The 139,683-nt window shown below is 59.7% G+C and overlaps 3 protein-coding genes across 10 annotated transcripts in view; all 3 read right to left on the bottom strand.

Moving 5' to 3' along the window:
* CHRNA4 (cholinergic receptor nicotinic alpha 4 subunit) overlaps nt 1–1,477 on the bottom strand; it is a 14,587-nt gene extending 13,110 nt beyond the window's left edge. Inside the window, exon 1 of the mRNA XM_004430199.3 lies at nt 166–1,477. Within this exon, the coding sequence (XP_004430256.2) occupies nt 166–793 (628 nt within the window). The 5' untranslated portion in view covers nt 794–1,477. The remainder of the gene's footprint in view (nt 1–165) is intronic.
* Nucleotides 1,478–32,235: 30,758 nt separating this feature from the next.
* Nucleotides 32,236–97,893, bottom strand: KCNQ2 (potassium voltage-gated channel subfamily Q member 2). 8 transcript variants are annotated; one of them, XR_015555536.1, is made up of 16 exons: nt 97,481–97,890; nt 79,413–79,503; nt 77,546–77,672; nt 77,017–77,192; nt 75,951–76,076; nt 72,304–72,414; nt 71,050–71,145; nt 63,791–63,885; nt 59,996–60,064; nt 56,335–56,364; nt 46,357–46,580; nt 45,529–45,637; nt 44,972–45,103; nt 39,614–39,737; nt 37,247–38,597; nt 32,236–36,938 (listed from the first exon to the last, which is right to left on the bottom strand). XR_015555536.1 is itself a non-coding variant. In XM_087444981.1 (16 exons), exons 1-16 carry the CDS (start codon nt 97,774–97,776, stop codon nt 37,866–37,868), a joined length of 2,646 nt encoding a protein of 881 aa, XP_087301107.1. In that variant the 5' UTR covers nt 97,777–97,893; the 3' UTR covers nt 32,236–37,865. The 8 variants fall into 8 exon arrangements, 7 of the variants coding, with proteins under 7 accessions (XP_087301107.1, XP_087301101.1, XP_087301103.1 ...); XM_087444981.1 differs by adding an exon at nt 42,567–42,674 and having other exon boundaries at nt 32,236–38,597; nt 97,481–97,893; XM_087444975.1 differs by having other exon boundaries at nt 32,236–38,597; nt 45,529–45,634; nt 97,481–97,891.
* Nucleotides 97,894–111,630: 13,737 nt separating this feature from the next.
* On the bottom strand, nt 111,631–120,900 carry EEF1A2 (eukaryotic translation elongation factor 1 alpha 2). The gene is made up of 8 exons (XM_004430194.3): nt 120,738–120,900; nt 119,164–119,385; nt 117,292–117,471; nt 116,535–116,831; nt 115,237–115,387; nt 113,581–113,837; nt 112,711–112,945; nt 111,631–112,026 (listed from the first exon to the last, which is right to left on the bottom strand). The coding sequence occupies exons 2-8, from the start codon at nt 119,305–119,307 to the stop codon at nt 111,899–111,901; spliced, it is 1,392 nt and encodes a 463-aa protein (XP_004430251.1). The 5' UTR covers nt 119,308–119,385; nt 120,738–120,900; the 3' UTR covers nt 111,631–111,898.
* Nucleotides 120,901–139,683: the final 18,783 nt, after the last annotated feature.

Raw genomic sequence — 139,683 nt, 5'->3', positions numbered from 1 at the left:
CATGACAGCCTTTGCGTCTCGGGGGTGGAGGAGCCTCCGCGGCTGTACCATTGCGCGCACCCGCGGCTTGGCACCGCAGCCAGGAGCCTCTCCTCCTCTGGCTCCGGAGGTCCGGGGCCGCCTGAACTGAGCGAAAGAGGGCCCGTCCAGCGCCTCGAAACTTACCGGGCAGGAGGCTGACCCCCAGAAGCAGCAGCAGCGGCGGCGGCAGCAGCAGCGGCGTTGACGCCCCCGGGCCGCCGAGCTCCATGGCGCACCGAGGGGGCTCTAGACGCGGGCAGCTCCCGGCTCCGCCTCGCCCCCGCTCCGAGGCCCGCGCGCACCCAACTTCATGCCCCCCGCGCCGCGCGGGCTGCTCCGTCCGCCGGGCCTGGCTCGGCCGCTCCTCCCGCGGGACGCGGCGGTGGAGACCGGGCCCGGAGCACGGGGCTGTGGGCTCAGCGGCGCGGCCCCGCCCGGACCTGCCCGCCTCCAGCCGGCGAGGAGGAGGGGGAGGGGGGAAAGAGGAGGAAGCAGGAGGGAGGGCGAGGACTCTAGTGGAGGAGGAAGGGGGGGCAGACCACGCGGCTGGAGGGGGCTGTGCTCGGCCGGCGTGGGGGCGAAGTTTCCCTTGTCCTCTCGGGGCTGGGGACGTCACGGGTGGGAGCCCCGTGGTCACTGCATGGGACTGAGGGATCCCGGCACCGGTCTGGTTTCCGGACCACGAGACACTGACCTCCACCCTGGAGGCGGGGCGCGCACCCAGGTCTCCAGGTGCGAGCAGGGGGCCCCGCACACGTCTGGTTAACTCCATCACCCCCGCGCCGCTTTGCCGTTGGAAATCACAAGTCCCTGGTCGTCTTCCCCGGCGAGGCGTTCAGGAAAGAGCCCACCCCGCGTCAGCCTGTCCCCGGCGAACCGGGAAGCGTCCACTGGGAGCCCAGGCCCCGCGGCCCGCCTGTCTGGGGAGAGGGAAGGACCCTGACGCCCCCTCCCCGGGCGAAGCCGCCTCCAGGTCCGGCCTGGGGCCGGGGTCCGCAGCCCTGCGAGCCGGTGGACTGCGCGGGCGTGAGGGCCGCCCCCCATCCCACTCGCCGTGGGCAGAGGCTGGGAGGCGGCCGCGGAGGGTCTGGGTCCGGGTGCTAGGAGAACAGACCGCAGCGCCCGGGACTGGTCTTGAACAGCATCTGCGCCGGGGGCCCTGGCGGGGGCTCCGCCTGAGGTGGGCCGAGGTGGCCGCCGCCGAGCAGCAGGTGCTCGGAGGAGGGGACGGGAGGGGCCGCTCCGCACTGTGGAACTTGAGCTACGGCGAGGAGAGGGCGCCGCTCGGCAGAAACCGGGACCCGCGGCCACCCCTGCGCGCCGCGACCCCCGCGCCCCAAACGGAGAATTGGGGTCCCGGCTGCGGGCGGAGGAGGAGGGGCTGGAGCTGTCTCTGCGCTCCCCTGGCGTCCGCACCCCGCCCCTGAGGGAGCAGAATGCCGGTCACGAGCCCCCTCGGTCTCCGGGACCCGACACAGGCTACGCTGAGAGTAAGAGGCGTGGGTCAAGGCGGCAGCTTCCGCCAGCGATGGCCCCTGCCCCTCCTCATCTCCTCCTACCCCCTTCCCATCTCCCCTCCCCCATCTCCCCTTGCACTCTACTCATCTCCTCTCCTGCCCCCTCCTCCTCATCTCCCTCTGCCACCTCCCGATCTCCCCTCCCCCATCTCCCCTGCCCTCTCATCTCCTCCTGCCGCCTCCTCATCTCCGCCCTCCCCATCTCCCCCGCCCCCTCCTCATTTTCCCTCCCCTATCCCCTCTTCTCCATCTTCCCCTTTCCCCCCATGTCCCCTACCCCCAGCCCACAGCACTCTGGCTCTCACACCTGCTCTGAGGCCTCCAGGGGCTCTTCTCACAAGGGCTCTCTGCTCCCAAGCACACAGCTTTCAAAATGCTGGGCCCTGAGAAACAGCCAGTCCCAGCAGTGATGTTCGTTCCCAGTCTGTGGGCTTCCCAGACGCTGGCCCAAGCTGTTGAGACACGTGGACTCCTTGAGCTCCCACAACACCCCTATGAGGTGGGTTCTTGTGTCCCGATGAAGAATGGAGGCACAGCAAGGTTAAGCCACATGCCCAGATCACGCAGCCAGTAGTGGGATTCCAACCCAGGCCACCTGGCTTCAGGATCTGCACCCTGGCTTCCTCCTGGCCTCAGGCATAGCATGTCCCAGGGCTGGCCTGTGCCCCTACTGAGAGGATCTCCCCCATGGACCCCATGCTCTGTCCTTTCCTGGAGCCAAGGGAAGCTTGTCGTCTAGGAAACCTCCTGGACTGCCAGCCCCAGTGCATCGCCCTGCCTCAGGCCACCCCACAGGGCTGGAGCCTGGTCTGGCTTGTGTCCTATTTCCGCAAGCAGGCCGAAGTCTCTCCAGGCAGGACCCCTGTCCCCGTTCCTCCTTCTCAGCCAAGACCCCCCCGCCCCCACAGTGTCAGACCCTGGGTTCCTCAGCATCTATTATGCCCCTTCCACAAGCCAGCCCAGTGCTAGGAACCAGAAGGTTCTCCAAGCTGGTTGGAGAGTCGGCCTGAACCAGGAGCTGGAGGACAGGCCCTGCCTGCTGCTACCTGGGTGCAGGGAGGGAGGAGGGCAAACCCGGCCGACCTCCTCATGTCACCCGGAGCCTCCCTCTCAGGAAGAGGACCCGGGGAGGGTGACAAGCGCCCGTGTCTCCAGGTGGGAGAGTGCTCGCAGCCTCCTCGTGTTCATGTCCTGTCTGCATGGGAAAGTCCCTCTTCCACGCCACCCCGGCACAATCGGGAGAGTGCCTTGCAGAGCTGATTCCACGCTCTTTTATGAGTAATAGAGGCCAGCTGTGCTCCAGGTCCCTTCTGGAAGCCTCTTCCCATGATCTCAGCATCCCTAGGAAGAGAGGGCACCGTTACACTCGCTTGGCAATCTAGGAAGGTGGGGGTTTGCCGCTGGCTGATGAAGTGATATCTGCCCGTCATCCTGGGGCACACTGATGCCTGTTGGAAATGAAGATGCTCCCACAGGCCTCTGCTTTTAGGCTCATCCCTCGGGACTTGTTAAAGTTGAGCACTCCTGCAAATGTTAGGCTGGAGTCAGAGGAGAGGGGGGTGTATGGTGAGCTAGGCCAATCTGTGAAGGCTTCCTGGAGGAAGGGGCACACGAGAAGGTAGCCCCGGGGACTGTGGACGTCCACCCATTGCCGTGCACAGGGAATCACCTAGGGAGTTTGCGTAAGCTCCAGATTCTGGCATCCCACCCTCAGAGACGACTATTCAGCCCCATCTGGCCATCTCCAGGCAACTCTGATGAGGAGCCTTCAGACTCAGAGCTGATTTGGCCCAAGGACCCCTGCAGAGGATCAGGCTGGCCCCCACCCCTGACCCCTGGCTGGGTGCTGGGCTTTCCCTGGGGCCACATCTGCATGGGGAGAGGCCCTGGGCTCTCAGCAGGAGCCACAGCAGCTGACAGGCTGAGTCAGCACTCTCTCCCGTTTCCCTTCACTTGGGCTCAAGCCTTCGAGATGGTGGCTCTCGATGGCCATTCCCACAGGTGAATTCAGCCAGAGATCCCAGCCGAGTCCAGCAGGCCTGTGTCTCCTGGCTCCTGAGGCTGGGCTGGGGTTAGTGCAGATCCTGGGGGCTCTGGCAGACACAGCCCTGAGGCCAGCGTGCACACCCTCACACACATCTGTGCAACCTCGCCTGGCTTCCCCCGCGGCTTTGCAAGATTAATCGTGTCTAACGCATTAATTTGCACAGCCCTCCCTCCCCACATGCGCTGGCTGGAAAGCACTTGTCACGGCAACCTAGTAATCATGACAGCCGCTGAATTAGATTCTTACTCCAGGCCTCTGGGCCCCTCCCTCCGGCTGCTCCTGAAACTGCTCTTTCAGAGGAAAGGAGAACCTCCAATCCACAAACGAGTCCCGCTTTGGGGCACAGGGGCCTTTGTGGCAGGAGCCGTGTCCTCTGAGGGTGGGGGCCGAGGCAGGGAATGATGTGGAGCAGGGTCCTCGAAGACCCTCCCCACACGCACCCCCCCAGCCAATGTCACGCCAACTCCAAAGCTGGTCACTGGCTGCCGTGGAAAGTCACCTCTGCGGGAGGGGCCCCTCCCTCTCCCTCCTGTGCTTGCCCTCCACCCTCCATCCTGTCCCAAGGACATTTCCATGGTAACCAGTTGTTGGATAAACAGTGATTTGAATTAAAGGTGGGAGCTTCAGCTGAGTGCCAAGTCTGAACTACACCAGGAGCAAGGACTCCACGTGGGGGCCGAGGGAGGCAGGCAGCAGGGACCGGCCACGGAGGGAACAGGAGGGGGCCCATCAGCACCAGGACCCAGTGGGGCTTTAGTGACCCACGGGAGCCATGGGCAGTGCTGGTGAGCTCAGCGGGGACACAGGAGTCCTGCCTGTACTCCCAACCCCTAGGGGACTTCCTCCTCCACCTTTTCAGCCAGGCCCCACCCGTAGGGGAGGGGGATGTCCATCCCTGCCCTGCCCTAACCTCCCTCCTACCCAGGTGACACTGCACCTGATGTCCCTCCATTTCTTCCTAAGGTCAGCCGCAGCAGGCCCTTTACAACCCAAATACCCCTGAGAGAGGGGACACGTGAAAAGCGCTGTGCTCTCTTGTAAATGAACTTTCCAGATGTGTTTTCTCTCACCACCCCCACTTCTGCCCCATAACATGCTCTGTTTCTCTTCCTGTACTCTTCACCACCAAATGTAATATTGCATGTTGTCTGTTGGTCTCTCCTCCACCCCCACCCCTGCCAATAGTGTAAGTTCATGAGGGGAGGCTCCATGCTTTAGACACAATGCCTGACCCTTAGTAGGGGCTGGGTAAACATGTTGAATGCATAGATGGATGGATGAATGGATGGATGGATGGAGGAGTGAATGCATGGATGGATTGGTGGATGGATGGATTGGTGGATGGATGGACGGATGGATGGATGGATGGATGGTGGGTGGGTGGATGGATGGCTGAGTGGATGGATGGATGGATGGATGGATGAGTGGATGGATGGATGGATTGATGGATGGATGAGTGGATGAATGGATGGATTGATGGATGGATGGATGGATGAGTGGGGGAATGGATGCCTGCTAAGAGAGCGTAAGGGAGGCCGGGTCCAGAGTGGGCCCCTATTGTGCTACACATCAACCCCCTACCCGGGCCTGGACCCCACACATTCAGGCTGAGAGGATCCAGGTATTTGGGGCTGGTCCTGGGCTTACGGGCAGGCAATACCCCAGGAGGGAGGAATGATGACCATGTTGGGTCAAGCGGGAGCAGGGATGCTGGGAACTGGGGAGGGTTCAGAGCTGTCCATTTCCACCTCATCGATTTCCCTGTCATCTGTCGGGAATGGATCAGGAGTGACTTTAATGCTTCTCACCTCACTGGGCCTGGGAAGGCCATCCTGCCCTCTCTCCAGTCGGGGGTCATACCCACCGCCTGGCTGCCCCTGAAGCACTCCTCTCAGCCAGCCCTCTCCATGGGACCCTCCCCCGATGCACAGTGGATGCGGCCCCCCCAGAGCCCCAGCTGGTGCTGGCTGCATTCTCTCTGGGGCTATTAGGAGGACCTTGGCCTGACCTTGGTCAAATCTCTCAGCAGGAGCCCTGGTCCAGCACACACTACCAGTGAGGCCTTGAGGGAACGATGCTGTGTCCAGCTTCCAGGCCACCCTGACCACTATGTAGAATCAAGTATCCCCCTGGGCAGAGGCGACCGGGCGTCTCCCAGACCCCTTCAGCCTCACTGCTCTCAGCACCATGGACAGCTCCTCCCACCGCCCTGCTCCAGCCCCTCCTGTCAGTGACCCCTGGGGCTGATGGGAGAAAGGAGAGCTATGAGCCCCTGTCTTTGCCCATTTCTTTCAACAAAAGTTCTGAAAGCCATAAAGTGCAAGAGAAATATGAGAATTGGGGTCGATATCACCTAGAGGCAATGCCCTCCTCTGCCCCCAATTGCAGATGCTTCAACCAGACCCCTTACAAAGACACCTTTGCTGCTCTGCTGGAGAGCACACAGATGCTGGGACGATGGGTGGGAGAGATGGGAGAGGGCCGCTGAGCGGCCCGACTCCTTCTAAGCATCGCAGTTTAAAAAACACCAAATGTCCTTGCAACGGAGGAGTGGACAGCAGCACAGAGGAAGCAGAGACCCGGCCTCTCCCTGGGACACCGGCAATTTATCCCCCAGGTTCTGGATTTAAGCCATGAAAGAGAACTGTGCTGTGCTGAGATCAGGGCCTGCTGCCCCAGCAAATTTCCTCCTGGCACCGGCATCCTTGATGTCCCACAGTCCCGGCCTGGAGGAATGCGCCGCCCAGAGCCAGCAGCTGCTGCAGGTGCCCGTCCTCCCAGGGCTCTGGTCCACAGCTGAGGTTCCCGCAGACCCCCTTGTCCCCCTGAGCCCATGTGAGCGGGGCTCAGCCCTGCTCCCCAACCTTCAAGAGTACCCCTGCCACAGTCTCCTGGGAGCTGGATCTTGTCCTCCGAACCCTGCAGGATCTTGTAGGCAGGTATTGATCTGCCACTGGCCGGGCTCCAGGTTCACAGCTCTGAGTGTCTCGGCCTCCACACCCCTGCCTGCCTTTCTGCTGAGTGGTTAACTGTCTATAAACACAGCCAGAGGGGTTCTGGCCTCCAAGGAAAACTCACTGCCGCGTGAAGACTCCATCGTAAGGGGCAAGTGTGATGCACTTGCTCCGACTCCAAGTCTTACTGTTGACTCAGAGCACAGCAGGCGCTGAGACCCGGCAGCTGGACACCCCTCTGAGCCTCGGTTTCCTCAGCTGTCACCTGGGGGCAGTGACAGTGCCCAGCTCAGGGGCTGATGTGAGGATATAGGGAGGCCGGGCCAGCGGGTGCTTGGGACCTGGCTCAGCGTCTGGCAGTCGCTGAATCGGCGGTGCCGCTGCTGCTGCTGCTGAAATTACCATTAAACAGGAGCCTCCTGGCAGTTACTCTTCTGCTGTCTCGGGGGCAGGTCCTGCGCCAACGGCTGAGGGGCTGGGTGCAGGGTCAAACTCAGGTGCCTTCAGAATCCCAGCATGGAGGCCACAGGCCAGGCCACGTGTGGCACAGACACAGGGACTGCGCCTCGCCACCTGCCCCGGGGGCTGCAGAGCCTTCCAGCCACGTCATGCCCAAGTTAGGGGCCGAGGACCCCCCCACGAAGCTCCGTCCCTCGCGGCCTAACCCAGGACCGGAACAGCAGGTCTCCGAAGGCCTGCCCGTCCCTCAAGCCAACAGACACAGCTGAGCCCTCGGGCAGCCGCCCCTGAGGCAGATGTTAGAAGAGGGAGTAAGTCCGGCTCCTTGTGAAGAATCACCTCCTGACAGGCATCCGGCTCAGAAAAGCCCTTTGTCCAGCCACCTGGCCCCCTGCTAACGCTTCCCAGCCTGAGCCCCACAGACATCCAGGAGGATTGGTAGACACAGCCCTTGCCTGGGAGGGCCGAGGGTCACAGCTTCCCTTGGAGGAGGGTGCCAGGGAGGGAGGGGGCCAGGGAGGGAGAGGAGGGAGGGCCATGGTCTGAATTGCTCTGTGTGTGGACGGAAAGCATCTGAGCGGAGCTGAGACAGCCTCTGTGGCCGAGGGCAGACCCAGAAGGGGATTTAGTGACTCCCCAAGGAGAATGCGAAACCGTCCTGCCAAATTCTCTTTCTCATTCACCTCCGGTCACTTTGCCCCCTCTCGGGCCCCCAACCCTGGCACCAGGTAGAGAAGAGACCCCTGAAGTTCCTGATGGAGCTCGGCCCAGGGCCACGAGACCCTGCTGGGCCAGTGGACACAGCTCATCTGTCCTTTGACCCCACACCCTGGCATCCCCGGGCCACCCGCGGGACTTCCTTCCATGAGAATGGCAGTGTGCGTGTTCTGGGGCTGCCCGACTCTGCCGACCCAGGAGGGGCCCAGAATCGCTGGTTGTGAGTATCCAACTCACCCACCAGACCCTGAGCCCCTTGAGGCAGGCGGCTGCCAGGACATCCTGGAGGAGGCACTGGGCAGGCCACAGGCACGTCCTGCCCAGACCAGACCTGGCTGCTGCCCGCAAAGCCCCACTGGGGACCTCCAAGGGAGGGAGGAGCCCCTCCTGGGGCTGGAAATCAGGACTCTATCCTCAGAAACTGGCCTCACAAGCCCAGAGGAGGGGGAGTGGGCAAGTTCACCCCTGCTAACCCCTGGGCCCCACCAGGCGGCTGTTCAAGGAGGGCTCTGTTCCCTGCAGACCTGGGGCAGAGCTGAGGCCCCTCTCCAGCTTGTCACTTCCACCCCTGGGGCGTGTCCTGGGACCTCCACTTTCTCGGAGGCGTGTGTGAGCCACAGGACCCTGAATCAGGAGACCTGGGCCACAGGACCTCGGGCCAGTCCAGCCCCCCTCAGCTCCGCATGCCCACCCCTAAAATGGGGGTGCTGCCTCTCACTTCCCAGGCCTTGAGAGCAGGAATGTTCCCAAGCAAGTTCCCAACTGCAGACGTGGGAAGCTCCTGCGGTGGTGTCAGCGTGGCTGCCCTTGGATGGTGGCCCTGAGGCGGGCTCCCCTCCCGCTGCAGAGACCACCTGCACTCTGTGGCCATCTCAGGCTGCTTGGGGAGCAGCACAGTTGAGGCCACTCAGGCCGGGCTGGACCCTTCCTGCAGAACCTTCTGGGCCAGTTTCCTGGCGGCCCAAGTTCCCACAAACACAGGCTAGACGCAGCGGCGGTGTGGGGCCCCCGCCCCCTGCAATATGGGCAAACACTGTCGACAGAGGGACCTGGGATGGCCGCGTGGCTCCTATGGGGGGGTGGTCTCTCTGGGGCCTGAGCTGGCTGAGGCCCAGCAGAGGAGGCGGGAGAGGAGGCTGCTGCGTCTCCCTCCAGAGCCAGCGGCTCAGCTGCAGGCCCAGAGGCCACTTCCTGCGTGAGTTTGCACAGAAACGCGTGTGAAAGCCACGTGCCCGTGTGCCCGGACGGGGGCCTCGTTCCTGCAGCCCGGCCTGCCCTGCTCACTTCCATACCCAGCTCCTGCCCAGGAGGGGCCCCCACAGGGAAGGCAGGCCCCCAATATCCACAGCCTGTGGGGGCACCCCCACCACCGCCATTTCCAGCCTGCGGTGGTGGGAGCTCAGGGCCCCAGGCCCAGGGGCTGATTCCAGAGAGCACAGGCTCCCTTTGCCAGGCAACTGGATTTTCGGATCAGCACTTTCCACCGGAAGGGGGGGGGGGGCACGGGGGCAGGGCTCTCGTCCTCAGGTGTGCTCCAACAATCACCCAGCGCCCGAGGTTCCTGAGGCCACTTGGCGCCCCGCAGTGGCATCACCCTGGGCAGACGCACCTCTCACAGGGGTCCTGCTGCAGGGACAGGTGGGACGAAGCTGCACGTGGCACCTCTGGGTACCCAGGTACTTTGGTGAGGAAGCCGACCCCTAGGTTCCAGGGTTCAGGCCCAGCTGGGCAGGGGTGCTGAGGGCGGCCTGGGACCAGAGGCCCCGGGGAGCAGGGGCTGAGAGGAAGAGGAGATAGGGGAGCCCCAGGGAGCAAGAAGAGGGCTCTGAGTGGTTGAGATGCCCCCAAACCAGGTCCCAAGGGCTCCGCTGGACCCCCAAGGGCCACACCCCTTCCCATGGAACCCCATCACCATCTGTTCCCCTTGTCACTGCTGCTCATTCTGTCCTAGGTTCATGGACACAGTGAAGTCCAGCTGGGCCCTCAGGATCTTGGCCTCAGTCCCTTCCTGGAAGGAGATGCTGGGCATTCAGCCTCTGTAAAGAGAGCTGGGAGCCAGGACCGGGTGAGGAGGAGCAGCTTGTTGACTAGGTCCTGGTGATTAGCGTGTTGATTCAGACCCAGCTGGACACATCCCTGAACCCAGCACGGTGCCTGTAGCTAGCGTGGAAATGCCGTCCTGCAGGAGGCGAGGGGCCCTAAGCACCTGCCTTTGGGTTTCCGAGCCCATCCTTGGCCTCGTCTTAGGGAGGGGAGAGGGGAGAAGGGAGGGTACTCATTTGCAGGTGGACCACTCTTCGATTTCTGACATGTCGACTGTTTGTCACACCAGATGGACGGTCACAAGCACCTGGGGCAGCATTATTATTCTGTTACTCTCATGATGACAAAGCCGAGGTCACAGGGGAAAGCCTGTCCAGGTTCTCGCCCCACCTCCAGCAGCACAGCTCCTCGACGCCTCCGATTTATTTTTTATTTTTATTTATTTATTTATTTATTTATTTATTTATTTATTTATTTATTTATTTATTTATTTATTTTTGTGAGGAAGATCAGCCCTGACCTCACATCCATGCTAATCCTCCTCTTTTTGCTGAGGAAGACCGCCCTTAAGCTAACATCTATTGCCAATCCTCCTCCTTTTTTTCCCCTTTTTCTCCCCAAAGCCCCGATAGATACTTGTATGTCATAGTTGCACATCCTTCTAGTTGCTGTATGTGGGATGCGGCCTCAGCATGGCCAGAGAAGCGGTGCGTCGGTGCGCGCCCGGGATCTGGGCCCGGGCCGCCAACAGTGGAGCGCACGCACTTAACCGCTAAGCCAGAGGGCCAGCCCCTCGAAGCCTCCGATTTAGACCAGAGGCCCCCGACGTCGGGGTCAGCTGAGCCTCGTGCTGCCCTCGCCCCGCCGTGCTCCCCAGCGGTGCCCAGAGCTGTCCGCTCAGGAGAGCTCGGTCAACTCAGCTCTGCTTCCTGTTGACAAAGACACGTCTGCAAATAGCTCATCATGGCTCCAAAAACCAGGAGACCGGAGCCAAAAAGCACGTGCCAGTGCGGCCTCAGTTACCTGGGCAAGGCTGCAGGCTCCTGAATATTCAGGGTGTCTTCCTAATTATCGCGAATTAAGCCAACCAAGCTTCCCCAGCAGGGCAGGCTCCAATCCCTCAGCCTCCAGCTCCCCTCCTGTCTTTCTTCCTCCCAGCTGGGGAGGTGGTGGGGTGACCTTGACCCCCATCTCTGCCGGGGCGGGCTGTGTCTGTCTGGGCTGTCCCCGTGCCAGCACCCCTTCCAGTTCATTCTCTCTCTCCGAAGCGCTTGACATATCCCTGGCCTGTTCTCAGGGAGGCCCTGGACCTTGTCCCAGTCCTGAGTGGAGATAATTACCCCGACGTCCGTTCGCAGCATTTAAATGCGTTTCCACAGTGTTGGAAACACAGAGTGGGCTGTGGCGAGCTGGGGGGCAGCACGTGTCCCTCCTCTGGCAGCCCCATCGGAGACGGCCGTTTCCACCTTCGAGGGGCCGGGTGGCTCCTTCTCATCAAGCAACCAGCATGGAGCTCTGTGTGGTCACCACGTGTGGCGCCGCCTCATTCCCAGAACCTGCTGGTTGGGGAACGTCGCCCCCGCCCAGGACTGGACGTCCCCGCGTGCCCTGTGCTGGCCCGAGAAGGAGGCTGTCTCTGCACTTGCCCCCGGAGCCTGGGGCTGGCTGCCCTGCTGCGGGGCACGGGGCACTGGGCCACGCAGACAGGAGGCCAGGTGGATAGGCCAGGCTCCATCGCAGCCCTGACGCTCCGCACCGTAGGTGGCGCTGTAGGACGGTAGGCAGGTTCGAAAGCCGCCATCTTTGAGGGTCTCACTAGGAGCGGCTCTGAGCCGAGAAGAGGGCAGAGGCCTGACCACGGGGGCACAGCGGGGACGGTGAGACCAGCAGCGGCTCCCGGAGCAGGGCACTGCTTTCTGTGAGAGCAGAACTCCAGACGCTGGAGCAGCAGGAGTTCAGAGACCCCTGTGCTGTGGTGAGCAGACCAGGCCAGGACCTAGCCACGTGACAGATCTGCAGCACCCTCAGAGCTGGCTGCTGCCGGCAGGAGCCAAGGTGGGACCATTGCCCTGCAAACACCTGATTCGGCCCAGCAGACGTCTCCTGGCATGGGTCCAGCCCAGGAAACCTGAGACGAGGTCAGTCCCCCACCCCACACTCCAGAGCTTAAATCCACTATGACCTTGACAGCGGAGGGAGGGGCTCCTGGGTACAGTTCAACCCCATCCCGAGCCAAGAGGACCCGAGTGATCCGCCCCACCTTCCTCTTGCCTCTGCATGCTACAGTGCGAGGTTCTAGAAGGTTCTCGCTGGGCCCTTGCAGGCTGGCCCCCACCCACTGCCCAGCTCCTTCTCATCATTCAGGTCTTGGATGAAAAGCCACCTCCCCAAATAGGCCTGCCAGCGTCCCTCTCAGAGGACGGTGTCCCTGCTGTTCTTGACCCTGGTGAGATGTGAGCAGCTCCAGGACAGAGCCTGCGTCCATCTGGGTCAGCCCTGACCCACCACCCAGGGCAGGGCCTGTGTCCACCTCCGTCACTGCCAACCCACTGCCCAGGACAGGGCCTGTGTCCACCTCAGTCACTGCTAACCCACCACCCAGGACAGGGCCTGCATCCATCTGGGTCAGCCCTGACCCACCGCCCAGGACAGGGCCTGTGTCCACCTTGGTCAACCCTGACCCACCGCCCAGGACAGGACCTGCATCCATCTGGGTCATTGCCAACCCACCGCCCAGGACAGGGCCTGTGTCCACCTTGGTCAGCCCTGACCCACCGCCCAGGACAGGGCCTGTGTCCACCTTGGTCAGCCCTGACTCACCGCCCAGGACAGGACCTGCATCCATCTGGGTCATTGCCAACCCACTGCCCAGGACAGGGCCTGTGTCCACCTCAGTCAGCCCTGACCCACTGGCCAGGACAGGGCTGGTAGGTGGTTGAGGGCAGGTGGATGGGGACGAGGATGAGGGCGGTGAAGTGTTTCTGCTCGAGGGGCTCTGGTACGGTTTACAGGGTGCAGATCAGGGAACAGTGAGCTGCCCGCAGGCCCCATGGAAGAACTCAGCTTTCGTTGAGAAGGTTTACATGAAGGGCACAGGATTGACTGCATCGACAATCCTGTGCCAAGAAATCAGTGCTGACACCCCAGGGGAGGCCAGCGCCCACCTGTCCGCTCGGGCCTGACCCCAATCTTCTCCAAGAATTAAGTGGCTCTGAGAGGTTTCCCCATTAACGCCGAGCTTGCTGCTGGGTCTCAGTCTACCCTGCCTCTCAGCTCCGCCCAGCTGAGCCAAGGCCAAAGGCCCCAGGCTGTGGGTCACCTTCTGGCCCTTGGCTGGCCGGTCTGTGGAGTGGGGGCTGTTTCTCCCACATGGTGGTTAATCCCTTTCCCATGTGCCTGGAGCTCAAATAGAAACAGGCCCTTTGCAGCAAAGCCCCTCAGAAGGGCCCAGTGGGCATCAGGATGGGGCACCACGGTTGGAACCGCCAGTGAGGAACCCCGTCTTGGAGCCCCTTCCGTGCCCCTCCCTGGGCCCTCACTCACCCCCGGGCCGCGGGTCCTCAAGCCCCTTCTGAGCACATGGGACTGGCGCTGAGGCCCCAGCGGCCATCAAAGTGGGGAAACAGGGGTTTCAATTCTGTTGGAAACGGTTAGTTAAATGATCAGACGCGCAAAATTCACAAAATCCTGGGAAGAACTAGAGGGAATGACAGGAGCAGGTGACAGGGGGCTGCCCCGGACAGCGAGCTCCGAGAAGGTTTCCAAGAAAGTGAGGTTTAGGGTAAAACTGCAGATGGGCCCAGTCAGCGGGGGAGGCGGGAGGCGGGGAATCCCAGGGGTGAGCCTGGCAGCTGACCAGCGAGCCCAGGTGGCCCAAGGCAAGGCAGCCAACCTCTGGGTCCCGCCTGATACCCATTTTAGAGGGCTCCAGGTGGGGCACATGGATGGAGGGGCCGGAGATGCAGCAGGGCCTTGGTGGGCGGTTGCTCTGTGGTTCAGGCCAGGGGGTGGCCTGTGCCGTGGGCTGCAGGGCATGAGCCCCTCGAGCCAGGGTCACGGCCTCTCACCTCCATGCTGAGCTCTTCCTTCCCAGCAGGGCTGGTCAGACACAGTTGTCAAACAGGAACCGGGGTCTGCCTCCACCAGCTTGGCCCCAGAATCAAGGGGCCTCACCTGGCAACCCTTCACTTCCTCCATCTAATATGTTTGTTATCTTCCTCGATGGCCAGCTTCACAAAGTGACCAGGAGGGCAGGACTCACGGTGAGCTGGGAGCACTCTGACCCACTGGGCAGACGGCCTCTCCGCCAGCAGTCCCCACACCCCTCCTTCCTCCTCTCTGCTGCCTCGCTGTCTCCCGCACCCCATTTCAGCAGACCCTGCTGGGGCTGAGGGGGTGCATCTGCCTTGCAGGACACAGACGAGCAGGCCACGGCCACGTGCTGGCCACGGCCCTCCTCCAGGCTCCCAGTGAGCTCTGTCTTCTCAGATTCAGCACAGGTTCCGGACCCCCAGTGCACAGGCCCCCTCAGCAGCGTCTTTCTGCAGCAAACCCGCTGCTCGCGGTGCAAGAGGCGCTGGTGCTCGAGGGCGTCTGTCCCCCCGAGGCCCAGGGCCTTGCGGTAGCCTTGGCCTAGATACTTTTAGCTCCCAGCGAGGGCTTTAGCTCAGGCTGGTCATTGTGTGGTGACCACAGCAGGGGAAGGGCTCTCCAGGTTCTAGAAAACCCCAAGTTTAGAACTCCAAGTATTGGGCAAATCCAGAGTCTTGCCTGTTAAAGTCAGAAGCCTTTTAAATCTAGGTCCTGAGGGAGGGGTCCTCCAAGTATCCATTCTCCTGCGTTCCTTGGAATTAGGGTCGTTAAATCAGTGGGCTGCACACCTGAAGGGAAGTGAACTGTCTCAGAGCCGGCGGGCCAGGGGGTTAGGGGGCGGGGGAGGGCTGTGGGGGTCTCTGAGCTGGGTGGCTCACACCGCCTCTCCCCTCGAGGTGTGTGCCCGTGGCTGCCCCCTCGTCTCCTGACTCCCAATCAAACTCCCGCCAATGAAGCGCCTCCGCAAAACTCCAGAAGGCCCATGGCGCACAGATGATGGAGGATCCTGCTCCTGACCTTCTGGCTGATTAGCTGCCACATCCCCTCTGCCCGTGGTGAGCTCTTCTGTCTCCTCCAGAGATCCCGGGAGGCCCAGCCTTGCAAGTTAGACTGTGTGGGTCCTTTATCTCTGCCTTCGGATATGGGGGGCACTCTGCTCCCAGCAATGTGATCTGGGGTTCCCTGGGAGAGACTGCTAACTCAGAGACGAGTGACTCTCATGGGGTTTCTGTGCCCACGGCCACCCTTGCTGGATGCGGCCTGTAGGGAGGCGGCAGGGGTGGGGGGGCATCCCCAGGGCAGGGCCTCGCCCCCCTCCCTGCCACCCCCCCTTCCTGCTGGCGCACGGTCCCATCAGAGCTGAATCCTCAGCAACGCATGACAGGGCATGAGGTCACAGCTGACCCTGCCCCGGGACACATCCAGAGGCTGGGCAGGGCGTGCTCCTCACGGGGCCTAGACAAACCTGGTGTCCACTCCAGGCCACCCCAGCTGCAGCCTCCTCCTTCTCAGCTTCTCGGGAGTCCATTGACCTGGCACAGCCTGCCTCTCTCCCGCCTGCCTTTCCTCTGGGCCCCCGTGCCCCTGGCCAGGCTCGGAGAGACAGCGGTGGCCCCTGCAGGCTCCTGTGCTCCCAGCCTCAGGAGGGAAGGCCGCCCCCTGGGCCTCACCCTGCACACCACTCACAGGCCAGAGGCAGAGGCCCAGAGATCCGGATTTATAGGAGTCGCCCAGGCTGTCGCTAAGGGAGAAACGCCAGTACCACAGGGGAGACTGCTGTCCCAGGGGCCCGGGTTCGAGTACAGTCCTCAGTGGATGGCGACCCAGCCTGAGCCTCCGTCTCCTCATCAGCTAGGGCTGAAAGTCGTGCTCCCCTCTGGAGTCACCATGCAGACTGCACGTGTCTGGTGCCTGCAGCCTGGTGCCCGGTGCAGGGTCCCACCGTCTGCACTTTCTCAGAGATGAGGCCCCTCACTGTCACTGAGTGTCACCCGTGATGGGACAGCAACAGGACCAGCGCAGTGCAGGACACTGTGAGCCAGGGACACGTGGGCAGTTAGTGGGGACCACACTGGACAAGTGACCTGCGGTCAGATACATGAGTGGGTCTTGGTGAAGCAGAAGGAATCAGCCCTTTTGTGTGGCTGGACGTCTCAGGGCCCCAGGGTGCTGGCGTTCCCGTGGTTCCCGGCCAGGGCCCTCACTGCCCACGCCGACTGGAACGCAGAGCTCTCTGGAAGCCTCTCAGGGCACTGGGGTTCTGCGGAACACCCCTTGGGAAAGGCTGGACTCCGGGGTGGTGATGGGCAGTGGGGTCTGGCTCTGTTCCGGGACCCAGGAAATGCGCTGTAGGCTCAGGAGTCCTGGAGGCCAGAGGCCCTAGAATCCTCTGGGGTCCACGGCCCCGACCACCGTCCTGGCGGAGGTGAGGCCCCTGTACTGCCCTCTCAGGCACCCCTCCCCGTGTCCTCCTTTCTCCCCTTAAAAGCCACCCCAAGTGTGAGTAGGAAGACTGTGTTACTTCGACCAGCTTCCCCGTGTGTCCGGGTGTCACAAAGGGCAGGCGAGAGCCAGGAGCTGGCAGCGGGCCAAGGATGCAGTGCAGGCGGGGGTCCCAGCCAGGCCCCATCTCAGCCCGGCTTCTACCACTGGGGCCCTGACCTCCCCTGGGCCTGGCGGTGAATGGCTACCCTGGGTGACCTCGCCTGCACACACACTGGTTACAATTTAGAAGACAACAACACAGGGCGGAGAAAGAACTCGTGAGGGTGAGCGGCAGCACTGGCGGGAGCGCAGAATCACAAACATTCAGTCTTGGTGAAGGGCGAGTAAACCCCGCCAGGCAGAGGAGACAGGGCGGTCCTGGGCTGGACAGACGTCAGGTCAGGGACCCCGAGTGGCTGGAGGCACATGGGAGAGGGGCTTCCAGGAAAGGGAAGGCGGAGACAGCTGGGGTTCCAGCCGAGAGGGCGTCTGGCCCTGCACTGTGCCCCGTCAGCTTAGCCGGGGTGTCTTCGTGGGGTCTCAGCCCACAGAGCTTACAAACCCTCTGCCCGAGCTCAAAGGGGCCTCTCCCTGCTTCTCCCCTCGGACCACGACATCCCTGAAGTCAGGATCCCCCGGAACAGGTGCTCGCGGGAGGCTACCCCCTCACAGCCGAGGAGAGCAAAGGACGCTGCCATTGAAACAGGGTGGGCCCAGGGCAGGTGGGGACGGGCTGGGGCGGCCGGGGTGGTGGCAGGTGGGGCCGTGTAAACCGACTCCACTCCCATTTACCCCCTGCAATCCTGCCAGACTAGTCCAGGCTGGTCCTGGGGAGGCGAGTTTCCTGCTTGTGATCCTGTGGGCTGAGGCCTTCTGAGAATCCTCTTCTCTGGGGTCTCCTTGTGCCAAAGGACAGGCTATATGGGTGCCACAGCCCACACAGGATGGCCACCTGCTCCCCGGGCATCTTGCCAAGGGCCACGCTGGACCAGGACGCTTCAGGACATACCACGGAGCTGTGCCCGGGAAGGAGCCCACCACACTGATCTCCCATGATCTGGGATGAGCTGGCAAGGGTCTTTGCCCAGGTGTCCCCTTAGAGCTACCTGTCGGGGGAGAAATATGTTTATAGATTCAAATAATCGCCCACGGCTCTGCCCGTGCACACCCACACACCAGGGATAGAGCAGAGTGATCTGAGCCCTGCCCTTGGTTTTGCTGAGAGGTTTTTAAATGAGCAGTTGCCTGAGGCCCAGTGTGACCGGCTGGGTTAATCCACGGTGTCCCAGAAGCTCACACTGGCCCAGTGTGAGCTTCTCCACCCCGCCTCCCCGCCCTGCTCTGCTGGGAAACTCATTCATCTTTCAACACCTCACCCGAGACCCTCGGGGCCCAGCCCACAGCCCACAGCCTGTGCGTGTTTCCATAGCAACCTGCCTGGGGTGCACTGTCGGTCACATCCAAGGGATGTGAGCCCTTCGAATGCTGCCCCTGACCTGGATCGCTCAGGAGAGAGGGGAGGAGGGGTGCTCGCTGACACCAAGCCCAGCCTCCCGCGGGGCAAGGAGGGTGAGCGCAGGGGCAGAGCTGTGCCTGCTATAAGCCGGTGCTTCGAGTCCATGATCTCGTTCATTCCGGAGTACGTCTGGAAGATGGGGAAACAGAGGCCCAGAGCGAGGAATCTTCCCATTAGTGACAACCACGCCCTCTTCTAGGACGCCCCACAGGAGAGGAGTCGCCAATGAGAAGCGTCCCTTCGGGACGGGTCCCTGGGAGATGAAAGCCAGCTGCTCAACCTCCAGTGGGGGCACTGGGTGGGCACTTGCCCAGCCCCTCTCCCCCAGAGGCCCCCTGGTCTCAAGGCAGGGAAGCAGGTGTGTTATCTGCTCCCTCCCGCTGCGCTGAGCCTGGGGAAGGCTGACCACAAATGGGAGAGGGGACAGCTTCTCACCTCCAGCTGGGCGGTCCCAGTGCCGTGACATCTCTGGAGCAGCTGAGTTCCTGTCTGGCTGGAGATCCTCTCTCACTGCAAAACCGTCAGTACCCCCGTCTACTGGGGAAACACCTGGGGCGTGGCAGAGGCTGAGGGGTGCAGGGGAGCAAATGTCGGCAAAGGGTCAGCCCAGGGCCTGGGGGCAATGGGCACCAGAAACTTGGATGGGGCTTCCCTGGCGCAAGAGAGTGTGGAGGGGGATCCACAAGAGGAGGGCTGACCTGGAAAGCGCCCCATGGGGGGAGGCCAGCTCTCCACTGAGACCCCAGGATGCCCTGTCCTCTCCTTCCTCAGCACTGATTTGGCTCAGATTGGACACCACTGAGGCAGAAGTCAGTTTCAAGTTGAGGAGGAAGTTAGCTTTTCCCACGACCCACTGGACTTCCTCCCTGGAAAAAGGCAACTGCAGACCCGGATAACGGCCGCGGAGCCCCGAGGATACATCCCAGGCTGCTGGCGGGAGACCCTGCCCTGGCCGATCCCCAGCCCCGCAGAGTTGGGAGAGCAGCGGCCCCGCAGCGCCAGGCGCAGGGGGTCATGGGGGTGTTTGCGGCACCCCAGGGGGAGGGGCTCCAGGCGTGGAGCCCAGGGGCAGTTTGGCGCTGTGGTCACCGCAGGACTCTGACACATTGCCGGGTCGTGGCTCCTGACTCCTCCACTTGACCTCTAAGATGGGGTTCCAGCACCCCTAGCTGTTCACGGCTGTCCAGGTCCGCCCCCTTGTTCTGGGGGCCATGTGCTGGACAGAGTGGGTGGAGCCGTTGGAAGGAAAGATGAAAGAACCAGAGAGTGGGGACCCCCCTGGCCTTAAGAGGACAGGAGGGCTGTCCTCCTGGGGCTGGGCTCCCACCTGGCGGCGTCGTCGTCGTCGGGCCCCTGGGGTGGCATCGTGGCAGACGGGGCTGGGCGGGACCAGGATTCCCCGTCTGCCCCTTCTGCTCCCAGGGAGGCAACCCCCACCATGAGGGGCTCCAGGACCCCAGAGACCCTGTGTCCCGAGCCCTGGCCCCACGCTGTGTGGCCAGATGTGCTTGTTCACTGCGGCTGGAGCCCTGTCCCCGTCACTGCATGGAGCTGTCACCCAGGCCTGACCCCTCCCAAAGGGACAGTCCCCTCTGCCCTTGACCCAGCCTCCTCCCTTCGAGTGAGGGTCCTATGGCCAAAGGCACCTCTACTCCCTGGCCCCAGCTGCCCTGGAAGGCCAGGCGCCCTCCCTCCTGGCCCCGTGAGCGGTGGGTCACAGGGAGGACTTGCTTCTCGCCGTGACACACCTTTGGTCTCCGCATCACTGGCCTGTCAGCCGGCAGGGCTGTCTGACAGAGGCTTTCTCCTTCGGATTTTTTAAAAGGCACATAAAATATTTACCTGATCATTTTTGCTGCCTGAAGAAAATAATTCACTTCCGTCCTCAGCACTACCCCCTCAGCTCTGGGAGGTGACAGCCAGCCCACCGGCAATTACCCGACGGCGCGGGGTGGGGGGTCTGACCACAGACTACGGGAATTTTGTTGTCCTAGGTGTCTGCCTGGCTGGGGGCCCAGCCTCAGTGCCCACCCCGCACGGGCGGGTTTTTCCTGGCCGGTCTGCCTCATGCTTTTTATTGTGTTTTATTTCCTTATTGGTGAAATGATTGAAGATTTGTTTGATGTTTTTTAATTAAAAAACAGCACCGGGCCCACCCCCAGCTCTGCCTGTCCTTGTGGGCGCACCGTCTGGAAGGCCCTGGCCCTGGGAGAACCGAGCACACCCCAGAACACGCAGGTGCCACGTGGCAGGAGCCACCATGGGAGAGGGGCAGTTCCCAGGACACCCTGTCCCCAGAGGCACGGGGGCGGTAGGCGCACACAGCCCCAGGACCATCTGTGTGCCCCAGCATCTCCCTGGCACCATATTTACTGCAAAGCCAGGCCAGGGTTTGTTACGAGTGTCTGAGCACTAGCCAGGTGTTAAGTGCTGTCCTAGACAGTGGTGGGGGAGCTGACCACGCAGTCCCTCCTCTGGCTCCTGTCCGCCCCTGCTTCCCCACGGGCACCACCTTCCTCCCGGGCACCTCCCGAGCCGCTGCTCGAGATCACCCACGATCACATCAAACTGAAGCGGGTAACGGTACAGACGACCTGGACAACACTGTGAACCGACAGATCTAATCGACGGTTATAGACTAGCAACGGCGTCTACACCTCGAACAGCAGCAGAGCACGCTCCTTCCCGTGTGCACAGGGCATTCTCCAAGAGAGGCCGAGCCGGTCGTGAAGCAAACCCCAGGATGTGTAAAAGCACAGAAATCATACCAACTGTGGTCTCGGAAAGTAAGGAAATTAAACTAGAAATCAATATTGGAATAATAAGGGGAAAACCCCACAGGCATTCGGAAATTAAACAGCACATTCCAAAGTAACCCAGGAAAGAGAAAGTCTCAGGGAAATTTGAAAATATTTTGAACTAAAATGCAAATGAAAAAAAACTATCAAAATTTATGAGAGGCAAGGAAAGCAGTGCTTACGGGAAAATTTGTGGTCAGTGCTTCTATTAGAAAAGGAGAGCGATTTCAAATCAGTAGCCTAAGCTCTACCCAAAGAAGTTGGAAAAAGGAGATACAGTTAAACTTAAGGAAAGTAGAAGAAAGGAAATAATAAAGATTTGAGCCAAAATCAATGAAACTGAAAACAGAAAAACAACAAAGTCCATCAAACCAAAATCTGGGTTCTTTGAAAAAAGCAATAAAACAGACAACCCTTTAGCCAGACTAACCAATGAAAAAGAGAGAAAGAAGACAAATTCCTGACATCGGGACTGGAGGGGGCATCCCCAGTGACACTGCTGTCACTGAAAGGATAATAGGGGACTATGACATGAAGATGAGATAGACCAACTCCTCGAGAGACGCCAACTACGGAAGCTCTGTGGAGGAGAAACGGAGCCGGAAGAGTCTACCCTGTTTAAAGAGTTGACTTGGTACTTGAAAACCTCCCAACAAAGCCAACCCCAGGCCCATATTGTTTCACTGGTAAATTCTAACAAACGTATCAGGAAAAAGTAACGCCAATGTTACACAATCGCCTTCAGAAAGAGGGGAAACATGTCCCAACTCGTCACCCTGACAAGCACTACCTGATGCTAAAGCCAGAAGGTTGCGAGAGGGCCGGCCCCGTGGCTTAGCGGTTAAGTGCGCGCGCTCCGCTACTGGCAGCCCGGGTTCGGATCCCGGGCGCGCACCGATGCACTGCTTCTCCGGCCATGCTGAGGCCGCGTCCCACATACAGCAACTAGAAGGATGTGCAACTATGACATACAACTATCTACTGGGGGTTTGGGGAAGAAAAAAAAAGGAGGAGGATTGGCAATAGATGTTAGCTCAGAGCCGGTCCTCCTCAGCAAAAACGAGGATTAGCGTGGATGTTAGCTCAGGGCTGATCTTCCTCACAAAAAACAAAAAAGAAGGTCTCGAGATAAGTACACAGCACATCAGCATCCCTCAAGAACGCAGATGGGAAGGCCCGGACCAGGAGTCAGCATGTGGTATCCAGCAGTGTATAGAGGACAATATGTCACAGCCACTCCCGCTTTATCCTGGATGCAAGGCTGTTCAACCCTCAGAAACTGTTCGGTGTAATTCAACGTATGGACAGACTAAAGAAGAGAAGCCATATGCTCATCTCAACTGAGCAGAAGAAGCATTCGACAAACACCCCTCCCTGAGGAGAACTTCCAGCAAACCAGGAGCAGACTGACTCTTCACACCGTCAGCGTGGTGCAGACCCAGCCTCCCCGAAGGAGGTGGCATGCGCCTCCCAGCTCTCCACCTGTGCCCGTGGGGGCCAGGCTCTTGTAATGCGCCATGCAGTCGTCTCCTATAAATCCTGCAGTTTTGTATTTGTACGTCTGTTTCTGCACAAGAAATTACCCCAAAACCTAGTGGCCTGAAACAACGTAACCATTTATTATCTCTCTCAGTTTCTGTAGATGAGAAATGTGGACAGGACGCAGCGGGAGCAACGGTCTTTGCTCCCGGTGTCCGGGGCCCAGCCGGGGGCTGGAAGCACCTGGAGCCTTCGCTTACAGGTCGGTGGTTGGTACTGGCTGTTGGCAGAGATGTTCAAGCCGGAGCTGTCGACCGGGACACCCTCTCGTGGCCTCTTCTTGTGGCCTTGTCTGGATTCCAGAGGTCAGTGTCCCAAGGGAGCCAGACGGAAGCCATGTTGCCTTCGCTGCCCGGCCGTGGGAGCCAGGCAGCACCACTTCCGTTGTGCTAATGTGGGTCCACCTCCTGATGGGGAGACTTGCAGCCCATTGTAAGAAGAGCATGGCGTGTACCAGTGTGGCCTGCCCCACCGATCTGTCCCATGTAAACATCTGTAATATGCCTCACCTTCTTAACCCTCTGTGCCCCAGTCCATGTGCTTTACACCAGGAGCCCAGGTGGACGCTGACCGCAGTTCCCGGAGTCTGAGAGTCCTGGCAGGGAGGGTCTGGGGTGGGGGCCCAGGCCAACCGCACGTCCTGGGTCCCCTCTGGCCTGGGTGTGGGTCTCGCATGCGCAGAAGGACGAACACAGGCGTCTGCCCCACAGAGTCTTGCCTCCTGGGCTGTTTCGAGAGGGCTGGGTGGGGGCGTCTCAGGGGCCTGAGGGCCCTCCCAAAACCCAGGCTCTCTGTCCTCCCTCTCTCTGCCATCCTCATGCTCTGAGCCCTGAGGAATAGCCCGGGCTGGCCTAAGGCAGAGGCCGAAGCCCCGGAGGCAGGCACAGTGTTGCTGGGAACCCCGCCCCGGGATCCTCCATCCATGCTGGTCCTCGACCCCATTGACCCACCTCTTCCGGGGAACAGCCCGTCCCACCCACACCCAGTAGGTGCCTCCAGCCTCTGCCATTTCCTGTGGTTGCCTCTAGCCACGTTGCTCAGCCTTTCTGAGCCCCAGGCTCCTCACCTGAACAGGGAGAGGCTATGGACGCAGGTCAGGTGACAAATGGAGGCCAAACACCAGGCAGGGGCCTCATCCCGGGAGAGGAGAGGAAGGACGTGCTGGGCCTGGCTCCCAGGGGTGGGTTTGGGGCAGGATATACTGGGCTCCCAATAGCAGGCTCTGTCCAGGGCCCCTCCCCCCTGCAGAGTCTTCGTCTAGCCCCACCTCGAACTCTCACCAAAGCCTCTCTCCTGAAACCAGTCCCCTCTGCCCCCCAAGCTGAACCCCAGCCCCGCCCCCGTCAGAAGCCTGGGGACAGGCGACGCTGAGGGGACAGGTCTCCTTCTGTGCAAACCTCCCGTGGAGCTGGCGGGCCACGTCGGCACCTCTCCACCCAAACCACTCCGTCTCCAGCTTCCGGCCGGCATTTGTCCACAAGACACGGGAGCCTTTCCCCCGGGAGCTGGCAGGCACCTGTTCTGCGCAGGCTGCGTGCACAGCTGAGGCCAGGAGAGGGTGGACCGCGTGGCTCGCGGTGAATCACCGATGCTGCAGGGAGCGTGTACACATCCCAAGTAGCACTGAGGAGGAAAGGAAAGAGCCCAGCCAGCCCCTGACCCTTGGGAGGTGACATGGGCACTAGGTGCTGAAACAACGGAAGAGCAGGGTGTGATCAGGGTCCACCAGGAAGATGACCCCAGGACGAGGCCCATCGGGGAACGGTCATGAAGGAAGCTGCACTGCAGGGCGGCCTTGGGCAGGATGGGCAGCCGTGTCCTGAGGGTGTGGGGGGGGCAGAGGTCACAGTGGAGGACGGAGGCTCCAGGTGCCCCCATTGCACCAGGGCTGCGCCTGGGTGGTCCGGTCCCCAGAGCTTCCCCTAGGCCGGCAGGCGCGGACAGTGCCTTGGGGCGGGCCCTCGCACGCACGCTCCACGCCTGAGCAGCCAGGAGGATTTGGTCTCTGCCAGCCCGCAGGGAGGAAGTTAACACAGACCCATTCCAATGCAAATGTCAAACCACCCGCGAGGAAAAATTAGCAGCTCTGAATGTCAAGGAGGGAGTCCCAGCTCAGCCGTCTGGCTCTGGCTGGCGGAGCAGACATGGCTGAGCTACTTCTCCAGCTCCTGGGCAGGGGGAGGAGGCAGGGCTGTGGGAGGAGGCGGCGGTGGGCATGGGGCCACTGCCAGGTGCAGACTGGCCACCGGACCGTCTGTGAAGCCAACGCACATGAGGGAGGCAATTTCAGGACTTGTCTCTGGTAGGGAGGGGGAGCCCAGTCCAGGGGAACCTGCCCCCAGGAGCAGGGCTGCTGAGAGAGCCTCCCTCCAAGGCCAGGGCTGCAGATGACAGCGTCAAGGTCTGCGGAGTCCAGACCCAGAAGACAAAATTTAACAAAGTGATATCTGATCCAGAGTTGCCAAACTGAGGTGTGAAGTCCCTGTTGTGGGCTGACATCAGGTCACGAGAAAAAGACTGAAGGTATTAGTGGACCACAAGCCACCCAGGACTCAATTTGGCTGCATTACAAGAGATCTCCTGTTTGGAATGCAGGGGGAGACAGAGCCATTGGCCTCCGCTGGAGCGGGTGCCCCAGGGTCCTGCGTCCAGTTGTGGGCTCCATGCTGATAGGAGTCTGGGTGACCAGGCTACCAAGATGTAACCACGACAGGTGTGAGAACAAAGCTGCCTGAGGGCCGTGGACAGCCCAGGACAGGCCGAGGCTGAGGGATGACCAATCACGGGGCTACAGGACGGACCGTGCACTGAGTCAGAGAGGAGCTCGGTGACATCTGAGGAAAGAGTGACAGAGATCACAACTAGACCAGTGAAGAGCTGCGCCCACAGCTCCCCAGAGCCCCCATTGTCCCCTCGGCCCCCTGAGTTCGGCAGGTCCCTGAGGGGCTCAGGGATGTGGCCACGCCTTCTCCTCCCCCACCTCCATGCATACAGCAGGTGCTCCACAGATGCTCTTGGCCACGTGATCTTGGCTCCAGTGAGCAAGAATCCAGGGCCCTGCTCCCTCTCTCTTCATTGGCTGGATGCAGACCTGTGCACGTCCCACCCAGGGTCACTCCAGGCAGCAGGGCCAGCTGGGACACTCCCTGTCTCCAGAGCCGCCCACTGGGCTGATGCCTGCCTGGCCGGCCAGCTCTCAAGGGCAGCTTCCACGTGAAAGTGAGAAGAACAAGCCACATGCCAATGTCACGAGTTACACCTCCCTCTGCATACGCAGAAATAAAATGCCAATTTCTTGAGCTAAACCGTGTCGTGTTTAAATTGAAAAAGAAATTACGTTTTTGCATCTCATAAAAGCAGATTATGGCTGCAACCACGCAGGGACCTGAGGACCCAGGGGTGCCCGGATTCCGGGACTTTCCTGGTGTCCAACCCCCAGCGAGTCCCCAAGGACTCGGGTACCCTGGCAGGAGGGAAGGGACTCCGGAAAAGGAGCCCACCAGAGAGGAGGATGAGGGGCTACACGCCGCCCACAGGATGCAGGTCCCGACGAGGAGGGAGCCCCAGAGCCCCTCTGCTCCCAGCGCTCCTCGCCCTCCACCCGCTGTGGCCTGCTCAGATTCACCGGGACCTGTGGGGGAGGGTTCGTTCCTGTAAGATGGGACACATTGCAGGACACTCTGTCCCAGAGAGAGGGATGTGCTGGATGATGTCGTGAGCAGGTGAGGGGGCCAGGGGGAGGGCCAGCCCGGGGGCACTGGGCAGAGCTGGTGCGACCACACTCCTCCTGCACCCTGTGGAAAGCCCGCTCCCCATCCCCCGGTTTCCAGAGAAGAGCCCCCGGAGAGGGAGCCGGAACCAGGTGGGGGCCGTGCAGCCCCTTCCTCCCCTGACTCGCCCAGAGCGCAGGCCTGACGTGCAGGGCCGGCCTCACGAACATGATGAGGTTTGCAGACAAGCCCAGCCCCTGCCCTCTCGTTAGAGTCCTGACTCGGGGACAGAGCTGAGCTGCGTTGGGAGAAGGTCAGGGGAGCTTTGCGCCATGAGCTTCCAGAAAGTGAGACCCGAGCCACAGAGGCATCACGCTGGCAGCCTCAGCCTCGGAGGTCCCGGTGCTGCCCACCCGTCTCCTCACAGCCCCTGCACCTGGCTGCTCTTCACAGGCTAATCGCCCAGGTTCCTGGGGGCCCTGCTTCCCAGTCACACACGTGTGTGCACGCACGTGCACGCGCACACACACACACAGACACAGACACACACAAGAGGCAGCATTAACCCCTCAGCCAAGAGGACACAGGTGTGCTGACCTCTCGGAGGGAGACCTTTCTGGGCAGGAGCTCACCGTGGTTTTACACGGGTTTTATTCGGCAACTGTCTGACCTCCAACCTCACTCACACGGTGGGGGGCAGGCCGGCATTGGTCTCCACCCAGGAGAGACCAGGGGCCTGGACGGGTGATGCCAAACACCCCATCCTCAACCTGCTGGACGCTGCCCTGGTTCCGTAGCTGCTGCTCCCAGCATCGGTGGAGGAGACCCGCGTGGAAGAAACTCTGCCAGCCAAGCCCCGCTCAGGGAGGAAGGGAGCAGGCAGGGGTTTGTCTCTGTGAGTTGTTTTAAATTGTGGTAAAATACACATGACACAAAGTTACCATCTTAACCACTTCTAAGTGCACAGTCCAGTGCCATTAAGTACATTCACACTGTTGTGCACCCATCAGCACCATCAATCTCCAGAACTTTCTCATCTTCCCAAACTGAAACTTGGTCCCCATCAAACACCAGCTCCATCCCCTCCCCCAGCCCCAGCACCCACCGTCCTACTTTCTGTCTCTGCAAGTTTGACTCCTCTAGGTGGCTCCCATGAGTGCATTCACACGGTGTTTCTCCTTTTGTGTCTGGATGATTTCACTGAGCATAATGTTCTCAGGGTGCATCCGTGTTGTAGCAGGTGTCAGGATTTCCTTCCTTTTTATGACCAAATAACACCCCTTTGCATGTGCGTATAGACCACACTTTGTTTATCCATTCTTCCATCCGGGGACACTTGGGTTGCTTCCACGTTTTGGCTATTGTGAACAAATTCAAATATATCTTCAAGACCCTGCTTTCAATTATTTTGGGTATATACCCAGAAGTGGGATTGCTGGATCAACAGTAATTCTCTTTTTTTATTTTTTGAGGAACCGCCATACTATTTTCCGTAACGGCTGCACCATTTTACACGCCCACCAGCAGAGCACACGGGCCAGTTTCTCCACACTCTCAAGAGCACCTGTTGTGTCCTGTGTTTTTGACAGCTGCCGCCCTCGTGGGTGTGTGGGGTTTGTGTGTTTTCTAAGTAAGACTTGGAACCCCTGCTGGAAGAGTGCCAGCCCTCCCAGCCGCTCTTCTCTGCTTTCACCCGCTTGTCCGGGGGCCGGCTGCCAGCTCTGCCCATAGCCTCCTCCCGTAAGAGCCATCCGTGGCCAGAACCTCCCGGAAGCTGGCCTGCCCTCATCCGAGGCAAAGGCGCCACTGGAAGCCCCCCCAGATCCACGGCCAGGAGTCCCCCGGCCTCACAGCAGCTTGCAGTTCCGAGGGGCTGGGGGCTCGCTGACCTCTGCCGCTCCACCCCAGGAACGGGCCTGGCCTGTGGGGAGAAGCGGCCAAACTCCTCAAATGGGTGACCTCCCTGGCAGACTGTGCTGAGCAGTCAGGCCGGGCAGCCACCGCGCTGGGGTTCTGGCTTGGCCACATCCCTGGGCTGATCGCAAGATGACCGCCCTGGCCCTGGCCCTGCCCTTGGCAGAGGAGACGAATACACCAGGACAGTGTGGCCCAGCTGCCCCCTCCCACTGGGTTACCGTCTGTTGGCTGTGTTAGGGGACCCCCCAGCACAGCCCCCCTTGCTCGGCACCCACCACGTCTCGGGGGCATTTCTGTCTGCACTATCTGTGCCAGAGCAGCCGTAATGAAAGGTGAGGGCTTGTAATTGGTGTCCAGGGTCCCAAGGATCGTGTCTGCTCACTCTCCTCGCTGCCCCGTGACTGTCACAAGCCTATTAGTGAATGAATGCATGCGTGAATGAATGAAGTGCGGCCACTTGCAGAGAAACGGGGCTGGGGTCAAATCTGAGAATGCTACCCACGGCCTTGGACCACCAGGATGGGCCCTGCAGACCCCGGGGCTGTGGGCCTGAGAGTCCAGCTGGGGTGGGGCGGGGTGAACCCCAGGCACAGAGCAGAGCGCGGAGCTGGACGGCAGGTCGCAGGCCCATGCGTCTGGACCTGGAGCAGCGCCTTCCGCTGTCCCGAGGCCTGAGGACCCCAACTAAGTCCCGGCTCCTCTCCTCCAACCCCAGCCCCACAGGAGCCTCTCCCACCTCAGGAGTCCCCCTGTGACCCCTCCGGCCCTTCCCCAGGCTCAGCAGGGTCTCGGGCCCTGCCTGGGGAAGTCGGTCCAGTAGAAGCCGCTCGGCCTCAGGTCCGACCTGGCTGAATGAAGGTTAAAGAACCGAAGGCGAGAACAGATGGGTTTTGGGGTGGCGGGGCGTGCTGCCTGGTTCCCTCCCGGCTCCCAGAGCTCTGAGCAGCAGGGCCGGGGTGGCCTGGGCCCGCCCGCGGTGCAGGGCTGGTCCGCTCAGGGTGCAGGCAGGCTGCCACGGGCGGCCCTCCTCTGGGCGAGCGCTGCCACCTAGTGGCATCCTGGACATAGCGGCTCTGGGGCCCAGGAAGGGTAAGAGGGGGTGTCCATCTCTGGGGGGGTAGGGAGCAGCCCGGCACATAGGGAGTCGGCATCCCCCCGCCAGCTTCCCTCGAGCCCACCCCGCCCTGCCCATGGCGTCTGTCCACACCGTGTCCTGTCACTCCACTGACCATGGCCCCTTTGACCCCTCCCAGGTCCCCCACACCCGTTCACCTTGGGCGCTCAGGGGCACCTGCAATGTACCCCACGTGATGGAACCCTGGCGGAACCTGGGGTCACTGCAAGACAGGGCGGTGCATTGGTGGGGGCTCCCGTGCTTGTCGATGGGGGCGTCAGACACCCTTGTAACCTCGTCAGCCGTTTGGGAATGCCGACCACACCAGGGAGCACATGTGAGGAGGTTGTCCCCCTACCAGCGCTCATCCAGGGCAGGCCAAAGGGGCAGGAGACCGGAGGAGGGAGCAAGACTTCAGGACAGGACGAGAGGAGGGGTCCACGTGGTGGGCAGGCAGGGCGTGAGCTGGTGGACAGCAGGCAGTCTTGTCTGCCCCCCTCAGTCAGCACTGCCAGGAGGGAGAGCTCAGCCCCCAGTGGCCTCTCCCCTGAGCCCAGAACCCGTGGGCCCTCCGCCCCCAGCCACTGTTCCACAGCATCTCAGCGCACTCCAGCCTCGGGCCTCTGCCCCGAGAAGAGGGTCTCTGGATATCATCCTCTCCGTGCCCGGCCATGGCACCCCCACCCCACAGCCCCAGACACCCGTCTGGAAGCACCTGCCCACACCCAGCCTGCCTGCCCATCAGCTACCCAACTCTGCCCAACCGTCTGCAGCTCCCCACCTCCCACAGTCCCCGGGACTGGACAAGATGGCCCACAGGACTCAGGTGACAGCAGGATGCTGGCCCGCCTGGTAGGGGATGGGGACCCCAGAGGGCAACTCAGTCGGGGCTCAGCTCCTCTGCCTTCTCCAGCCGCATTCCCAAGCAGGCTCTGGGGCCACACACTGCCCCTCACCTCCGACCAGGGATGCCCTCAAGCTCTGTCTGCCTCTGTTTCCTTCCCTATGGAATGGGGTGATTGGTGACCCCACCTCCTGGGGCTGAGACGACATGCACAGAGCAGGGAATGAGGTGCGGGCCTGCACGGGCCTGGTACACAGTGGGCGTGTGGCCACGTGGGCCTGGCACAGAGCAGGCAACGAGGGCCCTGGGCAGGTGGGGAGCAGTGGGCACCACGGGGTAGCACAGAGCCGCAGACGCCTACCCTCCCCACTCCACTCTGCTCATTCTGTCATCTGGCAGCCAGTGTCCAACCCGGGGGCTGTGCGTCCTGCAGGAACAGAACCTGGGTCGTAGTGGGCCGGCAGGGCACAGGCTGCTGGAGGCCCCCACAAGCCTTTCCCTGCTTTCTTAGTGTAGAATCGCTGGTTTAGCTGGGCACGTGGCACCCCATATAAAGACTCCATTTCTCAGTTTTCCCTACAGACTGTGACTGGGTTCTAGCTGATGGTATACAAGCAGAAGCTGTGTATGTCTCTGTGTGTGTGTGTGTGTGTGTGTGTGTGTGTGTGTGTGTGTGTGTGAGACTTCAGAGACCATCATTAAAGGGACAGGGTGTCCTTCTTCCTCACATCCCCTTCTGCAGCTGTAATGGCCAGACTCCAGCAGCCACGTTGGGCCATGTGGTGACCCTGAGGAGGAAGTCATGTAGATCAGAGAAACAGGACAGGAGAGTCTTGGATCCCTGGCACCAGAAGGCCGCCCACCACACGAGTCCAGACAGCCTCCCTCTGGACTTAAAGACCACAAGAGACAAATATGAGCCTATTCTGTCAAATCCACGGTCATTTAGGGTTTCTCTGTTGATCACAGCCAAGCCTAAACCTAACCCGAATCCTAGGTAACAGTTCCTAGAGAAACTCCTTGGCACAGAGAAATAAGGCAAACAGCACAGAGGCCGCTGAATGAAAGCACGTTCTTCTCCCGTGACCAAGGAGGAGGCAGGACAGAAGTGGGGCTCCAGCCTCCCCTGCAGCCTCCTCCACACAGCACGGAGGGCACAGGTGTGAAGGGGTGGCTGGAGACCCCTCAGCACACTGGGTCCAGGTTATTCACCCACCCCACCCCCAGAACGGCCGAGAAACCAGGCAGAGTGGATCGTGCCGGCCCCGGTGGCCCCCGGAGCTCACGGCGCAGGCTCTGGGTGGCCCAGGGGGGCTCTGGAGCCCTCGGCCCCTTGTCTCTAGCAGAGTCAGGCAGGGGACACAGCAGGACCGTGATCGGCACTGTGGGTGGACAGAGGAAAGCCCGGTGGCCAACCCGGGCCCTGCAGGCAGGAGCCCAGCTGCGCTTGGAGCCCAGCCCTCTCTCCCCAAAACCCAAAGACACCTCAGCCCGGAGCCTTCTAGAAGTCTTGCAGCACAAAGGCCACTGGTCTGTGGCCCGGGTCTGCCACGCCCCTGCCCACCCACGGCCACAGGGCCAGGATTCCGGCACGGGACTGGGGCACAGCAGGCCTTGGGCTGAGGTCAGTGGGTCCGCACCGGTCTAGGACTGGTCACTGCCTAAGGCCATGGCCCTGCTGAGCTGCTCTTCCTGCTCAGCTGACCCCCGGGAAGCCCAGGACGGTCTGGTGGGTGGAAATTCCAGAGGACAGGGCATAGCTGAAAATATTCAGGGCTCAGCTCGCCGCTGCCTCTCAAAGCCAACGCAGCCCGGGACCCCTGGGGCAGGAGATGGGGTGGCTGCCTCTCAAACCCAAAGCAGCCCGGAACCCCTGGGGCAGGAGATGGGGTGGCGTGTCCACCTCACCCTCCCGCACCTCACCCTGCTGGGCCTGCATGGGAGCTGGAGGTCGAGGGGAGCAAGGTGGAATAGGAGGTGGGGAGTGACCGGGCAGGGGCCCAGGACAGCAGGAGTCAGCTCCGAGGACGTCAGCATCAGGGCTGAGCACAGCGGCACGTTCCGTGTCTCCACCGGATCCCTCCAGACCCACGTGCACAGAGCACGCGCCCGAGTACCGGGCCCGCACGCTGGTGCTCACCCGGCATCTCCTGGAGGGCCCAGAGGGCTCACCCGGCCCCAGGCCAGAGGCACCCCTCCCAGGACCCTGCTGCTCCTGATGGCAGAGGGAAGGGCCACAGGGCGGTGAACGTGAATTTCTGTTGTTTTAAGCCACCAGTCTGTGGTCCTTGTTATAGCAGCGACAGGTCACCGATCGAGCCCCAAGCCTTGACCCTGGAGAGCGCCAGCCTCTCCCGTGGGCACAGTGGCCTCTTGGCAAGGTTGTCACTACTCCTCCCACTGTAAGCCCGGGACACGGCCAGCAGCCCAGAGACAGCAAGAGGAAACAGGCCACACGCCGTCCAGGTTGAATCACTGCGTTTTACTAAGTGCACAGGTCCACTGGCATTCGAACTCGTCCCTGTGGCAGCAGAACTTTCCACGTGCGTCCCTGCTGCCCGATTCCACACCTGAAGTCCCCGGGCAAACCCGCGCTGGGCCTCATCCTCACGGCACAAGCATCAACCTGACAGTGGCAGAGTTAGAATCTCACTGGTCCGTAGAAAACCAGAGTCCACTCCCTGGGCGTCTGTCCCTGGAGCCCGGACAGCACACAGGCCACAACTCAACTGGGCGGGTGGCAGCACATTCATGAAAGAAAGGCAGTCGCTACGGCACAGGGACGCTCACGACGGTTAAAGTGTGCGTCGGTGCTGAAGGCATATGAAGTATCTTTGGAGCGTGAAGGGAAGTGCAAAGACAGGCAGGGCAACAGCGCTGATGGGGAAGCTGCAGCCACCTTCCGGCCGGAGGGCGGCACTGCGAGGACGGGGCGCCGGTGTGTGCGTGAGGGGATCCCAGGCGGACCTGCTGTGGGTGTGATGACCGGTGTGACGTCCGCCAGCCCCTCTGTGCCCGTCTGCGGAGCTGTCCCTCAGACCACGGACGCAGGAGGCAGAGCACCAAGGAGGCACGGGGTAACCTTGGTGAATTTCTGTCAACGTGCATTAAGGCAACGACTTGATGAATCCCAGTCAGAGGTGGGTGTGCGGTGTACGGTACATCCACACACCTGCCTGGAAGCCCAGGACCGAGGGCTGCCCTCGGGGGTCCCCTCCTCTCCTGGCACCTGATCGGCCTTCTGGAGGGTCGCTCGCCTCCGTCAGCATGGGGCACACGCGCAAGTGTCTGAGACGAGAGACCACCCACCTCCCCCTCCCATCCCACAGAGGCCTTCCAAATGTTGTGCAGAGGGTCTCACCTCCCAAGAAGCACCTCCTTCTCACTCTCTACCATGTTCCCTAAAGCTCCCTTCCTCCAACATCTCCTCCTCCCAGGATCTGCTGTCGGCCCCCACCCCTCACAAGACGGCAGAATCCAGCGAACTGGGGCCCCCACTCATGCACGCTCCAGGGGCCACGTGGTGTCCTGGCCTGGGCAGCCGGCTTTCCCAGGACCCTTGGAGAGAAGAGGGGGGTGAGCCCCAACCCCACCACATCGCCTCCTTCAGGAAGCCCTCCCTGGTCGTCTCTCTTACTTAGCTTGGTGGGGGCCCAAGTGGAGCTGGTTCCTGGGGGCAAGAACGCCGCAGGGCAGCTGGCCCGGGACAACCACACAGCCTCCCCGGGCACCTGAAGCAGGCAGCCACCCCTGCCGGGCCCACCCAGCCCTCCTGCCCACACCCATCGGTGCACACAGCAGGAGGTCTGGGGCTCTGCTCTTGGGGGCACAGAGATCTGCACACCACCCTGAGGGCAGCTGAGGACCACTCCGGACGGCATCAGTTGGGGGCATCTGATTCTGAGACAGTGTGCACAGGGGCCCTGGGCACACGGACCCCTACCCGCTGCTCAGAAGTCGCCCCTGGGGTGCCTGGCACTCCAAACCCTCCATGGTGGGTCCTCGCTGTCAAAGCGCCCCTCCTCCCCCCACGCCGTCTCAGGGGTCCGGGACGTCAGAGGGCGAGGAAACCACTGCCCTTCGCTCTTGCGGCAAGAGATTGGGGCCTGCGCGCCCCACTCTGTACGTTATTTACAACTCAGGGTGAATAGGAAATAGATAAAAAGGCAGCATTTCTACAAAGGCCCCCACCAGCCCCTGGGCCTCAGGAAGCATCTGGAAATGTCTCAGGACCGAGTTCTGTTCCACAAACAGTCAGGGCGGGGGCACCTGCTTCACAGGGCAGCCACTGAACGTGGGGGCGGCAGAAGACGGGCCGCTCCCCGTCCTTCCCTCCATGTTAACATCTCAACCATGACCAGCCGGGCACGAGGGAGACGGTCAGTTAAAGTCAATTAACACACGGAACACGCGTGATGCTGCAGGCTGGTGACCACTGTGGGTGGGGGTCGTGGGACTACTGGAGGACGGCTCCAGGCTCCTCTTCTCACCAGGTGGGACCCCGCGGAGCAGCCCTCGTGGTGTGCAGTCCCGGAGCCTGGGGCCACTCCTGAGCCTCCAAACAGGGATTTGAGGCGAATCCCCCCAAAGGAAGGTGGTGTCGCTGAGGGGGCAGCCGTGGCCTCCCGAGGGGAGGGACCAGGCAGGTGGGTCTGGGGCGAGCCCTCCACCACCTGGCTGGACTCTCCGCCCTCCAGGGCCACCCAGTTTGAGGCCATAGCTCACGATCTTACACGGACAGAAAAGGGAGATGTTGAGCCACAACTTGCCAATGAAGGTTCAGGGCAATGCCCCGCTGGGCCACGTGGCCGAGGAGGGCAGAGAGAGCCGGCCAGCACCCCAGCATCAGATCCTGACACCCCCACAGATGCCGGGACCTTCCTGGCCCAGCCCAAGCCACCTCTTGGCCTCCAGCTGACCACACACTCGGGACGGCTGCCCAGCCAGCTGCGGGGAGGGGGCAACGTGGGACCCTGGGTGGGCTCCGGTGGACCCTCCGCCAGTGCTGCCCAGGAGCCTGGGATGGCCGGAACCCCGACCCAGGGTTCCACATTCCAGGACCACCTGTGACTCCCGAAGTCGTTAACTCCTTGTGGCTAAAAGAGGGCAGAGCCAGAGAAAGGTCAAAGGGCGGCCAAGGTCAGAAATGCAGTGTGTGTGCACGTGTGGGCGCACGCGTGTGTATGCATGTGCATGCCTGTGTGTGCAAGCATATGTGTGGTGTGTGTGCCTCTGGGCGTGCATGTGTGTTCTGTGTGTACACAGGTGTGTGTGCAAGCACAGGTGTGTGCGAGTGGGCCTGTAAGGGCACATGTGCTAGCTAACACATAACTTGTCTGAGGAAGCGTCTGCTGCTTTTGCCCCAGGCGGAGGCTGCCCTCAGCCACACTCGTGTCACACACCCACACACCCGACAGTGCACGGCCTTCCCAGCCCCTTCCCTGTTACACTTCTCTGAAGATGGGGGCGTGGGCAGTGGACGGGTGCTGTGGGATAACGGGCTGAGGGTCCCCAAGGGCAGCCTCTCCCCCATCATCTCCCAAACTGCGCCTATAACCATCCCCCAAACAGACGTGTGCCTTCTCTCTCCCACGGGGCCGGAGATGTCCTGGAGGAGACTTCATGTTCTCCCTGCGACGGGCACACGTCCACGGTCCAGCCTCCATCCCTCCCACTGCACCCCCAGAGAGACCCTCCCGGCTGCGGTTCTGGACACCTGCGACCGGCTCAGCAGCTCTGGAGACAGGAGGCACGTCCAAGGCCAGCTCCTCCTGCCACCGGGGCGCACAGCACAGGCACGGCGTGGCACAGTGCACAAACCTCTCCTGAGGGGCAAAGGGCCCCCTCCCAAGGCCCGGGGCCCACGACGGCCGAGATCCAACAGGGGACAGGTCCCTGTTGCTGGCGGTCGGATCTAACTCTCCCAGGGCCGTGGCAGCAGCTGGCTGGGGCTGGTGTCAGACGTGGACGCGTCCGGCTCAGGGGGTGCCTGCTGGTGCCCTGCCCGGGGGCCTGTGGCTGGAGTCTCCCTCTCCCCCAGCGGGAGGGTGAAGGGGGCTCAGACGCCAGCCCCAACCTTGCCCAGGGGGAGCAGCAACACAGCGGCCACTTGCCTGGGCCACTTCACACCGGCCACACCAAGTACCCGAGTGTCTACACTGGAGGGGCTTTTCTCACCACTGCGGGGCCCAAGGCCAGAGAAACGCTGCCTCGAGAGCAAGAAAGTGCGCACAGCAGACACACGGGGTGAGGGGCCGGCCGGGGACTCCGGGGTGCCTCCTCCCCAGGGCGCGCAGCAGTTTCCACGCTGACCCTTCCCGCGAGACTGGGAGAGAGGGCACCCTCGGGCCACAGCCCTGAGTGCGGACAGCGCTCTCCCGCCCCAGGCACTGGCTTCGGGCCAGCTCAGGGCCCAGCCCACGCTCCAGCTGCCTGGCCAGCAGCCCCAGCAGGGAGGTGCCCACGGGTGGGACCCAGGGTGTTCTGGCGAGGGCAGGGGCTGCAGCAGTGACGCCCTGCCGTGGACGGCAGACGCAGCTCTAAAAGATCTCCGAGCACCAGGGGCACACGACCCTCAGACATGTCATTAGAGTCCTTCCCAGAGGGCACGACGGCCTCTCCTGCTGACCGCTCTGATCAGAGTCGGGATGGACTTCAATGAGCACTGTGAGGAGGCGCAGAGGCCCTCCCTGGACTTGCTGGTCCAACCCCACCTCTTGGGCTGGGCTCCCGGCTCTAAGCTGCAGCCCGTCAGGCCAAGGTGCTGACAGGAGGGGTGAGGTTCCTGCTCCCCAGGGCCCAGGGCGGGGACAGGTGTCCTTGACTCCCAAGACATTGAGAGGTTACAGCCAAGGGACAGGGCAGCAGAGGGGAGTGGGTGGGGGATGGTCAGTTCCAGGGGGGACCGGGCAGCGGAAGAGAGTGGGTGGGGGACGGTCAGCTCTGGGGGACCTGGCAGAGGAGGGGAGCGGGTAGGGGATGGTCAGCTCCAGGGGGGACACGCAGTGGAGGAGAGCGGGTGGGGGACAGTCAGCTCCGAGGAGACAGGAGAGACGTCCTACAAGACAGAGCCACCTTTGTCTCCAGACGGCAGAAGGGCCTCTCCCAACCCTGGTGGGGCTTTGAAGGCTTTTCTCAGCGGTTACGGCCTCGTCCAGCCCTAGGTCCTGTGGACAGGTGCAGCAAGGCACCCGGGGAAGGACGGCGTGTGAATCTGCTCACCACAACCCACCCGGCCCCAGGACCCTGGAATGTGAGCCTGGCTCAGGGCGGTGCCCCCAACCGCCCAGCATGGTTCCTTGCACACGGGTCACTACACAGTGCGGGCTGTGGCCCAGTGAGCGGCGCCCGGCCAGGGCGGAGCAGAGAGGACACAGGGGTGCCCACCCCCAGGTCTCCTGTGGCCGGGAGAGCCCCTAAAGACCCCCTTCCAGAGCCTGTGGAGCTGAGGCTGGGAGATTCAAGGGTCACTCACTTGTGCTCTGGTGTGGTCTCCAGGCCTCGCCCCTCCTCCTCTCCAGGCCAGGGTCCTGGGCTTGGGGCCGGCTCCCATCACAGGACACTCAGAACCCAGGGGAGCGGGGAGACGATGCTGACCGCAGCTCTCCAGACAGGCACCAAAAGGTGAGGAGGCATCGCCTCAGCCATGCACATGGACAGACAGAGAGACGGACAAACACGGCAGGGGCAGGGACCGACGGACAAACGCAAGCCGCACCCAAGGGGCTGGCCACACCTCCCGCAGCCGCCTGCCCAGGCTCCCTCCCCACCAGGCCTCAAGGCCGCCCATCCTCAGGGGACAGGCCTGCCCCTTGCTGCCCCCCTCACCCGGGCCCTGGTCCCAGACCCCACGCTTCCACCCTGCACCCAGGAGCCTGTCTTCAGCCACCACCCTAGCCCCTACTCACACCCAGGCCAATGGCCTGCAGAGTGGGCACGGCCGGCCCAGCTGCCCTTGTTGGAAAAGAACTTTTGTGCCCGCCTGCCCCCGGCCCTGCAGGGGTGTCCACACCCGCATTACTCTAAGAAAGGCCCTGGAAGGTCCCACCTCGGACCCCGGGAGGCCAGGAGTCAGGGAGAGGCCAGGGGCAGCCTCACTTCCGGGGCCCGGCCCAGCCCATGTCCCCAAAGGGGCCGTCGCCCGTGGCGGAGCGTGGCGGGGGCCCACACGGGGTGCAGAGCTCGGAGTCCGTGTCCGATTCCCCCTCCGCGATGTAAGGTCTGACTTTGGCGCATGGCGCCACGGCCGCGTAGCAGCTGTTGAGCGCGTCCAGGTTCTCCTTGGACTGGGAGATGCTGAAGCCGCTGAAGGAGCGCTCCAGCTCCTCGTGGTCCACGGACGGGATGGAGATGGACGTGTCGCTGTCCCGCAGGGCGCCCTCGTGGGGCCTGCAGGCCGGTGCGTCCTCGTGCCTCAGGAACTCCGTGCTGGCCCGGTTGCCCCCGCTGTAGGCCGACAGCGACCGCTCGTGGGCGGGCGGCGGCGGGATGCGCACCAGGGAGCCATGGTCCCCCACAGGCGAGGCCCCGTGGCCCTGGCGCGGGTGGCACTGCTGCTGCCAGGATGTGGAGGGCGGGCACTGGGCCGGGGGCACAGCCGGGGGCGCCGAGAAATTCTTCTGGCCCATGGAGCTGCTGGAGCGGACAAGCTTCAGGATGCAGCCATTCCGGTCGCCGTGCTCCCGGCTGTCCTCGGGGCTGTGGTACGGCGGTGCTGGCTCCGGCTCCTTGGCCCCGAAGTAGGCCTCAGTCTCCGTCGGGGGGATGCCCATGCGCTGCATGTAGATGTTCACCAGGAAATCCAGCTTCTTCTCCATGGACAAGACCTGCAGAAGGAGCTGCTGGACCCCGAGCTGGTCCCGAAGGTGGGCGGACTCGGGCTGCTCTTTGGAGGTGGGGGGACCCGAGCTGCTCCCAGAGAGGGAAGGGACCCGGGCTGCTCCCTGGAGGTGGGGGGACCCAGGCTGCTCCCAGAGAGGGAAGGGACCTGGGCTGCTCCCAGACGGGGGAGGGACCCAGGCTGCTCCTGGAGGTTGGGGGACCCAGGCTGCTCCCTGGAGGTGGGGGGACCGGGGCTGCTCTTTGGAGGTGGGGGGACCCGGGCTGCTCCCAGAGGTGGGGGACCCGGGCTGCTCCCTGAAGGTGGGAGGACCCGGGCTGCTCCTGGAGGGGCAGGGACCCAGGCTGCTCCCTGGAGGTGGGGGGACCCGGGCTGCTCCCTGGAGGTGGGGGGACCTGGGCTGCTCCCTGGAGATAGGGGGACCCGGGCTGCTCCCCACAAAGGGGCAGAGGCAGCGGGAGGCAGATCCACCAGCAGCTCAGCCTCTGACTCCACTCCTCAATGTGTGGCCTTGGGTTCAGAGCACTGGACCCTCCTGTTTGTCTGTGGGTCCACCCCTTGGAGCAAACTCCACAGAGGGAAGGAACCAGCCAGCTCCCAGGAACAAGTCTCGGGACGAGGGTCTTGTGCGTGGTTCCTGAGGACTTGCTCCCAGGGGGCCAGCGTGGAGTCGGGCAGAGAGGCGGGTGGGGACGAGGCCAGCCGGGTGCAACAGAGGATGACCCGCAGGGCCTGGAGCACGTGCTGCCCACAGCAGCCTTCACCCAGGGGAGACGAACAGCCCGGGACTTCAGGCCCTGTGGGTCTGCAGTCCTGCTGGCAGTGGAGAAAGTGCCCTGGACCTGGGAGGGGCTCACGGGGGTGCGAGAGGTCCTGAGGCAGCAGCCCTCCGCTGTGACGGGCCCCACGCCTCTCTCTGAAGCTCAAGGACCCCTCATGGCGTCCACCCCAGACACCCCCAGGCAACCCGGGCAGGGGCGGTGCCTCCCCCGCCTTTCCCACCTGCTTCTCCACCTTCCCCAGCCGTCCCATCATGCTGGGGTCCTCGGGCAGCTCTGCCTCGGCCGGGCCCTTGGTGCGGTCCTTGTCGGTTATCGCCGGGCCGCGCCCCACGATCTGGTCCACTCTGCCGGGAAGAGACCCCGCCCCCCGGCATGAGTTCAGGTGGGTGCGGCGGAGCCCGTGGCCCTCTCCTCCTGGGCCAGGCCACGGCCCCCCGGATCCAGGCTCCAGTCCGAGCCCAGAGCCAATCAGGGGGCAGCGGGGTGCCAGGATAGATGGACGCCGGGCACCAGTGGTCACCCTGTTCTCTGACACTCTCGGGGCCTGTCCCCGTCCGTTCCATTCCAGTGGGCTGGCGCATTAGCGAGGAGTAAAGAGAAGGGGCTTGGGGCCTCTCACCCAGCAGCTCCCCCCCGCTCCCCGCGCCCCGCCCTACCCCAGAGCTTTACTCCTACATAATGTGCCACCGAAGCCCCACCGGATCTGGTGGGGACGGAGTTCAATGTCTGCACGGGAACAACAGAAGCAGGGAGGCGGGAGAGCTGGGCTCCATGCACCAGGACGGGAGGGAGCGGGACACAGACCAACACAGGAAACCAACGCACAACTGAAGGAGGGGACAGAGCCACTGCCGACCAGAGAGAGGGGCCTGTGTGCTTGGGTGCGTGTGCACACGTGTGGATATTTCTGCCAGTGTGCATGTGCACACGTGTGTGTGTGAAATGTGTGCTGTGGGCTTGTGCACGTGTGCGTGGGTTTACTGTGTGTGCGCGCGCGTGTGTATTGTGCACGTGTGCGGGATGCAGAACGCAGCTGAGCCGATCTCAAACGAGGCCATGGGTCGCGAATGCCAACAAGAGGGGAAGGAGGCTTCTTCCGGGGAGTGCGGCGTCCCCTGATCCCCGTGCTGAACAGGAAGGGCCACGGAGGGGCTTGGAAGGGGCTGCAGGAGCTGCATGGCTCCCAGGGCTCCGAGCCGGTGAGCTGCAGGAGTGTGGATGCTCACTCGGAAACAAAGACCCCGCCGTCTGCGAGCTGCTGGGCCAGCTGCTCCGAACCTGCTGGGCAAACGGCACTCAAGCCGGCTGAGCAGGACAGCGACCCAGGCCGAGGCCACGCAGCCCCTGCCTCATCTCTGGCCTGGGGCCTGGAGCACAAAGCGCACTTCTCAGGTTTTGGAACACGGGAGGGTGCCAGCTCCCCCGGCCCAGCAGGCGCCACCCAAGCCGGCCGGGGCCACATCTGGGCTGCCTTCCTCACCTGCAGGGCTGCCCTGTCTGCCTCTGATGGGGTGGGGGGCCTTAGGGGTGATTTTTTTCTTTCTGTCGCATGAAGCAGAAGGGTTCAGGCTTGCGTCAGCCACGGTGCAGCCTCCTCATGCTCCACTGGGCTCCATGCTGGACTCATGCACAAAAGGTCTGGGAGGGGTGGAGGGGCTGGGGCCTTGGGGCTCCAAGCAGACGCAGTGGAAAATGGAGAGGGAGAAGGGTTCTCTGGTGTTACCAAGTGTCCACACAGTCCAGACACAGGTGCTCAGCGCCTTCACCCCTGCCACATGACGGGCCGCCTGCCCGGCCGGTCCCACTGGGAGCCTTGGCCAAGGGCTCAGCCTGGAGCTGCCGCTGGTGGGGGCTGGGAGAGGGTCCTCGGAGGAACCTGCACCACCCCCTCCCCTAGGCCTCGGGCTAAGGAGTCGGGCTTAACCCCCACGTGCCCCAGTCTGTCCTTCCAGCCCTTGCTCTGTGTGAATCTGTGTGTCCTCTGGCTGCAGTGGCCAGGGAGGTCCAGGGGGCTCCGAGGGCCGGCGAGGCCTTCCCAGCTCATGGCCCAGCCACCATCCCTGCAGCAATGCCAGAAAGACAGACTAGAGTCTCGAGGCTCGAGGTACAGCATCCTTGGGGCTGGGGGACATGGGCAGAGCAGGGGACCCAGCAAACACTGTCTGGGGCTCCCCAGGGAACTCCTTTCCCGAGGGACAGCCACTGAGTTGAGATGCCCAGCACACTGACCCTTGGCCTCCATGCAGAAACCCTGGCTCATAGGGAGGACTGGTCAGACACCCCAGTCACTCCACTGGGCAGCTCGGGCCCGGATCCATGTGCCCCGCTGCCAGCACCCCTGCTGGCCTCCAAGACACCCCCGCTGTTCCTGAGCTGCCAGCATGGCTGGGGTGTATCTGCTCTCACCCTCACACCCCCGCCCCCAGGGCTCCGCTCACCCTCCGGCGACCAGCCGCCAGAGGAGGGGGACGGGTGGCAGCCATCCCCTGACCAGCCCAGGGAAGGAGGAAGGCTCCCAAGTCTGAACTGGTCACTAAAGAACCTGCTTCTGCCCATCACCACTAACCACCCCCACCCTCCATCCTGCCCCTCAGCTGGGCCATCTTCACGCATAATACTAACTATGGTGATGACGACTGAAAATAAAAACACCCTCAGAGCCCGACTCGGGTCTGGGCACCTGGCAGGGACTCTCCTGTTTATTCTTCACAAGAGTTTAAGGCAAGAGAAGCGACAGGACCTCTGAGACCACAGGCCGCTCAGTCGACCCACCAGTGGGCGGGTGCCCGGGGGGGGCTCTGAGTCGGGACGGAGGGGAGAGCCACAGAAGGCCCTGTGCCCATGGGTCCTCCCTGCAGTCTGAGTGCATTTGATCCTCAAGGTGCCACCCTCTGCTCCTACCCAGGGAGCCCCCAGCCCAGGTGGACATCACACAGGATGGCCATAGAAAGAAGCCCCCCGTGGAAAGTTTCCCCCGGACCCCGCCAGAGGAGCAGCTCAAGGGCAACCCCCAGGGGCTGCAAGGAACGGCCTCCCCCCGTATGGCTTCATCAGGAACAGGGACGCCCCCTCTGTCATCAGAAGAGCAGAGCGGGTGCTGCCGTCATGTGGCCTGGAGCGAAGGGGGCTGGCCATTCCACAGAGACAAGGCGGGAGAGGGCTGGCATCCTGACCTAGGTGAGAACTGGGGTGACTCTCTCGGAGGGGCCGTGGGTCCTTTGGTGGGGTACTTCTTGTGCCGGGGAGTTGAAGGGGGTGGGGGGCCCACAATCATATCTATCCTGGCGAGTAAACAAGAAAAGAGACACCAGCAAATGCATCGTGAAGCAACACGAAAGGGGAGCCGGCTGGAAACCGGCAGAAACAGAAGGAACCACTGGCTTACAGCAGCCCAGGGACACTTCCTATAAACATGTTCCGCTCAGAACAGAACATGGCGGGTGCACACTCGTTCGACCCTGGCTGGGCCCGGTCTTTCCCGTGTTCACGCGAGCGGGGGACCGGGAGCCGTGTGCCCCAGGTGTGCCCGGGCCAGCACACGTGTGCACGGGGACACATGGCAGCTGGCAGCAAAGTACCAGGGCACCGGCTCAGAACAACATTAAGGTTTTGCCAGCGACTGACAGATCGTCCCGGCTCCTTGGCTGGCCCATTGGTTGGTTGTTTTTTCAGACAGAAAGGGAAGTAAAAGGGAAAATTTAGGACAAGAGCCTGGTGAACAGAAACAGCTGTAGTGAGAGAGACGTGTAAACAGGCCCAGCAGTGGAGACACGGGACTGTCCTCTCACACACCCACACGTTTGTTCACACTTGCACACACACATACACAGGTGACACGCACACTCACATGCACTCACACATTTGCTCATATGCACACAGGTGCACACACTGCTCACACGTGCACTCACACACACGTGCACACTCATAGGTTTGTTCACATGTGTACTCACACAGGCACACTCACACCTGCACACCATGCACACTCACACATGCACACACACATCTGCACACATGCACACCCACGTTTGCTCCCACACATGCCCACTCGCACCTCCGTGCACACCTGCATGTCTGCTCACACTTGCACTCATGCATTTGCTCACATGCATGCTCTCACATATTTGCACACATTTTCTCACACATTTGACCACATGCACAATTGCACACACGTTTGTCACACACACCCACAGGTCTAGTAATGTTCTGGGAGGATGCTGAGCCATGGGCCTCCCAGCCTGAGCCTGTGTAGAGGAAGGGGTCCCCTCCCGGCACTCCCATGGGAGCAGCCTAAGGCCCAGAGCGACCGCTCCCGACACCCTGGAGCAGGACGGGGAGGCACCCCAAGGCGGGCACACTGACCACGCCCTGGGACTGTCCCTGACCATGCCGACCCTCCCCCCCGTGGCAGCCTCGCTGGAGGGGCCCTGGGCAGGGGCGGGGCTCTGACTGGGGGAGTGTGCCACCCACTTCAGGAGAGAGAGCCACACGGCCTCCTTACAGGCACCACAAACACACGTGTGTGCACGTGCTTGTTTGTGGTGGAGGGTACACGCCTGGGAGCACAGGTATATTTGGTGTGCATGTGTGTGCACGGACTTAAGGGAGACATGTATGTGGGCACAAGGTTAAGAGCATGCTTATGTGTGTACATGTGTGTGCCAGCACACATGTGTGCACATGGGAGTGGACACGAGTCTGTGCACACACGTGTACACACCTGTACATGGGTGTGCTCCTGTGTGTCCTGGGCCTTTGCTTCTGTCTGTATACACACATGTACAGGTGACTCCTGGGGTGTGCAAGCCAGTCAGTCCTCACACACGTGGGGCCAGAGACAGCAGAGGCAGCGTGTGCCCTGCTGTTGCCACGCCTCAGACACGCATTGCAGCCCCGCTTCCTGCCTGGGGCATGGGAACCCCCTGTGAGGTGGGGAGAGGGGCGAGCCCCTCTGTGCTGGAAGAAGAGGTTCCAAGTGGCATAACTGCTGCCTGATGGGGACACGAAACCCCGCAGCTTCATCTCTCAATAAAACCACTCTGTTCCCAACACACACACACACGTACACATGCACACACATGTGCACAGACACACTGCACACATGCGACAACACAGACACACACCCACACACATGCATAACACATGTGTGCACAATGCTCTTGTACACACACATGCGTGCACGCATACATGCACTTGTACATGTGCACAGAGACCTATACGTGTGATTCACACGCACATGCATGTGCACACATGTGTGTGACTGCACACACACACACATGCTTGCCCATCATGGCATGGGCGGAAGAGGAGAGACAACAGAAACATTAAAAACAAACAGACCACACGAGGACACGGCAGGAAGCCCACGGGGGATTGTCAGGGGCCAGAGAGGAAGGACCCGGAGGCGGCAGCAAGCAGGGCCGGCCACCGCACCCCTGCGGCCCTGCCCACCACCCACCTCGGGCAGGGCCAGTGCAGTCCCCCGCACTGCACCCCTCTCGTTCTGGCCCCTGACGGACACGCCCCAACGCGTGCCGGGAGGACAGGACCCCCGCCCCGGGGCTGGGCGGGGGGCTCTTGCCTGGACTGCAGGTTTTTGATGCGCGACAGCATGTCCAGGTGGCCTGCCGAGTACTGCTCGATCACGTCCATCACGTCGTAGGGCCGCAGGCTCTCCTTGAACTTCCGCTTGGACACCAGGAACCGCATCACACTGAAAGGGGACGGGCGGAGGGCCATGAGCCCCAGGCCACCGCCCACCGTGGGCTGCACTCCAACCCCAGACCCAGCACCCGCCTGCCGTGGCCCTCCCTGAAGCCCCGCGGACGTCCACAAGTTATCTGGGCCACCCGCCTGCTGTGGACACCAACCACTCCTGGGCCTGGCTGCGCAGACGGACCCTCGTCCACCCAGGACCCCTCTGCGGGGGAGGCTCCTGGCCATCTACCAACAGCTCTGGGCTCCACACCCGGGACGGGTGGGCGACACGAGTTGCTTGTGAGCCACAAGGAGCCGGGACTGAAGGGGTATCGGCCGGCCCACCAGCGTGCGCACCTGCACACCAGCCCCGCAAAGCCCCGGGAGAGGGTGGACACGTCCCCTCCTGGGTCTCGCCCCAGGCGCCCCAGGGTCCCTCACCATACGGCCCGGATGCTGACTTTGAGGCCCGGGGTCAGGTCCTCGGTCACAAACTCGCAGTTACAGCTCTTGTTGTCGTCCGCGATGTCCTCCCCAGGAAGACTTGCTTCTGGGTGGAAGGAGACAGAGCCTGTGAGGGGACAGGCCACCCTGAGGACAGAGGGGACCCGGTCCTGTACTCCTGCAGCATGTGCTTGTCAGCGAGGGTGTCAGGGAACCCTGCGGGGCTCCCCTGGGGCACCCCGCCCAGGCACACCTATGCCTAGAAACCTGCCCCTGTCCGGCGCTCCTCAGCCGGCTCCTCGCCCCCGGGGACTGCAGGGAATGGATCCCTGTGGATGGACGGACGGACAGACCAAATGGGACCCATCCACCCACGGCAGTAATGGAACATCACTCAGCCCTGAAAAGAAGTGAAGCACCGACACGCTGCAGTGGAAGGACCCGGAGAACACCCTGCTCGGGGAGCAAAGCCCGAAGGATAAACACTGTGTGAGCCCATGTGTAAACCACCCAGAACAGGCAAATCCACGGACACAGAGCAGACTAGCGGTGGCCGGGGGCTGGAGTGACTGCTAACGGGGAGGGGCTCCCTTTGGGGTGATGAAATGTTCTGGAACTAGACAGAGATGACGGGTGCACATGGATGTACTAAACACCACGGGATTGTTCACTTTAAAACGGTTCACTTTATGTTCCGTGAATTTCACCTCAAGAACCGAAGAGGCTACCAGGGGGCGTCCCCACTCAGAGGCCGCAGTGCTGGTGAGGACCCCCGGGAGGACCCCCGGTAGCGTTCGACCGCGGGAGGGCGAAGGGCCGACCCACCTTCCGAGTTCTGCCGTGACGCGGCGCCCTTGATCCGGAAGGCCTGCCGCGCGCGGCTGCGGTCTCCGAAGCTCCAGCTCTTGGGCACCTTGCTCGGACTGTCCTCGAGGCTCTGGTCAGCACTGGGCGACCGCCGGACGGTCTGGGCCTGCGGGGACCCCTTCACCTTTGCTGCCACGCCTCGGGGGCTGGAGAAGACACGATCTTTCAAACTGACCTTCTGACTGCTCCCGCGAGAACCGACAGACAGATGGACGGACGGACACACACAGCAAGAGAAAGACAGCAAGAGAGGTCACTCTGGAAAGAACGCCCGCACCCCATCATCTGCATGCGGCTGACACCATCCACGTGGACTGGAGGGAGTCCAGACCCAGAGAAATGACTCGCCGCCAGGTGGACGGGGACGGCAGTGCACATTCAGCTCCACCACAGCTGCCCAGGGCCAGCTCGGGCACGCAGCCTAGCCGGGGAGGGGTCCGTGGACTCTCAAATCACTTGTGGCTGCCACCAAAAGGTGCCGGAGCCCTCTGCACACTGTCCCACCAGGTCTCGCTCTCCAGTGATACCCCGGGGCAAGACAGGTCCCAAAACACCCTGTGGCTGTGGCCTCTCCCTGGGCACCTTCCGTGGGCCTGGTCCCCGGCCACTCTGACGGTCTCCCACCTGCCCCTGCACACCCCGTAACTGCCCCAGGGGCAGCCCTCCTCTGCCCTCCATCCCTCTCTGCCTGCCCCAGGGTCAGGAGTGTGAGGTCGCCCACCGAGCCCTGGGCCCCCGGTGAACCCCGGGGAGCCGCCTGGCAGACGGTTTGGGTCGAGGAGCAGGAGGACGGAAGCATCACGGAGGGCGAGGGCCCCCCTCTCGGCTTTGGAGCGTGGCCTGCCCCATCTCCCCTCCGCACAGGCAAGTGCAGGCGCCACCCCCCAGAGAGGCGCCCAGGAACTGAATGTCCACACTGCGGACAATGCAACGGACGTACCTCCTGTGTTGGCTGCCTTGGCTGAATATGCCTGCTGTCCCAAGCCCTGGCCCGAGGCCGCAGGGAGGGGGCGACCGTGGGCAGCCAGCCACAGCCCTGCACGGGTCCTCGGGCCTCCCTGTCCCTTGTCTCTTGTTAACCGCAGAGACGGGCCTGACCCCCCGTGTACCCAGCTCTCACACCCTCCAGGCAGCAGCCGAGAGACATGGGTAGGCACTGTGGTCTGGAGCAGCCTTCAGCTTGGAGGGCCAGGCAGCCACTCACTTCCTCCCACTGAGCAGTGTCTACCGTCTGCCCGAGAAAGGAGGGTGGGGCTCTTGTGAACTGCGAACCTGCTCACGCCCAGCCACACGCAGGAGCCACGGAACCTCCCTAAATGACCTCTAAGCAGGCCCCTCACTGCCCAGGGGCCTGTGACAAGCCTTCCCCAGGGCCTGGAGGGCCTCCACTGTCGCTAGGAAGCCTCCATCGCCTGCCAATCCCTCAGACATTGTCCGCGCCCACCATGGCCCCCCCAGCCAGCCGCCTCCAACAGCGCCAACGGAAAGCGACAGCCAAGACACGTCCATTAGACGGCACAGAGATGACGGGCCACGGAGAAGAGACAGTTTTCGCCCCGGTCCACCCCGCCTGGACACTGCGGCCAGGTCGGCACCCCCTCCCCACCACCCCAGGCAGCTGAGACCGTGTGTGCTCATTCACAGGTCTCTGCAGGACAGGAAGAAAAGGAAGAAAGAAGCCCCCCAGGCAGACAATCTGAGGCACAGAGCCCACTTAGGGGGCCTGTGTCCTGTGAGCCCGTAACTGCTGTGCCCGGCTCGAGGCCAAGATGGGCAAGTGGGGGCTGAGGGACGCTCAGAGCCAGGCGCCATGGGGGCCTCTGTACAGATGACCTTCTCCTTTGTTCCTGTCCCAACGGAGACCACCAGCTGGTCCAGGGAGAACTTGAGAAGCAACAGCCGGCTCAGCCAGGAGAGCCCGGCACACCTGGCTGGACCTGCTGCCCCATGCAGCACAAGGGGCCCCCAAATCACGAGAATGGGGCCACAGGAAGGAGCCTTGCCTGGCCTTGGCCTGGCCCCACTGTTTCCTGCTCTCCGACGGGCAGACAGGGGAGGGGCACTCTGCTGGAGAAAGCCACAGTGTGGACCCCTGGACTTCCATGGCTGTCGCAGCTCAGTGCCCACAGGCTCTCAGCCCACCCAGCCACACCAGACCTGTCTCACTCCAGGGGCCCAAATGGCCGGGTCATCCTGCAGGTGTTGAGAGAGGCCCCTCCCTCACCTCGCAAGCCAAGGACAGAAGCAAATGTGCAGGGTGGGGCTCCAGCCGCCTGCCCGGGGGGAAAGAGCCCGCGGCCAGGAGCACCCTCTGTGTGAGAGGGCAGTGTCGTGCCATCTGAGCATTGGCATTTACATGGCGCCAGGGGAGCAAGTTCAGGAGGGTCTGGGGGAGAAAGCCGAGGTCCAGCCTCTCCTCCCCTGCCTGCCACCCTCCCCAGGGCGAAATTCTAAGCACGTGGGGCCAGCCGTAAACAGGGATGGATCGAGTGGGAAGCCCTGGCTGAGATCAGCTGCACCCCGGTCTGCATGGCTGGGGCCCAGCTCAGCGGTGCGGGAGCCGGCATCCACAGAGAGACTTGCCTGGTCCATGGCTGGACCACAGATGCCCAGGGAGAGTGGGGAGAACAAAGTGACATTTGTGAGACTTGCGCACAGCAGGGCCAAACCTGGCCGGGGCTCCTGGCCTGGCCATGGGCACCTCCAGCCCTTCTGGTCCCTAAGCAGCTTGACCACAGCCCCTGACCCGAGGGACCAGCCCGTAGCCAGAAGCACCCTGGACACACGCTCTGGGCAAGTAGGACCGCTTCTGCAGGGGCCCTAAATCTCCCCTCCTGGGGTTGCAACAGTGTCCCCACAAGCGCCGACCTCCCGGACACAGGCAGCGTGGAGGGTGGGGAGGCAACCCTCCAAGCCCCTCTGGGGTGGAGAGGGACTCGCAGCATGCACGGATGCAGACGCGCAAGCATGCCGCCGCGCTGGGGCCCTGATCCTGCTGCGCGGCCCCTCCCCATGCCCGGCGCGCGGCACTGTTGCTTCCAGGGGCAGCACCAACTGCATGCACACGATGGCAGGTGGGCGCAGCTGCCAACACGCTGCGTGGCTGCACCGGTCAGGGAGGGAGGCGGGCAGGAGTAGGGGGACACCCAGAGCAAGCAGAGGACAGACGCTTCCACATACCCGACAGCAGACAGTGGACAGAAGAGAGGAAAGGTGCGGTCAGGAGCCCACAGTGCAAAGGGCCAGGGCGGCTTTCCCACCCTCCAGTTTCCTGTCTGCCCTAACCAGGCCTGCACAGGGGAAGGGGAGCCATGGATCCTGGCTTTCCGGTGTGTCTGGTGTGTTGGGGAGCCCGGCACACACAGGGCAAGCTGCCTCCCACGGGTGAGGCAGCAGGTCAAGGGGTGGCCGTCCTCAGGTGCGTAGTAGAGGTGCTAGACTGACGAGCCCTGGAGACAAGGCTCACCGGGAGCCAGCAGGACCCCAGGAGGCGCTGGCGCCCTTTCTGGGTTTCAGAATCCCCGGCCAGCCCCTCCTGTTTGGAGCAGGGCATGGCTGGGCTTGTGGAGAAAGGAGGGCGTTGGCGCCCCGGGACCACCGTCACCCAGGAGGTCATTTGGAATCAGAGGGAGCCTAGCGCTCCACCACGGGGGGGGCGCGGAGGCCGAGCCGCCAATCAGAATTGGGGCCTGGGGGCCGGGGTGGGGCGCCAGCCTCTCCTTGCTCGTCTAGAACCTCTACTAAGCAGAGGGTATCAGGAGCGGGAAGGGAGGAAGAGAAGAGCCGTGCAGCAATGGTCGGTCCGTGCGCCGCGTCCGCGGTACCTAGAGTGTCCAGGACAGCATCCACACAGGGGCTCTCTGCGCGGTCTGCCTTTACTGGAAACGAGGAAAGCACAGTTAGTCCCGGGGTGCCGGGCGGGGCAGAAAGCGCAGGAAACTGAGGCACCAAGACCACCCCAGGGCAGTGCTGGGCTCAGGGTCCACCAGCTACATAATTGCATCTGACAAGGGCGGGAGGAGGCTGCACGTAATGTCTTCTGCCGGCCTGGAAAAGAAAACAGTCCCCTATTTTTGGAGGAAAAAAAATTCCCATTTTTTTCCTCCAAAAATACCTTTTCCTTCCAGAGTCAGAGTTTGGGGCCACGTCTTTTAAAAGATGTATTATTTTTTGCTATATTCATGCCAACAAAAAAATAATACATGGGCTAAGACTTTGCGAAAGGCTTGTTCTAGATGGACAGGATTCCAGAAAGCGCACATTTTAGGGAGGAAACATGTGCAGTTTCGCTTCACAGACCAATCACTGAGGTTTCGCAGAGCCCAGCCAGCTGCCGATCAGAAGTCAGCCTCGGTTGACCCAGGAGGCGTGGTGCCTCCACCTGGAGGGAAGCCAAGGAGAAGGGGCTGGGGCACCTGGATTGAGAAGGATGGCCACACTCAGTGCATCTCCGGGGTCAGCAAAGTCCACCTCAGCGCCGGAGCCCTGGCCGAGCGGAGGCGGACCTGCCGGGCAGTTCTTCAGGAAAGGCTCTGCCACCGGTCGGCACTCCCCAAGAACCTCCCCACAGGCCCAGGACCTCCCTCTGCACTACAACGTGCCAATTTCTGAGCAAAAATGAAAACAACAAGCAAGAATTACAATATATCCTTCATTTTCCTGTCTCCCTCTCACTCCACCTTTGCGGCTGTTGCCTCTGAGAAGCAGTTCTCAAACCGGGCACCCAAGGCACCCAGATGTGTCCAATGTCTCAACTCGCAGAAGGAGCCCCATCCAGGAAGGAAGTCTCAATGCCACATGCTCACTTAAACACCGGTGGCATCTGCTGGTGTCCAGATAGGATCTCTCCACTAACGTACAAACGAGACACTTGGCTAATTCTGGTGAGCGAGCAGGTCAAGGTTCCTCAAAGAGCTCTGGGCTGCCCCAGGGCTGGGAGGCGCTGGACCCTTCCCCACGCCTCAACCTCCGAGGGGGACCTGCACACGAGGTGTCCTTCCTCCCTGTGGGACATTCCCAGTCACTTCAGGATGCAGAACAAAACTAACTAGATGACGAGAAACCAGGAAAAACACCACAGGGAACGGGAACCGTGCCACAGAAGAACATCATAACTGGGGTCGCCCAAACTTGGCTGGTTCATAGTCCAGACACTGACTCTTCAGAATGGACAGGTGAACCCCTGACAGACCACAAGCTGCTGTTCAGAAGACAGTCTCCTAAAGATAAGAATGGATGACTCCCAGGTTCTCACCTCACTTGTTGGACTACAGATAGCAGGCTACTTGGCTATATCAGATTTCACCTAAGGTTCCAGGCACTAACCTTGACTGGTTTACAGGCCTCTTCTTCTGGGTTCCCCAAGGATTGAGGTCCATTATGGAGAGGACACTAAAATTCGGGCTATTTAGCTAATGTGTGGTCATCTATGTAATTATAAAATGTGGACTTAAATATTGTTCCGAAGCCATTGATCAGAGGACTGAAATATTAGTCATGCAAAGCATATCTCGCTCTCCCCACCTGGTACCCAAAATATTTGAAAGTAAAGGTAGAACAGTTTCACTCCTCTGACCCTGATCTTTGCCCTTTCACAGCAGGAAGTAGCTAAAGCAGTCTTTGCCCCCATTCCCGAAGATTGAGGAACGAGCATAAGACGGTGGGGGTTGAAATGGAGCATGAAGAGGTTAAAAGATCTTCCCTGGGCTAGAAGACAAGAGCAAAAACTTAGAGATAAGGTCTGCTAACTGCGGCTGTGCATACTCAGCACAATCAACTGTTGTTCAAAACTGATCAGGTCTTTCTGTCCCTCCTTAGTATATGAGTGAGCTGTCTTTCCCAGGAAGTCAAGGTCCAGACGTCAAGACTCAACCTAACAAGGCCAAACACAGCCTGAAGATGAAAACTAACCAGAAACATCCAGACAGTCAAGGGAAGGAAATTCAGTCTTCAATGCCAAACACAGGCTGGTGGGAAGGTGCCAATCAGCACGGCCACATGCTCCCCCTCTCCTACCTAAACCCCAGCACACACTCCCCCTCCCCTACCTAAAACCCCAGCACACACTCCCCCTCCCCTACCTAAAACCCCAGAACACGCTCCCCCTCCCCTACCTAAAACCCCAGCACACGCTCCCCTCCCTACCTAAAACCCCAGCACACGCTCCCCTCCCTACCTAAAACCCCAGCACACGCTCCCCTCCCTACCTAAACCCAGCACACACTCCCTCCCTACCTAAAACCCCAGCACACGCTCCCCCTCCCCTACCTAAAACCCCAACACACGCTCCCCCTCCCCTACCTAAAACCCCAACACACGCTCCCCCTCCCCTACCTAAAACCCCAGCACACGCTGCCCCTCCCTACCTAAAACCCCAAATAAATACCCCTACCTTTTTCCCTTCATGAAGGTGGATCTGAGTGCTAACTCTCATCTCCTCATGTCTGGCTGCCTTTCGATAATAAACCTCTTTCCTTGCCACAAGCCTGACATTTCAGTTAATTGTTCCTCTTAGGCCTCAGGTAAACTAGCCTGTATTTGTGTTTGGTTTCCGGGAGGGCAGGAGGGAGCTGGGGTCCCGCTGTACGGCAAGGCTCTCATGTGGAGGCAAACCTCCCTGTGACTCAGTATCCCCAGGACCCGGACCCCCCACCGGACAGCTCTGACTACTCACAGAGGTCCCTTAAATTTGAGACAAACGTTCTCTCCCAGGGCACACCCTCGAGTCAGCCACAATTCCAGCAGAGCCTGCTGGACAGCTAGAGACCAGGAGCCCCTCCACTGGCTCCTCCCAGGGGTCCCCAGGCCTGCACACAGGGCCCCCACCTGGAGGCTCCGCCCCCGGGAAAGAGGATGACGGAGGGATAGTCTCTGCCTCCAATACCTTAGAAGGATACCGGCTTCGCGCAATCCCCAAACCAGCTCTGCTGCCTTCAACACTCCCAGCACAGCCACCTGCCCTGGAAGCTTGTCCCCGGGCCCCACCACCCGTGTTCCTGGCCACACTGATACGGCAACCACCCCACGCCTGGCTCCTGAGCACGCGAGACTGAGGAACGGCTCTCCAATTGTATTAAATTTTACTGAAAATTTAAACAGCCACACGTGGCCAGTGGCTCCTGTAGGAGACATCACAGTCAGAGCCCGACAGGAGCTGGGGGGAGGTGGGCTGCGGGCGGCCACGGCCCTGCCTGAGCACTTCCCCACCACCCTGGGGGCAGCGAGGACCCCGACTCAGGCCCACTCTCCCTGGGCTCCAGGCTGGCACCAGGGTTTTCCTGCTCAGGTCAGCCACGTGGGGCTTCTCCGGGTCTGAGAACGGCCAGCAGGCAGCGAGGCCCGGGCGGAGTGGGCCGCGAGCCCAGGGTGCCTGTGGCTCATGAGGGCGGAAGAGGCGCCCAGACACTCACCAAGACAGACGGACAGACAGGGACCCGACATGGCACGCTGCCACCTGCAACGAGGGGCCCAGGGGACAAGAGCACAAAGCGGCCAGGGGCAGGGGTCTCCTCCAGGCACGGGGGGTGGGGACAGTGAGGAATGGGAGGGGACAAAGGGCAAGTTGAGACACACTTGGAGCAGCACAGCCCCAGACCCCGCCCCCGCCCCCGCCAGCCTTGGTCTGACGCCAGCACAGCCACAGTGGGTCCCCCCGGGAGCCGAGGACCCCAACACAGCCTGGGGGCATGCCCACTGTGAGCCAGGACCAGGAGGGGGCCTCACAGCAGCTGAGTGAGGGCCCTGTGTCCACCCCATCCCTATGCCCAGACTGGTTGGTGCCAGCGGGATCCTGGCATGCAGGTGGCGAGCAGGGGCACGGCCTCTACTCCCACCATGGGGGGCCACGCTCCCATTCGCACCTCACAGAAGAGGGTCCCCTCGCCGGGCAGCCCAGGGACAGCCCCGCCCCCTTGTGGGGACAAGTGGCAGAACAATTTCTTGCACACCTACTATGCACTGGGTGCTAAAAGGGGGTCTGTGGCTGCCCCGGGTCAGGGGACAGGAATGCCGCCCTCCGTCACCTGGCTGAGGGGCGTGCATCCCAGGAGAGGCAGGCCCTCTGTTCCCAGGGAACAGGGCGGGTGGTCTTCACTGACAGAAACTGCTCCTCACTCTCACAGCGCCCAGCCCCTTCCCGAAGCCCTCAAACCCGAGAGGAGCCAACTGTCCGTGCAAAGGCCCCTGGTAGCTCTTCCCTATGGATGAGGCCCCCATCTGGCTGCCACACGCCACTGAGTCCCCTGGGAAGCCAACACCCTCACCTGGGGACTCTCAGGAGCAGGCTGGGCCAGGGTGGCCCTTGGGGAAGCCGCTGGGTCACAGGCAGGCGGGGACACACGGACACAGGGGGAGGAGACGGAGGAGCGGTGTGCGGGACGCAGGGAGAGGGGAGCCACGGAACATTCCGGAGAGCCCGAGGGAGGGCGCCCGTGTGTCCTCACCTTAAATCCTGCTTTCAGGGTCAGCCACCTCATCCCCAAAGACAGAGCGGACGTGAAAGTGCCCAAGAAGGGCAGTGACATGATTAAAGGCACGTGGGGGGCAGGCAAGATTTTCCAGATGGGGGCGGGGGGGCAGGAGAGGAGAGAGAGAGAGAGAGAGGCTGAGACGAAAACAACGGTTGGGAGCGACTGTAAAGCGCGAGCACGAGAAGCGCATCAGGCCAGGTGGGGGGCCTCGGATGGGCGGGGGGCAGCATCGAGGGTCAGGCAGGCCACCTCGTCCACAGGCACACCCTGGGGCAGAGCCGCGGCCCGCCTCCCGGGGCTCAGGGAACACCGACTGGACGGATGAAACGGGAGCACCCCTTTGGGCGCCCCTCTTGCAGGGCCATGCGGACGACAGCCGGTGGGCGCTCCGCTCAGTCCCATCTTGTTGCCAAACCACCTGCCTGATGTGAGTCCTCTTAGCCTCTCGTCAATTCTAGGAATATGCTCGACTGCCCCCACCCTTCTCTGCCCAGCAGAGATTGCCCGCGGGAGTCCCTCACCAGGACCAGGTCTCCAACCAGCCTGATTGCCCTCAGGGGTCCCTACATGGGGTCTCGGTCCCTTCCTGCCTGATCACTCAAGGGAGTTTTTACACTGGGTCCCTGCCTCCAACCCACCTGATCTCCCACAAGAGTCTGGGGTACAGGTCTCTAACCAGCATGATCGCCCCTGGGAGTCCCTATATGGGGACACTGTACCCAGCACCCCTGATGGCTGGAAGGGGGCCCTACACGGGGTCCAATCTCTAACCTGCCTGATCACTCAGGGGCGTCCCTACACGGGGTCCAGGTCTCTCACCTGCCTGAGGCAAACAGGCTGCAGGGTCCTGCAGGGCAGGGCAAACAAGATCTGTCTGCACGGAGTGGGTGGGAGGCGGGGTGGGAGGGTATCCCGGCCCCTCTCCCCGAGGACAGAAGACCCTGCCCCAAAGGGGAACTTCTCTCACTCCCTCCAAAGACCTCCAACAAACCAAGACAGGCCAGGGGTGCTGTGGGAAGACCCCTCCTCAGAGCGACCCCTCCTCAGAGCAACCCCTCCTCCCACCAACTGGCCCAAACCGGGGTGGTGGGGGCGGGGAGGACCCTGGGGAGTTTTCACTCAGAACAGCTGCAAATTCGGCTGTCTGCCCAGAGCCACGTGGGCCGGAGTGCTCATAGAAATGCCCCTCCTCCGGGGCGCCGGCGGGGCTGCACTCATGGACTGAGGGAGCTTCCCTCAGCTGCAAGGCAGGCCCGAGCTCCCAGAGGAGGGTGGTGAGTGCAGGAAGTGATTTAAGGGCCCACGTCACCACCAGGCAGGGGTCCAGACATGGGAGCACACACAGGGCCCCGCAGCAGCCCTCGGCTCCCCTGATGACATGTGGTGCGCAGACACAGGGGACGGGACGGGACAGGCCTCGTGCACAGGGCCACACGCCCGGGGCAGCAGGAGGCAGGCTGGCACTGACCTTGGAGATGGCTCCGGCTGGGGCTCCTTCCTTCAAACAGAAGCGACAAGACTGTTAGCAGCCAGCCTGCAGGGCAGACCCCACGTGGGGCCCACCGCCCACTCCACCCCACTGGGGTCCCAGCCCGTGCCCGTGCTCCCAGGGGCCGGGGGCTGCAAGTGAGGGGGCACAGAAACAGCCCCCCACCCCCAAGAGCCCCCAGAGAGCGAGGAGACAGGTCCTGCAGCAAAAAGGGAATTTGGCAGGGGCCACAGGAAGTTCTGACCCTAGGGTCATCCTTGCTCCGTGTTTATGGACGCTTGTTTTAATCAGAATCACCAGTATTAACAGGAAGGAAGTGAGGGCCCAAAGAAGCTCCAGAGGCCTCAACTTCTACAGTCAGCGTGTGGCACAGACACTGCGTGCATCCTCTCCCACTTGGACTCAACAGAACTACTCTCTCCCTGTGATTTTCCAACGGAGGGCTGAACCGGCCACGGACGCCACCCACGGAGTGTGTTCAGTTCCATGAGGCTGGTTTTCCCAGGTCTTCACATGCACGGCGACCCTGGCCATCGTCTGTTCTGTTGGGTCGACAACTGGTAATATTCATCATAAAGTGAATAAAGGTTGGTGGCTTGGACTCTCCTTGGCAGATCCAGGGACGATGGCTGGTGACCCCCTGCAGACACTTCTGGACAGCTGGCGTCCACGTCCGTCTGTTGTGTGACCACGCGGGCTCTTCCCTGCTCATCCACAATCTTTGCATAACCGGTTCTGTGTCACCATGACGCTGGCAGAGCAGAGTGTGACAGCAGAGGCAAGAGGGCGGCCAGACGTCCTGCTTGGGGCTGGGGTCCCTGAGGACCGACCCCCGAGCCTCATTGGTCCCCTTTACACCCTCGGGATTAACGTCAGCCCCAAAGCAGGTCCAGTCCGGGGACACGCATGCAGAGGCTTTGGTGGGCGCCCCGCCCGGAGCTCAGACACCAGAGCGTGCTTGACGCCCTGCCCGGGGGCACACTCAGCCGGCCCAGGGCCCCCTGGCTCACCTCACGTTAGTCTCCTGCTGCGGCCATAACAAAGGGCCACAAACCTGGTGGCTTAAAACAACAGAAATTTATTCTCTCACAGTTCTGGAGGCTGGAAGTCAGAAATCCAGGTGTCGGCAGGGCCGTGCTCCCTCCAGATGCCCCAGGGGAGGATCCTCCTGCCTCTTCCAGCTTCTGGTGGCCCCAGGAGCTCCTGAGTGGCCGCCTCACTCCCATCTCTGCCTTCATTGTCACACAGCTTCTCTTCTGTGTCTGTCTTCTCAGGATGCTTGTCATTGGATCTAGGGGCCAGCCAGACAATCCAGGATGATCTCATCTCGAGATCCTTAACTACATCTGCAAACCCCCTTTTTCCAAATAAGGTCACAGTCATGGTTTCAGGGCATAGACATATCTTTTGGGGGCCACCATTCAACCCAGTACAGTCTGCCTCCAGCCCCCCCAAATTCACGTTACATTCAGAATACATTCACCCCATCTCAACATCCCCCAAAGTCTCAGCCCATTACAGCATCAACTCCATGTCCCAAATCTCATCACCTCAGTCACCTGTCAGAGTGACTGGGACGCTGGGTGCGAGCCATCCTGGGTGCAGGTCCTCTGCAGGGAGGGACCTGCGAATCTAGAGAACAGGTGATCTGCTCCAAAAATACAACAGCAGGATAGACACTCCCATCAAAAGGGAGATACTGGAGGAAACCAAAGGTTGCCAGGCACCAAGTCTGAAATCCAAGAGGGCAAATGCCACTCCGCCCCAAGCCCGTAAGCATGTCCTGCGGCCCCCGGCCCCCTAGGCCTGCGTGCCCGCCCCTCTGGTCCCGGTCAGTCTTCCCTCTCCTTGACAGGCTGCACCCGTCCACACTTCAGCGGCTCTGTCAGCCTGCATCCTGCTGCAGAGTCCCAGAGGCCCAGCACCCTCCCTTCATCCCCTCCTTCTCTGTCCCCTCAGGCTGGGCTGGCAGGGTTTCTGCTGGTATAAAACTCCTAGGACCTCGTGGGCCTCCCGTGCAGGTCGCAGGGATGGACAGTTCTCACACTTCTCTGCTGATGACCCGTCTCCAGTCCTGCTTCTGCCAAGATGGTAGGTTGGGCCCACTGGTCGCACACGAAATCTCTCCCACAAAAGCTGTCCAGCCACGCCCCTGGCCCCCTCTCCAGAACGTGCTTACCCCACGGTGGATCCCCTGACTTATTGTCCTCTGCAACTGGACAGGCCGAGAACCGCCCCCAAGTCTTAAAGCACAGGTTTCTCTTTGCTCAGCAGGTCCTTCAAGTCACCTTTCCTCCCACATTTTTCTGTAAGCGGCAAGGAGAAACCAGGCCGCAGCTTTCGCACTCTGCTTGGAAATCCCCGGGCTACATCCAAGTTCATCACAGATGAGCTCTGCTTCCCGCCCAGCCGAGAGCACGATTCAGCGTGTGCTGCCACTTTATGACAACAATCACGTGCTTCCTCCCCAGATTCCAGTGGCACTTTCCGTGTCTCCATCCAACCGCACCAGGAGCGCCTTCGACATCCACGTTTCTGGCCACACACTGTTCACGCCAAGATCTGTATCACGACAGGCTGCTCCCTCCTCCCAGCTCTCACCACATCGCCTTTAACGTCCGTGTTTCCAGCAAGTGTTTCTCCCAAGCAGTCGAGGCCTTTTCTATCACGCTCTTCAAAACCCTCCCAAAGAAGAGTGACTCCAGAGCCACGTCCACTTCTCGGATCTGCCACAGCAGAGCCCCACTTCCCAGGATCAGAATCCACGGTAGTTTCCCAGCCGCCCTAACAAGCACCACTAACTGGGGCTGTAACGACAGAAATGTCCTCTCTCCCAGCTCTGGAGGCCAGAGTCCAGACTCCAGGTGTCGCAGGGCCGTGCTCCCCCTGAGACTCCAGGACACGATCCGTTCTCGTCACTCCTGAGGGCCCCAGCGTCCTGGGCTTGTGCCACCTCACTCCAGTCTCTGCCTCATCTGCACACGGCCATCTCCACTGCCTCTTTAAGGACACTTGTGATTGAATTGAGGGCCCACGCCAACCCAAAAGGATCCCGTGTTGAGGCCCTTCACTTAATCACATCTGCAAAGACTTTTTCCAAATAAGGCCGAACGCACAGGCTCTTTGGGGGTGGGGCCACCATTCACCCCACTGTAGCCCCTCTGCCCTGCTGAGAGCTCCTCAGAGCCAGCAAACTGCTTGGGGGCAGCCCTCAGCCTAGGGAGCCCCAGGGCACCCTCCTTTCCACTCTCCTGCCAGGCAAGCCCTTCTCCACACACCCGACTGTGCCCACACACCCCGAGAGCTGCAGATTTGTGATCACAGGAGAACGAGCAGCCACCACAGCGTGTGTGTGCACCCCATGCTCCGGGACATGCTCGGTTGGACTCCTCCTCCCGCCTGGGGCCGGAGCGCCAGCCATGACCAGAGCCCCCTGGCCCCACGTCAAGCCCCACTCTCTGTGCCCTCCCTCGAGCCAGCCGCCCTCTGAGGATGGGAGCCTAGACCACCAATACCACCATGCCCGTGCCAGGAGCGTCCTGTAGCTACCCGCCCCTGACCGAGTTCTCGTGGGCAGCAAGGACCCCTCAGGTGGACGGAGACTGCCCCCAGAGTCCCAGCCCGGGAGCCCCTCGCTGACCTGAAGGTGAGTCCAGATTTACTCTTGAGGTTCCGCAGAAGCTCCAGCTGGTTGAGTGGCGGGATCAGTCTGTGGCAAGGGGAGAGGTGAGTGAGCCCCCGCCCGCCCGAGCCCGGGGACGCCTCACCCCAGCTTCACACAGGGGTGCAGTGTCAATCCCTGGGGGACATAGGGTGTGGCCTGTCACAGGCAGAAAGGGGAGGGTTCCATGGCAATGGTGGACCCGGCTCTCCCTGGGGCTCGTGTCTCCACCTCCAGGGCCCTGGGGCACCGGCTGCATCCTCTGGGCTGCACCTGTCCTGAGGACCTCGGCCCTAGAAGTGGGCAGGGACCAGCGTGCACAGCAGAGGGGCGGCAGTGGTGTCCAGGCCGTCCATGGAGCCCCCGCGGTCTCCTCTGGGACCTTCTCCTCCTTCCTGCGTCTCCTCCCAGGAGCTCTGCTCGCAGCCCACCGTCCTTCTCCCCCTCCTCCTCCAGGCCAGGCCGGAGCCCACGTCCCCCAGACGACCACCACCCTCCCTTCACACGACTCATCGTCATCCTCCTGCCCAAACACTCGATGGCTTCCCACTGCTCCAGGGCAGGACCGCTGACTCCGCTGTACCATGGCCCTGACTCTTGGCCCACTAGTCTCTGGCTTTGCTCTGTCCCTCCACACTCCTCTGGCCAGCCACGTCCCCTGGCGCCAGCAGTGGGAGGGCCCCTCCCTCCACCCAGCCTGCTCCCGTCAGGGCCATCCCCACCACCAGCAGGTGCACCCACAGCCTGCGGTGTTCCCTGTGCAGCCCAGCAGAGCCAGGCCCGGGCAGGCAGTGCTCCAGAAACGCTGGTGGGGAGGGCAATCCTGTGAGTTCTCTCCCCTCCTCCAAGGCCGCCCCTCACGGGTCAAGACTAAGCAGGAGGCCTGGGCAGTCGGGTCAGCTCATGCCATGGGCACAGCAGAGCCCCCAGGACTGGACACAGGGGCAGAGCTGGTCTCCCCACCACCCCCGACCACCCACCCACGGGCCTGGAGCAGACACCCCGGACAGCCCTCCCCGCTCGGCCCACACACACAGGTCCAAGGTTAGGGACACACAGATAGGATGTCATGCCTTGGACACAGCAGCAGGGGACAGACAGGTGGGCAGGGACGTGCACACACCACACAAAGGAGGGCCACACACACACAGCCCCAGTCACCTCCAAGGGCAGTCACAGAGACTAGGGTGCAGCGTGCTGATGGGAGTGGGGGACACGTTTGGGGGGCATCCCCCAGGTCAGGGGTCAGATGAGGAGTGGGCACCTCCACAGACTCTGAGGTATCTGGGGCCGGCTGGAGAGGATGGACCAGGGGAACCACCCGGGTCCAGGAGGAACCTGCTGGGACCTGAAGCCAGGCCTCCTCTACTGCCCAGGCAGCCCGGAGCCCCAGGAGCCCAGGGGCAGCAGACAGGGAAGGACGCTGCTCCCATCGCCACCTTCCCCTCTGAGTGAGGCCTCTGGGGTCTGTGACCAGCAGTGAAAGGCAGGCGCTGGGTGGGGAGATGCTGTGAGCGCTCAGGTCCCTCCAACCACGGGGCCTGGCTCTGCACTGCCCAGCACAGCCCCCCCTCCCCTTCTGGGAGTAGGGGGCTTAACTTTCTAACACAGTTCCCACACTGGGCACCAGGGAAGGATGAGAGACCCCTGTGGGGAGGTGCCGGCCTGAGAGCTTCGCCAGGGGCCCCCAACTCTGTCTACACGGGGAGAAGGTGGCCCCTCGCCCTGCAGGGCTGTGCGTGGATGCCACCGTCTGGCACAGTCCCCCACAACCGGCAGGGAAGGCGAGGGCCTGTAAAGGGACCCTGGCACTGTGCGTGGGTGAAATTTCCTGCAGCAGCTCAGCACCCTCCAATCTGGGCAAAAGACCTCGTTTCCTCCCTTCAGGCAGCAGCTAACGGTACAGCAGGAGAGAGAGCTCCCGGCACAGACACAGCAGCCGGGGACAGCACAGGAGGACCACAGGCCCACCTCTTCCCAGGGCCTGCGTCTCCCCTCGCTGTAGTGGGAAGACTTGGGGGGATCGATCCAGAGCGGGAGACCCCACACGGGGCCGGGGGTGAGCTGGCTGGGCAGAGGCCCCGTGCGCAGAGCGGAGCTGCCTGCAGGAACGGGGGCCGTCACTGGGGGCAGCCCCGTCTCCACCCCCTCTACGTGTGTGTGAGTGGGGCCCGTGGGGTGGGGCTGAGGCACCGGGGAGGGACCCCAGCTACTGAGACAAGGTAGAAGCAACACAAGGAACAGGAGGCAACCTGGGCGGACAGACCCAGCACAGGAAAGCAGTGAGGTGGGCAGTCGAGAGGGGAGCCAGGGCAGGGGAGGCAGGGAGGGCACACGGGGATCCAGCGGGGGCCACAGGGCCACAGGGCAGCCCGCCGCCAGCCTAGGCCACAGGCTGGGGCTCGGTGCAGGAGTGCTTGGTGGGGCGGCCATGGGGTCCGGGCGGCCCCGTAACAGTCCCAGACAGAACGGAACCACAGCACACGCGCTTTCTGCCATGCGTTCCTACCTGGAGGCCCCGTAGGTTTGAGTTTGCGAGCTTCCCAGTGTTTTCACACACACACAAAGGGAAAAGAACGGAAATTTAAAAAGAACGGGATAAGAAAAAGAAAATGAAAAAAATAGTTGAGGAAAGTGGGGGAAACAACAGAACAGAGAGAATTAGCTGGAGGGTCAGCCCTGCCCGCCCGGGGCACAGAGCCTGCGGGGGAGCAAACGCCTCAGACCTCGGGGGAAGACGGGCCACGGCCACAGCAGCCGAGAGTTCTGGAAAGTGCAGGAGGTGGATGCTGATGGAGGGCACCCTCTTCCCAGGCGCCAAATCCCTACCGAGGCAGGTGGCGGGTGGCAACGGACCCCGGCCATCACTGACTGCAGGAGGCTCAGAAGGACCCTGCCCCTGCCCAGAAGCCCCGCCCACCCTGGGGTGAGAGCTCCATGGGTGCGAAGCCCCCACAGGCGGGCAAGGGGCACCCTTGGTGGGGGAGCCCCCGGGCTCAGCTTCACCCCCAAGGCAGGGGCAGGCCAGCAGGGAGGTGCCCACCTGAGGGCATCAGGCCCATGAACACCAAGAGGCCCCCAGCCTCTCTCACCTCAGAGTTTGTTCTAAGCAAAGCCCAGAGTAGACAAGTCCTGGGGGCGGCCACACTCTCACCCTGGGCAGCCACCTCCCCTCTAAAAACAGCACCTGGAAAGCTGCCTGCTGATCACATGGCCTCATAGGCCTGTTGGCAGTGCCTCTGCTGACCAACCCCCACAGAGGGCTTTGGGCCCTTCTCTCCCATCCAAGGACGCCTGGGGGTGTCTGTGCTCTGGCCTGCTGGGGATATCTGGGACCCCAGAATAACACGGGTCTCATGGTCCTAACGTCTGGCTGTGTTCTGGGGTCACACAGAGACCTGGTCCTCGCTGGAGAACGGAGGGCCGAGGGTGTCCTTTCCCACTGGGGCTGCCCGGCACTGACCTCGAGGGACTCTCTGGGGAGGGGCCTGTCTCCACGATGCTCACAACACACGCCCCACCGCGCGGAAACCCGGCGGAGGGGCGGGATGGAGTGAGAACAAAAGCTACAAGCTATGAAACCAAGAACAGAATCAACGCTGGAAACAAACCACACACAGTTCCTTCCTGAAAAGGACAGACATTTTAAAGAAAAAAAGGAAAGAAAAATCCATCAAAATAATAAACAATAACAAAAAATGGGGTTTAAGAACAAACAGAGAATGGAAACATAGTGGAGGCACCGGTGTCGGCGGAGCCTGGGGGGCGCGGTACCTGTACATGGGCACGGTGACCGTGCGCTCGTAGTACTGCCACGTCGAGTGCAGGTCTGTGCGGGAGAGGTTGGTGGCATAGAACCTCCAGGCAGACTGCGGGGGGAGGAACGGGAGGGTCAGGCACCAACAGTGAGGGGAGATGGGGCGCAGCGACCACGGGGGGGCCGCTCCCCCGTCTCTAGGGCCTTGCCCCACCCCACAGGCCTCAGTTTATCCTCTGTAGAATGGGCATGCACCATCACTGCCGAAGCTGGCAGGGTCTGGAGGAGGGGGCACAGGTCAGGCGCACACACCCTGCCAGAGCCTCGAGGGCTCTCCCTCCCATTGTCTGTCTTACCTGATGCCTGGAGTTATAACCTGTCGTAGTGGTTACCTTCCTGCTCTCCCCAATCCTGACGGGGACCCTGCGCTGGGCCCCGTGTGACCTCAGGAGCTGGGGGGCAGGGGGCAGGGTCGGGACACATGCCTCCATCCTCTCCAGCATGGTGGCCTGGTGGCCAGTGAGGGAATGAAACTGAGCACAACACAGGGTCTTGGGCCTGCCGTGTAGACTGTCCTCGGCCTGGCCTGGGCTTCTGTGCCCAACTTGTGTGTGTGTGTGCAGTAAAATACACAAAATTCACCCTTCTAAGCATTTTAAAGTGAACAATTCAGTGGCACTGAGTACATTCACACTGTTGTGCAGCCATCACCCCTGTGCCGTCTCACATTTTCATCACCTCAAAAGAAGCACCTTCCAACCCCACATCCATTACGCAGTCAACCCCCCAGGATCTCCGTGGATTTCCCTATTCTGGACATTTCTTATCAATGGAATCACACAAAACGTGGTCTTTCATGTCTGGCTTCTCTCACCTAGCATGTTTCCAAGGCCCATCCATGTTGTGACATGTATCAGTACTCATTCTTTTCAACGGCTCCATAATGTTTCATTGTGTGGACGGACCACACTTTGTCTATCTATTCATCCATTGATGGACATTTGGGTTGTTTCCACCTTCTGGCGATTGTGAACAGCACTGCTACAACATCCGTGTCAAAGTTTCTGGTTGACCACCTGTTTTCAACTCTTTTGGGTATATACTTAGGAGTGGGATTGCTGGGTCATATGAGAATGTTTAACTTTTTGAGGAACCACAGACTGTTTTCTAGAGCGGCTGCACCATTTCACGCTCCCAGCAGTATTGTCTGAGGGTTCCAATTTCTCCATATCCCTAGCAACACCTTCCTGTTGTTTTTAAATTTTAGCCAACCCAACAGATGTGAAATGCTATCTCACGGCAGTTTTGATTTGCATTTCCCTAACGATGAATGATGTTGAGCACCTTTTCCCATGCTTATTGGCCACTGGGTTATCTTTCTTGGAGAAATAGCTCTTCAAATTCTTTGCCCATATCTTAATTGAGTTGTCTGTCTTTTTGTTATTGAGCTGTAGGAGTCATTTATATATTCCAGATATAAGTCCCTTATCAGATACACAATTTCAAACATTTTCTCCCGTTCTGTGGGCTGTCATTTCACTCTCTTTATAGTGTCCTTTGATGCACAAAAGTTTTCCATTTTAATAAAGCCCTATTTAAGTATTTTTTTCTTTTGTTGCTTATGCTTTTGGTGTCATATCTAAGAAACCAAGGTCATGGAGATTTACACCTATGTTTTCTTCTAAAGAACAGTTTTACAGTTTTAGCTCTTACATTTAGGTTTTAGATCCAGTTTGAGTTAATTTTGTATATGGTGTGAGGTAAGGGTCAAAGTTCATTCTTTTATTTTTTTTTATTATTTTTGTGTGTGTGTGAGGAAGATTAGCCCTGAGCTAACATCTGTCACCAATCCTCCTCTTTTTTCCTGAGGAAGATTGGCCCTGGGCTAACACCCGTGCCCATCTTCCTCTACCTTATATGTGGGACACTGCCACAGCATGGCTTGATGAGCTGTGCATCGGTCTGCATCCGGGGTCCAAACCTGTGAACCCCAGGCCGCCAAAGTGGAGCACGCTCACTTAACCACTGTGCCACGGGACCGGCCCCCATTCTTTTAAAAATGGATATCCAGTAGTCTCAGCACCGTTTGCTGAAGAGACCATTCCTTCCCCATTAAATGTACATGGCACTCTGGTATGGAGACTTGTTTTGTGGCCCAGCATATGGTCTATCCTGGAGAATATTCCATGTGCCCTGGAGAAGGATGCTTATTCTGCTGTTGTTGGTGAACTGCTCTATGGATGTCTGCAGGTCTAGCTGGTTCACAGTGTTGTTCACGTCCTCCTTCCCTTATGGTCTTTTGTCTGGGTTTTCTATCCATTGTCGAAAGTGGGGTGTTGAAGTCTGCAGCTATTATTGTAAAAATGTCTATTTCATCCTTTCATTCTGTCAATTTTGGCTTCATATATTTTTGGGCTCTGTTGTTAGTGTACACAAGTTTATATTTGTTACATATTCTTTATGGACTGACCCTTTTATCAATAAGTAATATCCTTATTTGTCTCTTTAAAGGTGACTTAAAGTCGATTATTGTCTGATATTAGTGTAGGCCTCTCTCTTCAGGCTACTGTTTGTATAGAATATTTTTTTCCATTCTTTCACTTTCAACCTATTGTCATCTTTGGATCCAAAATGAATCTCTTTAGACAGCACAGAGTTGGACAATTTTTAAATTCATTCTTCTAATCTCTGCCTTTTAATTGGAGAGTTGAATCCATTTACATTTAAATGGATGAGGAAGGACTTGCTTCTGTCATTTTGCTTTTTATTTTCTGTAAGCCTTACATCTTTTTTGTTTCTTAAGTCCTCCTTTATTGCTTTCTTCAGTGTTTAGTTTATTTTTTCTAGTGTATAATTTTGATTCCCTTCTATTTTCCTTTTCTGAATATTTTTCAGTTATTTTCTTAATGGTTATCCTGGGATTATGATTAACATCTTCAACTTAGAACAATCTAGTTGAATGAATACCAATTTAGCTTCAGCAGTATAAAAAACTCTACTCCTATACGGCCCGCCCCCCTTTATGTTGTTACTGTTATAAATTACATCTTTATACATTGTGTGCCCAGAAGTATAGATTTGTGATTATTACTTTATGCTTTTGTCTTTTAATCATATAGGGAAAAAAAGGTTAATTACAAACCAAACAAATAATAATATTGGCTTTTGTGTTTACCTCCGTACTTTTACCAGTGTTCATACGGCTTGAGTTACTGCCTAGTGTCCTTTCATTTCAGTCTGAAGGACTCCTTTTAGTATTTCATACAGGGCAGATCTATTAGCAACGAACTCCCTCAGCTTTTGTGGACATCGGAATGTCCATTTCTCCTTCTTTTTTTTTTTTTTTTTTGGTGAGGAAGATTAGCCCTGAGCTAACATCTGTTGCCAATCCTCCTCTTTTTGCTGAGGAAGATTGGCCCTGAGCTAACATCTGTTGCCAATCCTCCTCTTTTTGCTGAGGAAGATTGGCCCTGAGCTAACATCTGTTGCCAATCCTCCTCTTTTTGCTGAGGAAGATTGGCCCTGAGCTAACATCTGTGCCCGTCTTCCTCTATTTTGTATATGGGATGCCGCAGCAGCATAGCTTGACTAGCAGTGAGTAGGTCCATGCCCGCGACCTGTGAACCCTGGGCTGCCAAAGCGGAATGCACAAACTTAACCGCTAGGCCACTGCGCCGGCCCCCTCCTTCATTTCTTTTTTATTTTATTTTATTTTATTTTTTTGCTGAGGAAGATTGGCCCTGGGCTAACATCTGTGTCCATCTTCCTCTACTTTATATGTGGGACACCACCACAGCATGGTTTGATAAGCGGTGCCTAGGTCTGCACCTGGGATCTGAACCCACAAACCCCGGGCCGCCGAAGTGGAGCACGCGCACTTACCCACTAGGCCACCAGGCCGGCCCCTCTCCTTCATTTTTGAAGGACGGTTTTGCCAGGTATAGAATTCTTGGTTGACAGTGTTTTTCTTTCAGGACTCTGAATGTGCTGCCCCACTGCCTTCCGGCCTCCACAGTTTCTGGTGGGAAACCGGCAGTCCTTACCGAGCATCCTTGTACGTGAAGAGTTGCTTCTCTTGTGCTGCTTTCCAGGTTCTCTCCCTGTCTCCGGGTTTCAACAGGGTGCGCGTAGTGTCCTAGTGTGGACCTCTCCGAGTTTACGCCACTTGGACGTATAGATTCATGTCTGTCCTCATGTTGCAGACGTCCTGATCTTACTTCTCCAAATATTCTTTTTGCTCTCTTCTCCTTTTGTCTCATAATTTTTCACTGAAAACTGGTCGTTTAGAATATTACAATGCAGAAGTCAGATTCTGTCCCCTGCCAGGGTTTGTTGTTGCTGCTTGCTGACTGTAGTGGTTTACTGAGTGACTTTCTAAACTATTCCGTATTCTTTGTCATGTGTGGTCACTCCAGTGTCTGTTCCATTAGCTCAGTGGTCAGCTAGTGATTTGACAGAGGTTTCCTTAAACCCAAAGAACCAAAGAGGAAACAGATACTCAGTCTTTGCAGACCAGCCCTGTGTTGGGGCACTCCTTCAACACCTGGCCACTTACGACTCTGCATTAGCCTTCACTTCCTGTGTGCACAGAGCCCAAAGGTCAGCCTCAGGTGAGGGCTCAGGGTCTTCTCCAGTCACTTCTGAGCCTGCGTCCAGCCCTGGGCATGTGTGTGGCCTCCTAGGTCCCCCAGTATGTGGGGGCTCTTTCCCAAACCCTGATTCCCACCATGTCTCCTTCCCAAACCTCTACCTTCCCAGGCTTTCTGACCCGTCTGTTGCTGGTCCCATCTGCTCTCCCTGCCCCAGCGGCTGCAGCTAGTATCCCCACGTCAACTGCTTTGACAGACACAGCCTGGGAGGCCGCTCCGGCCCCGAGAAAGTTTCCAGGTGGGTAAAGCAAAGGCACACCCCTGAGCTGATCCCTCTGGAGCCACCACACAGGTCAAAACAACCGTAATTCTTTGGAACAAGGCGCGTTTGCCCCTCTGACACCAGCAGCCACACGGGAAGGCTGGCTGCCACCCCACAGCCACCCAGAGCCGGGAGCAGGGGTGGCAGGTGGGAAGTTAAGACACCGCACGCTCTTACTGGAGCTCAGCAGCTGCTCTCTTCACTGCACCTCCCTGGTTGCTGTAAAACTTTGATCAGGCTCCAGAGTTCCAAAAAAGGTGATTCTGACAGTTTCTTGGAGGAATGAGGTTCTGTAGTTCCACACTCCACACTTTCAGTGACAACCCTGTTCCCTAAACTTTAACCTGGGTCCCTTGACCAGAAGGTGGGGTCCTGGGAGGAAGGCTCCGGACCCCTGGCTCTTTATCTCAGCCTCGGGGGGCTTCCTAACAGGCTCTCCACACCTCCAGGTCCCAAACACTGCTCCCCTTCCCGCCTCCACGGTTGGGGGGCCCAGCATCAGCCCCTGGCCCCAGCCTTCCCTGGGAGCCTCACACAGGCCTGTGGCATTCCACACCCTCTCCTGCATCTCTGTATCCCGCTGGGACCTCCCTCCTCAGCTCCAGATTACTGGCCAGCCCTGCCCTTGAGGGCTGACGGGCTTCCCAAAACCTTACGGCCAAACCCGAGCTTGTGATACACCTACCCCGGCAGCTTCTCCATCTCCGCAGACGCACCGCCACCCACCCCAGCACTCCAGCCACAACCTGGAGCGTCTCCTCCTTGTCCCCGCTCTTTCTCTCCCTCCTCAGGTCCTGTCCATCCCGTCCCTCCCCCTCCAGGCCCCTGTCTGAGCCCAGCCCACCTTGGATTCACAGAGAGCACCACGCCCTCCCTTGGGGACAGGGCACGGGGCTGCCCTGCCCCCCCTCGCTGGTGTCCAGAGCCCACCTCGGGGTCCCCGAGTGAAGATGCCCGTTCCCTTGGGCAGGGGGCCTCTTCTGGCCGGACCGTGTGCAAAGCAGTGAGGTGGATGCTGGCCCAGGCACCTCGGCTCCCAGAGGGACACAGACACAGACCCTTCAGATGCTTCTAGGACACAGAGGATCCAGGCCCTCCTCTGGGGGTTCCCCACCTGGCCTCTCCCTCTGGGAGCCAGGAACCACACCGGTTATGGACCACTTAGAAAGCAGCTACTCAGCTCTCCTTCCCGCCCCTCGAACCCGTGCAGCAGGACTGTGGGCTTGCCGCCCGTCTCCACAGGAAGGTCAAGACAGGAGCCTCTGACTAGCAATCCCACTGCAAATCATCACCCCAGGACCACTCATCACACTCGAACCAGGATTCCCGCAGCCCTGGGAACAAGCCCAATGTCCTTCCACAGGGAGAACCCTCGAAGCCTCAACCTGAGCTGCTCCTGAGTCCCAGCGGGGAAAAGGCGTCCAGGACACTCGCAGCGAGAAGCAGGGCAGCTGTGCCCAGCCCCACGGAGCGAATGTTTAAAGGACTAACACAGAGGCATGACCGTTCTCTGGAGAGATGCGCAAGCCGCTGCCAAGGGTGACCTCCATGGAGGAGCGAGCCACAGGCTCAGGCCACGCTTCTCCCCTGACCTATCCGACCTCTGACCACAGGGACATGCGGTGACTTATCGTCAGCAGTGGGGTGAGACTGTGGACACATCTCTTCTTCGTTATACTCTTTTGCATTTAAAACAGTAGCCGTTTGGAGTTTTCATGGTGAAAGGTAAATACATATGTACATAAATGCAGGCCACACCCAGGGTGAGACCACATGTTTACAAAACGAAGACACGTGGAGGCAGGGCCGCATCCTCCGGCCAGCAGTAATCCCATTCAACTCTGAAGGTCTGTGGGTCCCAGGGGCTTTGGGAGGGGCTGCGGGAACACTGGGCCCCTTGGGCAGCCAGCTGCTCGGGCCCCCACTTTCAGGATGGCTCAGGAAGCACTGCTGGATGCTGAAGCCCAGCGTGGGGGACCAGCTGGGTGAGCCAGGCAGCACACACACAGCTCAGGCACCTACCTGAGTGGAGGCTCTGAGCCCTGACCCTCACGTGCAGGACACTGTGACAGTGTACCTGCTTCCCAGGGTGCCGTAAAGGGCAACCTCAGAGGCACCTGTTGACAGCCTGGCCTCAGGCCCCAGGGTCACCACCAAGTGTGCTGCGGCTCCTGCGTGGCCTCTGCATCTAAACTGGTTCTCAGCACACAGACTCAACTTCCCCACACCCAACATGTTCCTGCAGCGGGATGAGGGCTGTGGCCCATCCAGACAGGGGGGACGCTGAGCAGGGCTCTGCTCCCGGACCCCGTGGGACCAGGCCAGGGGATTCCATGCCTTCCAAGTGGGGGCCACCGGGACTCACCTGGATCAGGCCTGCGGCCGGGTTCCGCCTCTTCTCAAAGTGCTTCTGCCGATGCTGCTCTTGAACCTTCAGGGCAAAGCCAGACCCCAAGATGCCCTGCAAGCCATCGGGGTCAGACGGCACACCAGACCACAGCCCCCAGTTCATCAGGGTTAGACCCCGTCCCGGGGACCACGGCCCCCAATTCATCAGGGTCAGACCATGGCCCGGAGACCACGGCCCCCAGTTCATCAGGGTCACCATGGCCCGGAGACCATGGCCCCCAGTTCATCAGGGTCAGACCATGGCCCGGAGACCATGGCCCCCAGTTCATCAGGGTCAGACCATGGCCCGGAGACCATGGCCCCCAGTTCATCAGGGTCACCATGGCCCGGAGACCATGGCCCCCAGTTCATCAGGGTCAGACCATGGCCCGGAGACCATGGCCCCCAGTTCATCAGGGTCAGACCATGGCCCCCAGTTCATCAGGATCAGACCATGGCCCCCAGTTCATCAGGGTCAGACCCCATCCTGGGGACCACAGTCCCCAGTTCATCAGGGTCAGACCATGGCCCGGAGACCACGGCCCCCACCCTCCCTCCCCTGCACCCCCCACCAGGGCCTCCTGGGCTCCACTTTCCCACGGCTTCAGTCCCTGATCACAGGTGACCAGGCTGCAGGAAACACTGGTGTTTGGGGTAAAGGAAAGGGCGGGCCTGCAGAAGCGGCAGTGCCCACACTGAACATGTCTGGACCCAAAGATCAACCCTCCCCCTGATCTGTCCACACTGCGGTGACTGTGGGGCCACGATGAAGAGACTGCCTGGGAGAGCACCTCTGCCACTGCCCCTGCCCTGCTAATAGAGCCCTCACCCCTTCTGCAGAAGATGGGCTCTTGGGTCCCTGGGAGACCTGACTAGGGAGCCGTGTCACCACGCAGCATTGCTCCTGGTTACGAGGACCCTACTGGCCAATCCCATTGGACGGGGGGAGCCGACAGTCACCCACAGATGCAGGGTCAGAGGCCACAGCTCGGGGACGCTCAGCGTGCTCCAACGGAGTCTTACGGAAGCAACCAGCTCCGGGCCAGGGCAGCCCCCGCCCCAGCCCCCCGGGAAAGGTGCTTCTTTGCACTCAAGCTGCTGGGACCCTGCTGGGAGCCCTACTCCTGTTCCACATCCCCTTGAGTAGATGGGTGCCCAGGGCGGCCTGTGGTCACCTGGGGGGCCCAGGACCCTGACCCCACCGACGGCAGGAAGGGGCAGCACGACTTACTGCAGGAAGAGCAAAGAAAGAGACACCGATGAGGGTGAAGGTTGCGGCCAGGAGCCTCCCGTTCCAGGTCTGGGGGTACTTGTCCCCGTAGCCAATAGTGGTCAGGGTGATCTGTGGGGAGCGAGCCCCGGTCACTTGGCCAGGCCTGGATGCTCCCCATCAGCCCTCCGAGGGCTTACACCAAGGGCTCGGGGGCACCCCACAAGGCAGGCTGGACAGACACGGAGGCCACTCCCTTCCATGCCACCCATGTGGGGCCCAGTGAGGCCGGGGGCAGCAACAGCCATGCTATTCCCTGCAACAACCACATCAAAACTCCCCAAAATCTCTCCTCGTCCCCCTACACATGGGGTGGGGTCGTTCAAAGGGTCTGCTCCCGTTTCACACCCGGGAAAGCCAGGAAAACCGAGGAGGCCAGCAGAGCAGCTTCACCCAGGACGGAGGGCACCGGCTGGCTCTGGGTCTGAGCCCGAGGCTGGCGCGGGCAGCTAGGAAGCTCGGCAAGAGCCCGGGGCCGGAGAGGGGACAGTGCAGAGAGGGAACGACCGGGGGCAGGGACAAGGCCCAGAGAAACGGGGCCAGGGCCATGTGGGGCCTTCAGAGGGTGACAGAGGCCAGAAGAGGGGGAGGGGTCGGGAGGTCAGGGGAGGAGGTGACAGGAGGGGAGAGATGGGGAGGTAAGGAAGGGACCCTCCAGAGGTGTGGCCAGGAGGGCGGGCTGCTCCTCCCGACAGAGGCTGAGGCTGGAGCAGGCAAGCAGAGCAGTGCCCAAATGGAGGGGCACTCGGGTGAAGAAGAGAGCGGCCGACAGGGAGGTGTCTGCAGGCAGCTCCTGCAAGCCTTGCCCAAAGGGCCTGGGCCCCGTGCTGGGGCACGGGGCATCTCTCATCACCCACCCTCTGTGACCCTGGGAGGGTACACCCTCCCAGAGTCTATACCCCGGACTCTGGGAATTGTGCATGGAGCCCACCTAAAGCCCACTGTGTAGTCTGAGGAAAAGTCTGAAGAAGTTAGAATGTTCTGGAAAGGTGCCAGTAAGCTGGCACAGGAAGCTTGGGAAAGGGCAGCCAGGAGCTGGGCGAGGGCAGGAAGAATACCCACTCCTCAGCGTTAAACCTCCTGGTTGACACTTCACCACACGCAGGATCCTCTATTCCACTGTTTCCAACACAAACTAAACACATTTCAAGAAACGAAACACTTAAGACTGCCGCTCCCTCCACTTCGAGAAGGAGCAGCAGGGAGGCCCGAGGGCAGTGAACGGAAGACGCCCAGCCAGGGGCGGGAAGAGGCCAAAGGTTTGCCCGGGGTCAGAGCCTCGGCAGGAGGGGCGGGCACGTGGTCTGTGCAGGCTGAGGGCAGGGAGACTGTCCCCACAGCCGAGCCCCTCTGCAGGGAGGAGTCAGGGAAAGTCCACAGAGAGATGGACGGAGAGACCCCTCCCACCCTCTCACTGGCCCCACCCGGCCCTGCTCTGTGAGGATCCAGAGCTCAGCAGAGAGCAGGACTTCTGTAACTCCGCGTCCTCCAACAGATAGAGGAAGTTGTGTCTGCGAAACAAAGGGATCTTGAAAAGGAAATTAAAATCAAAGACGGAGAAATAAGGTTGAGGAGTCTCTAGGGAGTTTGTCAAAAAGATGAGAAAGTTGAGAAAAACAAGAGGACGAATCCCAGGTCCATCCGGTCTAACCAGAGGACTTGAGCCCCTGGGGGGAAGAGAGAGGGATGATCGAAGAAACAACCGTCTTTAATTCCGGAACCGAAAGACCTGCAACTCCAGACCCACAGCCTCACAGAGCACCGGTCCCGACCAGAGACCCGCTCACTGAGGCCACGCTCCAGGAGCGCACGAGGGGCCCGAGCGTCAGGGGGAACCCGCCACACACGGAGAGCGCCACCCTCAGGGCCCCCGCAGCCAGGGGGCACGGAACTGGGACATTTTCAAACAAGCAGGTCTCAAAAAACGTCTCCTCCAGAAAGCTATCAATCGTGCTCCTCCAAAATGAGGGCAGGTTCAAGAGAGGGGAAGCTGGGGGGCAGGCATTCGAGGGGCCAGCACTCGGGGGCCTGGTATGAGAGGGAGGTGCGTGGGGGGACACCCCCGACGCTGGTGAGGGCCCCCGGAGGACACTTCCGTGCAGGCCTGCAGAGCAGAAGGAACGGGGCTCCGGCAGGATGTTTTCCAAGAAGGACGTGGATGGGGGAGGGGAGAGCGTGCTCACTGGGAGGAGGGGCTGAATCTCATTCTATCGCAGTACAAAGTAAATAAATAGTGTCCAAAGTTTAAACTGGGAAATACCGGTGTAAGCGTCTTATTTGGGAACACGGAGGTAAACCTCAAGGAAAAGCCACAGGGGCTGCAGAGTCTGCTCCGGAGGGTGGGAGGGGGCACAGCGGTGTTTTCACCATGACGTCTAGGTACTATCCGCATGTTTAAATATATGCAAGTATTACTTTGATAAAACACCTGAATAAAAATTTTAATTCAATTCTTAAAGATGCTTTCATGTTGCCCATGAAAGGCCTGGGGTGGGCAGGCCGCGGCCGGTCAGAGCCTGGACCTCAGGGAAGGCACCATAGGCTCCAGTGCACTGCACTCTGTGCCCCCAGCCTCAATCCCCAACTCCCACCACACGCCAAGCTCCTGAGCTCCCTGCTTCCTGCGTGGTTGGATCGAAGGACACGGATTCCAACCTCCTCGCAATTAATAAAGTAATTACAAATAAATTGGATTTTGGCTCAAATGCCAGGTAAAATCTATGCACGCCTTTTCCCAGCAACTGGACGTGCAGTATCTGCCCAAGGCCACATGGCCAGCGTTGGCAGATCCGGGTCTGGGGTCCCAGGAAATAATGGACTCTGCCCTCCCAGACCCACAGGACCCTCCACGCAACCCCAGGCCAAGTGCCCACCAGGCTGAGTGTCTAGCACCCCCAGAAAGAGCCCCGCAAAGGAGGGGCACTCCAGCCCCCAGCCCAGGGCGTCCGGGGAAACAGGAGAGGAGGAGCCAGGCGGAGCTCTCTTCGGAGCAGAGGGGTCCGTCAGAGGGTGGCCCAGGAAGGCCTTTCTCAGAAGAGGCCACCTGCACTGGGTGACAGGAGAGGCGCCCTCGAGGGGCCCCGGGGGCAAGTGGCCGTGAGCACGGGCAGTGGGTGGCAGGCTCCAGACCTACCTGGGCGGGGGCAGCCAGGAAGGTAAGCCTGGGGCAGGGGGTCCAGTTCCCCTTTTTCAGACTCTCCTGTCCCTCAGTGTGACGGGCAGGACTGCCCCCTCCTCCCCTCCAGCACCAAGGTCACATACATGTGGTCAACAGGAAGGAAGGAAGATGGCCAGGCACAGGCTCCCTGGGGGCCCGGCTTCTCTGTACTAGAACATGGGCCAGCGCATCGCCCCCCCACCACCCAGCCAGGACTGCCACCTCCACATGGCATCATGGTCACGAGTGGCCAGCAGATGGCCCCAGAGAGACATGTCTGGCCAGCTCGGCCAGAAAGAGCTGTTGAGTCTTCTGTCCAGGCCCCGAGGGTCAGGGGGCACACCGGGGGTGGGGGGCCGGACAGTGAGCACAAGAAGGGCCCCCAAGGAAGGCCGAAGCAGGCAAGCACATCCTCGGTGAAGGACAGTGACCCCAGTGGCTGGGGACTCACCAGGCCCCACCACAGTGCGTCGGCGTAGGTGTCGAAGTGGTCGTTCTCGCCCTTCTCCGCCAAGTACACCAGGAACGAGGCCAGGATGAGGCAGAGGAAGCCGATGTACCAGGCGGTGACCAGCTCCTGAAAGGGAGGCCGAGTCACGGCCGCCTGGCCACCGTCCAGCCCATCCGCCCCAGGAGCACCGAGGGCCCTGCCCAAGGAGGTGAGCTAAGGCTGCGGGTCCAGGGCTTTAGGGGTGGACGCCCCTCCTGAGTGCCCAGAGCCCCCAGCAGCCCAGGCCAGAAGCTGTCCAGCCATGCAGCCCGAGCTCGGGACACGTAGCAGGCAGCGGGGGATGGCTGATTTTCCAGCCTGGCCCTGGGTGGTCCCTGCACCTGTTCACCTCAGACCTGGGAGGACAGTGGCTGAGGACAGCCAGCACGTCTTATCTGCTCAGGTTTGGGAGTGTCCCCGGACAGCCATCGGGTAGGGACTTGAGTCCCTACCTCAGTCAACTTCCCTGAGGCTGGAGGAGACTCCCCAACTGGATGCCCTCCTCAGGGGGCCAGCGCCTCAGCACCTTGGGGAACCGACACCCCGCCCCCGTCCTGTCGACCAAGCCCCCGCCTCAGGGCTCTGACAGGAAGGACAGTGGGGAAGAGGCTGTTTGAGCCAATAAGCCCACCCACGAGCAGGGCAGCCTCACAGCACAGCCTGGTAGGGCAGGGTCTGGGCCTCATGGGAGGTCCCTGCAACATGGGGAGGGGCTCAGGATGGGAGGCAGGGCTGCAGCCTCCCCATGGGTCCCACAGCCAGCGGCCACCACAAGCTGCAGCCCAAACAGGCAGGTGAACAGGAGTATGGATCCGAGCACACCCACTCAACCACGGAGTGAGCAGGCTTCGGGGCAGGGAGCGACAGGGACCAGGCCTTGCAGAAAAGCTGTTCTGGAGAGAGAGGAAGACATCGCGTCGTGGAAGGATGCCCAGAAGAAAGGAGGAGCTAGTTCTATCTGACCAGACCTCCTGGGCTGCACCCAGCCAGGCCGTCACCCCTCGTGCCCACCTGGCAGCCGGCTCACCTTGCTGTGGGCGTAGACCACGGAGCCCAGGAGCTTCCAGGTGCCGCCGCGCCGGTCCATGCGGATCATCCTCAGGATCTGCAGGAACCGCAGGCTCCGGAGCGCAGACGTGGCGAAGACGTTGCCCTGGGAGCCGGCAGCCAGCACGGCGATGGAGGCGATGAGCACCATGATGTCTGTGGAGACAGCGGAGCTCGAGGGGGGCCGGTCCCTCTGCGCCCCAATCTCTGCTGCATGGGGGTGGGGGTTCCCTGACCCAGGGTCCATGAGGATGGACAGACGGACGGGTATTGCATGGGGAGCACCCAGCGTGGGGACAGTTACTATTGTCCACCCAGCCCTGCTTGGGGCACAGGCTGCCCCTCCTGTGATGTAGGCCACTTTCACCATGGGCTCCGACGCCCAGCGGACAGGTGAAAAGAAGCTTCCCAAAGAGCAGGTCCTGGGGTCTCATCTGGCTTACGGGCCAACAGGGACGCCCAGCTCTTCCCACGGCCTGCATCCATCCCCTCCCCACACCGAGCCTCACCGATCACACAGAAGGGCTTCCGGGCAAACTTGAGCCGCCCCCTCCAGCCTCGGTACCGGCAGCAGCAGCCCGCAGCCCAGATCCGCACAAAGTACTCCACGCCAAACACCACGATGGTCACGATTTCCTACAGGGGAGGCTGCAGCTGAGCCAGCGCCGGCCAGGGGCAGGAGCGGGGGCCAGCCTGGCCAAGCTGGTGTCGGTGTGGGGGGTCCTGTCCTGTCCTGTGAGAGCTGGAGGTGATGTGGAGGTCCTGTCCAGTCCTGTGTGAGCTAGAGGTGGTGTGAGGGGTCCTGTCCAGTCCTGCGTGAGCTGGAGGTGGTGTCGGGTGCCTGTCCTGTCCCATGTGAGCTGGTGTGGGGGGTCCTGTCCTGTCCTGTGTGAGCTGGAGGTGGTGTGGAGGTCCTGTCCAGTCCTGTGTGAGCTAGAGGTGGTGTGAGGGGTCCTGTCCAGTCCTGTGTGAGCTGGAGGTGCTGTGGGGGTCCCGTCCTGTCCTGTGTGAGCTGGTGTGGGGGTCCCGTCCCGTCCTGTGTGAGCTGGGGGGGGGGGTCCTGTCCAGTCCTGTGTGAGCTGGAGGTGCTGTGGGGGTCCCGTCCTGTCCTGTGTGAGCTGGTGTGGGGGTCCTGTCCTGTGTGAGCTGGTGTGGGGGTCCTGTCCTGTATGAGCTGGTGTGGGGGTCCTGTCCAGTCCTGTGTGAGCTGGAGGTGGTGTGGGGGGTCCTGTCCTGTCCTGTATGAGCTGGTGTGGGTGTCCTGTCCTGTCCTGTGTGAGCTGGTGTGGGGGGTCCTGTCCTGTGTGAGCTGGTGTGGGGGACCCTGTCCTGTCCTGTGTGAGCTGGTGCAGGGGATCCTGTCCAGTCCTGCGTGAGCTGGTGTTGGTGTCGGGGGTCCTGTCCTGTCCTGTGTGAGCTGGTGCGGGGGGTCCTGTCCAGTCCTGCATGAGCTGGAGGTGGTGTGGGGGGTCCTGTCTTGTCCTGTGTGAGCTGGTGTGGGGGGTCCTGTCCTGTGTGAGCTGGTGTGGGGGGTCCTCTCCTGTCCTGTGTGAGCTGGTGTGGGGGATCCTGTCTTGTCCTGTGTGAGCTGGTGTGGGGGGTCCTCTCCTGTCCTGTGTGAGCTGGTGCGGGGGGTCCTGTCCTGTCCTGTGTGAGCTGGTGCGGGGCGTCCTGTCCTGTCCTGTGTGAGCTGGTGCGGGGGGTCCTGTCCTGTCCTGTGAGAGCTGGAGGTGGTGTGAGGCGTCCTGTCCTGTGTGAGCTGGTTTTGGTGTGGGGAACATGGAAGGCAGAGCTGAGGGAGGGTCCCAGGTGACTGTAAAGGAGGTGTGGCACCCCCGGCCTGGTGTACTCTGTACTCTGTCCCAGTACAGAGGGCAGGGGCTCCCCGAGGGGCATTCTGGATTCAGCATCAGCCTCCTGGAGGGGCCGCCCCTCCGTCACCAATAGCAACACAGAAATTACACTGTGGTTGCCATGGCGCCCGCCTCTGTCATCACAGGGTTGCTGAACTTCACAACCCTCGCTTGGCGCCCACGTCTGCCAGGGACACCCCACACCTCCTCTCGGCTCTGGAGAGAATGGGCGGTGGGAACGGGCGTGTGGTATGGGGTGGGGCCGCCAGGCACTGAGACGACACAGGAAGGGGCCGGTCCGGGCGAGGTGTTAGTGGGAGGGGCAGGTGGGGGCTGAGGACACTGCAACGTCACCAATGCCGGGAGGGGAGGCTAGAAAGACGAGCAGGGCCAGTGGGTGCGAGGCAGACGGGGGTCCCCGTGGGGGGTTGCCAGGCTCGCAGTGGGCAGGGTCTGGGACGGGGGACAGACGGCCATCCACCACCTCCACCTCCTCCCCAGCCCGCCTGTGTGCAGGGCTCACCAGGATGTATAGAGCGCCCTCCGAGCTCTTCTCGTACTCTTTGATGGTGGAGAACACTGACAGCACAAGGCAGGAGAAGACCAGCAGGAACCTGGAGGACGAGGGAGAGGATGGAGGGGGACCAAAGCCAGGGCCCAGGGCTGCGTCTGCAGAGCAGAGCCCCACGGCCTCCACCAGGGCAGAGGAGAAGGGACACAACAGCAGCCACCCCCCAGGGCTCCACGTGATGCCTGGGGCCGCCCGATGCTCTCCAGGACGCCCACTAGACAGGCTCGTGCTTTGGGGAAGTACCCAGGACTCTGAGAGTAAAGAGGGAAGGGAGCCTGCCTCTTGGACGCTTCGAGAACAAGAAAGGAGCAGACTCCAGGCGCCCACCCCACGGAGGGCGTCCGAGGAACATTCTCTCCTTCTAGGCTCAGAGGCAGGAAGCCTTCCCGTCTCCCGATCAACACCAGCCTTCACAAACACCCGCCCCAGCGCCCTCGCCCACTGGCCCTGCGTCTGTTGGCTGTGCTGTGCGGCCCCAAGGGCCCTGTCAGTGCCCAACCAGCGGTAACCGGGAGCCGCCGTGCAGCCAGCGTGGAGGCCAGCCGTGCAGCCAGCGTGGAGGCCAAGGCCCCATCCGACCCTCTGGCCAGAGTGTCTGTGGGTGTGGGGTATCCGGGAATAGAGCCCCTGGTGGCTGAAGATGGGGTCCAGGGCTCCTGAGAAGCAGAAAGCACATGGTGTGAGGAAGCTGGACGGGGCCCACACCACGCCCCTCCCGTGTGTCATCAGCACCCTGGACACCACGCCCCTCCCGTGTCATCAGCACCCTGGACACCGCGTCACTCCAGCTCCACCGGCCTCCCAGGGGGGCGCTGAGACATGTCGGGGCCAATGCTGCGTGGTCCGCCCTGTGCCCGGGCCACCTGTCCTGCCAGCACACAAGCCCAGGCTGCACCGAGGTCGCTCAGCACCAAGAACTCCGAGCCTCAGCCAGATCCCAGGCACCGCCAACGGCCCTGCCCCGTGCACCCCAAGAGGCCTGGCAAAGGCACCCAGAGACCCCCAGAGCCCCCCAGGAGCGTGGCCCGTGAAGACGTCCCCAGGGCGCTCCCAGCCCCAGGCAGAGGCACCGACAGCGGACACGAAGGCGCGGCAGTGCCCGCTGGCACAGACAAACGCCCGCGGAGAAACGGTCACATTTCAAAACCACAATTAATTTCCTTTGCTCATTAGGCAATTTATTCAATTAACTGAGCCCTGGGAAAAGATGCCCAGATATCGCGTGTGCCTTATATTCGTCCTCTGTCCGTCTGGTAGTATTGCTCCCGACTCAGTGGGGAAGGAGCGCCCGTGCACAGAGTGGGTCTGCCAGGACGGAGTTCGGGGAGAATCTAGGGTTGCGGGGCAGAACCCCGGAGGCTTGGGCGGTGGGAGAGACTGGAACCATTGCCCATCACAGAAGCGGCACCCAGACCCGGCTCAGCTCCCAGAGGAGACACGAAATCCAGTGGGTTTCCCTGAGGAGGTGTCCATGAGGACGGGTCCTGCAGGGTGAAGAGTAGTTGGCAGGGACAAGACGGGAACAGGCAGCGCAAGGGGGCGGTCCAGAGGGGGAAAGGACGACACGTCCTGGGACCAGCAGAGGGCGGAGAATGGGTCATCCCCGTGTGGGGGAGACTCTGAGTCTGAGGCTGCACCCACGGAGCTCAGCTCCTCACGCTGTATAAAGACACTCTTCCAAAGTAAAGAAGAGAAGGCCCAGGTCCCAAGGTGACCACTTCTAGCCCTGCTTCCCTAGGGCAGCTCTAACTCGGCATCTCGGAACCTTCCGGAACGGCCCGGCCATGCTGTACGGATGTGCAGCCATTCCTAGCAGGCAGTGACCCGACGTCCATCCACGCCTGCAGCTCAGAAGCAGACAAATCCGCGGCCCGCCCTGGGAACATGCCCAGTGGGCACAGGGGAGCAGACTCCTCAGAGAAGCCCACCCTCCCTGGGGCCACTCCAAGCTTAGTTTTTGAAGTTTTGGCAACAGACAACCACAGACAGCACCAGGGGGTGGGGGGCGCAGGGAAGGCAGCAGGCCGGACACTCGGGAAAGAGGTGCGGCATGCCCATGCGGGTGAGGAGGAGGAAGGAGAGACGGGGCAGCCTCATGCAGAGCAAAGACAGACGGACCCCCAAGGAGAGAGGGCACCCACACGTCAGCCACGCCGCCAGGCCCAGAGAGGGGACCCGACGGAGCAAGAGAGAAACACCGCCACACTAGTTATTCCCTCCACGCCTCAGCCGCTCTCCCAGCCCCTGAACAACGGAGAAAATACATTTATTTCCAGGCCTCCTGTCTGCAGGTGCCTCCGTGACCAGAGACTAGCCCTGCCCGGCACACAGCAGCATCCCAGCCCCCAAGACATCCGACACGCATGCCCATCTCGGAGACGGGGAAACTGAGGCTCCGCGAGGCTGGTAGGGGGCTCTGCTCCTGGCCTCACGGTCCCCGAGCACAGCATCCTCGGGGACGGGGGACACTTCACTGGGGTCCAGCCCCAGGGAGCCGGGGGAGGGGGCTTGCTCAGACTCGAGGCGCCACCCTCCCGCAGGACGATGGGGGGGACAATGACCAGCAGCCCTGCATCCCATCGCAGGGTCACCGGCTGCAGTCACGCCAGGCCCTGGGCAGACCCGGAGCTTCCTTCAGACGTGCGGGGATGTTGAGTGTGGCAGGTACCCCTGCCTTCTCTCTTGCAGGCCCTCCTGCCCTGGCGAGCCCCGGCATCCTGGGTTCCGGCTCCTGACAGACTCTCGGGTGCTGGCAGCTGTGAATCAGAAGGACCCTCTCTTCTCCTCTCCTCCCCCTTGGGAGAGGTGCTGGGGAGATGCGCGTGGGGAACACGGGCTGGGTCTGCTTCCTCCCAAGAGGGGACATGTGAGCAGCTCCACCGGCCCCACAGGCTGGGAACCCCATCCCTTAGCTGCAAGGCTCAGTTAAACTCCCAGCACCACCCGGGCCACAGCCACATATCTCCAACACCAGGGCCAAGGCCCCGGGACCCTGGGGAGCCATTCTCACACCCTCCAGCCTGGGAACCATCCAGGCTGCAAGGAAAGAAAGAAGGGAGGCGGAAGGCACCTCCGATGGCAGGACGGGGTGGTTTTCCTGCAGCCTGGGGCTAATTATGACAATGAATTCAGTGTCGCAAGCTTCCCTGGCTGCGGTTGCCAAGGAGATAAGAAGTACCTCCAGCAGCTGGTCCCCAGCCCCAGATTCCAGGGCCAGGATGGGCTGGGGTTGGGGGCGAGGGACCTCAGCCAGCGCTCACCTGAGCGAGGGCAGACAGGCCACCTGGAGAGCAAGCATCGGCGGAACAACCCACGTCCCCAGTACGCACCCAGGCCCTGAGCCTGCCGGAGCACCCCAACTCACAGGTGGCCTCGAGGGGGGTTGACTCCTGCACTCCGGGACCCAGAACAAATGGACTGTCTTCAGCCAGCAGCACGAGAGACCTCAGCCAGAAGTCAGGAGGGACCTCTGAGCCGCAGCCTGAGCTCAGAGCAGAGGCGGGACCCCTCTTTTGAAACAGGCAGCGGCACAGGAGAGTCCTGAGTGCTGGGATTCTGATGTACAGAGAGGCAGGGCAGGGAGGGGACAGAGGACAGGTGGGAAGTGACGGGAGGGACCGAGAGTGGTAGAGGCATGGGCATTAGCTAGAGGAGCCCCCAGTCGAGGCCTGACGACACGCTTCGTGGTGGTCACCCCGCAGCCAGGCCCGCAGGTCCTGGGGTGCACGTGTGTGCATGGGGGTGTGCATCTGCCTGCTCCTGCACTCTCGGGAGGGGGGTCCCCTGCCTCCAAGGAGAGACCCCTCTGCTTCCGTCTCTCCCCTCCCACTCCCTCCCCCCATCTGAGTGCAGGAAATATTTCTTTTCCGGAAAAACATTACAAAGACGCTGCCACCTGGTTCCTAATTCCCCTTGGCTGATGGGGGTCCACAGGAGGGTTCCGTGGCGCACGCGGGGGCAGAGCCCCCACAGTCGATCCCGCAGCCCAGACTCCCTCACTCCCTCCAAAGCCTGACTCAGGAGATGCCTGGGGTTATTAATCTCTCTTACATATTTAATGAAATAAACATTTAACAAGCAAATGGCAGCAGTTGGGGGAAGGGAAGTCGTGTCTTCAGCACCCCACGCGCTCAGCCCCAGCGCCTGTGGCTGCTCTCAGGCAGCGGGGGAGAGGCGGGTGGGGAGGGGTCCCCCGGGTGCGGAGGGGTCCCCCACACCGAGCCTCTCCCCTCCATGGCCCCAGGGGCTAGAATTCACAGTCTCCACGGCCAGGCACAGGACGAAGCTCAAGGCAGGAAGATGCTCTCGCCCACTTTACAGATGAGAAGACGAAGGCTCTGAAGCAGCTCACCCTGGCCATGTGGGTGCAGCCTGAGCACCCCTTCCACGGGAGGGGCCCTGGGTGCCCCCTGCAGAAACCTCCTCTCCCCAGAGGAACAGCCACTCCAATCAGGCTGGGTCTCCCTGGGGGCCGGGGGAGCAGGGGAGCCCAGCAGGGCCCAGCGGTGAGCGAGCGGCCAGCGTGAGGCCAAAGCAGGTCCCCTCTGGCCCAGACCTGCGGCCAGGCTCCCCGGGGAACCTGCCACCCGCCTCGTCCATCAGGACTGTGGCTGGCGCTGCAGCTTGGAATCTAATTTCTCCGCTAATGAACTGCCCAGCCTCCAGGACCCACTGCCACTTCCAGTCTCCTGGTGTGACAGAGAGGCCAGGCAGCTGAAGGCTGCTCCAGGCGCAAACCAGACGTGAGAAGTCACTGCGAGGTCCCGCCGGGGTGGAGGGAGCAGGAGGAGGCTGCCCTCCCAAGACGGCTGCACACAGAGATCCCCCTCGGAAGCCGGGCTTCACTCTCAGTGTGGCCACCCCCCGCCCCCCTCATCAGCCGGCGCCCCATCTGGGCCTGCTCGTCAGAGAATGACAGGTTCTCGGCAGCACCCATCTGAGCCCAAGGCTGTGGGATGGGAGCACTCGGGACGTGCCACACACAGCAAGCGCTCAATGAGTGCCTTGGACCCGACAGGCCAGCTCAGGGAGCCCCAGACCCTCAGAGGGACACGCTCCTGGCTTGGCACTCGAGGCCTCCACAAACAGCCGTGGCCTGGGCCCCACTCTGGTCCCCTCCCCCAGCCGGACACGATGGCCACTCCACATCCACAACCTTTTTGCACCAACCCCGCCCGCCATCCAGCCCTCCCTCTCCCAACGCCCAGGGCAAGACGGTGCTCTCAGGGGACCCCTCAATGCACCCCACTGGCCGTGTTCCTGGGACAGCCAGTGTCCCTCTGAAGCCTCGGCATGGGTTCTCTTCAGGATGGGGGGCTGTGGATATCAGGGGTCCTACCCTCCCTGGGTATCGCTCCCTAACAACTCACCCCTCAGAAGGCCCAAGGTCACAGGGACCCCCAGCCCCTCTTCACCTCCTGCAGACCTCAACCCCCCCCAGAAAGAGAGGTCACCAGAGGTGAATCCCCAGATGCTCAGGAGCTCTGGGCTGTGGGAGGAGCTGTCCCCACAGGGCTTTGGCAGGAAACTCGCTGGCTCAGCACATCAGAAGGGCCATTTCCCCAGACGCCGCCCACTCAATTCCGGGAGACGCAGCTCCACACGGAGTCATTTGCTCTCCATTAGTCACCTGTCCCCACACAGACCACAGGGGCTGGACCTGAGTGCCGCCCCCCCATCCGCATCAGAGTCCACCCACGTCCCTGGGCAGCATCTGTAACCCCTGTCCCTGTAACCATGCCCACACCTGGGGCTCTCCTGGGTCTCCTCCGCCTCCCCGCCTCCACCCTTCTCATAGATGACAGCAGCCCCTCCAGGCTCACAGCCCCCAACCAGGCGATCCTCCTGGATGTCCCTCTCCCTCTCGAGACCTCATCTCAGCTCTTCCATCCCATGTGTGCCCCACTCCAGCCACCTCTGACCCCCTTATCACTAAGACCACAGGAAGAGCACCCACTCCCCTCCTGCCTGTTCTCAGCCTCCCCCAGCCAGTTCCCTGCCCCAGGGCCTTTGCACAGGCTCCTCTTACTGCCTGGAATTCTCTTGTCCCACACGTCCATCTCAGGGCCACCGCCTCCTTGTTCTCCAGGTTTCATTTTCAACATCATTCTCTCCGAGAGGCTGCCTGGCCCCCAATTCCCTCCAGTTTACTCTGCAGGGAGCCCTGGCCCCTCCTAGTCTTGGTACCCTCTGAGCAGGGGTCCACTCCCTCTCCTTGCCTGCTCTGCTCACCTGGCCCCCCAAGTGCACAGCCAGAACCCCTACACAGGGGTGGCCCACGTGTCCTGACAAGCGACAGTCAAGACTGCCCTCACCGAGGTCAGATCCAGCCGGAGAGCAAAGGCCCACAGCCCCACTCTGACAAGGCTCGATGGCACACACCGCACTGCCTCCAAACACCACCAGACGGGCCAGGAGTGAGGGGTCGAGAAGGGGCCCAGGCACAGGAGACCTATGTCCTGGAGGGACCCAGAGGGCTTCTGAAGGCACAATGTGGGGGTCCTGAGACCAGGAGGGGCACGGCCATGCCGGGGAGCCTGGCCACATGAGAGCCCACGATGGGGCAAACGCAGCTCACTGAAAACAAGGCCACATTCCACGAGAAATGGCAATGTGCACCCACACAGAAACTCGTACACGAACGTTCACAGCGGCCCCAGCACAGCAGCCCAAAGGTGGGAACAGCCCAAGTGTCGTCGGCAGGTGACGGGCAGGTAACCGGGCCGTCCACAGGGAGGAACGTTGTCCAACCTTAAAGAGGAGTGAAGCGCTGAGGCACACGACAGCCTGGATGAATCAAGAACACGACACGCAGTGAAAGAACCCAGACATGAAAGCCCACATTTGTGCGGTTCCCCTTACATGAGACGTCCAGAACCGGTATCCCGGCCCAGGCGCTGGCGGAGGGGACACGGGGGCTGACAGGGCTCAGGGTTTACGGGTGACAGAAAAGCTCTGAAAGGAGAGAGAGCGGCGGTCGCCCCTCGCGATGAACACACCACACATCACTGAGTGGCTCACTGTGAAACGACTAACTACGCTTCTGTGCATTTCACCCCAGTTAAAGAACAGAGCAGACACAAGGCCAGCAATCAAGGTCTGCAGTGGCAGCTAAGCCCCTGACCCGCCCGTCTCCATGCCCGGCCAGTGCCCTCCCGCACGGGCCTCAGCTTCCCCCTGTGGCAGGACAGACTCGGGGGGAGAGCCCAACGCCCACCCACATGCCGTTCCCTCCAGACACCCCAGCCCATGGCGCCCCTCCACTGGCAGGAGACCCACCCCTGTCACTAGACGAAGCACAGCTGCTCCGAGGCCCGTCGGGGGCCAGAACGGGCCCCACCCTCATCCTCTGAAGTCTGAGTGTCGACACACGTGTTTGCCACCCACAGGAAGTGGGCGGCGACTCACTCCTGATTTCGGGATTTGGGGGGGCTCCTCTTCTGGAATGTGCTTTCTTCCACGGTTGACACTGGGCCCCGTCCTATGAGCCTCGGTCTCCCCCCAGCCCTGGCTCACTCTGGGGGCCCCAGACCTGGAGTGTGCCCCCAGGCTTGCCCGTCCCAAGCTCCCCAGCCACAAGTGCCCCCAACGCCGGCACCTTTGGGGTCCCTTGAGTGCCCCTCTGTCCAGGGAGCTGGCCTGAGCCGCAGATCACCACAGCTGACTCCTACCCCTGCAGGTCCCATATCCCCCACCCTGCTGGGTTCTCGGCCTCGTCCCCTGGAAGCTCTGTGCAGGAGGGGGAGTGGGGAGGGGGCGGCCATGCCATGGGCACAAGCTTTGGGATCAGGACACAGCAGCAGGGCTATAACTCACTGAGCAGACGTCAGCTTTGGGGGGACGGTGCTCCTCCCTCAACAAGGGGGCCAGCTTGGACCAGGTTCCCCACCCCCCAAGGCATCCCACGTTCCCTTCTGAGAGCACAGGAGCCCACTCACAGGAAAGCGGAGCACCCCAACAACGGCTCTTCTGACCAGCGGCCCCTCGCAGACCTGCCTCCCCACCCTGCTGCTCGCAACACCAGTCTCCCCCAGACCCCTCCTGAAGACCCTCCGATCGGCTCTCAGGCTGGCCCACCCCCCTGCTCCCATGGCTCCTGGCTCTGGCACACTGGTCCCCTAAAAACGTCCCTAGGGAGTGTTCTCTCAGCCTCCAGTGATGGAGGGCTCACCCACAGGCAGGATCTGGATTTAAGATGCCCCCTCCTGGGCCAGCCCTGGTCCTGACCCCTGGGGCGGCCACCAGCCGTGTGCTCGCTCAGGGTCCATTCTCCAGGCCAGCACGCATGGCCGTTGTCTCCTCCCCAAGCCACTGAGCTCCTGAGGGCACAGGGTGAGGGGGAGTTGGGGACAGGGCTCCTTGTCACCTGCCCCAGGGGGCACCAGGAGCCCTTATGACACAGCCAAGGCCCAGCGTTTGCCACACGCAGGCACATCTAATTCCACGAGGAAATTCCACAACACAATTCCGTTAACACAAAAAGGGTGGTCGAGTCTGAATCCCATCTTGTCCAAGAAATGCAGAGATGGGCACAGAGGCCTGAAAATAAATCAGGAAAGACAAATGCGCTTCCTTGTGTTTTTCAGCATCTTCCCAATTTCCTACAATAGACGTGTATTATTTTTGTAATCAGAAAAGATAATAAACCATAACCAAGTGTTTCTTTAAGAGGCTGCTGGCGCCCCCTCGCTCAGAGGGTGCAGCGCTGTCTGCCCACTGCCTGGGTCGAAACACTTGATTTGCAGCCACACGATATTAATTCAGCTCTCGGCTAATTAAATGGCACACGTGGGAGACAACCGAACGTTAACTGGGGAGAGAAGAACCTGCGAGCACGCCGGCTGAACCTGGAGATGGAAGCAAGTGGGCAGACGAGGAGAGGTGGTGCTCACGCGTCTCTGCCCCACAAGGCCTGGCCACACCGCCCCTTCCGCAGCGCCAGCCGGCGGTGGGCCAAGCCCCCCACTCTCCAAGGGCCAGGGCTGGTGCCCAGGAGGAGAGAGGCGTGGGATCGTGGTCAGGACCACGGCCAGCACCCTTGTACGGGCCTCTGCCACAATCTACAAAGGGAAACCCGGGCGGCCTCCCACCTCCATGGAGGGGGCCAAGTTCCAAAATACTCCCCTCCCTGCTCTGCCCACTCAGGGTGGAAACCAGTGGGCCCTCCTGCTGGACTGGCCGACCCGGTGCTGCCAGCACACCCTCAGCAAGGCTCAGTATCTGTGGGTGAACAAACTTCCAAACCCCCATGGGTCCGGCGGGTTCCCGTGGTGACCTGTCCACCAACAGGCCCAGGTAGCACTGGCCACCCAGCTTAGCGCCCCGCATGCAGGAAGCAGAAACCAGCTGAGCTCTCACCTCCCACTTCCACCTCCCCCTCCTGCTGAACCCGCTTCCGTGCTTCCAGAAGCTTTTCACCACCTCCCTCTAAAACCTGGGATCCCAGGAGAAATTGGCCTTTTCCTCCTACGAACCTTTCAAATATTTTTCCCAAGCCTAAATAGGAAAGCAAACCCAAAAGTTCTAAGCTCGCTAGTTAGGTCAACACTGAGCCTCCACAGAGGGAAGAAGCAGACCAGACGGGACCTGGAGGAGGGACGGGCCTGGGCGGGGGACAGCCACACTCTGCAGACAGCCAGGAAGAATCTAGAAGGACGCTCCCTGCCGGCCAGCTCACTCGGCACCGGACGCCCACCGGGAGCTGCCACCTGCTGCCGTCACAGACGATTGAGGGGTCTCTGGAGATACTGTGTTGACTCCCTTTAGGACTTTCGGGAACAAATGCTGTTCTGTACATTTACAAAATTAGTAGGAGTAATCCAAAAACATCCAAGACCTAATTTTACTCCAGCTGGGTAACCAGTAGAGCCCAATGACACTCGGCTCTGGAGCACATCCTGCAGACGATGGTCAGACTCGGAGCTGGCCACCTGAACACACCCACCTCCTGTTTCCCCAAGTGGAGCAGCCACAGCCCCAACCATCACATCTTTCAAGGAGCTGCCGGGAAAGGCGTGGCCCTGCTCGCCCGGCATCCACCCCCCTGCTGGCCAAGCCCAGCTGCTGGGCAGTGGAACCAAGGCTCTGGGCAGCTGGTGGCTGGGGAGAAGCCAGAGCCTGGTGGGCAGGTTACCACCCCCAGGGTGGGGTCTCCTCACTGTACATGTGGAGAAGGCCTTGGGCCCCGCAGCCCAGCGCCTGCCGGGCCTGAATCCTGGCTGCCCCTTCCCACCACGTGGCCTTGGGTCCATTACTGAGCCCCTCACCGGGGGCTGCACCCCAGCATCTGGGCTGAATGACAACAGGTGTGAAGCCCCTGAGAGGAACCTTGTCACCATCTCTGCTCTCACTCCAATGCGCCTCCTCCCAGAGATGGGGCGCTCTCACCTGCTCTCAGGGGAACATGCGTCCAAGGGTTAGCAAACCCCCTTTGCGAGGCACCCTACACACTGACCAAACCCCGCACCCAACCAGAGCCCAGGCCCACTTCACAGGAGGAAACGTTAGCTTCGACCCTACGACCCTGCACCAGGACCTGCGTCCCTGCCCTCAGTGTCACTCCCTCCGCTCTCCACTGGGAAAGGCGTCACCCCAGCCAGCAAAGGTGCTCAGCAGGGCTGGCAGCTGCTTTAGAAACAAGTGGTTCCTTAATCAATCAGCACTCAGACCAGCAGACGGTGCTCCTCTCCTCGATGTGACCACCAGGAAGGGCCCCTCCTTCCCCACAACAAGCCCCCAGCCCCCTCTCCACAGCTCCGGACGCCGACCAAGCCAGGCACTCAGCAAGAAGGCTGTTTGAATGGGGTGCAGAGAAAGCCACACAAATGACAGCAAATCAATTTTAGAAGCACCTTACTCTTCTGGACGTGTTGACCCTACAGCTCCCACTGGGAGGTCTTGGTCCAGCAGAGCGTCCGGAATGCAGGTCCCAGCAAGGCCAGAGCACTCCCGTCAGGGGCACCAGGACTCTCGAGGTCTTCAGTCCTATTTTCTTCTGGATGAATTAAAAGTATGGTCCCTCCCAGCTTCAAACAACAACTCCAGCCCTCTCCCTAAGTCCAGACCAGCCCTTGCTAAATAGCCAGGGGTGATCTCCCCTCCAACCCTGTGGCGATGGCTTTCTTAATTCACATGAGGAACAGAAGGCTCTAGAAACAGTCATCTTTCTGCCACTGACCCTCTCCTGCACACACCCACCTCAGCAAGAATGAGCTAAAGGCCACAGACTCGTTGCACGGGTTCGCTGCTGTGCCACTAGCCGCCAGGGAAGCGCGCTGAGCACGGCCAGGGGATGCACCCTCTGCAGGGAGCAGGACTCCCCGCGGTCAGCAGAGAAGGGAGGGAAGGCTGGTGCTGCAGGGGGCCGGGGGCAGGGCAGACCCGAGGCACGTCCTCAACACCCTCCCCCAGCGTGAAGACAACGTCCTCTGGGGACAATCCCGGGTCTGCTTGCGCCTCTCTTCCTGCCTCAGATCCAACTAAGCTGCTTCCGCTGTGTCGGGCGGCCTGGACAGGTGCCACGTAGCCATAACAGGAAGGCGCACTTCCTCCTCCAGTGATGGCCGGGGCATCGCCACAAACAAGGCGCCCTTTGCAGACGCTGCGGGAGCTGTCAGCAAATTGCCATCAGGAAACACAGCCGAGCTTCCGCCTCGCAGGAGAGAGCAGCATGCGGGCAGGAGCCTCCCACGCTCCGGGGTCCCACGTCTGAAGGCAAGGTCAGCCCTGAGGCCCCCGCGGAGCTGAGTCACCACGTGACCTAGACCAGAGAGTGGGGCGCGTCGGGATGCAGCCCACATGGAAACCTGGTGTCCCCGGCGTGGTTCTTTAGGGTTAGGGGTCCATGGGTACAATCTGCCTGCAATGGTGCTTTTCAAGCCAAAACTGGTCCCGTCTCCACACTCGGAGGCTCAGGACGCTGGGAACGGGTTGTCATTCAGCCGTGAACAGGAAGACATCTCCCAGGACCTGGCAACTGCAGAGCAAGCAATCTCCTCTAGGAAAATGTCCAACCCCCTGGATACACACCAAGCATGCGTCTCAAGTCAGACTGGGGCCTCGTGTCGAAATGTGTGGCTTCATTAACTGCAGCCCCAGACCTCCTCATCCAGGCCCAGCCACAGGCCGATGGGATGGAGAACTTGCTAAGGCTGGGCTGAGGGGCAGACGGCCGAGGATGCTGCCCAGGACACGCCCACGTTCATCCACCTGGCCCTCCACTCTCCATTCAGGATGAGGTCGTTCCTTCTACTGACCCACAGTCACGGTGACAATGATGACGACGGCTACGAGCTCCTTGAACATCATGTGCACCAAGCATGGCGTCGAGTGACTCATGGGAGGTAAGCCCAGAACTGTCACCCCACGTTACAGATGAGGAGACAACCATCAGGCTGCCTGGGAGACCACAGTGCCCACCACTCGCCATCTGTCGCCCGAACACACTCCCTGAACTGTCTTCACCGGCTGTAAATTCACACCACACGTAGTGGACCACCCAAGGAACACACCAAACGAGGGGTGGACACAGCCGAGGACCTCAGTGGGGGCAGTCAGGCGACACCTGCTAGTAACGCTCCACCCAGGAGTGAGCTCACCTGCCAGGTAACCCACACAGCACTGTTGGTGACAACAAGACGTGGGACACATGCCAGTGTCCCTCACAAGCTTCGCACCTTGAAGGGGCAACAGCCTCCAGCCCAGGGCCCAACCGCCACCCTGAGCCTTTAACAGGACACTGCCTGGGCCCTCCCGTGCAACCTCCAGTGGACGCTCAGAGGGCCCAGAACACGCGCTGCGTGTCCGTCCCTGGTCCTTCTGTGCAGAGGTTCAGCCCTCTGCGTGGTCTCCCCTCCCCAAACTCAAGGCCCTGTAGTTGGCACCTCCATGAAATGCCCCCAGGTGCTCCCGGCCCTCTGGACCCCATTCCTTCTGCGGTGTTCAGAATGCCAAGCCCTGGAGGGCGGAGGCCAGTCCCTCGGCTCATGAGCAGGGACTCAGCGTACCGTGTGCTGAGGTGCACAGATGCACTGGGCCTGCACTGCGGACAGGCAGGAGCACAGGGATTAACAAATTAACCTGTGGGTTCGTTTACTGACTAAGACAAACTGGGGAGAACCCCCCTTAACCTCCACCCACCCCAGGACTCAGCCCGAGGAAGTGTCTGGTTTCTTCAGAAACATCCCAGGAAACGATCCCAGGGTTTGAGCACGTTCTGAACTCCTCCCACCAGGAGTGGGGCTGAAGGACCCTCATGCACAGCGGTGCCCACGTTGAAGGCCCCACAGGCCCGCTGGCCGAGCTGCGTCTTCCTGAGGCTCCATAGAGACCAGTCTGAGTATCTGACTTTTCCTGACTTCTAATAAAACCAAGACGGCCTCTGGTGCAGTCTGTGAACCCCTGAGAACTGAGCATCCTCCCCTGTCACCTGGCAGACACAGAGTGTTTGTGGAGATTTAATTCACAGTGTAATTAGACACAGAGACTAAAAAATATTTTACTGTCATGGAGTAATTGCACTTTAAACTATTTGGCAAGGGTGCGAAATCCCACAGGGAGGCCCGAGGATAAGTCTGGTGAGCCCACGTCTCCCTGGAAACCACACCCTCCAGGCATTTTCGCCTTTTGGGAAATTTCCATAAGATTCCCCAACTCTACCGTCAGAGACATTTCCTCTTCAGGAGGACTGCAGGGAGGTCTGGGACTCGGAAGATGTTGAGAATACGGCCATCAGACTCTAGTCTCCTGGAAACCTACGGAGATGGGACCCTGGCCACTTCCCCTGCCTCACTTGCCCCTCAAAGGCCAGGCCTCGCCCCTCAAAGACCAAGGCGGAGAGACGGGACAGCGGGTGGCCCGTGGGCAACCAAAAGTGTGACCCCACTTGGGTCATCCAAGGCCACGCAGGGGACTGGAGCAGGGCCCTGAGGCCCTGGACCCCAGCCCACTGCTGTGAAGCGAGAGATACTGCCACAGCCCCAGCCACAGGCCCCTGAACCGCCAAGGCCTCCAAAGGCACACTGGACGCTGTCTGAGGACTGAGAGGGCTTGGTGGCCCACCCCGAGAGACTACAACTCACAAAAGTGAGGCTGTGGAGCGAGCCCCAGCCTCCAAGGCTCAGCCCCTCAGCTGCCCTCACGGCATTTTCCATCCACCCTGCTTTAAACACAGTCTCATCCTGGCAACTCAAAGTGGCTTTCGGACATCAGAAAGGTCAAGCAATCTGCACCCAAGCTTCCGTCTCTAAGGCAGAGACCCCCTTTCGGCTTGAGTGGGACAACTCTGGACTCACTCAACCTTTCTCGGCCTCAGTTTCCCCACCAGTGAAAATGGGGCGACAGGAGCCTCTCACAGGCTCACAGTGAGAAATACCTGAGACCAGCACACAGCAGGCGCATAATGAGTGCAGTTCCCTTTCCACTCCTCCCTTGAGCCACAGACAGACCAGGCAGAGGAGATTCCCCGTGATGGAGTAACCTCGGCTCCCATAGAGTACAAGAGGGCGGCTGGCACGCCCGACCCAGCCAGTCAAAGGACCCCTCCGCAGACTTCCCTGGGGCAGACGAGCAACCCCACAGGCCCCGTTTGCCCAGACGCACCTCCCTGCACTGGTGGTTTGGGGCCATTTCTGTGGCTCACACTCGCTTTGAGAAACTCACGGAAACTCCAGACCCACACCTAGAAAATCCTCTTATGCACAGACGCCCCTGTTCTGGGGGGCACAGACCTTCTGAGCCCTGAGAACTGCCCCACAGGTGTGAGGGCAGGCAGTGGGGAAGAGGGTCTACAGAGCTGCCTGCTGCTCAGCGCACCCCTTCCCCACCCACTCAGCCCAGCTCCTCGCCCACTGCTGACAACACAGTGGGACCCTCCAAACCCAGCCCACCCAGAAATCCACCCCGGCCCCGGTGGCTTCATCCAGGATCCACAGGTAGCCTGGGCTGCCCACCCAAATCTGGGTGAGCAGTCATTCGGGGCGGGCTCTGCCTACCCAGGGCCTACACTCCATCCAGCCAGGCAGAGGGAGGGACCCTCCAGTGCTCAGGGCTGGGAGCAGCGAGTCTGAGCTGTTGCTGCCTGGGCAGGCCCACACCTCGGCCAGTCTTGATCCCTCCTGACTCGGGGAAGCCTGGAGAAGCTCCCAAGTGGAGGCGGTGACGGCCGTGGCTCCACACCCAGAGGCACATCTGCAGAGAAAGCGCCTTCCACAGAGGGCAGGGGGAGACCTGGCCTGACACCCACCAAGCCTGGGGGCCACAGAGACACCGCCTCCCTCCCCGCCTCTGACAGCAGCTGCCCCCAGGACCCACTGGGACCCCCAAGGGGCTGGCATAGCTCCACCTTACAGCAGCCAGGCTTTGGTGGCAAAGGGAGAAGAAAGGTGGCGCAGGGGGCTCAGGGCAGCCCCAGACCCGAGGACTCACTTCCAGCCAGGACAGGCTGCAGCAGCAGGCCTGCCGGCCTCAGGCCTTGTCCCCATCCCCACCAGCCTCTCCAGGCCCCACTCAACACCCAGTGGGAAGAGGGGGCTCGCACTTCGTTTAATTAATGAATCAACAAACTAAATGATGCACAAACACAGGCCTGTCCATGCTGGGCAAGGGGGTGCACAGGGGCGGCCACGCCCTCGGGAAACACGGGCCTAGGGCAGGAGGTTGGGTGGGGCCGGGCCCCAAGGATGGGCTGGAGAATTCCTCTGGAGACCTGGGGGCCGGGCGATGAGCAAGAACAGCAGGAGGGAGAGTGTCACCGTTCAGAGAGAGCCCACTGGCCAGCCTTGGGGGAGCAGACGCCCACGTAGTTCATCTCCACAACACCCTGGGGCCAAGGAGCAGCTGTGCCCACTTTCCTGACAGGAAAACAGGCCTGCAGAGATTCTGTGACTAGACTGAAGTGCCTAACCCAACAGAGGCCACTGCTCTTAAGCACTGTCCCCTCTGCCTACCCCACTCCCCAGAAGAAATCCCCCTGCTAGTGGGCTGCCTTCCCCAAGTTTGAGCCCCCCTGCCGGTGAGCTGGGGTGGAGGGAGTTCATGGAAGCCCTGTACCCTCGGTGGAGGGGCAGAGGAGGGTCCTGAGCAGGCTGAAGGGCAGGGCTGCCTTGACAGCGAGGACCGACGCCCCTACACCCCCCACGCGCTTCGGGCCTACCCGTCCTGATTCAGGGATCCCCGAGGTGGAGACATAGACCCCACACCCGCCAGAGCAGCAGCCGACTCGGGCTCCCCATACACTCTGCTTCCGGTGCTGGACGCTGCAGCTCTCAGGAGGCAGGAGGCACAGAGGGGCTGACCACTTCAGGCCCGGGCAGGGAAAGGCCACTCAGGGCTGGGGACGGGGCCACACAGACAGGACCCCCAGGAAATGCTGCCAGCCAGGGACGTTTGTTTCCAAAGCACAGAACCCTCTGGCAGCCACACCACGGGTCAGACTGGGCAGCCCCAGCCGCTGGACCGTGGGGCAGGCTCCATCTACGTACTGGAGGTCACCTCAGGCCAGGACCCGGCTGACCAGAGCCAGTCCCACCAGCAGCCCCCTCAGCCCCAGCCAGGGGGGAAGGAGGTGGTGGTGGAAGGGCCACTGGCAAGGAGACACAGGGCTCTTCCCAGCGTGAAGAGCTCACCTGAGCATGCCTGCCAGGAAGAGCCGGAGCCATCTCTCCAGGGTAGGCGGGGGCTGGCGCTCACTGTCCTGGGGAAGCCCCTACCTCTCGGGACTCCCAGAGTGGCTCAGCACTGAGGCTGGGGACAGGGCCCAGGGGGTCCCCAGGGCCGTGGTCTCCCCCAGACACCCTCCCCGCCAGCGGCCTGGCATTTCCCTCCCGGGGTCTTCTCCCTCACCCCATGGAGGGTCTGTCCAGAGCACACACTCACGTGGGCACACTCATACACACACACCCCTCTCATCCAGGTAGGCACTTGGTTGGAGACGGTAACCCAGAATCCGCCCCTCACTCCCATCCCAAAAGGCCTCTTTCATACAAAATGGCCGAGTCCCAGCCCCGGTCTAGCTGGGATGGGAGAGAGCGCCTACATGCTCAGAGGCCGCGCACGCACACGCAGCGACTCCTGCACAGATACCGCACACACGAACACCCATGTGCACACAATGCGAGCTCACGGCCGCCGGCCCTACCCCAGGAGCCAGAAGTTCTCCAAATACCAGGCCTGGGGAGACTGACAGCCCCTTCTAGGGCCAGGGCTGGCCGGCCCCAGGACAGCGGCACCCTCCTCCTGGTGTCCACTCTGCCAAGGAGGGGATCCAGAGCCCAGAATGTGCACAGGGGGCACCAGGCATACACCTGCTCCTCCAGCCGGCAGCTGCAGAGAGAGGTCAGGGCTGCGCTGGGCAGAGGGGAGGGAGGAGTGCAGGCACCACAGGCAGGACAGCCGCTGCCCTCAGCTGAGGCTGGGGGAGGGGAGAAACGTTAGGACCCTCCCCCATTTCAGCAACCCAGAAGCTCACCCCAGATGGAGAGTGAGCGGCTTCGGGGAAATGGGGGAGGGTAGGCCATCTACCCTTCCTTGGGGGATCCCAACCCAGAGGGGGCCCCCCAGGAGTCCAGATCCAGTGGCAGGACCGGCAGCGCCGCCCTCCTTCCCTGGCCGGCCCTTTGTTCCATGCGGCGGCCTTGGGGAGGGGCCTCTCGGGCTGAGGAGGGGAGGCTGGGGCGCCCGTACATCTCCCCATCCTGCGGGGGAGGGGCTGATGCAACCCAGCCAGGCCGCCGGCGGGGGAGGGGGACGGACGCCCCCACCACGACCTGAATGCCCGGACCCCAGAACTCCTTCCTGCCTGATCTCTCTGAATTCGCTCTCCAGTCTCCGCCCTTCGCTCTAACCAGGGGACACAGTCCTCTGACTTGGACCCAGGCACGCGGTGTGACCGACGCCGGCGCTCGGACGCGCACAGAGAGCCTCCCCCATCGCGCGCAGCTGCGCGCCCGCGGCCTCCAGCGACCGATCGGTCCCCCGGCCGTGCCCCGCGACCCCCGAGCGGCCGCCCGCGGGTGGGCACTCACACGTAGGCGTGGTAGATGAACGCCCAGCCGCGCGGCCGCTCCAGCACGTTGTAGAGGAAATTCTGCAGCTTGCGGTAGAAGGCGTTGCGCTTAGGGGGCTTCCCGGCACCCGCGCCACCCGCGCGCGGCTTGCTCAGGATGCTGCCGCGCTTGGGGGCCTCGGAGCCGGCGATGAGCAGCGCGCCGTCCCGGGTGGAGTCGGGCGCGCCGGGGTCCAGCCCCACGAAGCCCACCTTGAGCTTCTTCTCCCCGCTCGGGCCGGGGTACACGCCGCCGTTGCGCGACTTTTGCACCATGGTGCCGGGCGGCGCCCCGGCGGGCGCGGGCTCAGCGGGGGCGGCGCGCGGGGGGCGGCGCGGGCCGGAGCCCAGGCCCCCAGCCCGGGAGCCGCATGGCCGTGGAGGCGGCGGAGGCGGCGGCGGCGGCGGCGGCTCCGCGCTCCTGCCAGGCCCCGGCCGCGCGCGGGGACGCTGCGGCCACCTCGCTCCGCGCGCGCCTGGGCGCCTGGCCCGCGGCCGCGCCGGCTCCACCCGCCGCCTCGCCCCGCCCCCCGTTCACTCCTGCGACGCCGCGCCGGCGGAGGAGGGGAGGGGAGGGGAGGGGAAAGAAGCGAGAGGAGGCGAGGACCTGGCTCGGCTAGGCAGACCCCTTCCCGGTCCGCCTGACACGTATGCCCTGACGAGGGCACCTGGTCTCCTGGTCGCCTCTGAGGTGGGCAGGAGCGAGCAAGTGCACCGCCTGAGCGGCCCCCAGCTCTCCCAGGGCACCGAAAGTGGTGCCAGCGCCAGACCCCGGTTAGATTCTTACCAGCTAGGCCCCGGGACTGGACACCTCAAAGCGGGGAGAGGTTACAGCTCTTGGGGGCTCTCCATTACGTGGCGCAGCCCACGGGGGCCTTATGCTCTTGGCCTCTAGGTGGACCAGGGGTGAGGACCCCAGACCTGGGCTTCTTGGCTGTGCAGGCAGGCATCCCGGGAGACTTCCTAAGACGTAGCCCCCACTGGTGTTGAAGAAGGAGTCTGGAAGGGAGGCCACAGGGGAAAGGGGGAGTTGCAGAGGCAGAAAGAGGGGCAAGGATGGCCAGGGAGGCCAGGCCTGAGAGACTCACCCCTGGGAGCCCCCCCAAGGGGCCTGGACTTTGTTCTGCAGAGCCCAGAAGGGGCCTGTGGCAAGGGCAGGGGTTGTTGGGTGGGCCCTAGGGCAAGACGGAGGCCCGAGGCCAATGGGAATGCTGGTGCCACAGTTCAGGACAAAGGAGGGTAGCCTCTGGACACAGAGGGCAGGGTGTCCGCTTGGGAGGGAGTGGGCAGAGGTGGCCTCCCTTAGCCAGGGAGTCATGGGTGACCTGGGGGGGAGCCCTCTGGAACCTGCTGCTGGGAGGCCGAAGGGGCCCCTGCACACTCGGGACTCTCAGCTCCTCCCCAGGCTCCCTGGAACCTCCCTCTGCACGGCAGGGATGGTGCCGGCTGCAGGTGCCTCTCCTGACTACGTCCAGCTCTTCCCACAGTCGCCTGGCACCGTGGGGTCCACCAAGGGAAGCACCCTGTACAGTAGCTGGCACTGTCCTCCCTGGTAACTCAACTCATAACACAGCACGACCTCCGGCGCCAGGTCAGCTGTGCTGCCCTACCCTTGGTTTCCAAAGCTTGTGGCCATGTGGCCTGTTTATTTATTTGTTTATTTATTTTAGTTAGACAGAAAACATAATGGTCGACGCAGGCACCGTGCCGATTTGCGAGTCATCTAGAATGTTGGGGATGGACTGCAGCTGATGCCACACACACACCTGTGCACACAGGTACGTCCCAGGGCTGCACTTCTGAGCCCACCTCCCTGCCTCCATGCCCAGGCATCAGCTGTGCTCACCAGCATCGGGTGGCTGCAGGTTTTCTGAGCGCACACACCCCTGCAAGCCCAGATGAGGAAGGAGGTACCAGCCTGGTCAGTTCAAGGGGAGCCGGGGGACCTGGACTGCAGAAGGAATGAAGGGACGACCTGCACTCCCCTCACGAGCTGGCTCGGCAAGGTGGTGGCATCTGGCTGGCTTTGCTCATTGGCCTCTGGGTAGCCCCCATTCTCACTCTTCAGAAGACTGGAAAAAGGGACTGCAACTCAAACACAAACTCTGGAAGGGCCAGGCCACCTCCTCCCGTTAAGGGGAAGCCCCAGACTACGGGGCACACCTGAGCTGGCTCCTGGAGGAGCCCCTTCTCAGGGTGTGATGTGAGAGCCAAGTGGGCCCATGGTTAGGGTTGGTCCACAGAGGATGAAGGAAAAGTGATTCCCTGGTGTCATTTTTGCAGATGCTTGAGCACTGAGATGGAGCAAGGTTTGGGCTCTCTGGCATTCCAGGACACTGAGGAGAAACAAACCTGCTCGTCTTTTTTAGAAAAGAGAAGGCCACACCCTGAGGTCTTAGGAGCCACGACTGCCTTCATAGTCTCCTGGGGAGGTGGTGGTGCTCCAGTGGCCTCTCCGTCAGGGGCACCGACAGCCAGACTGGAAGGGGGACCTGCTCTGGATGCAGCGGCCTATGCGTCCAGGAGCCCTCTGTTCTGTGGTCTACAAATGGTGCTTGCACCAGCAGCCTCGCCACATCTCTGAGGTTCTGGAAGGCAAATCCTGCGTCAAGTTTGAAAGTCTTTGCTTCCTTGTTCAGGATGTCCTTTTGGTGAGCTGGCTCATTGATCATTTGTTTTCACTTTTGTGTCACGCACACCATGGACTCTGCGTTGTCAGCAGTCTGGTCACCAGTCCCCCCCTCGACCCCTCGCAACCCAGACGGAGCAGGTGGTGAAAAAGTTCAGTTGGGGTGAATTTCATGCAAGCGACAGGAATTCCATTTATTTAAAAATAGATGGGAAAAGCTTTCAGGCTCTTTGCCATCTTTGCCGAGACTGCACTGGTGGATCCAGAGAAGAGGAGTGGAAAAATTCAGACGCACATGACACCCAGCTCCTTCCTGGGGAGACAACTTTCACCCGGACTGAGGGCCGCGAGACCCACAGCCAGTGCAGAGGGCAGCCGAGCCGGCGCTGTTCTTTCAGCACCCCCAGCACTGCGCACTCCCAGGAACCTTGGAGCCCAGCACACTTCTGCCCTCTCCTCACGGCCGCCTCCTCCCGCCCCCACATCACAGGCTACACTAAGCAGCTGAGAATGGACTACTGAGCTGACACAACTGCAGTTGGCCACACTGTCTCAAAGGCAAGCCCAGAGTTCTCAAAAATCCCCCCCAAAGGACCCCTGCGTGTCCCCTCCGCACCCAGGAGCTCACCGCACAGGCTGTGGCCTGCTTGCCGGCCTGGCCCCCCTGCCTTTGTGTGCATCTTGCCCACTGCCATGTGCCCCCCGGGGCCCGGCATGGAGAGGGGCCCATGTTATGTGGTCCGTGGACATCACAGCTGCTGGTGGCAGAGGCTGACTCGAAGCACATCTGGGTCCTTCCCTTTCTGGGAGACCTGCGTGGTGACTCTTCCCATGGTGGTGCGGGTCAGAAGTGGGCTCAGCATCCCCTGAAAACCCACTTCTCCGGAACCCTGGTGGGTCATGACTCCAGTCTCAGATTTCACATCGGACAGCGGGACCGGAGAAGACGTCAGAGCACAGGGAGCTGAGTCCAGAAGAAACACGCTTCCACTGGCTGTCCATCCTGGCCAAGGGGCAAGAGCAACAGGCTGTCCCTGTGGCACAAGTGTTGGCGGCTGAGGGAGCCCTCTCCGTACAGTCCCGGTCTAAGGCTCTGTTAATACCCGTGGTCACATCAAAGATGCTCATGTCCAGGTGTTCAGCCACATTCAACTTCCGTGGGCCAGTGACCATGTGGACACTGGGGGCAGACACAGAAAAGCAGAGTTTCCTGTTTCACCACCACCCTATCTCCTCCCAGGAGAGAAAGAGTGAGCCCCCAGTCACGCCTGCTGAAAAACAGATGCTCCTGGCAGAGGCCCGAGGGAAGGCTCCTCCCAGCCTCAAGAAATGAGACTTCATTTGGGGAATGAGACGAGACAGGCTCTCAATCACTTAACCTGGGTCAGGGCTGTTGCCGACTTAATCTTGTAATTTGGACAACAGGAAGTGCCTGCCCAGACAGAAAGTCCCAGCCCTCCCCACAAGGAATTTTCCATCATGAGGAGGAGGAAGGCCGTATTTATCCAGGTCATGGGGAGCAGGGAAGTGAGGAAAAGATTTAAGATGTGAAAGCATTAATTTTTTTTAAAACATCTTACACTAAAGTCAATAAAAATTTAATTTATAGGTTTTTGTTTAAGGATCAGAGCTCTCAACTAGCTTCCCCAGCCCCTGGCAAACCAGATAATTGATGAGGGAGCTGACATGTATTTCTCAGCCACCAAGACCACCTCGACACTAGGCGTCCATGGTCGCCCGTGATGGCGGAGACAGGCTGGGCAGTGAAAGTGGCCCTGGACGCACTTGGAGGGTGGCAATCAATCTGTAGATTCTGGGCCCTCGAGGGAAACCCCTGCTTCGCATGTTCTGGCCAACTTACGGTAGCAAGGAGGGGTGGCTCAGGAGGCTGTGCATTTTGTCGCTGCTGGTCCACAGGCTTCCACACGAGGTATCCCTCACTCCCCCTCCCACGCTTCTGGGCAGATGAAGAACCTGTGACAGTCGTCCCCATTCCAGGCAGATAAAACGTGAGGAACAGCCAGGCCCCACGGCTCATGCATGGATACTGAGGTGTGATCCAGGCCCCACCGAGCATCTCCACATGGCAAGGCTGCCGTGGCACTTGGACGACATCCAAATGCTTTCCTCACCAGGTCTCGTCGCCCATGTGATCTGGCCCTGCAGCTCTCGGGCCACCCCACTGCCCCCCGCCTCCGCCACCCCGCCCTCACCTCCCCCACCTCCCACCTGCCCGCCCCCCACCGCCCCGTCCTGCACACAACAGCCTCAGTGACCCTCAAGCAGGTGAAGGAGTTTTTACATGTCCTTTTCCCTCTGCCAGGAATGCTGTTCCCTCCACTAGCACCAGGAGGTCCCTGTGCACCTTCTCAGGGAGGCCCTGCTTGTGGGTTTGCCTTGAAGTGGGACCCCCACCTCCCTCTCAGCTCTGCTTCCTCATCACAGTCTGAAACTACAGTATTTACTTGCCTGCTGTTCACCTTCCCACTAGACGGGGAGCTCAGCAAGGAGCCATGCACACACAGCCCTGCACACACTCACAGCCCATACACACACTCACACCCCATGCACACACTCACAGCCCGTACACACACTCACAGCCCTGTGCACACATTCACACCCCGTGCACACACTCACGGCCCTACACACACTCACAGCCCCATGCACACACTCATGGACCTGCACACACTCACATCCCATACACACACACACAGCCCTGTGCACACATTCACACCCCATGCACACACTCACGGCCCTGCACACAGTCACATCCTGTACACACACTCACATCCCATGCACACACTCACAGCCCATGCACACACTCACACCTCATACATACGCAGCCCGTGCACACATGCACAGCCCTGTGCACACATTCACATCCCATACACACACTCACAGCCCCGTGCAAACACTCACAGCCTGATGTACTCCCTCGTGGTCCCATGTACACGCTCACAGTCCTGTGCGCACACTCACACCCCATACACACACTCACAGCCCCATGCACACACTCATGGACCTGCACACACTCACATCCCATACACACACACACAGCCCTGTGCACACATTCACACCCCATGCACACACTCACAGCCCCATGCACACACTCACGGCCCTGCACACAGTCACATCCTGTACACACACTCACATCCCATGCACACACTCACAGCCCATGCACACACTCACACCTCATACATACACAGCCCGTGCACACATGCACAGCCCTGTGCACACATTCACATCCCGTACACACACTCACAGCCCCGTGCAAACACTCACAGCCTGATGTACTCCCTCGTGGTCCCATGTACACGCTCACAGTCCTGTGCGCACACTCACACCCCATACACACACTCACAGCCCCATGCACACACTCACACCTCATACACACACTCACAGCCCCGTGCACACATTCACAGCCCTGTGCACACATTCACGGCCCCGTGCACACACTCATGGCCCTGCACACACTCACACCCCATACACACTCACAGCCCTGTGCACACATTCACAGCCCCGTGCACACACTCACAGCCCTGCACACACTCACACCCCATACACACACAGCCCGTGCACACACTCACAGCCTGTACGCACACTCACAGCCCCGCACACACACTCACACCCTATGCACACATTCACAGCCCATGCACACACTCACACCTCATACACACACAGCCCATGCACACACAGCCCATGCACACACTCACAGCCCATGCACACACAGCCCTGTGCACACACTCACACCCCGTACACACACTCACAGCCCCATGCACACACTCACAGCCTGATGTACTCCCTCGTGGTCCTGTGCACACACTCACACCTCATACATACACTCACACCCCATACACACACTCACTGCCCCATCCACACACTCACAGCTCATACATACACTCACATCCCCTACACACACTCACAGTCCTGCACACACTCACTGCCCCATCCACACACTCACAGCTCATACATACACTCACATCCCCTACACACACTCACAGTCCTGCACACACTCGCACCTCATACACACGTTCACAACCCATATACGCACTCACTGCCCCATCCACACACTCACAGCTCGTACACACACTCACAGCCCCGTACACACACTCACATCCTATGCACACACTCACAGCCCCAGCCCAGCCCTCAGAAGGTCTCATCGATGTTCCTCGAGTGAATGACAGTCACTTTGTTGAAGGGCTGGCGTTGCTTGGAGCCTCCAGCCATGATGTCCCCTTGATGACCAGGCTGGGCCTTGTGTAGTTTAGGGGCTGCCGGGGTAGACCCAGGGAGGACGTGGGCAGCTGGAGCTCAGTGCCATGGAGATGAGCTCCCCGCCAGCAGAGCGGTCAGCTGCCCTGCCCACACACAGGCTGTCGGCAGCTGGATCCTGGCTGCCCGCCCACTGCCGGCCCAGGCTCGCTTCAGTGCCTTGCTTGCTTGGGCAGACGTCCAGTGTGCTTGGGACAGAGCTTCCCAGCCTGGGGCAGGGCCCGTGGGCTGTCAGAGTCCCTGCCCCCACCCACCCCCTCACCCAGCACAAGGTCACCACATGCTAAGCCAGGGAGATGGGACAGAAAGGCTAGACTCTGACCAGCAAACCAGGGACACATCCGCCTGGGCAGAGCTGGAGCCCCCAGCCAGCACCAAGGGCTCTGCTGGGGTGGCCCCGATGGACCACTCTGCCACAAACACTAGGCTCCACGCCGTGGCACTGCAGAGGGCAGGGTGCTGCTGGCTGCAGGACACAGCCCTGAGGCGGCCCCTGGGGGCTCCTCTGAGCTGCACGACCTTGAGCAGGTCAGGCAACCTGGCAGAGCCCCAGTTCCTCATTGGTCAAGTGGAGAGAAATGGCTCCCACCCCATGGGGCTGTCAGGATGCTGAACTGAGACGATCCTGTCATGGAGCAAAACGCCCTGAGCAGCGTCCAGCACGGGGCCAAGTCCAGGAAACAGCAGGGAGATGCCCAGGTGAGTGGCTCCCAGCTTAGAAACACCCTCTTCCTCGGTTTCTTTCAGACCCTCCACGGGTTGTGGTTGAAGAGAGAATGTTCTGTCTGTCCCCCCAGCTCAGACACGCTGACCCCATCCCTTCCTGGCGTCCCGCCCACAGAGATGAGACCCATTTAGGCCAATCACTCTCAGCGGGGGAGGGTTTGACCCCAGAGGACATCTGGAATGTCTGGAGGATTCTGGTTGTCACCACGGGGGCCGGGGGCCGATGCTACTGGCATCTAGTGGATGGAGGCCTCCTACCGTGCACAGAACAGCCCTCCCACCCCCACGACCGAGAATTATCCATCCCCAGATGTCAACAGTGCTGAGGTTAAGACACCATGATTTAGGTTAACAAGATCTTCTCTTAAAATGCAAATATTTTGGTAAGTTAGCCATTCACACCTTAGCATGAAATAAAACAAATAAATTTTCTCCCTAAAGCTCCTGAAAATACCCAAGCCACGGATGAGAATTTCCATAGGAAAGGAGGCTAGAGTCTGGGATGCTGGGAAGGGGGACAAGCCCCTCCCCCAGGAAGGGATTTGGGTGGGCCAGCATCTGTGTGAGGGCCGCACTTGCCAGGTGGCAACAGGATGGGCTCATCATCGGAGTTCAACAAAGTAACTCCACGTCTTCCACGTTGCTGTCTTCTAGCCTGATGACAGAATGCTACCTCTACACCATCACAGAACAATGGAGGTTTCCCTTGTGTCTCCCAGCTTACCAGCTTAATTCACGTGGTGACTTTGGACAAGCTGCTGGGCCTCTCCAGGAGTGCCTCGGTCTCTCTGCCTGTAAATGGGGATAAAAATAGTGATAAACACATCACAGGATTGTTACAACAGTGCAGTGAATTAAGGTTTATAAAGCATCTAGAACAATGCCTGGCATGAATAAGCATTATATAAGCATGAAAGTAAAAATAAGCGAGTCAATTCCAGGGCCAGCTCTGAGTACACTGCATTTCCAATACTCACTGCCTTCCTCCACACTCAAGATGAAGACCCTGGATGTCGGGAGACACACGGAGTAAAGAAAGGGAACACAGAGGACACCAAAGGCACCTAATGTCTCAGGAGCCCCCACCCCAACCTCAGTGGAGGCAGCCGCAGCCTTCTGAAAGAGCTGGGGCACAAGGAGGAGCCATTTAAACAGACCCCAACCCTAAAGGGTCACCCGTCCAGGCCCTGCCCACTGAGGGCAAGAGGTTTGCTCAGAGGCTAGGAGATGGAAAGGGAAATTTTATCCCCCATGGGATTTGGGGGCATGGCCCCTCTTCCCCACCCCCTTCCCTCCCTCAGTGTGTCCTCTGACTCCCCATTCAGTTCAGCACTGGCCCCCACTTCCCAGGCAGTTGAGCCCTGGAACCCGGGAGTCCCAACTGGCTCGAAGGGCCCAGCCTCAAATGGCGGCTGGTGATGGTCCTCGTCACCAGAACCCAGGGTGGGCTCTCTGGGCCAGGGAGCTGGGCCCATCAGGCACTCAGGCCTGCCACCAGCCCAGCCCACAGCCCTTCCCCCTCCACAGAGCCTGCCAGCGCAGGGCTCCCCTCCCACCCAGAGCTGCCAGCCTCCCTGACAGGTCACAAATCTGGGGCCGCTTCCCCATGCATCTTCAGGGAGATGGCCAAAGAGCATGATCTGGTCCCTGCCCCACTGACCCCTCCAGGCCCGCCACTCTGCCCAGGGTGGACCCCGGACAAGGAGGGCCTGGATGCTCTCTCGCCTCTTCCCCATTTTGGCTCCTCCACCACCCCTGCCTCGGGCCCCCACTCAGCCCACAGTCCAGGCCCAGACCCTGGGGTGCTGAGGCTGATGGGACCTCCATGGCGGCAGCAACCCCGGCTGGGCTCCCAGCCGACGAGTCCACATCTAAGCTACTCCTGTGTCACTGCTACCCCCGGCCCTCCTCCACCTCCTCTCCCAGCCAACCCCACAGTGAGGCACCAGGAGCAGCGACTGAAGCCAGGAAGGCAGCCAGCACCCCGCTGGTCCTCCAGACTCCGTGCTCCCTTCCTCCCTGACCCCCCCCCCCCCGCGGAGTCAGGAGCAGCCTGGACCTGATACCCCGGGCAGTCCAGCCGCCTGGCTAGCTTCTCTCTGCACGGCTGCCGGACAGGGAAAGCTGCCCAGCGCTGCGGGGTCCAGTCACCCTCGGGCGCCTGCCAGGGGCTCAGCCCTGACTCCAGCCAGCCAGCAGTGCAGGCAGAGCCGAGACATGTGCTCGCAGGCGCACACACACACATGCACACACCCATGCACATATGTGCATACACATGCTCTCTCTCTTGAGCACGCAAAAACACACGCATCCAAATGCACATGCATACACACATGCACAGCTGTGCCAACGTACACATACATGTGTGCACATGCACAAACACACGCCCGCAGGCACTGACACGTGTGTGCACACGCAGACACGCACACTCACTGCCCCAGCTCCCAAGGGCTCCACGACACCCCACCAAGTCTCCCCGCACTCCACACAGCCACACACAAATACGCACAGTTCCACATCCAGGTCACACGCACACACATATGCACAGCCTACGCTGGGTACACACACCAGGGGCACGCATGTAATCCAGCACTCCCACGGTCTCACTCAGACACACTAGGGCGCCCAGGAGGAGACACACCCAGTTACCCACAAGGACGGTCACTCCCTAGGGAGAAACCCCGGGGTCCCGCCGCTGGAGTCTGAAGCCACTGTTCAGACACAGGACTGTCACGGCCAGGGCCACCTTGGACACTGGGGGAGGGTGGGAAGGTGCCTCCTGCCTTGCGGAGAGGGTGCCGGGAGCCGTGGGAGACAAGGGCAGGAGCCAGATCAGATTCGGCCAGCTCAGCAGGACCCCGCAGCCTCACGGACACATGCATTTGTCAGAGGCACCCTAAGTGCAGGGTGAAGCTGCCAACCAGGTCCTGGCGGATCCTGCTCTAAATTATTCACCGGCCCAGCAGAGGGTAGAAGCACCCGGCCTGAGGCCGCAGCTTCAGTGGTGGCCTCCCCAGCCTAGGCGCAGCACCAGCCCTGTGGCGGCAGGCAGAGCGGCTCTCCACTCTCCGTCCTCCTGGTGTGAGCGCCGGTCTGCGTCCCCAACTCGGCCCCTGGCCCTGAGGCTGTGCCCCTGCCCCAGGGGCACTGTCCTGGCTGTGATGCCCGCCCTCACCTGTCCACCGCCCTTCCAGCTGCCCACGGGGCTCCCCAAGCTGACTCCCCCCAGGCCCCGTGGAGTCCGCCCGCTGCCCCTGCTCCCCTGCCCGCCCGCGGTAGGAAAGGGCCCACCCACCCCTGGACCAGAGGGAGGCCCCCAGCCACTCTAGGCCCTGAGCTTGCGCCTCATCTCACCCCTGCCGGCCCAGCCCAACTCCGGTGGCTGCTCTGGGAGCTGGACCGCACTGCGCGTGCAAGCACCTGACCGCACAGCTCATCTACCCCTCCCCCCGGGGCAGGTGCCACTGCGCAGCCGCACCACCTGCCCCGTCTGGCGTGTAGCGGGTGGAGCCGAGACTCGAACCTGCTGCCGGGACTGCGGTCAAGATTGGTGGTTCTCAAAGTCCAATCCAGGCGCCCCAGGGCCCAAGAACCTTCCAGAGGCCTCAAGGTCAAAACTGCTTTCGCGACAATGCCCAGGCGCCGTCCACTCCTCTCCTGCTCTCTCTTGTACGGCGGAGTTTTCCGGAGGCCCTGTGACGTGTGACCAGCCGCTCCAGGGCTTTTTAATATTTCTGTTTTCATTTCCGGGACACTAAATGTCCACAGATACGGGCAGGGTGAGAACGATGGCACAGAGGTCACCGCGAGGGCTCTGCCCGGGTCCCCCTGGTCCCCCCTGGCCATAGGACATGTCGCCCCCTTTCTCTCTCGGGCCCAAGGTGTGGTCAGTGTCCTCCGTCCCTCAGAAGCCAAAGCCCCTCCCGCTGAGTGTGGGCGGCTCCAGGAACAGCCCAGAGACCCCGGGCCCCTGCCCACCCCCAGCTAGCAGTGTGCTGGATGCAGGGGCGCCCCCACCCCGAGGTCAGCGGGAAAATTCTGGGAGAGGTGTCTGCGTGTGCTGCCCCCACGTGGACACTGGGAGCTACTGCATGTCCCCACCAGGCCGAGGTCCCAGATTTCTGCCTCTCCCCTTAACTGTCCCCCTCCCCGCCCCATGGACCCCACCTGAGCCTGGCACCAGGGGTGCAGTGAGGCCCGGAGCCCCGCCAGGCGTCAGACCCAGGAGCTCGGACCTTCCTGGGCCTGCCTTCATCACCCCACCCAGGAAGGGGGGCTCAAGGCCGAAGACCCTCCCCAGAGACACACCCTCCGCCACAGCTGGGACCCTCATCTGCCACGGACTCTGGTGGGAATGAGGAAGTGCTCCCACCTCTGTCCTCATGCCATCCTGGGAGACCTGTGCCCCCATCCCAGAAACGTGTCCACCTGGAGGGCAGGCGGTGTGGCCCCAGCACAGACCTCTGGTGGGAGGACAGGCTGACATGGCCACACCCTCGGCGTCCAGGTGACCAGGGTTCCAGAGGGGGCCAGACTTTGCAACAGTGACCAGACAGGAGCATGAGGGCCCCTCAGGGACCATGGAGGGGGCTTCCTTGGGCCCCGGGGCAGCCTGGTTTCCACTCTAACCCTGTCTCAGGCTGACATCTTTCTTCAGTTTGACCCCAATTCTAACTGGGCCAAGTGTGTAAGGACAACTTCCTGGGGCAGACCGGCTCTGCAGGGTCACACCAGGTCCCTCTCACCAGCGATGGTGGCCCAAGCGAGGCCCGGGACGGGCTAGGGGCCCAGGAGAGCGGCAGGGAACACTGGGCTTCCTCAGGTAGGGTGGCCTGACCCCACAGTCAGACATAAACCTCAGATAAACAACAAATCCTTTTTCAGTGTAACTATTGAATGGGACATGTTTATATTAAAAAGTTGTCCGCTGTTCATCTGAAATCCACATTTGACTGGGCGTCTTGGGTCTGCATTTGCTACCTCAGGCCGCCCTCCTTGGAGGCCCCTGTGAGTCAGCCCAGACCCTTCCCATATGGGTCTGTGGGCTGACAGTACCGCCCCCTGGAAGTGGATCCCAGACCTCACTCTGCCTGGCTAAGGGGTCTTCCTTCCCGTCCTCCTCCCCCTTCATGCTGGGACCAGCCGCCCCTCCACGGGCACCTCTGACCCAGGGCACCCATGCCTCCCAGCAAGTCGCACTGCCCCTCACGAGGCTGCGGCATTTCCACCTTCACCCAGTGTCATGGGCTGGATACACCCCCAAAGACTCCCTGCCCCAAACCCCAGAACCTGTGATGTGACCTGGGTGGCAAGAAAGGGTTTGGCAAAGGTGACTAAAGGAAGGATCTAGAGATGAGACGGTCCAGGTTTATCCAGGTGGGCTTTCAGTGCAATCACAGGTATCCTTGCAAGAGGGAGGCAGAGGGAGGTTTGACACAGAGAAGACCATGTGACCGTGGAGGCAGAGATTCAGCGATGGGGCCACAAGGCAAGGAACTCTGGCGCCACCAGGACAGACCCTCCCCTAGAGCCTGCGGAGGGAGCACAGCCTGCCACCGCCTTGATTTGGCCCCAGTGATACGGATTTGGGGCTGTGAGAGTCCATGTCTGTTGTTTTAAGCTGCCAGCTTGAGGCCGTTTGTTGCAGCAGCTCTAGGAGACTCGGACACCACAGGACCTGTGGTCGGCCTGCGGCCCACCCAGGGGGCAGCCCCCGCAGCCCAGCCCCTGCTGCCAGCAGGCAAGTCTGCACTGTGAGCATGGGTGGAGGGATCTGCTCGCCTCCACCCTGAGCTGTCGGCAGCAGCAACACCGGGCACGGCTAGAGGCTGCTTTCCTGGAGCAGGGACGGCTGGGTGGGGAGTGGTCCTGCCTTGCCCCCATCCTTGCTGACCAAGGTCAGGGCTTGATCAGGGGTTTCTGGAGATGGAGTTCCAGGGTGTGCTGAGAGCCCGGGACTTATGTGGTGCTGCCTCCAGCCACAAATGATCGGCTGGGCAGGAGAGCAAGACCGGGCTTCCAGGGCCTGGGAGCCCAGGAACCTGGGTGAAGAACAGCGTGTGTGTGACGCAATCATTTGTGGGGGAGGAGCCCTCAGTTCTTATCTGCTTCTCAGAGAGACCCCCAAAACATTCAGCCCCCCTTCTGCAGACCCAAAGTGACCAAATCTTTGTCCTTGATGCCTCCACGGGGGCCACTCCAAAGCCCTCTCACGCTCCAAAGCCCTCTCACGGCAAGCCAGACCAGCTGGACTTCGGATCCGGCCTCCTTTGCGGGGCCACAGCCGGGGGTCCCACCACCCACCCTGGGTAGCGCAGGAGGACACCTGGCCAGGTCACCCGCAGGGGTGATGAATGCAGGGCAGGACACCCGAGCGGGAAGGGGCTTTCAGAGAGCGCAGGGCCTAGGGATGTGTTGGGGGGCCGGAGAGAGGGTCCTAATGAGATTACCCATCCCAGCAGGGCGGCAGCACCCACCACCCAGCAGCAGAGGCACACGGCTCTGGGATCGCTCAGTTTATTGGTAAAACAGGCACTGAGCGTGTCGAAGGCTGGACGCGGAAGCCGGGGCGGTGGGGGCGCTTTTCCTCTTAAAGAACTTCCACTGGACCTTGATGGCGAGCATCCAGTCGCTGACCGAGAGCCTCTTGCAAGCGGAGGTGCAGACATGCGCCTGGCGGGCGGGCGGGGCTCCGGGGCGGGGCCGGGGGCGGGGCCGGGGGCGGGACGCGGCGCCGCCGGGGAGGGTCGCGCCGCGGGCGCCCGCGCTTCACTTGCCCGCTTTCTGCGCCTTCTGCGCAGACTTGGTGACCTTGCCGGCGCCGCCGCTTTTCTTCTCCACGTTCTTGATGACGCCCACGGCCACCGTCTGCCGCATGTCGCGCACGGCGAAGCGGCCTGCGGGGAAGGGGCGTGAGGTGCGGGCGGGGGGCTCCCAGGCCCCGCCCCGCCCCGCCCGCCGGGCGCCGGGATGCAGCGCGCAGGCGCACTCGTGCTCGCAGCATCCTCCCCAGCCCCTGGGCCTGCGGGCTGTTTCCGGTGAGGGCGGTGGGGCCACAGCTCGTGGAGTGAGAGACACTAAAGCGATAATGCCTGTAAGGCTCTCTCTCCTCAGGTGGCAGGAATGACTGGCACATAGGACCTGCCCAAGGCGTCGTTGTGGGAAGTAAATGGCCCGGGAAACGTCCTTAGAACAGACCTGGCAGAGTAGCCCTTTTAGCTACTATGACGGCAGCCAACACCCCGCATAAGGCAGCTCTCTATACAGGTCTGTGGGTTATCCTATGGGTATCTGTGGGGCAGGCCGGCTGGGGTTGGGCGTCAGTCCTGATTCTGCCCCTAGAGCAGCTGTGGGCCATGGGCGAGTCACTAAGGGGCCTTCATCTGCGGAGGGGGACACCATCCCAGGCCTGCCCAGGGGGCCACCTTGTGCTCCATGAGACGGAGGCCAGGGGTCTCCTGCTAAGTTCTAAACACAGCAGAGGATGCCCCAACCACCCCACCCCCAGCCCCACATGTCCTCTGCTCTCAGCCTGGAGCAGCCGCCAGCCCGGGCTGCCCTCCCCCAGCCTCCCCGCTCACCGAGAGGTGGGTACTGGGAGAAGCTCTCCACACACATGGGCTTCCCCGGGACCATCTCCACAATGGCTGCGTCGCCAGACTTCAGGGACTTGGGGTTGTCCTCAAGCTTCTTGCCGGAGCGCCGGTCGATCTTCTCTTTCAGCTCGGCGAACTTGCAGGCGATGTGGGCTGTGTGGCAGTCAATGACCGGGGAGTAGCCGGCGCTGATCTGCCCGGGGTGATTCAGAATGATGACCTGCGGGCAGAGTCACACGAGGCTGTCAGGCACGCCCAGGGTGGGCAACAAAGCTGGGGAGGCTCCAGTCACAGGCCCACCTGCCGGGTCCCGAGTGCTGACATGGAGGAAGGTCAAGCTACAGGGAACCACCCCACCCACCCACGGACCCCAAGGTCCTCACTAGGCATCAGGCAATCCAGCAGGCAGAGCTCCCCCGTCAACCCTGAACAGAGCTGAGGCAGGGGGATGACAAAATTGGACCTCGATTATCACCTCTCAATTATATCTCAAAGCCAATTTTTACAACTGCTGTCATGCGAAGAGGTGATCAATGAGGGTGCAGTGAACACGTAGAGGATAGAAGTTTTACAGAGCTGCCTCCGGCAGTAAACTAATAAAAGCGTTTTCAGGACCCAAGTGGGACCTCAGTGAGGCTGGAGCGACAGGCCCGGGCCCACCGGCGTCTGCTCCTCCTGCATGCGCCCTCAGGCCTGAGTCCCCTCCTGTAAAGCGGGGTCTGAGTTCACCCCAGCGCCAGGCTAGGGGGCGTCGAGTGCTCGGCTGGGGCCAGGCAGCCCCACACTGCCCAGGGGACGGGGACTGAGGACGAAGGCAGCCCCGCGCTGCCTGGGGGACGGGGACGGGCTGCCCACCTGGGAGGTGAACTGGGCGGCCTCCTGGGGCGGGTCAGATTTGCTGTCCCCGCACACGTTGCCGCGGCGGATGTCCTTGACCGACACGTTCTTCACGTTGAAGCCGACGTTGTCTCCGGGCAGCGCCTCGCTCAGCGCCTCGTGGTGCATCTCCACCGACTTCACCTCCGTGGTGATGTTCACGGGCGCAAAGGTCACTACCATGCCCGGCCGAAGGATGCCTGTCTCCACGCGGCCCACAGGAACGGTGCCAATGCCTGGGCCGAGAGGAGGGGGTGTGAGGGGCAGGCAGGACCTGGGTGGCCCTGGTCGGCCCTGGCAGGTGGGGGCGCTGGGCATGGAGGTGGTGAGGGGACAGGAAAGAGCCTGGACGGGGCAGACGCTGAGCGGATCAGACAGAAGGGGAGGCCCCCCAACCCCACCAGGAGAAGAAGGCACTGAACGAGAGAGAGTTCCCAGGAACGCAGGGCAGAGGGAGGGGAGATGGGAAGGAGGGGGCCATCTGGACCTGGGGTCCCACCCCTGCCCCAGGTGGCAGCTGTCCGCAGAGGCAGCCCTGTGGGTCCCCTCCCCTCCTTGTGAGGCGGCGGCATCAGAGCAAGTCAAGGACCAGCCCACCTGGGATTGCCCAGCCCAGCTCCAATGCTGCTGGTCTTGGGGGCTATCCCCAAAGGGGCACTGGTGCCCCCGCACTTCTCATGGACCTGCTTACACTTGTGTGGCTGCTCAGTGGGCATCTGGTCTCCCCCAGGGTGTGAGGGGGCTCCATCCCCGGCTCCCTGGCTGTGATGGAGGCTCGTGTGGCATTATGGTATGACAGAGACTGAGGCTGATGGCTGTTCTCTGTGCTGGGTGAGCGTGACACCCCCGCCCTGCACACAGGTCCCCAACATCTCTGGCCACAGCCCCCTGACTGGGAGTCCCCATCAGTACCCCTCCTGGACCTCACACTTGCTTATGGTTTCCAAATCACCTCATGACAGCATTTCCCTTTTCTGGAGTGAATCATGTGCCCCACAAGACTGGGACCCCCGGGGGGAGGGGGATATGTGAGTCATCCCTGTGCCACCAGCTCCTGGCATAGGGCTGAGCACTTACTTGGAGGAAGACCCCAGCAAACGCTGGACAGACAGATGGATAGGTAGGTGTGGGTGGGTGGATAGATGGATGGATGGATGGGCAGAAAGACAATGGATGGATGGTGGATGATAGATGGATGATGGATAGATAGATGGCAGATGAATGAATAAATGGATGGATGTGGGTAGCTGGAAGTTTGGATGCACAGAAAGACAGATGGATGGACAGATGGATGGAAGGACAGATGAGGGTGGATGGATAGACAGAAAGGTGGTTGGATGAGTGGGTGGGTGGGTGGATAGATGGACAGATGGTGGATGGATGGACAGATGGATGTGTGGGGGTGGATGGATGTGTGGATGGACAGATAGACAGATGGATAGAGGGATGAGTGGATGAATGGAAGGGGGATAGACAGATAGATGGATGGTCCCCCAGAAATAACCTGGCCTCAGCAGCTCCTTGTTGGGGACCCTGGTCTCAGGAGAGGGGTCTGAGGGGCAGAGCTGGCTGAGGTGGGCTGGGATGGGCGCCTGCAGCGGAGCTGCGAGTGCCGAGCACTGAGCCGTCACTCACCGCCAATCTTGTACACGTCCTGCAGCGGCAGACGCAGGGGCTTGTCCGTGGGGCGTGTGGGGGGCAGGATCGTGTCCAGGGCCTCCAGCAGGGACACGCCGCTGGCGTTCCCTTCCTTACGCTCCACTTTCCAGCCCTTGAACCACGGCATCTGGACAGGAGGGAGAAGGCACCAGTCACAGAGACTACAGTGCCCACTCTACGCTGCCCCACATCCCCACGGCCTCCCCAGGACGCTCCAGGAATCCTGGTGGAGGCATCTGACCTGAGGGGGGTCTGGGGGGCAGGGGAGCCCAGACCCACTCCCTCCACTGCCTAATGGCTGACTGTTCACACTAAGTAGCTTCATGCCCATCAAGATGCTGAACTGTCTCCCCGACCCCCAGTCCACGCTCCCAACATCACAGAGAGACCCTGGGAAAGGAAGACAGACATAATGAAGCAGAGCCCCCAGTGCGGCCCAGACTGCTCAGACCAGGGGCTCAGACTGGCGCTCAGACAGAGGACGATCCTGATGCTTCTGAACCAGCATCCAGTGTGCAGCCCAGCCCAGCTGGGCAGGACAAGCACCAGGGCAGGAGGGGACAGAATCCAGCCAAAGGCCAGCCAGAGGCACACAGAGACCAGCCTCGGCCCCAGAAGACCACTGAGCTGACCGCCTCCATGTGCAGCCAACCCATCACTGCCCAGGGCTTCCCCTCTCAGCAGAGCCAGCGCTGCCTGGCACAGAGCTCCCTGGCCCACCAGCCACCGACGGGGAGAAAGGGAGGGGCCGGCAGCACTGTGCCCCAGGTCCACTCCTGGGACCATGTCTTCCCGACAGCCCAGGTCAACAGGGTTCCGAAAATTTAAAACAACCAGGCTCCATTCATCCCCTCCTGCTGAGTCAGAGTCCCTGGGATGCAGGCCACCCGAGCCACAAGCTTCCCAACTGACCTGCAAAGAGCCAGCCCTCGGCCCTACCCAGAGCCTGACCCACTCCGGGCCCCGGGGAGGCTACTGGGGGAGATGAAAACTAACGGCACCATGGCAGAGCCCCCAGAAACAGGTCACGTGGGCCTGGGCCCCAGCGACCACTGCCCCTGCACTGTGCACCTGCCAGGAGTGTCCCTGCCAGAGAAGGAGCCTCAGAGGCCGCTGCTGGCCTGGTGGGGAGGCTGAGCTGAGAGGCGGCCCTGGGTCCCCGGGGAGGCTGGGGCTCCTCGCCAGGCTGATACCGCGCTCGCTCGTACAGGCTAAGGGAGCCCCGCCCTGACCCAGTGCCCAGGCCTCGGGGAGAGGTCCCCCACAGCACTCACGTTGGGCGAGGGCTCCAGCATGTTGTCGCCATGCCAGCCTGAGATGGGCACGAAGGGCACAGTGGCGGGGTTGTAGCCGATCTTCTTGATGTAGGCGCTGACCTCCTTCACGATCTCGTCGTAGCGCTTCTCGCTGTAGGCAGGCTCCGTGGAGTCCATCTTGTTGACCCCCACAATGAGCTGCTTCACACCCAGCGTGTAGGCCAACAGTGCGTGCTCCCGAGTCTGTCCGTTCTTGGAGATGCCCGCCTCGAACTCGCCCACTCCTGCCGCCACGATCAGCACCGCGCAGTCCGCCTGCCCAGCATGTGCGGCACGGTGAGCCCCAGACCCCAGCTCGCGCCCAGCCCTCTGGGCAGCGGACAGGGCCCTGGGCAGTTGCCCAGGGATGGGGCCTAGGGGGTCTGGACCTTAGGCGCAGTGGGGGGGGCTCATCCATCTGTCTGTGTCTGTCTGTCTGTGTGAATGCCCAGCAATGTCTGATTGTCTGGGTCCGTCTGTCTGCAATTCTGCCCACATCTCGGTGTCCCCATCCCGGCCTCTGTGTCTGTCTGTCTGTCTGCGAAGGTGGGCCTGACAGTGCTGGCTGTCCTCATGGGCACCCCGCCTGGCTGAGGTGCTGGCGCTTAATCAGTAATTCGGGGGGGCTCTGCGTGAGGTGGGGCGAATGTGACAGAGCTGAGGCACAGGAGACCAGCCACCCTGTGACGGCTCCGGGCCGAGGGTGCTCTGAATGGGTGCCCCACGCGCCGCCCACCTGGGAGGTGCCGGTGATCATGTTCTTGATGAAGTCGCGATGGCCCGGGGCATCGATGATGGTGATGTAGTACTTGGTGGTCTCGAACTTCCAGAGGGAGATGTCGATGGTGATGCCACGCTCCCGCTCTGCCTTCAGCTTGTCCAGCACCCAGGCGTACTTGAAGGAGCCCTTCCCCATCTGGAGGGGTGGGGCACGGCTCAGGGCAAGACCGGGACTTAGCCGGCCTGGCCAGCGGGTCCCCCTGGGCCGTGGGAGCCGCACGGCACCGTCGAGAGCCCCAGGTGTGAGGCGGGAGACAGGCCCCAGCCCCCTCTCGCCCTGCCGGGACCCTGGGACTCTGGACCCATTTCTGGAACAAAGGAGCCGGATGCAAGTACCTCTGAGGGACACCCAGACCTCCACCCGCCCTGCCCAGCCTCAGCCATCCTGTCTCCCCAGGTCCAGCCTCCCACTGCCTAAAAGGGCGCAACTTGCGCATCTACCAGCAGGTGGCGCAAGGGCCTGGGAGCAGGTCTTGGAGAGAAGCGCCAGACCATTTAAACCCCTCCCCTGGCTGATGGCTCCCCTTTATCTGAAGCCAGGGCCCACCCAGATCCCTGCCTCAGGCAGAGACGGACAACACCACTGGGGTTCAGGCTGTCAAAACAAAAAAACCCTCTGTGGTTTTTTTCTAAAGGAAAAAGAAAGTAGATGAGATGGCAAGGGAGGGCCTGGCTTTCCAGCTCTTTCTACAGGCAGCCAAGGCTTCCAAGCAGCTCCCGGGCACCCTCCCCTTCCTCGCCCCACCTGAGCAAGGGCAGCAAGGCAGGGGGCTGCTCTCTGCAAACACCTATGCCTAGTACCCAGTGAGATCCCCATGCCTGGAGCCAGGGCTGCGGTTCTGGCCGCCCAGCTGGGCACAGCTCCCTGCCAGGGCCGTGCACGGACAGAGCTCTGCCCTCCAGGAGGAGCCACCCAGACAAAACCCAGCTAGACCTGAACCAGACACCCCGAGAACACCCTCAGCCTCCCCTAGCCTGCCCTGCAGGGGGGAATGACACAGCTTTTGGGCCCAGACCCAGAGGAAGTACTCAGAGCACCTCACCTTCTCCCTGGGCAGGGTTCAGCCCAGGCCTGCAACTGGCTCCTCCTGGGCCCCGGCCCCAGCCCCTCTGCCAGGCAGGTGAGAACCCTCACAGTCCCCCAGACAAGGGTGGGGGTAGAGGTCACAGAGACCAGACCTCCACTCCGTGGCCACTTCCCACCCCGGGTCTCATTCACTTAAGAGAGGGGAGGTCAGCTAGCCAGGCCCTCTCATCCTCACCGGGCAACCAGGACCCCCTTGCTGAAGGGCGCCACCCTGGATAAGCAGCCCTCCCCAGCCCGGCACGAGAAAGTGCAGCTGAAGGGCCCGGTGCCCATCAATCCGCTATTAATAGCCGCCTTGAGTCCTGGCCCAGCCCTGGGACAAGCGAGGGCAGCGCCACCTCCAGCCCCAGACCTCTGCCCTGGGGACACAGGAAATCAGCCCCGGGGGCACAAAGACAGGCTCCAGGGCTCTCCAGTCCATTGTGGCAGAGGGTCCCAGAGCCTGCTGTGGACCCCCGCAGGGCAGAAATGCTGCCTCCAGCTGCCACCCCCCCACCAGGCAAATCCAGGCCATCCCACCGCCCCCCACCAAGCACACCCTCAGGAGAACCACCCCTGCTCCCCACCACGCCCCTCCTGTCTGGACCCCGGGAGACACGCTTGCCTCACGAAGGCCCTCTGGGGCTCACACCCCTCTTGCCCTGAGCCACGTGCCCCAGAGTTGGGGAAGTGCCAGCCCAGCTGCCACGTGGGAACCCATTCTCACGGTGGAGGCAAAGGTTAGAGCCCCCCAGGGCTCACCTCAGCCGCCTCCTTCTCGAACTTCTCAATGGTCCTCTTGTCGATGCCCCCACATTTGTAGATGAGGTGGCCTGTTGTGGTGGATTTGCCCGAGTCCACGTGGCCTATGACCACGATGTTGATGTGGGTCTTCTCCTTGCCCATTCTGCCCGGGGTATGGGGGGGAGCTGGCACGGCCTGGGGTGCTCTGGCTCAGGACGAGGGGGATGGTGAGCACTGATTCTGTGGGTTGGGGTGGGGGGACAGGTGATGGAGAGCCTCAGAGGGAAGCCCAGCAAAGACACCCTGCACAGGCGGAGAGCACATGCCTGCCCACAGACATGGCCCCCAAGGCCGAGGCCAAGTCCCCACATTTGGTGGGGAGGGAAGAGCCCCCCCAATCCTGTGCCTAGCCCAGCTGAGCCAGGCAGCAAGCCCAAACCGTCCAATCGGCCATAAATATCTGGGTGTTGTGCCCCAGAGCCCCCTCCCATGGAAGAGGTTAACCCCCATCTGGAGAGACCAAGAAGCATCAGGCTGGGGGAGCCCCATGACCAGTCAGGAGCCTGGTGATGACTCACCCTGCCCAGCTCTCTAACGCCCTGTCCCCGATGCTCCCCCACCCAGAGTCCTGGGCCAGGATGCCGTACCCCACCCCACCCCCACCCACAGAGCCACCACAGTGGAGAGATAGTCAATGCTCCCTGTTCCCCTCCTCAAGCAGGGACGGCGCCATCTTCCTCTCATCCCTGCCTAGCAGGCTGGCACCGGGGGAGACAGGCTGGGCCAGGGCTCCGACAGGGCAATGCGGTGCCCGGATCAGGCACCCAGAATAGCTCGGGCCCTCTCCAGATCTGGGCAGGGGGCAGACAGCAGGGCAGGGGGCTGGGGGGGGGGTCCCTGCTCTGCCCCGAGGAGAGAGAATCTGGCCCCCACAGCCAAGCCCAGTGGGTCCCAAACAGAGATGCCCTCGGCCTGGTGGGGACAAGGGGGCACCCCTCCCCCTTCTCTCTGGTCAGGGCCCAGAGTCATAGCCCCTGCCCCATCCTGGAGGTCAATGGGGAAACCAAGGCAGCCCCGGAGGGGACAGCTGGCTGGGCAGGGAAAATGGGCACAAGGAGCACTCTAGGGTGCGTACACCGCAGGGGCCCAGGCAGGGTTGGGGTGGGGTGGCGAGGGTCCCCCAGGTCTCACCGCCTCCTCCTCCCCGGCTCCCTCGCTCGGGCACCCCCAGCGGCCCGACCCCACCAGCCCCCAGCACTGACCACCCTGCCCCAACCCCGCAGAGCCCCGGGCGGCCCCAAGGTCACCAATGCAGGGCGATCGCCGCAGCCCAGGCGACCGGCCCCCGTGGCCGCCGCCGCCGCGTAAACAAGAGCCACAACGGTGCCCCCCACCCAACCCCGGCCGCCCGCGGGGACCGACCCCTGGTGCCGGGTCCGGGCGCAAGGGGTGGGCGGCCGATCTCTGCGGCGAGCAGCACAGCCTCGCCCGGGGCCGGGGCCCCTCTTTGCCCTCAGGACCTGTCCCCGGGGAAAGGACCCTCTGCGGAAAGCCGGGGCGGAGGTGGGAACCCGGAGGCCGAGCGTCCTTACCCAGAGCCGAGGTCTCAGCCAGAGGGACTGGCGGTGCTGGAGCCGGCGGTTTTATCTCTCCAGGAGGGGGTCCACCTATTGACGGAGTGAGCGCAATGCACTGCGCCCCTGCAGTACGGCATTGCGGTACCGGCGGGCGGGGCCGGGGGCGGGGATGCGAGGGATGCAGGGAGACGGGGACGGCGACCCGCGGACGCGCGCGGGCGCGACGGGGACGCGAGAGGAGGATGCGGCGAGGGAGCGAGCTACGAAGGCGTGGAGACGAGACCCACCCGGAGGGAGCGCAGGCGGGGAGAGAAAAACAGGCGGACGCGGGCGGGGGGCGGAGGGCGGAGGGCTGGGGGCAGGGAGAGAGGGAGGCCCGGAAGGAGGGAGGGGCAGAGATGGAGAAAGGCACCGGGAGAGAAACGCAGAAGAGACAGGGCACAGATACAGCAGAGGCTGAGACGCCTGGCTCAGCCACACCCGCAGAGAGGAGAGGTGGAGAGAGCCGGAGCGAAAGACACTGCAAACACGGAAGCAGGTCCTGAGGGGTGGGGCAGTCCGCAGGGCCGGCAAATGGGCAGGTGGTGCGGAGGGGGTGCAGGTCAGGGTCAGGCCCTCGCTCCAGGGGGCTGTGGGGCCCTGAGGTTGGAGGTCTGGGTGGCTGTCCAGCCTGCATCTCCCAGCGTGTGGTTGGTACCTTGTGAACAAATGAAGCTCTGTTCTGAGGGTCTCCGCCGTGTGGCTCAGAGGGTGCAGGCCCTCCCAGTGGGATCCCGGAAGCTGCTTGCTTCCAGGCGCCCTGTCCCCAGGGGCCTGCCACGTGGGCTCGCCCACGCAGGCCCCCAAAGCCTGGCTTCTCCCCTCCTGCCCATGGTATGGCCTAGGAAGGTGCCTCCAAGGGCCCCTCAGCTTGGCCAAGTGGCCTGAGGCTCCACCAGCGGATCCCCCCAGATCAGCCTCCCTCTGAGGCTGTTTTCCACCCTGAGCCCCTCTCCGTGTGGGGAACACTTGAAGTCTGTCCCCAGAGCACCCCGATATTGAGGGCGGCCCTGGTGTGCACCATGGGCAAGGGTTCCTAGGCAGGCAGAGTTTGCCCCAAATCAGCTCCTGAACACAGTTCCAGGCTGTGGCCCCAGGGGACCCCTCCTCCTGGCCCTGGGGGGGTCAGAGTGCGGAGCCACAGACAGCCCCATTCTGTAGGAAGTGGGGTGTCTCTGAGGGTCCCTGGCAGACCAGGGTAATGACTAAACTGGGTTCTAAGGAAGGGAATGGGGCAGCTGTGTGTTGTGTGAGGACCCAGGACCTCTGATCTTGTCAGGTCACCCATTATCACATCTCCCCATGGCCATGTCCCCACCCAGCTCAGAACCCGAGTACACACGTGTCTCATTCATCTTTGTGACCGACCCAGGGTCCGGGAGAAGGTGGGCAGGGTCTCAAGAAATGTGTGTTGAGTGGTGAGAGCAGAAGCCCAGCGCCCTGCGCCTTCTGCGGGGGGATGGCCACAGGAAGCTTCCCGAGATGAGACCCCCAGCATGTCAGGAAGTAAAGGGGGGGCTAGGGCAGTGGTTGGGGCCAAGCAGGTCTCCCCAGCCCATGAGGAGGGTCTCAGGGAGGGAATGGGCCCTCCCGTCAGGCTGTCCCTGTGTCTGCCCTGGGACCGAGGTTTGCACCAACAAACCAAAGGACTTCTGACCCTCCCAGGCAGGGAGGGGCTCCAGATGACCTGGCACGTCCCAGTGCTGCTGATAGCATCAGACAGGAGCCAGGAATTAAAAATAACCCCCTGTCGAGAAAGCGAGACCCACCCCTGCCAGCTGGTCTCTATATTTAATGCGTCCCGTCCTGCCTGAAGGTTAGGCAGGATTTGGGAGACGTGGCGATTGTCCGAGGCTGGGATGGGCCAGACCAAGGGGCAGGAGGCTCCGGTCCCTCGAGACGCCCACCCCAACTTCCCTGAGGAACTGCCAGCACCCGGGACCCTGGGCTGCTTGCAGCCTCAGAGGGTGTTTGTCAGACACCCCTCATGGGTCTGAGGCTCACCCCTCCGCTCCGAGCTCACCCACAGGGAGGCGCCCATGCCAGGGTCCTGCACGCTGACCCGGGGGAGGGGTCTCAGGTGGTTTCTCCAAAGGGCCTCCGTGTCCCCAGGACATGCTATGTTAACTCATAGCCGAGCTGCTCTGAGGCCCTGGGAGCCCATGACTCGGCCATCTGGAGAGGTGTCATGCTAAATGACAGTGCTACACAGCTGCTAACCACTGCAGAGTACTAGACAACTGCTAAACAACTACTAACTACTCAATGGTACTTAATAACCACTAACTACTGGTTAGTACTTGATAACCACTGAATATTACTGAATAACCAGTAAATACTAATACTATATGATGTCAGAGTCGCCTAGTCTTACAAGTTCACCGAGTGCCAGGCAGGGCTACCAGGCAGCCCGAAGACCCATGGACCAAGAGCCTACTGGGCACAGAGAGGCAGAGCACAGTGCCCAAGGTCACACAGCAAGGAGGGCAGAGCTTGCAGTCGGCTTGGAAGGCCTCAGCCAGGGCAGTGTGACTTCTGGACAGAATCCTGCTCAGGTCCCACCTGTGCTCCCCCCTCCCCCCAGGTCAAGCTTGCCCCCGTTAGCCCCCTTCTCCCACATCTGAGCCACTGGTCATAGTGGCCCACATAGTAGCCAAGGGCATGGGGCATGGGCGGGGGGTGGGGTAGGGCTGAGGGGTGTGGGAGGGGGGTGGACATGACTGGAGCAAGGAAGGCACCAGCCAACCAGGTGTGGAGACTGGCTGGAGGAAGGGGAACAGGCCCCGCCCCCTCAGTACCCTCTAGTAGCCCCCAGGCTCCACCGCGAGCTGTTGGGGCTGTTCGGGGAGACACAGGCAGCCCCCTCTTCAGCTGGCTGGGGTTTCACGAGCCTGGAGAAAGAAGCTCCAGCTAAAATTAACCGTCATCAAGCTGTCGCCTGGAAATAAGCCCTCTGCCATTGGCTGCCGGTGATGTCACTGCCGGGTTAATAATAACCTGTGAGCGCATCGAGAACCACCTGTGCCCGTGCCTTCCTGTGCGGCCACAGCCCGAGGGTGGGCCGGGGCCCGAGGCAGCCCAGACAGCGGCTTTGGGGAAGGGCGGGGGTCAGGCCCTCCGGCATCGAGGTGTCTCAGAATGACCTCGACCCCTCGACCACAGGCTGCCCTCTGACCCCAGGGCATCTGTGGGACCCTCATGTGCAGGGTCAGTTGCGTCTCATCTCCCAGCCTACCTGGGCAGCAGGACCCTGGACGGCCTCCGGGACAAGTTTCCCCGCCCCCATCTCTGGGAGCCGGGCATCCAGGGGACTGAGCTGCCCATGAGTCTGCAAATTAAGTGGTCTCCATGGCGAAGAGGAGCTCTTGGCTACGGAGCTTCTCTTGGGAAAGCAAGGTCACGGCCCCTGAATCAGAGAAGCAGGCGGAGTGGGCGCAGGAGGCGGCGGTCGAGGGGCGGGGGTGGGGGTCCCAGGGCTGAGGCCAGGGGCGGGCCACATGCACACCAGCTAGACCCCGAGGCCAGCCAAGGGCCCCACCAGCTTCCAGGCCTGTGCTCCATCCTTGGCCCGAGAAATGGGGAGCTGGGGTGACTTACTGGACAATCCAGGCCCACAAACACGCCACCCTACCAAACCCCGAGTGTCTGGGACAGTATGAGGCTGACCTGAGTCAGCCAGGGAAGCCAAGCTGGAGGGGGGCGGGGAGGTCACACACACACACACACACACACACACACACACACACACACACAGCCCCTCAGAGAGGGGGAGGGGCGGCCTGGCTTGGCTGCGCTTGGCAGCAGCGAGAGCTGTCTGGGGCCATTGCCATGGTGAAGGTGCAGGCAGCCCCACAGGCTCCTCCCTCAAGGCCCTCGCTCCCCAGGAGCCCAGTAGGTGGCACCTGTGTTTGGAAGGGCGGCGGGTGCCAACGCCAGAGCTGGCCCCTTCCCTGCGCAAGCCCAGCGCCCACCCACTTCCGGGGAGCGGAGAGCTGCCAGCAGCACTTTCCCTCCTGCGCCAACAGGGGAGGGGAGCTGGGGGTCTCTGAGCTCTGGGCCGCCCACAATCAGGGGCTCCAGCCAGACGCCAGGAGGAGGGAGTGGCCAGATCCGGCTGGTGCGGAGACAGAGGGAAGAACCCTGGGAGGGTCTGCAGGCCCACTGCCCCCCAAGTCAGTCTTCTCTGGGCCCAGGTGGAAAGAGGGGGGCAGGTGGGCATTTGCTGCGTCAGGGGTGCTCCTCCTGCAGCTGGATCCAGGTTCCCCTTGGGGGCTGACAGCAAGCAGAGCTGCCTTCCTGAGAGCCTGCCCTGCAGTGGTGGAGGGAAAGGCCGCAGAGCTGGCCAGCCTCCCCACCCGCAGGTTAGAGGAATTGCCCCGGGGAACCTGAAGCTCATGGGCAACGCGGAGCCCGTGTTTTCACCTCTTTGCATAGAGCCTCCCTTGACTGGGCAGTTGGGAATAACCTGCCTCAGGAGCAGGGGAGCTCGTGGGCATCCGAGGGATGAGCTGGTGCCCGAGGCTGCAGGCAGCAGCGTTCTCCCCGTGGGCGGCAGAAACCCAGAGCCTGCCCTGCTCCAGGAAAGACTCCCCACTCCTGCAGGACTGAGGAGGCCAGACCTTGGCTGGGGAGGACCAGGCACTGAGGAGACAGTGCTCCACCTTGTCCCTGAACGTCCTTAGAGAAAAGTGCACAAGTTACAATTGCACTTGATCACCCAGACCAAGAAACAGGCACTCCCTCGTGCCCTCAGAGCTGACCACTGTCCTGCCTTCTCATGCTGTAGGCCACTTCGCCTGCTTTTAGACTTTATAAAAATGGTATGCACAGTTTGTGTCCTTCTGGCTTCTTTCACGTGCGGTCACGTCTGTGACGCTCATCCATGCTGCTGCCTCTGGAGTCGGTTGTTCATCTTCTCTGCTGTATAGTGTGCCAGTTCCAGTCTTGAGCTGCCACAGGTAAAACTGCTGTGAACCTCCTGTGCATATCACCTGTGCAAGCGTTTCTGCTTGGTGAACCCCACAAGGGTAGGGTTTCGAGCCACAGGGTACGTGGATTATGCCATCATGTGTTTACTGCCTCTTACCTCTAAATTCACTCTTCAGTGCCTGCTCCCAGACAATGAACAAAATTACTTTCAGCATTTCTCTGTTATAGTGAGCAGATCTGTATTTGCAGGGCAGGCAATGAAGTGTGAATTTACAGCTGAGAGGAAATTAATTGATAGCTGACTTTTTTCCTTGACTAGGAGGATATTTTCCTATTTCTTTGCAGGTCTGGTGATTTTTGGCTGAATACTGAACATTCTGTAAAGACTCTGGATTCTGTTTTCTTCCTCTGAAGACTGTTGGTTCTTGTTTAGCAGCCGTTCAGTCACTGGACCCGTGTGGGCTTGTTTTCATGCTTTGCTGGTGTCAATCTGTCGAACGCCCAGTGTCCCCCAAACCACCCAACTTGGTAAGATTCAACTTCGGTCTGGTCCCCCTGCAGCTCCTGATGGGGCTCAGTTTTAACTTTTCTTAGATGGGCCTAGACTAAGTTGTAGTCTTTTCTCCTAAAAAAATAAGTAAGAAGGTCTCGCCACTCTGGCCAGGCCCAAATGCCAGCACTGCCCAGCACAGCTGGTCTTCCAGCACTTCCGTCCCCACCTCAACCCCCGGTGTCCCCCAAGGAGTCATGCCCTGGCATAATCTCTTCCCTGGAGTGCAGAAGGAACCTGTGGCTTGCGTCTAGCCAATAGCATATGACAAAGGTGATGAGCTCTCTCTCTCTTGATTGGTCTACATTATTCAAGACTTGGTTTTGGCAGACTGGAGTGAGAGCTTCTCCTACTGGCCTTGAAGAAGTGAGCCACCAGGTTGTGAGAAGGCCTGTGAGGGGCCACAGGTCAGGGAACTGCGGGCAGCCTCTGTGAGCTGCAGGTGGCCCCTGGCTGTCCACCAGCAAGAAAGCAGGGACCTCAGTCCTACAGACACGTGACCTTAGAGAGGACCCCAAGCCTCAGAAGGAAACACTGACACCTTGATTGCATCCTTTGAAATCCTGAGCAGAGGACCCAGTTAAGCCGTGCCTGGACTCTTGACCCACAGAAGTTGGGTGTATATAATAAATGTATGTTTTTAGGGCCACGAAATTTGTGGAAATTTGTTAAGTAGCCATAGATAACTGCTGTCTGGTAAGCCTCCAGCAGCCTCCCAGAGCCCTCAGTCACAGCCTGGAGGGAACCCCACATCAACTTCTAGGCGCCCGAGCAGCTCCCCACCCTTCAGCTGCCCTGCACCAACCCCAGCCTGGGCTCTCTTGACGACCACACTCTGCTTGGAGCCCTGCTGCAGCTCTCCGGTCAGAAAACTGTCCCCAAAGAGCGGGAAGCGTGGGCCCTCGACAGCTCCTTTCTCTCTCCTCTTCACCCTCTCGTGCCCGGAGCAGCTGCGGCCGTATTTGGTCCAGTCCCAGGGCTCTGTACGGAACAGGGCCAGCCTGCTACCTGCCACTTCTCCATGGTTGCCAGCAGAAGTTGACGCCACACATCAATAGTTTATTCTGAAATAATTTTTTACTTACAGAAAAGTTGCTAGAGTTGTACCAAAAACACTGCCTATGTCTCTGTCCACACACACTAGTTGTTAATCTTTGCTCCGTTTGCTTGATCATCCTCTTTCTCTATGTGTCTGGTTATATTCTTTTTCCTGAAGCATTTGAGAAAAGGTTGCATAAATCACTGCCTTTACTCTCTAATACTTCCGTGTGTGAACCCACTTGGTATGATACTTCAGCCACAGTCCACATTCTGACTGTGTCAGCTGTCCCAGCGAGATTTTCACAGTTCTGTTTTTTCCCAAACCAGGGTCACACGTTGGTTTCACTCGTCAAGCCTCTTAGTCTCCTTAATCTGACACAGTTCCTCAGCCATTTGTGTCTTTTATGACACCAACATTTTTTAAGAGTACAGGCCATTTTTTCTGTAGGATGTCCCTCTATTTGGGCTTTTCTGATGTTTCTGCATGAATAGGTTCATGATTTATTTTTATGGCAGGAATACCACCAGAGCAATGCGTATCCTTCCCGATGCGTCAGACAGGCGATGTTTCCTTGATCACTCCATTAAGGTGTTCACCAGCTTTCTCTACAGTAAAGTTACTAAAGTAAAGTTTCTCTACAGTAAAGTCACTTTGTGATTATTAGGTATTTAATGAGGCTGTACTCCGGATTCTGTAAATATCCTGTTCCTCATCGAAATCCCTCTCTCACCTTAGCACGCATTGATGATTCTTACCTAAATCAATCTTTACTATGATGGTTGTGCTTTTTAAATTACTTATTTACCTATGTTTATTTTCTGAATTATCACACAGAAAATTGACTCTTTGAAAGGCGTGCAGTTCTATGAGTGTGAACACACGTACAGATTCCTGTAACCACATCAATCAGGACACAGAATGTTCTCTCACCCAAAACTCTCCCATGTGCTCTCCCTTTATACTCAGATCTTCCCCCTCCCCAGCAAACAGCAGTCTGTTCTCCATCACTGTGGTTTCTTGAGAATGCTGTGTAAATGGAGGCGCACAGTATGTCACTTTTTGGGTCTAGCCTCTTTCACTCAGCGTAATGCCTTTGAAGTTCCTCCAGGTTGTTGCGTGTATCAGTGGTTCATTCCTTTTTATCAATGAGTAACCTTCCACCTGTCCGTGGACCACAGTTTGTGTATCCATTCATTCACCCACTGAACGACATTTGGGTTGTTTCCAGTTTGGGTAGTTATGAATAAAGCTGCCACAGACGTTCGTGTACAAGTTTTTGTGTAAACATAAGTTTGAATTTCTCTTGGACAGATGCCCAGGAGTGGGATTGCTGGGTCGCATGTCAGGTGTGTGTTTAACTTCTAAGAAACTGCCGCACTGGTCTCCAGAGCCCTGGCGCCATCGTGGGTGCCCACAGCAGGCCAAGAGCTCCAGTGGCTCCACATCCTCACCAGCACTCAGTGTTGTCAGTTGTCTGGATTTTTTTCCCCGTTCTAATGGGTATATAATGGTATCTCACTGTGGTTTTGGGTGCGTTTCTCTAACGGCTGATGATGTGGAAGAACTTCCCACCTGCTGATTGGCACATCCTTTTTAGTGAAGTTTCATTCAAGTCTTTTATTCTTTTCTTAAAAAAACAGCTTTATTGAGGTATCATTTACATACTGTAAAGTTCATCTACTTAAAGTATGTAGTGTAATGGCTTTTAGTATATTCACAGAGTTGTGCAACCGTCACCATAATCTAATTTTAGAACATTTTCATCACCCCAGAAAGAAACCACACACCATTTAGTCGCTCCCATTCCTCCCCTATTCCAAACCTCACCCTAGGCAACCACTAACCTATTTTCTGTCTCCATGGATTTGCCTATTCTGGACATTTCATATCAATGGAATCACACACTATGTGGTCATTTGTGACTGGCTTCTTTCGCTTAATGTGTTTTCAAGGTTCATCCACGTTGTAGTTTGTGTCAGCACTTCATTCCTTTTTTACTGCCATATAATAATACTCCATTGTTTAGTTATACCATATTTTGTTTATCATTCACCAGTTGATGGGCATTTGGGTCATTTCCACTTTTTAGCTGCTATGAATGATGCTGCCATGAACATTCATGTCTAGGTTTTCTGTGTGGATACATGTTTTCATTTATCCTGGGTGGATATCTAGGAGTAAAATTGCTGGGTCATATGGTGACTATATCTAACCTTTCAAGGAACTTCCACACTGTTTTCCACAGCAGCTGCACCATTTTACATTCTCAACAGCAATGTAGGAGGGTTCCAATTTCTCCACATCCTCGCCAACATTTGTTATTGGTCTGTCTTTTTTTATTAGAGCTATTCTGTGGGTGTGAAATGATATCTCATTGTGATTTTGATTTGCATTTCCCTAATAGCTAATGATGTTGGACATCTTTTCATGTGCTTATTAGCCATATGGATCTCTTCTTTGGAGAAATGTCTATTCAGATCCCTAGCCCAGGGCCGGCCCCCGTGGCTTAGTGGTTAAGTGCACGCGCTCTGCTGCTGGCGGCCCGGGTTCGGATCTCGGGCGCACACCGACACACCGCTTCTCCAGCCATGCTGAGGCCGTGTCCCACATACAGCAACTAGAAGGATGTGCAACTATGACGAACAGCTGTCTGCTGAGGCTTTGGGAGGAAAAAAAAAAGGAGGAGGATTGGCAGTGGATGTTAACTCAGAGCCGGTCTTCCTCAGCAAAAAGAGGAGGATTAGCATGGATGTTAGCTCAGGGCTGATCTTCCTCACAAAAACAAAAAAAAAGATCCCTAGCCCAATTTTTAATTGCAGTGTTTATTTTCTTAGCGTTGAGTTTCAGAGTTCTTTATGTATTCTGGATACAAATCCTTTGTCAGATATTTGATTTGCAAATATTTTTTCTCCCTGACAGTGACTTGACTTTGTATTCTCTTAACAGTGTCAAGCATAGTCCATAGTTTTTAATTTTGATGAAGTCCAGTGCATCCGTATTTTTCTTGTATGGATCATGCTTTTGACATTGGCTAACTCTAGGTCACAAAGATTTTCTCCTATATTTTCTTCTAAAAGTTTATAGTTTTACATTTCATGTTTAGATTCATTATCCATTTTGAGTTAATTTTTGTATAAGTTGTGAGATTGAGGTCAAGTTTCATTTTTCTTGCATATGGACGTTCAATGCTTCCAGTACCATTTGTTGAAAAGGTTTTACTTTCTCCATTGAATTGCTTTTGCAACTTTCTCAAAACACAATTGGACATGTCGGGGGGGTGCTATTTCTGGATTCTTTGTTTTGATACGTTGATTTATGTGTCTGCCTCTTCACCAAGACCACACTGACTTGATTATTGCAGTTTTATAGCAATTGCTAAAATCAGGTAGTGTGTGGAAAGAATAGCCTCTTCAACCAATGGTGCTGTGATAACTGGATATCCAGATGTGAAAGAATGAAGTTGGACCCTTACCTCATGCCATATACAAAAATTAACTCAAAATGGATCCAAGGCCCAATAAAAATATAAAACTGTTAGAAGAAAACATATGTTTAAATTTTCATGACCTTGGATTTGGCAATGGATTCTTAGATATGACACTAAAGACACAAGCAACAAAAGAAAAAATAGATCAATTGGACTTCATCAAAAAGGATACCATCAAGAAAGTGAAAATGCAACCTACAGAATGGGAGAAAATATTTACAAATCATATTAGATAAGGGTCTAGTATCCAGAATATATAAAGAATTCTTAAAACTCAATAATAAAAGGGAAATAACCCAATTTAAAAATTGGCAAAGGATATGCATAAATATTTATCCAAAGAAGATATACAAATGATCAATAGGCACTTGAAAAGATGCTCAACAGCATTAGTCATTATGTACCTAATAAGAGACCGTCAAAATATATGAAACAAAATTGACAGAATTGAAGAGAGAAATAGACAGTTCTACAATAAGAGTTGGCGATGTCAATACCCCACTCTCAATAATAGAACAACCAAACAGAATATAAGTAAACAGAGGACTGAAACAACAAATAAACCAACCAGATCTAACAGATGCACACAGAACACGCCACCCATCAACAACAGCACACACATTCTTCTCAAGAGCACATAGGACATTTTCCAGGCTAGACCATATGTTAGGCCACAAATTAAATCTCAATAGATTGTAAAGAAAATAGAAAAATAGAGAAAATTGATGAAACCAAAAGTTGGTTCTTCAAAAAGATCAACAGAATTGACTAACCTTTCCCTAGATGGACTAAGGAAAAAGGAGAGAAGACTCACATTACTAAAATCAGAAATGAAAGTGGGGACATTACTACCAATTATACAGAAATAAAAAGGATTATAAGAAAACTATAAGCAGCTATGAACAATTGCACACCCACAAATTGGATAACATAGATGAAATGGACAAATTCCTATAAACAGAAAAACTGCAAAGACTAAATCACAAAGAAATAGACAATCTGAATAGGCTTATAACCAGTAAGGCAATTGAATCAGTAATTAAAAATCTCCCAAAAATGAAAAGCCCTGATGGCTTCACTGGTGAATTCTATCAGACATTTAAAGAAGAACTACTCCCACTCTTTCCCAAACTTTTCCAAAAAATTGAAGAGGACGGAACGATTCCTAACTCATTGTATGAGGCCAGCACAATCCTGACACCAGAGATAAACAAAGACACTACAAGAAAAAAACGAAACTGCAGACCAATGTCCCTCATCAATATTGATGTAAAAATCCTCAACAAAATACAGAAAACCAAATTCAGCAGCATATTAGAAGGATTATACACCATGATCGAGGGGAATTTATTCCTGGAGTGCAAAGATGATTCAACACAAAAATCAATCAACATAATACACTACATTAATAGGTTGAAGGAAAAAAATTCACATGATCATCTTAATTGATGCAGAAAATACATCTGTCAAAATTCAACACCCCAGGGCTGGCCCCGCGGCATAGCGGTTAAATGCACGCACTCTGCTGCTGGCAGCCCGAGTTCGGATCCCGGGTGCGCACCAAGGCACTGCTTGTCAGGCCATGCTGTGGTGGTGTCCCATGTAAAGTGGAGGAAGATGGGCATGGATGTTAGCTCAGGGCCGGTCTTCCTCAGCAAAAAGAGGAGGATTGGCATGGATGTTAGCTCAGGGCTGATCTTCCTCACAAAAAAAAAAAAATTTCATCACCCTTTCATGATAAAAGCCTTCAACAAACTAGCAATGGAAGAAACTACCTCAATATAACAAAAGCCATATATGAAAAAATCACAGCAAACATTATACTCAATGGTCAAAGACTGAAAGCCTTTCCTCTAAGATACAAGAACAAGGCAAGGATGCCGGCTTCACCGCTTCTAGTCATGATAGTACTAGAAGTCCTAGCCAGAGCAATTAGGCAAGAAAAAAGAAATAGAAGTCATCCAAATTGGAAAGGAAGAAGTAAAATTATCTCTGTTCACAGATGATATGATCTCATATGTAGAAAACCCTAAAGATTACACACACACAAAAACCTTTTAGAACTAATAAATGAATTCATCAAAGTATCAGGATACAAAATCAATACACAAAAATCAGTTGCATTTCTATACACAAACAATAAACAATCCGAAAAAGTAATTTTACAAAATTTCATTTACAGTAGCATTGAAAAGAATAAAATACTTAGAAATTAACTTAACTGAGGAAGTGAGAGACTTGCACAATGAAAACTATGAAACATTGCTGAAAGAAATTAAAGGAGACATAAATAAATGGAAACACATCCCATGGTCATGGATTGGAAGACATTATATTGTTAAGATGTCTATAGTACTTGAAGTGATCTATAGATTCAATGAAATATCTATCAAAATCCCAATGATGTTTTTTACAGAAATAGAAAAATCTATTTTAAAATTTACTTGGAATCTCAAGGGACCCTGAATAGCCAAAACAATCTCGAAAAAGAAGAACAAAGCTGGAGGACTCACACTTCCCAATTTCAAAACTTACTACAGGGTCGGCCCCATGGCTTAGCGGTTAAGTGTGTGCGCTCCGCTACTGGCGGCCCAGGTTCGGATCCCGGGCGCGCACTGACACACTGCATCTCTGGCCATGCTGAGGCCGCATCCCACATACAGCAACTAGAAGGATGTGCAACTATGACATACAACTATCTACTGGGGCTTTGGGGAAAAAAAGGAGGAGGATTGGCAATAGATGTTAGCTCAGAGCCGGTCTTCCTCAGTAAAAAGAGGAGGATTAGCATGGATGTTAGCTCAGGGCTGATCTTCCTCACACACACAAAAAAAGACTTACTACAGAGCTACAGCAATCAAAGCAATGTGATAATGGCATGGAGACAGACCAGATAGACCATTGGAATAGAATAGAGAGCCCAGAAATAAACCCTTGCATATATGGCCAAGTGATTTTTGACAAGTGTGCCAAGACCATTCAGTGGGGAAAGAACTGTCTTTTCCACAAATGATTCTGGGAAACTGGATACCCACATGCAAAAGAATGAAGTTGGACCCTTACCTTACATCATACACAAAAATTAACTCAAAATGAATCAAGAACCTAAATGTAAGACCTAAAACTATAAAACTCTTAGAAGAAAACATAGGTCAAAAGCTTCAGGGCCAGCACCGTGGCTTAGCAGTTAAGCGCGCACGCTCCGCTGCTGGCGGCCCAGGTTCGGATCCCGGGCGCGCACCGACACACTGCTTCTCTGGCCATGCTGAGGCCGTGGCCCACGTACAGCAACTAGAAGGTCGTGCAGCTATGACATACAACTATCTACTGGGGCTTTGGGGGAAAAATAAATAAATAAATAAAATTTTTAAAAAATTCTTAAAAAAAAAGCTTCAGGACATTGGGTTTGGCAATTATTTCTTGGATATGTCACTGAAGACATAGGCAACAAAAGAAAAAAATAGACATACTGGACTACATGAAAATTTTTTAAATCAAAAAAAATTTTGGGGGGCTGGCCCCATGGTGCAGAGGTTAAGTGTGTGCGCTCCGCTGCTGGTGGCCCAGGTTCAGATCCCAGGCATGCACCAAGGCACCGCTGTGGCAGCATCCCATATAAAAGTAGAGGAAGATGGGCATGGATGTTAGCTCAGGGCCAGTCTTCCTCAGCAAAAAGAGAAGGATTGGCATGGATGTTAGCTCAGGGCTGATCTTCCTCACCAAAAAAAATATATATATATTTAATCAAAAGAAACTATTAACAGAGTAAAAAGGCAACCACAGAATGAGAGAAAAATATTTGCAAATCATACATCTGATGAGGAATTAATATCCAGAATATATAGAAAACTCCTAAAACTCCACAAGAAAACAAACAACCTGATTCAAAAATGAGCAAAAGACTTGAATAGACATTTCTCCAAGGAAGATACACAAATGGCCAATAAGCACATGAAAAGATACTCAATATCACTAATCACCAGGGAAATGCAAATCAAAACTACACTGAGATACCACTTCACACCCATTAGGATGGCTCCTATCAAAAAAACTTCCAAAAAGCAGAAACAGAAATTAAGTGTTGGAGAGGAAGTGGAGAAACAGGAAGCTTTGTGCACCATTGGTAGGAATGTAAAATAGTACGGCCTCTATGGAAGACAGTAAGCCAGTTCCCCCCAAATATTAAAAATAGAATTACCACGTGATCCAGCAATTACACATCTAAGTATATCCTCAAAAGAATTGAAAGCAGGGTCTCGAAGAGATATTTGCACACCCATGTTCATAGCAGCATTATTCACAACAGTTAAAATGTGTAAGCATCCCAATTGTCCACTGACAGGTGAATGGATAAACAAAATGTGGTATATCTATACAAGGGAATATTGTTAAGCTTTAAAAAGGAAGGAAATCCCAGGGGCCGGCCCAGTGGCACAAGCGGTTAAGTGCGTGCGCTCCACTGCAGCGGCCCGGGGTTCACCGGTTCAGATCCTGGGCGCGCACCAACGCACTGCTTGGCAAGCCATGCTGTGGTGGTGTCCCATATAAAGTAGGGGAGGATGGGCACAGATGTTAGCCCAGGGCCAGTCTTCCTCAGCCAAAAAAAAAAGAGGAGGATTGGCAGATGTTAGCACAGGGCTGATCTCCTCACAAAAAATAAATAAATAAATAAAATTTAAAAATTAAAAAAAATTAAAAAGAAGGAAATCCTGACACCTGCTACAACACGGATGAACCTTGAGGACATTATGCTCAGTGAAATAAGCCAGTCACAAAAAGACAAATACTGAGTGATTCCACCTGTATGAGATACTTAGATTAATCAAAATCATAGGGACAGAAAGTCAAATGGTGGTTGCTGGGGGAGGGGAAATGAGGGGTTAGTGTTTAATGGGGACAGAGTTTCAGTTTTACAAGATGAAAGAGCTTGGAGACGGGTGGTGGTGATGGGTACACAACATTATGAATGTATTTAATACCACTGAATTCTGCACTTAAAAACAGTTAAGATGGTAAATTTTGTTATGTGTATTTTACCACAATAAAAATTTCTGAAAAAGAAAGTACTGAGATATGCTACAACACGGATGAACCTTGAAAACATATGCTGAGTGAAAGAAGCCATCACAAAGGACCACATACTGCATGATTCCATTTATATGAAATGTCCAGAACAGGCAAATCCACAGAGACGGAAAGGAGATTATTGCTTGCCCGGGGTGGGGGAGGGGGAGAGGAACTGCTTCACAGGTACAGGGTCTCCTTCTGGGGGGATGAAAACATTCTGGAACTAGATAAAGGTGGTGGCTGCACAACACTGTGAGTGTGCTAAATGTTGCCACTGAATTGCACACTTTAAAATGGTTAGTTTTATGTTATGGGCATTTTACCTCAACAAAAAGATTTTGTATTACAATTTCTCTATATTTTTATTTTTCAAAAACGTTTTAGTTATTATAGTTCATTTGTCTTTCCATATTAATTTTGGGATCTGCTTGTCTATATCTTCAAAAATCTTGCTGGGATCTTCATTGGAATTGCATTAAATCTATACATCAATTTGGAGGGAACTGATGTCTTCACTTCATACAAATGTTTTGTGAGGTTTAGACCTAAGTGTTTCATGGGCAGAGGGTAGCTATTATAAATGGCATGTTTTAAAATTTCTCTTCTAATTGTAAACTTCTAGTATTCACAAATACAAATGATTTTTGTATGTTGACTTTATATCTTGCTAGTTTCATTCGTTCCATTAGCTTTTTTGTAGATTCCTTGATGACAGACCATTGTCAAGGAATGAGACAGTTTTCTTTCTCGTTTTCAATCCGTATGCCGTTTATACTGCATAAACCTTGTGGTACTGGCTAAGTCTTCTGGTAGCTGTTGAATAACTGTAGCAAGTGTGGACATCCTTGCCTGTTCCCAGTCCTGGGGGAGCGATTCAGTCTTCCTCCATGGCATACAATGTTGGCCATACTTGCTGTAGTTAGTTCTTCATCAATGCTCTTTATTAGATCAAAAACGTTCTTTTCTATTCCTTGTTGGCCGAGTTTTTGCCATGAACGGATGTTGAATTTTGTCCAAGTTCATTCTCCATCATTTGATCTGAGCACTCAGAACTGCCTGTTGATGCGTTTTTACAACAGCTGCTTCGAAGCCTCTGTCAGGTCACTGCGGCGTCCGTGTCGCCTCCGCGCCTGCGCTCGTTGGGTGTCGTATCCCGTGCCAGCTATTTTCCTGGTGCTTTTATGCTGAATAATTTTGGATTTTATCATGAAGTTCAGTATTTTTGATGAATAAACACTTTTCGGTTTGTTGCATGCTGTGGGTTGAATTCCAGAGCACTAAAATGGTGTTCCTGACGTTTTTTCCAGGGTTATAGTTGCATGCGGGGAGAGAGTGTGCAGACCTCCGCAGTCCTTCCTGCTGGAAATCTGCGCTATCTTTTGTTAGGCAATTCACTGTCATCAAATATATTCATTGAATGCCTACGACATGGCGGATGCTTTCTCAGCCACTGGGGGCAGAATAATTACAGTCTCTGTTCCCGTAGATTTTGCTTCACCAGCAAGTAAACAAATTTGGTTGTTTCCAGTAGTGGAAAGTGCTGTAAACAGCGACCATATCTAACTTTCACTCAGCACCTACTCTGGCTAGGTACTGGTCTAAGCGTTTACATGAGCATCTCAACCTCAAAATAGCCCGTTGAGTCACCTCCCACTTTACAGAGAAGGGGACTGGCCACTGCACCCCCGGAACATCATCTGGCCGTGCACAGTGCCCCCCATAGTAGGCATTCATGAATCATCAGTCAGTAGTTTTATTTTCTTCTGCACATGGTGACATCACCTACAGAGGCACCAGCTCACACTAGGGAGCCTGGCAGTAGCTGCCCCCCGGGGATGGAGTCCTCTGATCCGAAGACAAGGGGCGTGGGCTGGGCCGTCGTGCTCCTGGTAGGGAACCCTGAGGGCCCCAGCCCTGGCCCTGGGCCTCTCACCTCGCCCCCAAATACCTCTGGCCGTAGTGACAACGCAGGAAACCCTCACAGTTCCCAGTTGTGGGCGACCACTGGGAGGCTCCGCACGCGGGCGCCAACGCCTGCCTGTCCCATCTCGTCTTCACAGAACGCCTGCTAGGAAGGCGCCTCCTCACCCTTGTTCTGCACCGGAGGGAGTGGCATGAGACCCGGCAAGGTCACACAGCCACTGCACAACTGGGACTCGACCCCAGTCCCAGCGACTCAAAGTCCCAAGCTTCTCCCTCCCACATTGTGGGAGCCGGTGGCCATCAGCCAGCAGGTCCAGCTACGCGATCTCCTCTCCAGCGGAGACGTCCGGCCAATGACTGCATCCAGGCAGCAAGCTGGGCGTGACCAGCTCTGTGCAGCAAGTGGGTCTCGGGCCCACCGAATGGCTTTCCTGTCACCATTTCCCTGGTGGCTGGAGGCTCAGGTGCTGCTTCCTGACCCAGCACCCAGCCCTGCCCGGATGAGCCCCCAATGACCCTCCAAGCGCACAGGCCACCACCCCCTCAGAGCCAGCGGAAGGGAAGGGCTGACCTCTCCTGAGCTCAGGTCCCCTGTCCCAGACACTGTTGCTACTGCCCACCCCAAAGATGGAGCAGCCGGCCCGGCCAGGTCCTGTAGCCAGCAGCAGGTGGAGGCCGATGCCACCCCAGACCTCATGGCTCTAGAGCCTGAGCCCCCAACCCTGCAGCCACACAAGGTGGGCCAGCCAGCAGGACAACAACCCCGATCCCTCCACTGGCGCCTCAGAGGACACCAGCCCAGGGTGCGCAGCCTGTCTTGGGGTCATCCCACGTGGTCCACACACAGGCTGGGAATGGGCCAGATGGAGCCTGACACCCCGTATCCCTTTCCCCACTCTAACCAAGATGACCCCCCTTCAGGGTCCCTGACGCTTGCTATGGGGAGGGACCGGCAGAGCCCCCACCTTCCCCCACCATTAATAAATGCAGGTTTTACATTTTCACTTTAAAGAAAAATTCTCTTTTTAGATTTTCTGTTATTGAAGTCATTGGTGAGGCTGAGAATGGGGTGGACTAGGTCAGGCTGGCCCAGTGGGCTGGAGGGTGGCCTGGGAGATAGGAGATGCGTCCCTCAGTGCTCCTTCAGGGAAGGCCTCCACCGCACAGCCGCCTCACCTCCAGGCTCGCGCCCCCGGGTGGCTGCATCAGTCTGAGCTAGGCGGGATAAAGGCCCCACCAGCTGGGCCTGAAGCAGGTCACCCCTAACAGTCCCTCCTGGCTCCAGGACTCCCCCTGGGCCAGCTGCAGTCCCACTGGCCCTGCCACCCAAGCTGACCCTGCCTCCCACCTGCGTCCTCTCAGCTCCCTTCCCAGGTGCTGGTCACCAGCACTCTCCCTGCACCCCAACCTCCATCTCAGCATCTGCTCCTGTGACCCTGGCTGTGACACTTTCACAAGAGGGAGTCCCAGATGGGAGGCGGCCACAGCCGGGTCGTGGCTGAGTGCCCTGCCCCCCAGGCTGCCAGACCCGGCCTGCCACAAGGTGACCCCAAGGCATGGCTGGCCTTGCCCTCAGCCTTGAAGGACAGGCTCATGGGCTCTGCCCAGTGTTCACACCCAGCACACGTCTGCACCCAGTAGGTGGAGTGTCAGGTGGTCTGAATGGGCTGAGGAAGGGCCCAGCTGGCTGGAGCTAGGGGTCAGTGTGAATGAAACCAAACCTAATCCAATCAAATGGAAGAACATCGAATGGGCTGTCACTACTCAGCTGTGTGATGGGCTCTTGGATGTGGAAGAAGACACGGCCCCAGGAAGTCGCAGCTCCACACCAGAGAGAGGACTGGCCTGAGGGTGTCCCCAAGTCTCCCGCGAGGCTCTGTCCGAGGAGGGCCGACTCTGCCTGGGGGTGAGGGCTCCGTGGCTG

This window comes from Ceratotherium simum, chromosome 21, assembly GCF_057802395.1.
Source record: "Ceratotherium simum simum isolate JZ-2026a chromosome 21, ASM5780239v1, whole genome shotgun sequence".
Taxonomy (NCBI): domain Eukaryota; kingdom Metazoa; phylum Chordata; class Mammalia; order Perissodactyla; family Rhinocerotidae; genus Ceratotherium; species Ceratotherium simum.
The sequence above is the reverse complement of the archived record's forward strand: the minus strand, read 5'-3'. Positions and strand labels throughout refer to the sequence as shown.

What these genes read in the sequence shown, in the direction of transcription:
- KCNQ2 (XM_087444981.1), bottom strand. Translation starts at nt 97,776, where the DNA reads ATGGTGCAAAAGTCGCGCAACGGCGGCGTGTACCCCGGCCCGAGCGGG. An exon ending in AGGGCGCTCTATACATCCTG is followed by an intron (nt 77,673 to 79,412) that starts GTGAGCCCTGCA and finishes CCTCCCCTGTAG; the next exon opens with GAAATCGTGACCATCGTGGT. An exon ending in GTCACGGCAGAACTCGGAAG is followed by an intron (nt 45,638 to 46,356) that starts GTGGGTCGGCCC and finishes CCTTCCACCCAG; the next exon opens with AAGCAAGTCTTCCTGGGGAG.
- EEF1A2 (XM_004430194.3), bottom strand. Translation starts at nt 119,307, where the DNA reads ATGGGCAAGGAGAAGACCCACATCAACATCGTGGTCATAGGCCACGTG. An exon ending in TGATCACCGGCACCTCCCAG is followed by an intron (nt 116,832 to 117,291) that starts GTGGGCGGCGCG and finishes CATGCTGGGCAG; the next exon opens with GCGGACTGCGCGGTGCTGAT. An exon ending in CCGCCCAGTTCACCTCCCAG is followed by an intron (nt 112,946 to 113,580) that starts GTGGGCAGCCCG and finishes CTCTGCCCGCAG; the next exon opens with GTCATCATTCTGAATCACCC.